The following is a 116,009-nucleotide window of genomic DNA, read 5'->3' on the forward strand; positions in this document are numbered from 1 at the left end:
CTTTCTTTACAATGTACTGTTTTTCTTGATAGGCGTTTCGCATTTTCTTGACGGACGATCCATTCTCCGCCATGTCTAGACATTATGGATTTACAGTGCCAGTTATTATTAAGTAAAGCACCTACCATATTTTCAAGATCACAGTGGCGATACTGAGATGTATGCTTTCCTGCAACGATGTGTTGTAATCTGAAGAATGTCACAAATGAATGTTCATCAATAAATTTTACAAAGCATGAATTTTTCCCCTTATGTTGTTTGTAAATTCTGTCATACATCGGACACCCCCCTCCTTTTCATGTTTTCTAATCAAAGTGTGAAGTTTCTTTCTCACCTTTTATATGTTTAAACTGATAGACACAAAAATGATCCTTGTTAATTAAATATACCGTGTATTTATAAAGGAAATAATTTTAAAAAAATGAAAAATATGACAAAGCATGAAAATGTAAAAGTATACTGAAGTACATGTAGTTTATTGTAATTTGTTCTTTAATTCAGTCGGCAGACTTTTAATTTAGAATGAAATCATTGCAAATACGTATTTCCTTAACAACCAGGCACGTAGCCAGAATAGAAATGATGTGTACGCAGAGAACGGCAGGGGGTTGGGTGGGGTGGGGGTGGTCTTGCGCCCCCCTCCCCCCCGTGTTTAAGGGCTCTGGTCAGGCACGTTATATAGTTTTTGCCAGCCAGGAAAAAAATTACAACTTTAAAAATTTTGTCAAGCAAGGACGAAAAAAGGAAGATTGTCAAAATTCGAAGTCATATTTCTTGTGTGTGTGTGTGTTTATTGAGGGGGGGGGAGGGGGTGTCCATCTTTCACAAACCAAATTTTTATTAATACATTAACAAATTTCCATGATTTAACAATGGTGCAACAAACAGTGGGGGTCCACCCTTTCAATGTACATTTTCAATAGTAAAAGGTTAGGTTTTGGGGATAAGTGGGGGGGGGGAGGGAGGGGCTCCCCTGATACTACGTGCCTGCTGAGGGCCCAGAAGCTCCGGAGTTTTACCAAATATTTCATTCATTTTCTTGAAATATAAAAATTGCCATTTAGTTTTTATTTAGGAAATATAGTAATATTTATTGTTTTAACGAAAATTAATATTCCATCGAAACTTATTGTACATGTAATTAAGGCTAAAGATTTAACCGGTATATTAATTGGTATCATATACATGTAATCATTCTTGACGTTTTAAAACACGTATACAAAATTTTAATTATGAACAAAAAAATATCGCATTGTAAATCATACTAGTAGATCATACCACTCAACGATGTGACTGAAATTTAATTTTTCAAAGATCTTTAAAAAAAATATCAATGTATAATAGAACAATGACAAAATAATGAATTATTTATTTGGATTTGGCAGTTATTAAATAAAAGATTTCAAATTTTATCATACAGCCATGATAATTTAAAATTTAAATCGACACAGTATGATACAGAATAATTTGAAAGACCAACATTTGTTGGATGGTACTGAGATTTTTTCTCCGAATAATTCTCTCTTTTTTTCTTATCTTTTTTTCTGAGAATGATGTGTACGCATTTGCGTATTTGCATATATGATATAGGCAGCCACGCGCCTGACAACTTGAAACCAGTTCCTATAACGAATTTACAATGAACAAGCAGAAACCAGTGCCTATTACGACTGCACAGGAACATGCTAAAGTTCTCTGTCTCATATTTATAGATCCCGTATCGTCAGGCTTAAATGTGGTCCTCATAAAACAAATTAAATTTCTTTTGTACTGCACCTCTCAGACAATTGTAATCAATGAAAGTCGACAACAGAAGGACATCATTTTCGAACTCGCGCCATTCGTTTCCAATATATCAATACACGTACGGGCTTCTAGTACTAGTGTCTTTTGTTTACGCGATGGTTTCTCAGCGTTCCTCACAACAAGAATTAGACTAACACAATTAACACTTAGGTGACGGGAGAGAAGCGCCACTCTTACTCAGCTCATCTGGAACGCCTTGTGTCGAAACTCTTCCAGCTCGTCCCAACTGTGATTGCTAAACAGTTTATAAATTCATTAGACGAAGAATCTTTAACCACCGAGGAACGACTAGCATAATGAAAGTATAATTAATGGTACGGCTAAGGTGCAAAAATTTAATAAACTTCCAAGACTAATTGGATTACAAACGGTTGATATTTCGGTGGGAACACCTCGGGGATCAATAATGGGGAAAAACAGTTCTCCAAATATACTTCTACAACAGATTTTTCAGCTATTCATCCATCAACACTGGGAATTAGTCTTGACATTTTAGCTACTGAAAATGTTTTCTAAGCATCTTGGAACTTTTATTTAGTTTTAGGTTTCGATCTTGAGGAAAAGCGTGATATTGTAATTCTATTTCGTGCCCAGAGTAAGCGTCAGAAGCGTATATATAATTCTCTATTATAATGAATAAATTTTTCAAGAAACACACCCAAGTCTGATTTTTTTTTTTCAAAGACTGATGGGATGATGGGGTTGCATTCACAACCCAAATTATGTGAACATTATTATCATTATCATTGAAAAATTATTTAAAGGTTCATTTCTATATAAATAGGGATCTGACCTATAGGGCCGGGCTTGGTTTTTTTCTCTACAAAAAGCTTGTCTATTTCCGTTCCGATTAATGACATTAGGCTGAATACATGTAAAAATTTGTTTTTCATAAATCTTTATTTCAGTGAGTAGAGGTAGGAGGAACACTTTTATTGATATTCTGAGTTTGTGATCTCCAAATGTAATTATAATTGATATTTTTCTTTACTTCTTATTGTACATAATGGTAATGTCTACTGTCTCTGGAATTAAATTTTTTATGTCTAGCCTATTTATTTTACAACACATTTTCGTTGGATATAATAAAAACATGCCATTAATGTGTGCAAATCATATAGGCCTAAATGAAATCCAAGGGAGTACAGTTACTGGTATTTGTAGCCCTACTGTTTCAAAACTTAAGATCTTAGAACACTGACTGCAAACAAAAGTACATGTATGTTATTCTAAATTTATTAATAAAGCTCAAATAATTCAAGCAATACGTAACATACTACATGTAACCCAGACAAGCACTAGTAGCACAGACAGAATAAAAGCAATGTGATTAAATTCTAAGAAATATATACAATTGAAATTCATCGCAGCTCAATGCTGCCGAGAATACCTGTATCGAGTAACACAGAGTGAGTTATTCTTGTCCTCGGAGAAAGTGTGCTTATACTGAGATTTGTTCCGCCTGACTGACAACTGTACACTGGATTGTTACGATTTGATCTCTCTCTAGTGTTTCTTATATCAAGAATGGGAATGCATAAAGGATAGATAATTGAAGGAAAATACACAAACCTATAAAAAATTTAAAATAGTCTTTGAAAAGGCGAAAATTTAAAACTATAAAAGTGTGGCACCAGGTGGATTCGAACCCCCGACTTTAAAAAGAAAGGACCCACGATACAAAAGTCAGCGCATATATCAAATGAGCTATTCTGACTGCTAGATTGAATGGTATAAATTTGAAGCAGATTGTCAAAATCAGGTTTACTTATTTTTTGTAGGTTTTTTGTGAATTTCGACCCTAGGGCAGGGGTGCCCCTAAAAAAATCCTATCTTAAATTACTCCTTACATCCCAACCTATCAAAATATCACAATTTTATTTAGGGGCAGGCCTGCCCTGAAGGACTTCTAGGCCAAAATTTATGCAAAAATCAACGCTTTAACGGACAAAATGGTGTTTCGGCCAACTTTGGAGGTTTATTGTAAAGTTGTAAATAATAAATTTTAGTTGTGAAATACAAATTTGAAAAATTAAGACATATATACGGCAGAAAACAACAAATAAAGATTGATTTTTAAATGTCACTTTTTCCCGGGAAATTGTTCTCTCCAATAGGTCAATTCTTTTGTAATAGTGAATACATCCTTTCAAACTTATTGAAAAAACTGTTACAACGAAATAATATTCATTTAAATAATAAATGGTTAAGTCGATAGGCAATGCCATACATGTTGCTATTATGTCTTTATTCATCTAATTCAAAGTTAGGAGTTATTCAATTCCATTAAATAAATAAATATACGTTTACGTATAAACGATCAAAATATCATAAATAAATTAAGAAATAAATAAATTTTTCAATTAATTTTAAAAAAAAATTCATTTTTAAAATATATACAAAATAACAAGTACGTTCAATCAATCCAACAAATATTGCAAATTGGGAAATTTTCACCTCGCTTATTTTACATCTATTTCGCCAGTACATCTTTGACGATTCATATCTTGCATTATTTCTTTAATTACTGATAAATGAGGCATGTTCTGTTCACATAGTCACGTTATTTCTACTAGTCTAGCCCTCTGTCAGTCATTTTAGATGCAATCCACATTCACTAATTTATGATAGAAAATAAACAATTTATTATTTTTCTGGAATACCCGATTATCACCACTTTATTTTGATAGAATTCGATTCGTTCATGAAATTAGTTTCTCTAGAAAACAAGGAAAAACGCATTGTATTGATTTTTTAAAAGATTTACCTTGCATTATAAAGGGATTCATACGTAATACGTAATAGGCACTGGTTTCTGCTTGTTCATTGTAAATCAAATGGAAGGAGTACATTACAGTGAATAAGTGTAAATACAGATGTAGTTTCGTATTTTATATCATTTATGTGTGTACTAAACCCATCAGGTATATTTAAAAGATAACATGACATGTCATATTGGAGAGATTTTATAGTCCAGATCAATGTAATTATTAGTATGGTGCAAACACCCAACATCCAGAAGTACATGTATATTGCACGTTCCTTTCTTGTCTTCTCCGTTACACTGCACTCTCTTGTCATGTAATTTTGACTGAAAATATAACCGACAGACTGCTACTTAACAAACTCCTATATGAATTAATTTACTGTATATGTAAAGAAGGTCATTTAAACGTTTTAGTTAATGTTGATCAATCATACTTACACTGTATATGTCTCTGATAGCACAATCTTTTTACAATGAAAGTTCTTTTACCATATTTACATATAACTATCATGCACGGATTGATATGTGCATATACGTTATCGATATTTAAGTAAAACAAGACTTGTTTGTAAAACATTGATGCCCCCCGTACTTACAGCGAAGGTTAAACTTTCTCAAATGCACATCAAATATGTTGGTACCCAAAGTAAGGTCTAGTCCCGAGGAATATACCTGTGAAATATGAAAGCCTTAGCAGCAACCATTGAAAAGATATGGATAAGGTTAAAGTTTTTCGAAAGTAAGTCAAACATCAAGGTCAAGTTCAAATGGTCAAAATTAATGGTGCCCAAGGAAAGGCCTTTTCACAAGAAATACACATTTGTAATATGAAAGCCTTTAAAAGATATGGCCAAGGTTAAAGTTTTTTTCAAAAGTAGGTCAAACTCCAAGGTCAAGGTCAAAGGGTCATAGTTGTTGGTATCTAAAGAAAGGTCTTGACACAAGGAATACACATGTGAAGAACGAAAGCCTCAGCATCAACCGTTCAAAAGTTATGGTCAAGGTTAAAGTTTTCCAAAAGTAGGTCAAACTTCAAGGTCAAAGGGTCAATGTTATTGGTATCCAAAGGAATGTCTTGTCACAAGGATTACACATGTGAAGTATGAAAGACCTCACACCAACCATTCAAAAGTTATGGCCAAGGTTAAAGTTTTTCAAAAGTAGGTCAAGCCCTTAGGCCAAGGTCAAAGAGTCAAAGTTGGTATTCAAAGGAAGGTCTTGTCAAAAGAATTACACATGTGAAGTAGGAAAGCCATAGCACTAACTGTTCAAAAGCTTTTGCCAAGGTTTAAATTGGTTAAAATTTTGTTAAACTGGGTCAAACTCCAAGGTCAAGGTCAAATATTATGGTACCCAAAGAGACGTCTTGTCACAAGAAATACACGTGTGAAATATGAAAGCCATAGCTCCAATTAATCGAAAGTTATGAGCAATGTTAAAGTTTTTGCGGACAGACAAACAGAGAGACAGACGGACGGACAGGACAAAAACTGTATACCCCCGAATCTTCGATACGGGGCATAAAAATGCATGTAAGTAATTCAAACAAAACAAGCATTCTGAGAGTATTGCATTAGCAATACTAGTCCCCTACCGGCAAGTGTAATCTGGTTCCCTTTAAGAATTGAAAATACCATAATTCCGTCAAAAATCAATGAAGCGGTACGAAATGCAAACTTGATCTGTAACTCATCAAGATACACTCACATACCAAAAAATCAGCTCAATATCTGAAAGCGTTTAGAAGAAAATTGCGGAAAACCCCTAAAAATTGAAAAGGCCAAAATTCCGTCAAAAATCAATGAAGCGAAACGAAATGCAAACTTGATCTGTAACTCATCAAGATACACTCAAATATCAAAAATCAGCTCAATATCTGCAAGCGTTTAGGAAAAAAGTGCGGAAAACCAAGTGGGAGAGACTGACAGACAGACAGAGGGACAGACAGAGAGACAGACAGACGGACGGACAGACTCAGAGGAAACCTATAGTCTCCTCCGGTTTCACCGGTAGGGGACTAATAAAACTTATTCAAAACTTCATACTTCATGTAATATAAGGAATAAGGTATGGCAACTTACAGTGAAAGATAAAATTTCTCAAATGCACATCAAATATGTTGGTACCGAAAATAAGGTCTTGTCTCGAGGAATATACCTGTGAAATTTGAAAGCACTAGCAACAACCATTGAATAGATATGGAAAAGGGTAGAGTAAGTCAAAGATCAAGGTCAAATGATCAAAATTAATGGTGCCCAAGGAAAGGCCTTTTCACAAGAAATACACATTTGTAATATGAAAGCCCTAGCACAAACCGTTCCAAGTTATGGCTATGGTTAACGTTTTTCAAAAGTAAGTCAAACTCCAAGGTCGAATGGTCGAAGTTGTTGGTATCCAAGGGGAGGTCTTGTCACAAGAAATACACATGTGAAGTATGAAAGCCCTAGCTTCAACCCTTCAAAAGTTATGACCAAGGTTTTAAAGTTGGTTTAAGTTTTGCAAAACTGGGTCAAACTCAAAGATCAAGGTCAAAAGGTCAAATATGATGGCACCCAAAGAAAGGTCTTGTCACAAGGAATGCACATGTGAAATGTGAAAGTTATAGCCCCAACCAATCAAAAGTTATGGGCAATGTTAAAGTTTTTGCGGACGAACAGATAAACAGACAAACAGATAGACGGACGGGCAGAGCAAAAACTACATATCCCCGAATCTTCGATTACGAGGGCATAAAAAAAAACAAGATGAGTTTGTGAAACACCGATGCCCCCGTATGGCAAATTATAGCGAAGGTTACACTTTCTCAAATGCAAATCATTATGTTTGTACCCAACGTAAGGTCTTGTACTGAGGAATATACCTGTGAAATATGAAAGCCCTAGAAGCAACCATTGACAAGATGTGTTTGTGAAACACTGATGCCCCCGTCTGGCAACGTATAGCAAAGGTTAAACTTTCTCAAATGCATATCAAACATGTTGGTAACCAAATAATGTCTTGTCTCGAGGAATATACCTGTGAAATATGAAAGCCCTAGCAGCAACCATTGAATAGATATGGAAAAGGTTAAAGTTTTTCAAAAGTAAGTCAAACATCAAGGTCAAGTTCAAATGGTCAAAATTAATGATGCCCAAGGAATTGTCTTTTCACAAGAAATACACATGTGAAATATGAAAGCCCAAGCACCAACTGTTCAAAAGTTATGGCCAAAGTTAAAGTTGGGTAACATTTTGTAAAATTGAGTCAAACTCCAAGGTCATGGCCAAAAGGTCAAATATTATGGTTTCCAAAGAAAAGGTCTTATCACAAGAAATACACATGTGAAATATGAAAGCCATAGCTTCACAAAATCAAAAGTTATGAGCAATGTTAAAGTTTTTGCGGACAAACAGGTGGGCGCGGACAAGGCAAAAACTAGATACCCCCGAATCTTCATTATTTTGTTCTGTCGAAAATGTAATCGTATCATGTTGTAAATTTTGAATTTACTAGGGGAGGTAAATGCAAAATTTATTATCATGTTGTAAATTTTGATTTACCTCCCCCTAGTAAATTCAAAATTTACAACAAGATAATCGTCTAAAATAGCTGATTCGCAACTAGAATCGATGGTATTAGGTTCCGTGGTCACTTCCGTATCTGCATTCTGTGCGTGAAATTCAAAACAAAATCGTTACGGAAGTTAATCGATTTTTAGCGACATACTTATGATTTCGCATGAAAGAAGATCCATGTATTTCTTTGCGAGAAGTGGCTTGATTTCTATTTATATAGGATAAAAAAAAAACGTTTTTTAACATTCATTGCAATCTATTCGGAACGCTTTAAGGAGGTTGGATCCTGTCATCAAAAGTAATGAGAATTTTTTATCAAGTATATTTTAAGAATTTATACACATAGCTTTATTAAAAATCAAAACAAAAAATGGGGGTCAATGCGCTTCTTTTGGCGCTACAGAGCATTTAGTTTGACCTTTTTGCACTGAAAATACATCTTACACATAAATCATTTTTTAAGTTTTTCCTTCAATATTTTTTGTTCAAATAAATTATGGGAACAAAAACAGTCTTATTTTATCTTAAATAGACACATTAAAATTTGAGACAACGAAGAAATTTTCAAATTACTCCGCATGTTCAATTATTTGACCTTTTTGCACTCAAACATTTTCATTTTTCTGGCATTAAAAATTTAACAAGCAAAAAAATCATTTGAAAGTAATGACATTTTACTGAATTTAAGAAGAATGGTAAAAAGTATCGTATATATTCAGAAAAGAAAATTAAAAGTGGGGGTCTGTGATGTTAATTTTTAGATATTACTAAAATAGTGCTAATTTTAAGCTTAAATTAGGGCTATTTTTTTTTCTTCATTTTCACAATTTATTTGCTATATTTATCAAATATGATGATAGAATTCATGACAGTTTATTTAATAGATAATTTAGGACCAGTATAAAACAGTCCACTGCAAAAAAATAACTATGTGTGCAGACTGCATGTAAAAATAGGAATCCAAACTTAACATACTTTAGATACTTCGAAAGAGAAAAAATGATCATTTTCTTCTAAAAAACCTTCCGCCACAAAATATAGTTCCTCACTTAATGCTTTTGGTATGGAATTCAATCATGGAGTTTTAAGTGAATATAGTTAAATTGGCATTGTAGAATCCAAATTTATTGTAAGAATTAAAACATTATGGAGAATTTTTTAAATATAGGTTAAGATAAAAATCTGCTCAAAAGCTCAGGAGCGAACCTCGTTAACGGCTGAAAATTCCATCTTGAAAGGACAAGTGCACTTAAGCAATGCTTAATGGGCCCTTTTCAGTACCGTTTTACTTTAGAATATATTACCAAATCGTTCTCTTTTGGTAATAGTTAAACACAAATGGATTTTTTAATTAAAATCACGTTAAAACATCACTTAAATCAGCATGGATTTGAAACAAATGAAGATTTTTAAATGCCTTTAGATACCCCAAATCCGGAAAAGTCGTATCGAACCTATTTTGAGTTTCGTTTATTTAAATAAAGGGGAGGAGACATTTAAATTGACTCTTGAACAATCTGATGGTGGATCATTGACGGGCGCATTTGCCGAATGATACTTCTTGAGCTGTTTTACCTGTAAAAAAATCGAATGAAGTTTATAGATGCCTGTAGCCATAGTGATCAAACTAAGAAATTTACACGCTTGCATTTGAAAAAAATACAATAAGTATTAACATTAGTTCCTTTAAATTTTGAAATGAAAAAAGTGTATTTAGGTGGCTTTCAATACCGGTACCATTGTCAGGCCCGTAGGAAGCAATTTCAGTTAGGGGGGGCACAGCCATACATTTTCAGTTGAGGGGGGCACTAACAACTACCAAAAATTCATTGACAAGCAAAAAAAAAAAAAGAAGAAAAAAAAAAAAAAAAAAAAGGTCAACGGGCATTTTCATTGAGGGGGCACAAGCATATAGTATCTATTTTTTCTATAGTACTCTATATGTCGGCAAAATTATTGGGGGGCACGCCCCCCCCCCCCCGGTTCCTACGGCCATGATTGTCTTGCATGAATGTTAAAAACGTTTGACACTTTTATGTATGATGACATTTTAACGACACTAAACTCTCCTAACCCTCCCTGTTCCTAAAACCAAATAGATACAACATCTCTAAGCGGTACGACTTTGATATAATGATTCAAAACGTGGCTATGTTTTACAGTGAGCACATTTGAGGAAGGTTTACCTGGGTAGAACTCACGTGACTACCGGTATTTAAATAATTTATTCCACAAGTGGGTTCAACACAGGTCATACAGGTAAATAGATCTCGCTTGCTATAGGAAACACGTTGAACTTTACATACATTTTTAATATTTTAAGTACCAGCCTAATCTTGTACAAATTTCCTACTTTCACACAAGTTTTATAAATGTATAATGCGTTTTTTGTCATTCGCACAAGTTTGTACAACGTTAGGCTGACATTAAACAAAAGCTTAGCTGCAGAACTGTAGCTCTCTGCTTGAGAAAATTCGGACAGACAAAGCAGAGAGCTACAGATCCAAGCGTTGTAAAAACCTTCGATTTACGCCGCCGCTTTTTTGTCGCTCACTTCGGGTATTATTTCTTGTATTTAATGCTTTCCCCCACTTTAAAAATAGTATCCGATAATTAACCATATATTTTACTCCTATTCTTGATACCTTATCTACCTTTCAACGGTCTCAAACAGCCCTGGTACGGTTTTGGAATGTCGGTTTTAAAAATTCCAATTCCGACGTTCATATTAGGGGTCGTGCGAAAAATAAGTCTTTCAAAAACATATACTTGCCGAGAAAATGTAAATAAAATATTCAGGAGGTTCAAATATCATGTATTTTGTCTACAAAGAATATAATATGTATGTAAAAAAGAAATGAGATAAATAAAACCAAAAATTGAAAACTCGGGCGTGTTATTTCAGGATGACACCATGTCATTTATTCTAAAGAATAGAATAGAATGCATTTATTCTAAAGTCTGGAACCGTTGAAAGGTAAATTATAAAGTTTCAGGAATAGGAGCAAAATATATGATTAATTATCGGATACTATTTTTAAAGTGGGGGAAAGCATTAAATACAAGAAATAATACCCGAAGCGAGCGACAAAAAACCGGCGGCGTAAATCGAAGGTTTTTACAACGCTTGGATCTGTAGCTCTCTGCTTTGTCTGTCCGAATTTTCTCAAGCAGAGAGCTACAGTTCTGCAGCTAACAAAAGCTTTGAAATGAATGACTGTCCTCGATTTACTATAGAAAATCACGAATGTTGGCTGACCCCTACCACATTGTATGGCTTTGCTCTATGTATATTCATGAATTTCAGCGATAAAATTTGTTGAATCTTATAGTTTAGATATCAATTAATGATTTGAGATGAAAAAGTATGCTTAATTTGATTCTTCATTTTTTTCACATTTTACCGGGGCCCATAAGTGCACTCGTTCTTTGTAAATAAATGAAGCGACATTAAGATTTGCAGTGGAATACGTTTTTCAACATTACATTATGTTCATATCAAAACTTTAACTGCATATATATCGGTAAATAATTACAAAACCATGTGTGCATGTTAAGTCTTAGAGTTGAAATCGATCTTTAAATTTATAGTGAAGATATTACAACGGTAAATTTGTAAGCAACATAAAAAATTCTTAATTGGCCATGCTTTTGTAGAATGACTGATCATCATTAAAAATACAAATAAATAATATCGCAAAAAATATCCGTCCTTAAATATATAAAAAGAAAATACAGACAAACCTTTTGGTAAAGCTTAACTATTTTTTAAGCCCCCGTATCGAAGATTCGGGGGTATATAGTTTTTGCCCTGTCCGTCCGTCTGTTTGTCCGCAAAAACTTTAACATTGCTCATAACTTTTGATTTTGTGAAGCTATGGCTTTCATATTTCACATGTGTATTTCTTGTGATAAGATCTTTCTTTGGAAACCATCATATTTGACCTTTTGGCCATGACCTTGGAGTTTGACTAAGTTTTACCCAACTTTAACTTTGGCCATTACATTTGAACAGTTGGTGCTCGAGCTTTCATACTTCACATGTGTAATCCATGTGAAAAGATATTCCTTTGGATACCAACAACCTTGACCCTTGACCTTGACCTAGGAGTTTGACCTACTTTGAAAAACTTTAATCTTGGCCATAATTTTTGTACGGTTGATGCTATGCCTTTTATACTTCACACGTGTAATCCTTGTAATCTTTGTACATTATGTTCATATCAAAACTTTAATTGCATATATATCGGTAAATAATTACAAAACCATGTGTGCATGTTAAGTCTTAGAGTTGAAATCGATCTTTAAATTTATAGTGAAGATATTACAACGGTAAATTTGTAAGCAACATAAAAAATTCTTAATTGGCCATGCTTTTGTAGAATGACTGCTATGATATAAAGTGAAAGTTGATAAAATAGAGTAACATATTTCCATTTTCATATCACACATCCCACACAACTTACGATCCCAATGACAAACGCCTGTAGACAAGAGAACAGTACTAGTGGACAATTAGTTGTGTGATACGGAAAGGAGAAGATATGAACTCATAGGTATAAGTAGATACACCAATTACATTAAATATATGTACCTCCTTAACGAATTGCTATGGGTCATCAAAAATTTCATCTCCCCCCCAAAAAAATTGCATAAAAACCGCAATATGTGTGCATTTATAAACAACTGAAAATTGAAATAAAACCTTTAAATGATTATTAATTCCACATCAGTCTTTAGTGGCTTATAAATGAACACAGTCTGAAATCATGACATTATTTTCGTTTTAGGTAGAAATTTAATGAAAAAACAGAGAAAAACTAAACCTGCTGAACTCTAGAAAATTAATGGCAGAAGATCCTCTCGAGTCAACTGTGTAATATTCGTTTCTGTGTGTTGAGAAGAAACAAATAATATGCACAAAGCTATATTCATTTGTTACTTAATCGTTTTATTAAGAAAGCTAGCCCACACATAAAGCATAGACTGAAATGTTTGGTACTAGCTGTTAGCAGACCACACAATGGCGTAAGGGGTCTGCATTTAGGGATAATGTCAAAATACGAAGTTCTATAAATGAATTAAAGAAGTAAATCTTATGAAATACTGAACAGAAAAAGCTGAAATGGAAAGTTTTATCCTAAAAGCGGGGGGGGGGGGGGTGTTAGGTAGGAAGGAGTCGATTTTTTTTTTTTTTAAAGTAGACAAAGTAGGGCGTTGGTAATATGCATCTTTAAACACTTTTTTAAAGATAGAATTTATAACTCACATAGGTTTTTCCACTTTTTATGAAAAAAAAAATAGATCTTGAAATTTATTTTTCAATATTTCCGTAATAAAAAAAAAACAAACACATGATTGTATTATTCCTTTGAGTAATTGCCTCGCGGGAAATACCATTGTAACTAAAAAAAAAAAAAAATAGAAACAAGGTAAATTCTATCAACACTTTGCCAACATTATTAATTGTTTATTACTTAAAAGCCATTTTTATGTGCTATTTCTTTCTTATGTATATTTTACGAAAACAAAATAATTATGAGTACGTGCAAGCAAAGAAATAGACATTAAATGTGTTTCCCAAGAAATGACCTTATATCGTGAGAAAAAGGGTCTACAGTTTTACATACATGGATTTTACCGCTCATACGGATACTTAGCTGCAATAATATAGCCCACTCCCATTATTACTTTTTATTTGATTTTTTCATTGATTCAAATGTTCTGAAAACAGAATTCAAGACTTTCCAAATCAAATATTTTAAAAGAACAAATCATTTGACATCCACCAAAAATTCGCCGATTCATCGACATACAATTCAGGGGACATTGAATTTGGTAAATAAAAAGGTACATGCTCATTTTACTCATTAATTAGACTTAGTGCAGCATTTATATGCGGTGTATTGTAAAATTTTGGGCATTGGAACCCATCCATCCCCGGAAACATGGACCCGTTTTAAAACGGTAAGGAGAGTCAGCTGTCTGAAGAAAATTTAGGAAAATGTCGAGAAAACCTATCCCGATTCATTTGAATTTCATTAATTTTATTTTTTCTTTAGAATTATGAGTAAAAATAAAAAAAAAATTGACGAAAAGTAATAAGGCGCTAATATATATTTAAATTTCTATCAAATATAATGACTTTTTTTAAAAAGTCTCTAATTTTCGTGGTTCAAAAGTTATTAGGAAGGTTAAGATTTTGACAGATATACTTTATGTTATGTAATGACAAATTTTTGGTCTTACTTTAACTATCTCAAAATCTCTGGATGATTGAGACTAAATGGTAGGACAAAACACACCCTCTCCTGATCATCGATTAAATCATAGATTTTCAATTATTAAAGTACAATGAGCTGTATTTTTGTTGTAAAAATGAGCTATTATAACTGATAATTCTGTAACAATAATAATAATAATAATAATAAATCTATCGATAATTTATATCGCAGAGTTCGAGAATCTTAACCTGATCGATGCTACCTGTTTTAATCACAAACCTTTTTTTGAGAGGCACCCTCGGAAAAACCCCACACGCAGTCGTCATTGTTCAGTCGACAAGAAGCTCTCAATGGGGGAGGTGGGAAAGAAATAATCTCCTTAAATAAAGAGTACGTTAGAAAATATACATGATATTTGCTTCCAATTGAATCCAAACAAACATTTCTAATGAGAACTGTCAAAATATATTTTCATGATAACAATCTTCGCCTCAAACTTCAAAACCTCTCCATAAATGGTCTAATGCATTTACACCGCTGCTACACGCCTTTTTCATTGTTGCAAATTCATATTTAAATAGGACATTTGGTCGGTGTTTTTTACGGAAAAAATTAAGCAAGTAAAAGCGCTCATTACAGAAAGTTTACTAATTGGAGTTGATGGCGTCAAGTTCCAATATGCGATTCAACTTAATAAAAATTATATGACAAGGTTCTTTCATTGTGAAAATAAATATTTGAATAAAATTTGTTTTAATTTTCATTGCCTTAGTTTAGTTTGGGGGAAAGTTTACACAAACTAATTTTTATTAGCTAGCTGTCAAGCGAAATTTAATACTGAAGCTTGATACGACGACGATGATCCATTTTCTTCAAAGAAAGTTTACTGCAATAGATTTTGAATATAAAAAACCAAATCATCCATTTTTATCTGAAAAGGGGCATAGAAAATTTCAAAGCTGCACATGCTGTTCAAAAATTTCTAAAAACGAATTAATAGGTTTGCAATGCAAAGAAAATTTATTTTCATTCTTAATTGGTAACGATGTTTCATGTTTGTCTGTTTGTTTGTTTATTTTTGTTTTTTGTTATTTTGTTTGTTTGTTTGTTTTTTGCATTACAGAACAGATGAAATTAAATAGGTGCATTTCCAGGCCTTAATGGCGATTATCATATTCTAAATTTTAAATTTAACTGCTGCAGTAAATAGGAAATGAACAATATTGTAAATTTTGTATTTACTGCCACCAGGTAAATTCAATTTATAATATGGCAGTGATTCGTGTTGTTCTGGGTTAGTACTTTTTTTTGGTGATGGTCTATCGCAGTAGCCTTTCTCTGCCGATGTTCATTGCCTGATTTTGGGAATTTAAACTTTAATTTTCTACACGAAATCTCATCGATCCCCTTAGTTTTAACGTCTCAATGCTCTGGGGATCAATAAGTTTTTCGCCATTTTCAATGTTTTATACACGTATAATAAAACACTTCGTATTCAATCATTTTTTGGGATGGCTATTCACGAAATCATAGCTAAAGTAATTGTCTTTCAATCATCTTGCTAAATTGTTTAATGGCAAAACAATAATGCACTTGTGCAAACAGAAAAAGCTGGATGATTTCACATGATACCAAATAATAGTTTTTTTGTAAATATGTTTTTGCCGCGGGTAAAACACGATGAAATCGCTACTGATCGAGTTTTCTGCACAGATAATGAGCTATCAATTGTTTCATATATAATTATTGTGCGTTATCGCAAAAGAAATTTCTTAGATTTACTCTCTCCGAATAAATAATATATGAACGAATGTGCTTTGTTGTTGGAAAAGTTGGTTTAAAATAAGGTCGAGCACTGGCAAATTCCAGGATTTGGACAGTAAATTAGGGGGGAGGGGGATGTTTTGTTTTGTTTTTTTTATTTTTGCTTGTCAGATGATTTTGGGAAGTTGGCCCACCCACCCCCTTCCAGGTTCCCCCTACTTTTTTGTTGTTGTAAGGTCGAGCACTGTCAAATTCCAGAATTTTGGACAGTAAATTAGTATTGTTTTGTTTTCAATAATTTTTTTATTTTGTTTTTGTTTTTGTTTTTTACTTTAGTTTCTCAGATAAATTTTGGGAAGTTGCCCCCCCCCCCCACACACACTTTTGGTCTGTTTTGTTTTGTTTGTTTGTTTTTTCTGCTTGTCAGATTTTTTAAGCCCCCCCCCTTTTGAAACCGTTGCTACGGGCCTGCCCCATGCTACTGAAGCATTTTCAAGAGGACGGATAAAGGAGATAAACATGAGCGAAAAAGTTTTTGGTTAATTTTAAGTTTGTTTACAATGGGTTGCCCACTTGGCACAGTGTTTGTGTCTGCTCTGGAGTCGCGGAATAAGGAGTTGATCCTTACGTCGCAGGTTCGAATCCACTGTGGGACGTGGAGACCAGTCCTTCGGATGAGACTGTATAAACCGAGGTCCCGTGTCGCAGTAGGTGTTGGTACGAAGAAGATCTCTCGCTGCTCAATGACCTGAGTACTGAGTATAAGTTAAAATCTGCAGTCTTCCACGTGCAAGTGTCGCGTCTCCATATGAGTGAAAAATTCTCGAGAGGGACGTTAAACAACATACAAACAAACAAGGGCTTTTTGGTAAGATGATATATTTTGTTAAATAAAATAGTTTCTCCGAAATGCTTAAACGCTAAAACGTACATTTAAGCACTGAATTCTTATTTTTGGATGTCGTCGGTCCTATAACACACCTGGCCGTGCCGACAAATTGAATATCGCGCGTTAGCACGGTATGATTATTTGTCGACACGGCCAGGTGTGTTATAGGACCGACGACATCCAAAAATAAGAATTTAATGCTTACATTTACATTCTCTAAATTTTCTCTCTTCATTACTGTTTATTTCGTTGATCTTTATTATGAATTTAGCGCCTTTCAGAACTGGTGTGCTAAATAGATGTAAGAGCCGTTCGTGACATAGGAAAGTTAAATAACGCGAATGAACATTGCGAGAAAAAAATGAAAAATTAATTTTAAACGCACAGTTGTTGTATTTTACGTTAATTTAACAGGATTTTGTTTTTTTTTTAATTGAGTCAAAACAATATACATTTTATTTGGTGTTCCTAGATATTGAAAATGGCAACTGTTCCCACCTCTGATGTTTAGAGGTCCGTGTTTGCTCTGCTCCTATTTTGTATTGTTTAATGGACTTTCGAGCTTTAATACTGTTCGTTATCTCTATATATTTCATGCATATAGTTCCTATTGTGTATTTTACCGTACGTGACAAGGTTTCGCGTGTGTTACAGAGATTTCTAATGGATTTCATAAAGAAAATTACACTGAATGTAAAAATTGTATTTTAATTGACTCTCTTTGAGAAGAATCTTTTGAGTGTGTTTTTCCTGTGTTAAAAAATGCAGTTTTAGTTATTGATGGATTAAATTTTAACAAAAATGTGTTAGAATTATAGTTCAAATTACTTTCTATAGTTTTGAGACATTTTGGTCAGTACTACAAACAGCTGACATCTTCAAATAGTCCACAAAAACTTAACATCTAATGATCTTATTAGCTACACACCGTTACGGTAGCGCTCGCTCCGTGATCGGAAGGTCGTGTGTTCGAATCATAGCCGCGAATCACCTAAGTCGATAAAAAAAATAGGTAGAAACTGTTCCTTCGCCAAGCGCTCGGCACTTTGAAGTGAAAGTTGCGGATCCTTCAGATGAGACCCTACAAAACCCCGTGTCACGGTAGGCGTTTGCACGATAAAAAACCCTCACTGCTCAATGGCCCCCAGTAAAGGTCTAAATTTGAAGCCATTCACCGGTATATGGTGACATCTCTATATGAGTGAAAAATTATCGAACGGGACGTAACACAACATACAATCAATCAATCAATCTTATAACCTACATAATTTACATAGATTAAGAATGATAATGGGCTTAATATAGAACATTGTAGTACCCCGACATTTACAAATAATCTTTTTTTAAAGAGTTGAATAATGTTAGCATAGTCATTTTTATACACACAGAATATCATAGGTCTTAACATTGTCATGTAATTGAAGCAAAATAATCTTTAAGTTCATTTATCCATTTAGACCAGAATTTGAGAAAAGAAAAACGAGATTCTAACAGTTTTTGACTTGTGTTGTAAAGGGAGATTTTCTCTTGGGGTTGGGTTTTTAATATTTAATATTATGTCTGATATATTTAAGATTTGATTTTACTTTTATCAGTGAGATGTAATTCAATATTGTTGTGATAATTTTGATTGCATGTTGTTGTTTTTTTCTTGCTGTTAAACGTGTTTTTATTACTCAACATTAACCCAGTTCAGGCCTAGGGGTTGTTATTTTTGAGTACGTTTTTCGTAGTTCAAAGTCAAAACAATGTTTGTCGTCTGATCATAAGCGCTACTTTTTCCAAGACAGAAAAATCTAGTATGGGATACACTTAGAATGTATGGGATGGGATACACTAAGAATGTTTGGGATACACTAAGAATATATGGGATACACTGAGAATGTATGAGATACACTAAGAATATATGGGATACACTGAGAATGTATGAGATACACTAAGAATTTATGGGATACACTGAGAATGTATGGGATACACTAAGAATTTATGGGATACACTGAGAATGTATGGGATACTCTAAGAATGTATGAGATACACTATAAGAATGTATGGGATACACTAAGAATTTATGGGATACACTGAGAATGTATGGGATACACTAAGAATGTGTGGGGTACACTGAGAATTCTTTTTTTATGAAATTTCAAACTCTAGCTTGTAATTCGCTAATTTTAAATCATGCTACTTGACTGAACATCATCTGAAATTAGCACTGCTGATATTACTCACATAATTCTTATTTGTTTTAAACATGTGATTATTACTTTTAAGTGATTTATTTTCAAGTCATATGATGTTAATTTCTGCACATGATGTTATGATAAAAAATGTGCCAGTTGTGTTTATTACATTCCATATTGTGTCATCACAATGTGGAATTTTGTTGGGAAAAGCCACAGTGTTTGACATTAACAAGAAAATTAATCTCACTTATAAATCAAGAATCCTATTTTATGCAAAATATCACGTATGCATACAAAGAACAAAGTACAAGGCAAAATCGAAGCAGACCAATAAAAATCGAAAACAAGTTCAAATTGCGTGAGTTTTGACAACGCTAAGTAACCTTCATTAATGATTGCAGCATTGAATTCGTCTTACAACATGCAGAGACCCATCTACCCATTTCAAGGGTTTCTGATTCACTCCGCTCCACATAAACCCTGACCGAATAGACTAAGTTTGACGGAGTTAGAAATGTGCTCTCTGATTGGCCTCATACAAGTTTGCATGAACCAGTCAAAACATTATTTTATTTAAACCAAAACTAGATCGTAAATAGAATTAACGAAAATGTCATTACCATTAAATAACCCAGTTAAAGGTTTGTTTCAGCTTTTTAGTTAAATGTTGAATTTAATATGTTGACGGTGCGACCGTTTGGGCGAGCGCAGATACATGTATTCAGTTTTGAATTTAGATCCGCCTCTTCAAACCGCACGAGACATTTGGAACATCTTGACTGTGACGTCACATGACGTCGTATGTTAGCTGCACTCCCATGAAAGAAGTTTGAGAAAGTGCAAAATTTTAACAAGGAACGTTTAATCTAGTATCTGTATGCAATATCCATTAAATTAAGATGAGTTTATTTTTTGTGAAATTTTAGCTATTGTTACCGCGAGAACGAAGTTAGCAGCGAGAACAACAAGCGTTGCATTTTGGGTCTCGAGGTAACTGCGGAAAAAAAATCGCTTAGATCAATGTGCAAAGTCCAACAAGCCTTGCATTTTGGGTCTCGAGGTAACTGCGGAAAAAAATTCGCTTAGATCAATGTGCAAAGTCCAAATTTTCGCTTCGCCCAGGCTTTGCTTTAATGGCTCGCAGTGACGAGCGGCGGAAGCGCCGCTCGCTATTATTATTATTATTATTATGTTGACGGTGCGACCGTTAGGGCGAGCGCAGATACTTATTCAGATTTAATTTAGATCGGACGCGATCGTCAAACTGCACGTGACATTTGGTGCGTCTAGATTCTGACGTCACATGACGTCGTATTTGTTGCATTACCAACCTAAGCCTGAACATTGTTGACTTTAATGAAGAACGATTTATTTACTATTTATCTGCAATATATCCATTTAATCAAGGCGAGTTTATTCTTTTTGTTAAACTTTTAATTGTTTTTATTCTCGCGAGAACGTAGCTTAAACAAGCGATGCATTGTGGGTCCAGAAGTTAATGCGGAAAAAAATCGTTTGGATCAATGTTTAAGTCCGAATTTTCGCTTCGCCCAGACATTGTCGTTAGAGCTCGCATTGGCTTCGCGCCGCTCGCTGCGCTCGCTATTATGTGCCATTCTAATAACTAAGATTCAGGTCTTATGGTGAAGTCGCGAACACGTCAAAATGGTGAGGGCTTATATCCAATGACCGATTCTCAACATAGAGAGATTGAATTAAGTATAACTAATATGTTTTACGGTGTGACCGCTGGGGCAAGCGCAGTTGTACCATCAAAAACCTATATATACACAGCTTACACTTGTAATGTTGATCCGCCTCTTCAAGCTTCAAACCGCACGAGGCACAGGTGGGACTTCATTTGTCAAACCGGCGTACGCCGAATGCGCCGCTTGACCTATGGTAACCCGGCTTGTTACTTCATTTGACCGGGGAAGGTTCGCCGATCTCGCCGGTCTGAAATGACCGGCGAGGAATTCGCCGGTCTTAGAAATATGGCGGGAAGAAAAAACAACTTATAAAATGCAGATAATTTTTACCAATTCGGCATATTCTTTAATTGTTTGCATTTCTTGAACAATTCTCCATTCATATATTTAAAATCCGTTCTAATTTTCTAAAAATATTTTTTTTTCATGAGGTCCATGTTTTTTTTAACATTGAATTTCTAATTATCCAACCTATTTTTCGCTAAGACATAACGTAAAAAGTGTTAGATCTTAATTAATTGATTAATATGTTGACGGTGCGACCGTTGGGGCGAGCGCATTGTTCACTTCATTTTAAGATCCGCCTCTTCAAACCGCACGAGACATTTGGAACGTCTAGACTGTGACGTCACATGACGTCGTATGGTAGCTGCATTTCCATAAACAAAGTTTAAAAAGTGCAAATATTTTAACAAAGAACGTTTAATCTACTATCTGCATGCAATAGCCATTAATTAAGGTGAGTTTATTTTTTGTGAAATTTAGTTGTTGTCACCGCGTGAACGAAGTTAGCAGCGAGAACAAGAAGCGATGCATTGTGGGTCAGAATTACTGCGGAAAAAAATTCTATTGAATGAATGTGCAGTAGTCCGAATTTTCTCATCGCCCAGGCGTTGTCGTTAGAGCTCGCAGCTGTGACGAGTGGCGCTTTGCGCTCGCTGCGCTCGCTATTATATAGTGTAATTATTTTTTGTTTTCGCCGGTTTACTTCATTTACCAGTTGGCCGTTTAACGCCGATCATATGACCGGCGCAATTTGGCGTACGCCGATCTCTGACAAATGAAGCCGGCCCATTGTCTAGATTGTGACGTCACATGACGTCGGAATTTACGGAGACAGCCGAACGTCTGATTGAACGAGACTACAATTCTTGTGCAATTAAATGAAATACGTCGCAGAGTAGATGCAATTGTGTTTTGTTTCTTTTAAGCTCTCTGCAAAGAAATAAAAGTAAACGTATCTCTTTGTGAGGAACACTTATCCTTGGTCTTTCGTATGTTTTGTAATAATTTCGCATGGAACCCCTGGTAGCGAAGGAATTCTGGGAATATTGCACAAGAAAATTTGCCTGACGTATGTACAGAGTTCATTCCGAATTTCCTCCATTCGGCCATGCAAAGATAAATAGCACAAACAACTTACCCCCCCCCCCCCCGAAATCAGCAATATATCTTACAGATTAGTGTTCATATTATAGGTAACTTGAATGATGTTTGCCAGAGAAAGTGTGGAAATTTTGTAAGATTTTTTTATAAAGTAATAAAACGTGCATTTCTTTTTTTTTCATAGATTGACAAGGAAAATGACACTAGGCCATTTTTCAGCATCAAAGAAAATCTGCAATTTCTTTATGTTTTAGGGATGTATTATAAATGTCATGTCATTTCTATCCAGAATCAGTCAAAAAATATATATTAATCCAGCACGAATAATTTGTGTTATTTATCCTTAAACACATACATGTATATTTTATTGGGTATTTTAAGGAAATCCCGGGATCTCCATATTATAATATAGATTATTTGTAGTCAGGGTGTTATTTTCGTCCTTAAGAAATGACATTCATCAAATCAGATTTAGCTGATTTTGAAGGACTAAAAATTAACAAAGCTCTGGGTCCAGTAGGGAACTGGTATTTACATGGTTTACTGGCAATATGAGCATGGCAAAGATAACTGAAATACATAAAAGAATTTGTAGAATGAGTCAAATGAATTGTGTGGAAGATGAGACACATTCATTGATTGAATAGTGACAGATTGAAGGTTTTAAGGATATTGCTAGAAATTTTTACAAGTTTATACAGTTAACAGAATAATATAGTACAAACAGATACGCCAAATTATTCCTCACATATTTTTTTTAATTTAAAATACTTAGAAACAAAGCCTCTAACAATGTATGATGTGAAAGAAATCTACCCTCACATTTTTGCCCCTATTTCAAATATAGCATCTCAGGAAGAAGAATGTGAAATCTGACATTAGTCATTAGAATGTGCTTGAAACTTGTAAATTAAAATTTTACAAATGTTTGTGGCACTATTCATTAAGTCGACCTATTTACTATTAAAACTTAATTAAATATATTGTAATTAATATATTTGTGTACACTGATGTAAAAATGGAACATACATAGTTTGTGAAGTTCATACGTAAACAGACTACACATTAAGATCTCTTAAAAGAAAAAAATCTTATTCAAATTTTAAGAATATCGAACAGAATATTTGAAATGATAGAGAAATTAAAATATTTCAAAATAAAAAATAATAATAATAATAATAAAACATAGATTTCAGATATTTTTGAGTTTGAAGAAAATTCAATGAAGAAAAAATTAACAGAAAAAGAAAATGGCGTCATCATATTTTGATCTCTAGATATGATTTTGATATTCATTTGTATCTTTAAGATACAAAGCATCTCAAACTTGTATCTAAATATTAGGTTTCTACTACCTATACTGAAAAAAACCTTACACTTGATAATTTAGACAATTTAATCGCATGTAGACGAAATAAACACAGGCTCCAAAATGCCCAATATTTAGAGTGTCTCCATTTTAAAAAAAAAATGTATAATTTAAAGATTATCATCCTTTTTCTGATATATACGTACACATTATACGGACGCTCAGATAATGTATACGCCTTTTTGCCATTAGTCTTCACATCTCCATGCAGCAGGCCTCCCCTGTGGTTGCCCGTAATTTAATCCCAGCACGGACAAAAGATGTGTAGCAATGCAGCAGGCAATATACATGTATGTAGTGTACATAGTCCATTATTGAAAACATATTAAAATAATAAGGTAGGAGATGAATTGCACTGACCCGGATTTTCTTTAGTTACTGGTATAGACTGTAATCTAACATATAGATAGGATTCTTTTATAACAAACATGTTAAATTGTTAACCGTTGATTTCTCATACAAATCTACAATTTTTACAAGAATAGATTACATGTATGTAAAAACTATATTGTAACTTTGTATTTCTGAGAGTAGAATGGCTTACCAATTAAAAAAAGTAAGGGAAGGGAAGTCCGTGTTCATGATCAGGGAGATAATTACACACCCTCCCCGCATCAGACAGACAAGTATTCATAACAAAAGAAGAAATTCTCGTCTGTTCTTACCCACACCTCCCTATTTCTTCTGTATCATGCACAATAAAAAACAAGCCAGGTCCCGTAACAGCCTATCATTTCTCCATCTGTCAATAAAAACTCTCAAACTGGACCCTCCAGAAGCCACATTATTGACAAAATAAGAGTGACCAAGGCTTGCCGCTCCGCCTCACACATTAGGGACCTGTCCACATTTCTTTGTCCCCCAATTGTCTCATTATAATCGTATATTTCTCTCACAGCAGGACCGAGTACTTTAGACTTGACTTTGTAAGTTAATAACACGATGTCAGTTTCCAGTGGAAGCTTCGGTTGACAGGGGGGCGACTTCTAACTCCGCCTACATTACATTTGAATTGTACATCGATGACAAATGCTTGATAGTTTATGATCGTGAGATTATAATCCTCGACCACAATAAAAGAATTATCAGTAAAGTTAGACAGTGGTGAGTGGTTTAAAGGACATTTTCAAGTTTCACTAAATAATGTTATGTATGCTGATGAAATATGGTAAATGATTGCACAGATGCGAAATCTATCAAATATATGACTGTTCACATATAGAGCTAGGAAAGTACTATCACTATCAACAAAAACATTTCCTAAATCAGAAATCTTTTCTTTTTCTTTTTTCTTTTTTTTTTTTTTGGTTCAAATTGCGCATAATTCAATAATGTTATATGTTTTACTGTGTTGTGAAAAAAAAAATTGTGTCGTTAATAATAGCAAAACCGATTGAATGATATATAGAAAAAATTGGATTTTTGTCATTTTTGATTATTTCCTTCTGATATCCCTGTTCCTGCCCCCCTTTTTTTTTTTAAAAAATAAAGATTCAAATATTTCTTGGACTCCTTGAAGTGAAAATACACAAAAGAATTGTTTCTTGTAACGAAAGTTTGTACCAAAACTTTTCTTTCTCTCTTTCATTTTCTGCCCCCGGCCCTTTATTCCCGCTTATCCTTAAGCGAGAATTAGGGAATTAAGGGGGGGGGGGCAGAAAATGAAAGAGAGAAAACAGTTTTGGTACAAACTTTCATTACAAGAATTATGTATGCAAAATGTTGGCGATTTAGAATGAAAAGACACATAAATAATTGGATTTTATGTTGCTGAATCCTTGTGACTTTATTTTTAGATTCGCATTGAAATTATTTATATACAACTTAAACAATACACAATCTTGTACGTTTCTTAAAAAAAAAAAATTAGGCTAAGTATTGAAGAGTGACAGATTCCAGGATTTTTATTGACAGAAAATCTGTTTCCAGTCCTTATTTTTCACAAAGACCTTGAACCAATTTGGCTCTTACCAAGATGTCTGTATGCAAAGGTTGCAGATGTTCGAGAATTTTTTTTAATATTTCTTAATTCTGTCTCAATTTTTTTCTTCCTTATTATGTTAAGAAACACTGTAAAATATATACATATATATGTACATAAAGTCTTGATTTTGCTCAAAACAGAACCTTTTTTTCAGTAGGAGCACACTCACCTACACTACGTCTTAATCACAATACCACAGGTGCTGCTATCTCATTCTGGTTACACTGTACTTGTATTGTCCTATTGATTATCATATCATAGACCATACATTTATTTCTTTATTGAAACGATCAAATCATAATCTAAATGGAAGGATTTCTGTATATAGTTGAATGTAGGGGCTCTTTACAGCAGTAGGCACTAGATAAATACCTTGAGATTTTTTTGTAATTTGAGATGATTTGAACTATCCATCTATAAACATACGATTAATTCAATAATTAACACATGTAGCATTTTGATAATGCTAGTCATGAAAAATTAATTAACTGTTAGATATTTTTAAGGCTGACAATTAGTTAACATACATGTATATTATCCGTCTACAAACCCACGATAAATTCAATAATTAACACATGAAACATTTTGATAATGTTAATAATGATAAATTAAAAAAAAGCCTTGGTATCTTTTAACCTGACAGTAAGTTCTTTTAGACATTGATTTGAAAATAATTGTCATTTTATGATTTTTTTTATTTCGTTTGATATCTATTGCTTATTATCTATTTCGGATTCAGTCAACGGTAAATTTTATTAAATCAATCCAAGTAGCCGAATCTCCGCCGTCATTAAAAAAAAGACCATGGTAAATAAAACTAGCTAAAAGTGCCTTAAAATTTCAAAATGGAGATTATTGTCCTTTTTCTTTTCTAAAAGAGAATATATATTTTTTACTTGAAATACTGGAACATTTTAAATTAACTATAGAGATAGAATATTATATATTTTAATCAAAATATACGAATCTAAGCAAAAAACAATCGTCTCATTTCAAAAGGACCAAATCTCTACCTTTCATCGCTTTAATTTAAAACTGGATGTTAATGATTCTACGGGTTTAAACACCTCATTCTATGGTTTACATGTTTATAACAAATACATTATGATAGACACTTAGTCACAAGAACCAAGAATGTAATGAAAATCAATCTAAACTCTTAATTAGAAATAAGATCAAAAATATGAATGATTATCACTTTAATGTCTAAACAATTAACAAAATAACAAGTAAATTTCATTTTTAAGACAGGTAAAATCATAAAGAAGAGTACACAAAACTTACATGTATGAGAATTTAGCTAGCAATTTCCCTTCACTTTACGTTGCAACAAGAAGGAACAGATTTGCATTACAATAATAACAGGGTGTGAAATTTGACATTAACATTTACAATACCTTATGCACACCTGTAATGTAACATTAGTGCTTTTCCCTACTAATTCACACACAATAATACAGTTCAATTTGTCATTTGTCTGTTAAGAGCCACATCAGGAAGTCGGCTGCCCTTGTCCGACGGCAGACGATATGAAAACTGTGTACTCATGTGATTTTGTTGAATTTGAGAAATCGTTTTCGACAGAAAGAAAGAGTGCTGGAGTCCATTTTTTAGTCCCATAACCGGAAAAGCGGGAAAATACGGCTGTAGGGAATTCAGTGATTCTGTAGACCCCTGGAAAACACTGCTACTCTGTGGATTAAATGAAGTAAATCCACGTAAACTCGAGTTGAAGAGAAGTCCGTTATTTTCATGTAAAGAAGCACCCTTTTCTGGATTTGTTTGTGTAGAATTTCGTTCATTCAAATCCTCTTTATGAGAGGATAAATCCAGCACATTTTCCTTTTCATTAGTCTTTTCTGCAGTATTTTGGTATTTCTGCGAGTCCTTCGATTCTGTTAGGACATCTAACGGTGTGTCGTCCTCATCTACTCTACCTTTCTGATTTAGACAGGCTACTTGTTCATCTGCCATCTTCTGTCGCTTTATTTCTTCATCTGGGGCCAATAAACTGTCCATATCAAAATTTCTCCTTTTCTTGGGAGAAAGTCTCTCAGATTCGATCACTTTTACATTCAAAGTTTCCTGCTCCGTTTTTCTGTCGACGGGGCTTCCATTTTCTTCCAGAGACGGCGTAGAATTTTCTGTGTCGTTTGTAATGTCCAAGCATTCGTCTTCTGCGTTTGGAATTTTTTCAGTAAAACACTTGTTTGTTATGTGTAGGTCGGCATCCTCATCTGGCCAGTTAGTCTCTGACGGAGAGGACACGGGGCTTTCATCATCATCAGGTACAGCTAGTCCCATGTGTCGCCGAACTCTGCGCTGCGCACGTCTGCGACGAAAATCGCCTTTTTGGAAGTCGTCCACGTTTGCGGGATGTATAGCCCAGTAATGTCCTTTTCCATTGGCACTCCGTCCAGACTTTATGAAGCAATCATTCAGAGAGAGGTTATGACGGATGCTATTTCGCCATCCGGGACCTCGGGTACGGAAATATGGATAGTTGTCCAAAATCCACTGATAAATATCAGAAAGCACCAATTTTTTGTCTCGCGAGCTTAGAATTGCCATTGCAATGAGCCCAATGTAACTATGATTGGGCTTAGGTTCTTCATGTAAGTACCTAATTCTAGGATCTTTGTATAAATAATGCTGAAGATACTGATCGACAGAAGGGTGGGCCTGATAAGAAGGTAATCCAAGGGCACTGGGATAGCCTCGAATTCCATAATGCATCCTAGTACTGTAGTCGTAGAATTGTTGAGCTCGCTGAAGCTCTAGCGCCATTTGTGAGCCGGGTAGGTAGGGATTTGATACAGGTACTTTGAGGCCATAAGGCAACATCATTGCACCTGGATTAGTGCTACACATATCGTTCTGTCTTTAGAAGTCGTACAGATTCTCGTGTGACAAATTCGCCTTTGGTTCATTAATATGTTGCTTACAAACTTTATACACACAATTTCAGAATTATTTTCTCCAGTACAAACTTTGTACCACACTATTGGTTCCCGCAGTATGAATATTTATGAGTAGTACGATTGTAGGAAAGACGACAGCGAGAAATTGACCAATTGCAGCGCCGTGTGGCGTAGCCACGGAGTAATTAGCACAATCGAAAAATCTATAACTCAATGAAAAATTCTGCCGTACACATCGAGGTCTCCCATACAGTTACTTAATCTCTCTTCCGAAAATGAAATAAATTTAGAATACTTTGGATATTGCATTTCTCTTTTAAATATTATTGTAAGTACATATTTTCTTCTTGTTTCCTTTGCTTAAGAGAACGCTTTTTTTGGGGGGGGGGGGTCTTTTTGCCTTTTAATCTTCTTATGCTAAAAATGATTAAATTTAAAAGTAATCTGGTGTAATGCTACAGTTTGTAGAGAACCAGATAAAGCGTATTCGGTTTCAGATCTATTTATAACATATATAAAAATCAAAAGTGTTTTTTTAAAATTATCAAAGTTGAAGGGAATCATCTTCACAATTTATTGAGAATTACACACCTTATCCAATTTGAAAAAAAAAATGCGCAATATGCGTGTCTTCTGTGATTTATTTATTCATTTTTTATTTTATTTTATTTTTTTATTTTTTTTGAGATCTTCTATAAGAATTCTAGATATTGAATATATCTACAGAGGAAAGATTGCAACAAGGTCACAAAAATATAAACTTCTCCATGCTCCAGTATAATCAAGATTCAGTACGTATTAGTATTTATTCTTAATCTACTAGTACTTAGATATAGACTCTGATGAACTACTCTACAAAATTAGGAATTGCACAGAATTTGAAAATATTGTTCGGTACTTTTTAAAGTATAAAAACCTGATATTGAAAGCCATTAACACTATTTATCAGTGTTTAATTTCTGAATGAAAGTCAGAGAGTAGTTATTTCACCCTGTTTAGCAATTTTATATATCAGTTTAAAAAAAATAAGTTTCGAATCAGAGAAGGACTTTTTTTTATTGTTTCAAGTTCTCCTAATTTTCTCCTAATTTTTTTCCCTAGTTGATTTACTATTTTCCACGCGTTATTATGTACACCAATTCACACATGTTTATTTATAACAAACATCAATGTATAGCTATTTGTGAAATCTATTGCATTTATAGGCTGGGCATAATTCTATCTTTGCGTCATTGATAGTCACCAGTAACATAGAGGAAAAACGTCATAGACTAAACCTCTCAATGAAAGAAAGAAGCGCCAAGATTGGGATTAAGTTTAAAATAGCCAAAGAAGATTTTTCTCATAAACCGACCTGTTCCAGAAAGATGTTTATTTTGAGAAAGCTGTTATGAGTAATATTAATTGTATTACTTGTTATTAATAACAACTATAGGTATACTGCTATTTCTGGCGAGTTACGTCTCACATCAAAGATAGAGTTATTCAACATTTATTAAATTTAAAATAGATAAAATAAAATAAATAAGTAATTAAATGATAATAATAAAAACCAAAAACAATCAAACAAACAACAAAAACATCAAGCAAACATTGAAGGTTTCTTTTGCAACATGAACAGGCTACACTGAATCATCGAATTGCCAATATAGTCGTAAGTTCTTTTCAAAATATGATAGACATTACTCAATTTGTTATTGAAACAGGAGACCACCGGCATATTTGCTCGACCCATACATAGCAAATTCAATCTCTACTCAGGCTTTGAGAACTTTACAGAGTGTTCATTCAGCGCTTAATTTGTTCTAATTGGAGGTGATAGGACACCCAATGTTTTCCTTTAAGAGAACGCCCCGGTCCTACCGGAAACAATATACCTGAGTCCTACTGCGCCATGTGGGGAGGAATAACGAACTGTCATTTGGTTGTCGCAAAACGGGCGATCTGGAAGACTTGCCAAAACCAAGAGAGTTTGGGGTAGCAAGTGGTAAAAATTTGATGATTTCTCGCAGTTTGTTGAAATACCGCTATTACATTCGTCCACTACACAACTCGAATTACCAACGGTGACATATGACATTTTCGACAAAACTGTTGAAACCGATTTGCGTACCCGTCAAATAAAGCAAACTTCAAATTGAATACTCAAAGATAAATCATATTTTATAAAATTCAGGTACGGAATTTACGACACAGCTTTCGTCTTTCAATTAAAAGACCTTAGTTTGAATATGCCTAAAGTTAAAACGATTCCTAATGCTGGACAAATCTACTTACTTATTCATTCTTTTTTAGGTAAACATCCCCACCTCGATCTTACAAGTACCCGTCATTTAAAAAGGTACATCTGAAAGAACATTTTCATAAAGACTATTTGAAATACCTTGTTACTGTTTATTGTCCAGAAATTTTTCTCAGTTGCATGAACGGATTATTATCGATAGCGTGTTATTAGGTTTTGCAAGAAGTGAGGGGGGTCAATTCGTTCCAAATGAAGCAGAATAAATCTCAATTCAGATGGTCTGTCTGGGTCTTGATTTGTCAGACAATATGTTGATGTATCAAATGACTTCCAACACAATTCAGTCTATTTAACGCTTAAGACGTGTCTTTTATTTGCCTTTGACAAAAACTTTTTTTTAAGAATACAAAAATTGAACCCAAGGCTAGGTGTAAGGCTTTTTAAAATGTTGTTTATAAATAACACTTACTAATGGGATAAAAAGGGTATCAAAAAAGCAGTTCACTAGCTTCTCAATTAGAATGACAACGCGCAAGTCGTTACCTTAATACCACCCGTGTTGAAACTTCAGAAAAAAGTGATGTATTACTCCGCGAGTGGTTCATTGACGTATGAAAGGTACTTGCCTTACGCTCAGGTAATTATACACATCTATCGACGGGTCGCCTTGCGAACTGTCCCCACATGGTCAATTAGAGCCTCTGGCACTATTGACATAGCCGCATCCCCCTGTCTGCTGTGCTCTTCGTTGCAGTGACAAGATAAAAACTTGAGCAACTTTCCTATTTTTTCCCAGCGTGTCAAAAACGTCCACACAGGACTGCTTAGCGCAGAGGCACATTTCTTGATATAACAGTCAGACTGGTGGATAAATTCAGAAACAAATTTTTTGTAATATCATTTCTCATATTAATTATACTGTACAGATTGACCCAAAACATTCACTGTAGTGTTATTCATAAACATGTTTTGATAACCTTAGACGAAATTTTCTCATTTTCATTGATAGCAAGTCAATATCACAAAATATTTTTGAATGACTTTGCTTATAAATATTAAGTGATGCAATAAGATGAATTTTCAATTTAAATAACAAAAAAGCTTCTAGTTCTGTGTTGCTGACCAAAAGAACAAAAAATAAATAATTCATTAAAATGAATATCTATTATATTGATAATGAGGCAGATGAATTTAAAATATTTAGCAGAATTTCTATAAATCTCTACCCAACCTCTTGGTATTTGCTGTATGCACTTATAAAGTGATTTGTGTACATTCTTATTTCTTAATGTACTAGTAAACAAAAGGTTGTACATTATTTATGCAATTTATTTTCCAAACCTTATAATTAAAAAAATGGCTTCAAATTTGCTGGAAAATTAAAAATAATATATATGTCTTGCTAAGATAAGATAAGTTCCCGAATGAAAACTACAATTAAGATTTTTTTCTCTCGGAACTTTTAGGTCATAGGATACCCCAAATCTGGAGAAAATGGGTTTTTTTTTTGTTTTTTGTTTTGTTTTGTTTTGTTTTTTTTTTGCATAAAATTTTGTATTTTGTTGTTTTTTGGATTCAAATTAATTTGTTTCATGACAAAATAAGAGTGAATTTATATTTATTTTGGAAGATTTCTATAAGCCAGGAAGATTTATTCCATGATTTTGCAAAGCGCTTCAATATTAGACATAATAGAATATATTAGGAGAGAATCAAACATAAGGAGTTTAATATGGAAATTTCCTGTTAACTATGTATTCTATAATTTTTTTTGAGTGCCCTGTGTCCTGAAATGCTAATTTATAGAAGAGCGTACATATGTTTTCCCCTGACATTGAAATGAAAATTGCATAAGCACTTGCTCAATTTCAACATCCTTTAGCTATCTCTTTGATATTATTTTAAAGATAAGAATTTAAATGCTAATATGACATAATCATTATCATAATTTTTCATCTCTAAAAATGCTAATGATTAGCAAATTATATTGGATAATAAGACAGAAGGGCGTTAAATTGACTTTTCTGAGATTCTACATCCTCCCGCCCAAATGACAAGGAAAAATCCCTTCAGAGAGAGAGAGAGAGAGAGTGGATTAATCTTGTCAATAACTAATTAATTTGTACCAAAAATGTAAATATTTTCCTTAAATCTTTCTCATGGGCGGTGAAGATTTGGTATTCAATGTTATGCATAGTCTTTTGGCAAATTGAAACAATCTTATGAGAAATACGGATAGAAATTGAGCGAAAACCTTATACAATATCTCTTTTATATACTTATTATAGTACGAGAAAAGCTTATGTATCATTGTTTCAATATCCTCAGTAAAAAGTCACCCCTAAGCTCTGCTAAACACAATACTATCACCCATCCTAAGCCCCCTAATCTTCAAAATAATGAAAGATTACTGTTATGAGTAACGAAGGATTTACATGAGAAATGTCATACACTATCAGCAGCTATAACGGCGAAGCAAAGACGTGTAAACCAACAATATTTTGCTTTTCATTGCTAACCTTTAACCTTTCAGTAGAAATTGTAGTGCCACATATAATATTAAACTAACAAAGTAATAATAAATGATAAAAAAAAAAAAAAAAAAAAAAAAAAAAAAAAAAAAAAAAAAAAAAAACGATAACACAAAGCAACAAGAATTTTTAAAAAATCGAGCATATTTTTTTTTTTTTTTTTTTTTAATAATTTTTGGTCATGCTTTCACCTATCGAGCCAAAAATTTTATTCGGGTTGACAGTCCATAAAAAATCTCGCTGCTAAATCAGTGTAACCCCCCAACCCCTCTCTAATTTCAGTCTACCAGTTTATTTGTATCTCTTAGGTTATTATTTACAAACTCTTATAGTTCCAAGATACAAATGTATGAGTAGAATAAAATGGATATACATGTATGTGTACAAATTGTGTGTACTATTATAAATATCCATGAGGTTTGGCCCTCTCTTTAACAATATTAATAAATCTAATATACGTATAATTTGATTAATAAATCTATAGTTTTGTTTAAAAAAACAATTCATTAAATCCTTTGGCATTTAGCCTTGGAATATAAAATATGGGAATATACAATTTTTTAGCGTCTTTTAAAAAGATTGCAGCATAAAATGCAGTGGAATCCAGGTATAATTTTTTCACACAAAAGGCATACTAGTATTCTATCATTATTTTCAATATCATCCCATCATCTAGTTATGGTTTGAAGATCAAAATCTAGCTAGAACGATTACTTTAGCAACAGTTTACAGAAAATTGACATACAAATGTAAAATTTATGAAAAGATTTTACTGTACATGCATGTCGATCACAAGTTTTGAAGAATTATTAAAGTTTTAATACCGCTTTTGTTGAATCTAATCCAGTAATTTTTGTTTTACAATGTAATTAGTCAATTACTATATTGTATAATATATCATCGTCTAAAATTGATTTCAGATTCAATAACCTTTTGGAGTCCGCTGATTTCTGGTTTTTAGTTCCTTTTTTGAAATTATTATAAGGAAAAAGTAGTTACTGTAAACAGCTCTTATATTTAGACTGGCGGCAATTTTGTAATCCTTTTGCAATAAGCGAGAATTAATATTTTTCAACTTTTTTGTTGATTTGTACACGCTTTTTCGTTGACATAGAACAAACGATCATACATGCACGTTAATTTTCATAACAGTTCGTAAACCTAGGTAAGTGATTTATTATTGCCAATGATCGTTCAATGCTTAAATAAGAAATGTGGTATGACAGTGAGAACACAATGAATGCAAAACGTTAGCTATATATGTATGTACCAACATCAAAACTTGTTCATTTTATTGAGATGTCATGTCCACGGGATTTAGACTTATGACAGGGAAAGCTTTTTAATATGATGCATGGACAGTATTTATATGCGGTTAGTGGTTATCCTCTTTTCTTTTTTCGGCTTTTGATTAGTTTTTCATTAATTAACTTATGCAACGTCCAACAAACGACTTTTTCATTATCCCACCGTCACAACCCCAGCGTCTTATTTCGGAGTAGATCTATTTATCTTATATAAAGAAAGATCAACATTTTTCATTATGATACAATTGCTTTCCTTCATAAGAATGCATAATATTTGTGGTTACTGATTCCTTAGTAAACATTTGATTACCAGATGATATATTCAATTCAAATTTGATTTGGGTAGATATGGTTTATAAATTTTAGATTTTGTTTCATTAACATTTTTTAAAGAACAAAAGTTAGGAAGAGAATGTCGGCTGAAATATTATTCTCAATTAAAAAAAAAATAATAAAAAATGGACAAGGGAAAAAATCAATGCAAATTATAACAGCAACAGAACCATTAAAAAACAAACAAACAAACAAATATATAAAACAAAACATTTTTTAACCATTTAAAAGAAATTCTCTTTCTCTGCAATTAAATTTAACATTAGTCATTTTGTTAATAAGGCCATTCCAAGTTTTTTCTCTGTTTAGCGTCCACCCATCTTTCAAAAACCTACCTATCTATTCGCAAAAAACACACAAATCAAAAAATAAAACACATACTTTATAGTCATAAAAATGACGTCATTCAAATGATTTGATTTCATTAAACTATTTTTTCGTAGAAAAAAACCTATTCTTCAGCAAAATCAAGGTATTCAATGCTTACAATATTCCTAATATGACATATTGTAGACAAATATCTGGAGAAATTGACAGAATTCAGTGATTTCGACCAGACTATTCAATTGCAGGACTCCTGATTTTGTTTTGTTTTGTTTTTTTTTTTTCTGGTATGGGGTGTCAAAAACCAAGGCGCACGCGGACGCTAAATATAGAAAAAAAACTTGGAATGGCCTAATCAGGGGTAAATATTCTTTTAATGCGAATAAATTGTTCAAAGAAATAGACACATTTAACAAATTAACTTAGAGGAAAATTGACGTAATACATTAATATTTCACAAAGAATTAGACTGTAAAGTTTGAATAACCACTCATAAAAAAACGATGACCATTCATTATAAACCTTGAAACTTAGAAATTCTATTGACAAATTACACAAATGACACTCAGCGACCGATATCTAACATGTTGTAATTTACTCAATTTCGCAGAACGCCTCAACGAGGGCTCCCGACAATGCTTCGGTTGATTTTAATGAATTCAATTGTACAGCGCAAAATCGCCACGTTTGTCTAAAAGTCATTATATCAAAATCCGAAATCGTTAGAGATCCAAGACTTCCTCAAATAGGATATAATCACAGTTTTTTACATTGCAAATATCTCCCAAATAATAAAGTTTTATTTTAACGAACACTTCCTAGCTGTCACATACCGGAAGTAGAATCCTTCTGTTTGAACATGATTACCGGAAGCGCTGTACAAATTAGCAGACGATAGAAAAGAACTTAATGAAAAAAGGTACACGTGAAATCTTGTAATTCATAGAATTTTACTCTCCGAAATGCTGGCTTCACAGCGAGCCTCAAGCTACAGATTAAGAGGTTCTTTAACTAATCATAGCGCGTTTATTCATTATTCATTGTCCAAACTTAGCGAATTATTTTACGCGGATTTATAAAGAGCTATCGGTCTTGTGGTAATGATTTTGCTTAGCAAACAGAAACTTTATTTGCGAACACGCATGTTTCATATCCGACACCACGAACCCGTGGAATCAACATTGATGAGTGTACATCACGCAAAAAAGAAAATAATCAGTTTCAATGGTGCATCCAGCATTAAAGGCAAAATCTGCGATGTATTTTATCTATGTACAGCTTAAATCTATATCACTAAAATAATTTAAAATTATGTCGTGAGTATGATTTCTTTTTGTGACTTTAGAACTTAATCAATACAAATCATAATATGGTCTTAATTTAAAAAAGAAAAAAAATAAAGGTGTTTAGCTTCCTCCAGTTCCGACCTAAAATAGAAAAAAAATCCGAGTCCGCGCGACAACAAAATATGAAAATATGCACTTTTAATCGTCCCAATTATAATAAATATTGGGGAACAATAATATGCATGAATTATTTGCGATATTGTTGAAATTTTGCCGTCATTTTATCAGTTTCATGAGTTTAAGCTGAATATATTCAATTGTGTGTATTAAATATCTGCAGATATTCCACATTGTAAAACAACAGGCCTTTGGATCGCTTAAATCCGACATAAAAAAAATTCGGGTGTATAAAAAAGATAAAGGTATGGAACTCCTTACATAGGGTGACCACTTTCGCTTATAATATACTTTTAAATCGTATGTTCTAAAGTGTTACTTTCAATTCCTATCTATTTATATATAATCAATCTACATTACTACCAAAGTTAATTCCGAAATTCCATGTTCTTCCCGAGATATGGTGAAATCAATTCCAAAACTGACATACTCTTTTTTACTCGACATTAGCTTGGGTCCTGGTTATTCACATGTATACAGACGGTGTTTGAACTGCAGCGAACAGCTGCATAGTATTTGCACAATCTTTCAACATTTTAAAGTTGATTTTTTACTCCAGATCGTAAGGTTAAATCAGTAATAATTCCTATTGCGAAAAAAAAATTTAGAAAACGTTTGCTTCAAGAACTTCACAGCCATGTTGTTTATTAATGAAAAAGAACTATGATTGAACGAAATTTTCCCGTAATGTATAATATACCTTTTGATTTTTTTTTTAAAAATTATACCGCTAAAATGTTGGTGGTAACTTAGTAAGACCATATGATCAAATCAGATAAAATTTTGTAGAGACTGAGTGCTAATAAACAAATATTCAGAGAGTAGAGAATAAATTCCGGAAAGAATTCGTCTCGTCGTTCTATTCAGAGGCCCAAGCTAATGTCGAGTTAAAAAAAATAAGGTCAATTTTGGGATATGATTTCAGCATATCTCGGGAAGTATACGCAGAACTTTGGTAGTAACGTATATTGTTTATATGTGAATAGTTATGAATAGAAAGTAAGGTTTTAGATTTAAAAGTATTTTATTGACAAATGTGGGTACCCGCAATCCAAGGGTCTGTGTGTAAAACTTAAAACTGGTCGTGGCGCCAAGCAAATAAATGTATTCAGATCGGCATCTTCGCTAGCCAAGGGTTTCTGATCCGCTACTCTGCCCACAGATCCTTGGCCTACGGTGCTGAAAAAAATCGGGATTTTTTTTCTAGAGATGTGATTGGACTTGATTGATATCGTTCGACCAATCTGCAATTGCTTTTTGTAAATGACGATAACTGCATTCTGGATATATCTTGACTCTTGAGTATCGGAAACGAAAAGAAAACTTGCCATTCTTTTAATTGCTATGGTGTCATCCAATCTTAAGTTGGTGTGCAAATAATATGATCAGGAATCTATATTGCAGATGTAGATTTAAAAATAAACATCGCTCGTTACCTTCATGTAAATTATTCTCCAAGAACTTTAATTTTTAATTCGCTTTTTATTTCTATCGATGACGCAATCTGTGCGTATGTAGATTCGAGATCACGTGACGTAAAGACCAGCACCATAGACAAAGGGTTTGTGAGAAGAGTAACGGATCCGAAGCCCTGGGCTAGCGAAGATGTCAAATCGGTTGATTGATTAATATACAGGAGTTATATTTTCTTTGCATCCCCATTTTTCTGATTATTTTTATCAGCCAGACTTTTCATGACTATATTAACCTTGTAAGTCTGGTTGCAATCCGCCATAATTTCGACAAAGCTAAGAGTACCTGGTAATGTACTTTTTTGATACAAACCAAGATTTATTGCAGGATTTGAAGGGCTTGAGTGTGTGTGTTTAAAATCAGTCAAATGGCATTTTGAGATTATACTATGTAATTATTTTTAATTTGAGAGTGTAGTACAGTATCAAGGTCCACATAGTTAAGCAAAAATATTTCAGAAGGAAAATGCAAAACCCAAGCTATTTTCATGAGATACTTCTAAAGATTCATTTCAAACATGAATGGGCGCAAAAGAGGTTTAGGAAATTCAGCTGAAAAGTCTGTAATTCTTCTATTGACAATCGGCATACCCTGTCTGATTCTCTACCTGAAGTATAGCTGTTCTCTTCTCCTGATCGACATACCCTGTCCGATTCTGTACCGGAAGTAAAGGTGTTCTCCTGATTGGCATACCCTGTCTTATTCTGTTCCTGAAGTAAAGGTGTTCTCCTGATCGACATACCCTGCCTGATTCTGTACCTGAAATAAAGGTGTTCTCCTGATTGGATTACCGTCCTATTCTGTACCGGAAGTATTGCTGTTCTCATGATCGGCATACCCTGTTTGATTCTGTACCGGAAGTAAATATGTTCTACTGTCGGCATACCCTGTCTGATTCTGAACCGGAAGTAAAGGTGTTCTCCTGATTGGCATACCCTGTCTAATTCTGTTCATGAAGTAAAGGTGTTCTCCTGATTGGCATACCCTGTCTTATTCTGTTCCTGAAGTAAAGGTGTTCTCCTGATCGACATACCCTGCCTGAATCTGTACCGGAAGCAAAGCTGTTCTTCTGATCGGCATACCCTGTCTGATTCTGTACCTGAAATAAACGTGTTCTCCTGATCGGATTACTGTCTTATTCTGTACCGGAAGTACTGCGGTTCTTATGATCAGCATACCTTGTCTGATTCTGTACCGAAAGTAAAGGTGTTTTTTCTGATTGGCTTGTACCTGAAGTAAAGGTGTTCTCCTGAGCGATATAACCTGTCTGATTCTGCACCGGAAGGAAAGTTGTTCTCTTGATCAGCATCACTGTCTGGTTCTTTACTGAAAACACCTGGAATTTACTAAATAAAAGACAGACAGACAAGCGCATTTAAGCGCTTGAGGGCAATGTAGTGTCGTATTCTAAATTTTGAATTTAACTAGGTCGGAGTTGTATAGTGCAATAAACAAAACATGAAGTTTTTATTTTGCATTTACATCCATCCAGGTAAATTAAAAAAAAAACTTTCAGTAACTTCGTGTATCTTATTTATTATTATATGGAAATACGTGTAGTTTGCTGCAGAGACAAAATTATATACAAAAAAATGACGAGAGATTATGTATTTTCAATATCGCCTAGATCTCCTGTTACAATAAGTTGACAAAATAACCATCGGTTACCGAAAATATTCCAATACGTTTTATCCAATAGCACGTGTAAAAACATTTTACGATCCTGAAATACTGAAACATCTCTGAGGATAATCCGCTGTTATGTCCCTGGGACATATTACTTTCATAATAACGATTCCGAGTGGAAAATATTATGCTCACGGAAAAAATACCTGTGAGTACTCAACAATTTCCACCTTAATTCCTTCTAAGTCCTGATCCGATTGTTCAACAAAGAGAGTCCAAATTGTCGTACACCGCCATATATCATAGGGGTTTATCTTCTACGTTTTTGTTCCTTGATCCATATTATCACGAAGAACTCAAAGAGAACCCAACGACAAATGCCGCATAATCTCATTGGACGGCAAGCATGTAAATAGAAAACTATCTTTTTTAGTTTCAGCTACAAGCACGAGATAATATCATTAGAAAAGATTTGATGGACAGAAATCTAATTAAAAAACCCACTTCTGTATAATAAATCAGTTTTGCATGTTTTAAGGCAAATGTTGAGTGAAACAAAAAGAAAGCTTAAGGCGATGACGAGTAGTGAAATTGACAACATACTGCGTCGCACGCACCAGAGGCTGTAAGCTTAGGTACAAACAGTAAAGTCACTTCGTACCAAATCCAACAGAAAGCTGCTCTTCTTGTTGCATTTTAGCAAAAACGAGATGCATTAAATTTATAAGTATATACTAGTATCTACCAAAAAAAAAAAAAAAGAATATCACAGTTACGTGCAAGCACGGTAGCATCTTTTTTTTCAAAAGGAAGTGGGGAGGGGGACAAAATTAATTGATAACTTCCCAGAAAAAAGGAAAATGTCTAGACTCCAAAAATCATATTTCGTAGGGGGCGGGAGGATGTTAGATCAAACTTTTACGACAAGAATTTTTTTTCAGACATATTAACATCGAACATTGAACGATCTCACCATACTGCAACAAAAAGTGTGTGTGCGTTCATGTGTGTGTGTGTGGGGTGGGGGGTGGGGGGTTGAACATTATGTTGGGAAAAAGTGGGGGTTGCAGCTATTAATACTACATTGTAGTAGGTATACATTAAAACGCTTTACTGAAAAAAGTAAAAAGACAGTTCCTTTTTTTCCCTAGAATGACCTATTATGAAGATCTTTTGACCAAAGAATTTATAAATTCTGTATAGATTAAATATTAGTCTTGAGATACTGAAATAGAAATGGCCTGATTTTTTATTTCATTTCTACGTACAAGTAAGTTCAATAACAATTTGGTATTTATGTCTTATGTACTGCGAAATCATTGAATGTGAAAAAGATAGTTGGCGAAAATAAGATTGCAAAACATATATCCAGATGGCACATTTCATTTCCAAGAACATGTGATTTGTCCTGGTCGCTGTCTAAAAATTGATAAGAAGTTATACCTAATGTCTCCCTATTTAACTGCAAATGAACATTTCTTGCTTTTCCTTTTCTCCCAGAATTCATGGTCACAATTTTTGAAGTTTTTACTGTCTTTAGCGTTTTGAAATTTACAGATTTTGGGGTATGTGCATATAAACATGTCTGACTGTATGATAAAATAGTTTATCTTTTAACCTACGAATGAAGCATGGGCTGAATTTAAAAAAGTAAGTAATATGCTGTGGGAAAATGCCAAGAATTACGATTTTCTCGCACTGTTTACAGAATGATAGAATGTTTCTTTAGTATTCAAACAAAAACTAAATGATAAGATAACCAATAGCTATTATGTAGGCCATCTGTGATAATCAGCACACACAGCAGGAACTATTGTTATTGGCGCGAATCTCCTAACGAGCTCTATTATCACACTCTATTATTGGACTGTGGTGTTACAAAGTTTTGCGACACTTGCCATCATTAGGTCTGACCGTTTACGACAACAGAATCTGATTACCTTTCTTGTCTCATTGTTCTGAATTATCGAATACATACTTATCCTCGTTTGTTTCCACTTTTCTCGTGATGTTTTGAGATCTGTCGAGTAGGTTTGGGTGATTAGACTGACTTGTTTAGTAAACACAAGCGGTCACAACTTTCATGTAAACGCGAAATTAAACAGAATTACAAACAACTATTCCATGTACATGTACGCAGTTATCGGATGACGACAAATCAAAACATTTATTAATTATTTTCGCTTGTTATTCATATTCGCGTACTTAAACAGCCAAACATTGTCTTTGATCAAGATATATAGAGAATATTACATACTAAAATCCATATCATATGTCATATCAGCCCAAGTGGCCCCATATCAGCCCGAGGGCCGAAGGCACAGTGCAGAATCGGTGTATTTACTATTAAGTATATGATAAATAGAGAATAAAGTTTAAAAGTTAATTTACTTGATTTTATTTAAATATACATGTAAATTAATTCTTTAATAATATTTGTGGATTTAATATTTTTTTTCAAATACCTAAAATTGGCTCTATTAGATTTTAAAGAAAAAAGTTCATAAACATGCACGAAACATTCTTCAATGACTTTATGTGAACTTGCATACTAAGTATTTTAAATATATGATAAACAGAATGCTACATACTGAATTCCATATCATATGTCAAATCAGCCCTCGGGCTGATATGACATATGATATTGATTTTAGTATGTGATATTCTCTATGTAATACTAAAAATAACTGGAAATGTTCACATTTTAAAATAAAATATCTGCCTACCTCATCGATTTATGTCTTACTTAATTGGAGGGAACATATTGGAAGCTTGGTTATCTTATGTTTCGGTTGGTTCCAATTTTAGTATGTTGTTGTCCTTGACCTAGAGGTGTGTCAAGATATTAATTCACGGTCATATCGTAAAGTTCAAGGGGAATGGAACAATGAAATTATGATAAGGCTATAACTCGGGAACCCTTGATGGGAATATATTGAACAAACTAGAGAAAGTTGTTGGTGATAACCCTCAGGTGTGTCATGACTCAAGATCAGATCTCATAGGTCATGCGTCGTCGAGGTCATATATGTAACATTTATTTATCATTGATGAGAAATTTGAAGGAATTTTAAACAAATCTTATATCAATCGTAGATAAGATTTACTACCCATATACGACACGATTTGTATCCGTTGGTGGCTGAATAATCCAGTGAACTGCATAATAATTTAAGTGAATTTTATATCAGTAGTAATTATTAAATTACTACTGATAAAAATTTAAAATTATTAAATTAGTTATATCAGTAGGTAGGGGTAACTAATTTTTTTTTATCGGTAGTGGTTACTAAATTTTATATCAGTAGTTGTTAATGAATTTTATATCAGTTGTGGTTACTAAACTTTTTACCAGTAGTGGTTATCAAATTTTATATCATTAATGAAATACGAAGATAACGAACAGTATTCAATCTCGAAAGTCCATCGAAACGATATATATTTGGAGCAGAGCAAACACGAACCTCAAAATTTAGAGGTAGGATCAGGTGCCATGGAGTAGTGAGCATCCCCTGTCGACCGGTCACACCCGCCGTGTGCTCCTTGTCATAATCGAAAAAAAACCCGGAAAATTCCGTAGACAGTTCAATGTATAAATAATGGCCTAATAAAGGTTACTAAGTTTTATATCAGTAATGTTTATTAATGTTATATCAGTAGTTGTTACTTTATTTTTATGCCCTCGTATCGAAGATTCTAGGGTTTTAGCCTACTTTTGAAAAAAATTGGCCATAACTTTTGAACAGTTGGTGCTAGGGTTTTCATATTTCACATGTGTAATCCTTGTGACAAGACCTTACTTTGGACACCAACAACTTTTACGCTTTGACTTTGACCTTGGAGTTTGACCTACTTTTGAAAAACTTAAACCTTGGCCACATCTTTTGAATGGTTGGTGCTAGGGCTTTCATATTTCACATGTGTATTTTTTGTGAGAAGGCACCATTAAATTTTGATCATTTGACCTTGGACTTGATGTTTGACTAACTTTTGAAAAACTAACCTTTTCCATATCTTTTCAATGGTTGCTGCTAGGGTTTTCATATTTCATAAGTATATTCCTTGGGTCAAGACCTTACTTTGGGTACCAACATATTCGATCTGCATTTGAGAAAGTTTAACCTTTGCTTTAAGTTGCCATACCGGGGGGGGGGGATCAGTGTTTCACAAACACATCTTGTTTTTAGTCCCCTACCGGTGAAACCGGAGGGGACTATAGGTTTCCTCTGAGTCTGTCCGTCCGTCCGTCTGTCTGTCTGTCTGTCTGTCAGTCTGTCCCACTTGGTTTTCCGCACTTTTTTCCTAAACGCTTGCAGATATTGAGCTGATTTTTGGTACGTGAGTGTATCTTGATGAATTACAGACCAAGTTTGCATTTCGTTCCGCTTCATTGATTTTTGACGGAATTACAGCCTTTTCAATTTTTAGGGGTTTTCCGCAAATTTCTTCTAAACGCTTTCAGATATTGAGCTGATTTTTGGTATGTGACTTTACCTTGATTAGTTAAAAATAAAGTTTGCATTTCGTCCCGCTTCATTGATTTTTGACGGAATTATGTCATTTTCAATTCTTAACGGGAACCAGATTACACTTGCCGGTAGGGGACTAGTATTGCTAATGCAATACTCTCATAATGCTTGTTATAAATAGTGGTGACTAAATTTAATAGCAACTGTGGTGATTGAATGTTATATCAGCATAGTGGTTACTAAACTATTTACATGTACAAATGTAGTAACATATATGTAGTAATTTCCAAAAAAATTATTAGCAGTGATTTCTAAATCTTATGTCAGCAGTGGTGACTAAATTTTGTATCAGTAACTTTGACTAAATTTTAAATCAACAATGGTTACTAAATGTTATAGCAGTAGTGGTTATTAAATTTATCTCAGTAGTGGTGACTAAATTTTATAAATCAGTAGTGTTTACTAAATGTTATAGAAGTAGATTAGTTGGATGATTGAGTGGATGTTGTTTTACGTCCTGCTCGAGATTTTTTCACTCATATAGAGACGTAACCAAATACAGGTGAAGATATTTAGACTCAAGGGCAACGCCTGTCGTGGGACCTCGGTTTTTAAAGTCCTTTCCGAAAAACCGGCAACTGTCACTTCAAAGTGCCGAGCTTTGGCGAAGGAACAGTTGCTACCTATTTTTTATCGACTTAGGTCAGTCGCGGACGGGGTTTGAACCCACGACCTTCCGACCACGGAGCGAGCGCTTTACCAACTGAGCTACCGTGATGGTTGTTAGCAGCATTGGTTACTAAATAGCACAGTAGTGGTTGTTACTAATTTTTTGTTATCATTAGTGGTGACTAAATTTTATATCCGCAGTGGGTACTACGTTTTCATTACCATGTTTTCCCCCACACATACATGTACAAGCATATATCAGGACTACATCAGCCATGAAAAACTTTATTATAATTTAGAAGTCGAACCCTGCATTTATTTTCAGTTCCGAACATTTCGGAATGTTTTTTTTTAATGTGTCGTTATATGATTTAGTCTCGTATATCGAATATCCATATCCATAGGTAGGAATGAGTGTCATTTTTGTAAAATGATATTCAAATGGGAGATAATTCTTTAGATTTATTTCTGCGGAGTCTTTAGAAGATAAATACCAAAAACTAGTTTAAATTTGGCATTTTTTACGAGGCTTCCCAAATGGAGTTAGCTGTAGATTGTTATAAACAAATTGAAATAAAATTTTAAAACTTTTAATGCGTGAACTATATGATATAATGTTTTTTTTTTTTTAAATATATCAAGTTGTATTCCGATAAATATTACAGTATCAAATATATTTCATCTAAACAGTAAGACAACACCTCCACTTTAATGAAATTTTATCTAAACAGTAAAACGGTAAGACAACACCTCCACTTTAATGAAATTTCATCTTAACAGTAAAACAGTTACACAACACCTCCAATTTAAGCTTTATGATAAACGTGATGACTTTAACTTTTCATTCGTCAACTTCCCTTACTTATGCAGCAATATACTTTCTTCACCTGCATACGGGGTTTATATCTCTCAATTGATTCGATGTGCAAGAGCATGCTCTACGTATGTACAATTTCTAAAACGAGGTAAATTATTGACAAACAAGTCGATGAAACAAGAATATCAGCAGTCTCGTTTAAAGTCGTCATTTCGTATGTTCTATGGTCGATACAATGACTGTCAGCAAATACAATTTATCATTGAATCAAATGCTGACTGACGTTTTCCATACTAATTGTTAGGCCATTATTTACACACTGAATTGTCGACAGATTTTTCCGTTATTTCCCGATCATGACAAGAAGCACAAGGCGGGTGTGACCGGTCGGCAGGAGATGCTCACTCCTCCAAGGCACCTGATCCCACCTCTGATGTTTTGGTGGACCGTGTTTGCTCTGCTCCTATTTTGTATTGTTTAATGGACTTTTGAGCTTGAATACTGTTCGTTATCTCCATATATTTCATTTAATGAAATTTCATCCAAACAGTCAGACAACACCTCCACTTTAATGAAATTTCATCTAAACAGTAAGACAACAGTTCCACTTTAATAAAGATACACGGAATATGTTCTTTGTTATAATCATTTTCGAAATACTCTAAACCAAAATCACCAAAAGTCACGTGACGGAAAGATAGGGTACAAATAAAAATAATGTCCGTTTTTTCAGATAAAAGAGAAAACATCATTTAATACTGTCTCGATGTATATTTAGACAAGGAGAATTCGACGGGAAGGCCAGGATAGATGGATAGATAGATAGATAAATAGATAGATAGTTGCAAGGAGGGATATTTCACAAATCATGACAGCAATGTCATTGACAGGGATACAAAGATAAATTATTGTTATTGTCCCTATCATTATCTCTAAGACCGCGTGTTCGTCTTATCTGTCCCCGAGGCCCGTGGTCGTGATCTGATCAATATTGGTCCTTATTTTCTGTATAAGATGCTCAAACGTGGGTCTAATTTACCAATTTTCCTTTCGACAAGAAGGCTTTTAGCTGATAATGGTACTGTCTGATTTACTCTCGGAGAAGAAAATTTGACAAATTTCCGTAATGAATGAACAAATATTGAAACACTACTTGTTTTAAATTAATGGTTAACCGGGAGAGCATTTTCCCAGATCTCCTTTGATATGGTAATTCTTTACCCTATATGGTAATTCTTTACCCTTTAGGCTAAAATCAAGGTTCAGTCTTTAATGACGTATTATTAATCGTTGGATTTTCTTTTTCTCCTCTAGAAAATTATATTTTGTTTAGGAATTCGTCCTAACATTGCATGGAAAGTTTTCAATAATAATATTTTTGGCCATTTTTTTCTTGGGGGGGGGGGGTGTACATGAAATTCTCTGAGATGTTTCACTGATTACACTGGACGGGGGAACTGACAAAAAGTAGCGAAACAACCCACAGTTTTACTTTTCTTATTGCTGTAAGTTATGTATTCTTAAATGAACTAGAAAAATATTTATATACAAATAAAAAACGTCAATCAATTGACTTATATACTACGGTTGTGAAATTTTGGCGCCGGATGCAATCACGAATAATCATTCACCACAGGCAATTCAAATATGTGTTGTGTATCACTCCAAATTTAAGCCAATTACAGACAACTGTTAGCAAAAATTTTTTTCTCCAATTCAACCCTACCCACAGGGGTGGTCCACTAATGCATTATCACATTTGGAAAATTACGCACTATCGAAATCTGTTAGCCGCACTAGAAGTATCGAATGCTGACACGCAAACAAAGCGCGCGTGCTGGGAGGAAATGTAAACACCCCTCCTGCCACTAGGTCCGAGCTATTCTCCGACCATCAACTGACCGCTGGTCATACATTGTATTCTAATTAATCGCAACGGGATTAGATGACACCTGGGCAAAATTTCTAGACAGGAAGATATTAAGAAAGTATACTTTGAGAATTAAAAAAGGCTATGTTACATGTACCTCTTAGTAATTTTATATACCAGTAATTATCATTTAAGGACACAAAATAAATGGATTGGAAAATATTTTCGGGCTTACTTTGGTTGTAAGTGATGTATATATCAAAGCTCTGTAATATTAACAAATTGTCGAGGTTCTTTGATAGTAAAATTTCTCCTTTAATATCCTCGACTTTATAAATCTATACAAATTTTTTATCACTTTAATCAAATCATTGAAAAACTTCAATGAAAAATGAAACTTTATGTGGCTAAAACTATTCATTTTAACTATATAAAATTTTAATTTTTAGTTTTCATAGGATTTTAGAAGAAAAGTTTGTTTTTTGCCATCTGTCCTTAATTGATTTGCAAAAGCGAGGAAGTCAACTCCTTTTTAAAAGCAACAAGTTTTACAGGCAGTGGCCTTTTTTTAAAAAAAAAAAAAAATTAAATTCAATCTTTAAATATTGGAAATTTAATGTCTACCGTCAATTATCGATAATTTTACTTCGTATTCTTTGTCATGTACGTGCTTGACATACGAAACAAATCTCTAAAAGCATTCGTGGACATTCCTGGCCAGTGTTGAAGATCGTGTTGATTCAAATAGCATTAAAAATGGAATTAAAAATACACGTTTCTTTTTACGTAGCACACATTTTTGGAGAGCACTTTTAATATTTGCATCCCTTATTTTCAATATGATGAACTACACTTGCATGAAATAGTCATCGAAAGTTCTTTTGTTTGTTTGGCAAATGCAAAAAGTAAAACTATCTTTAAACTAGCGTCTTTTTTTTTTTTTTATAAAAATGTGAAAAATATGCATATCTGTACAACTGAGAATAGGAAACACTAGGTGTGTTAATTGTAACAGAGATATTCTTTTAAGTGATAAAAAAAAATATTTTTTTGCCTCAGTACTTTTTTCTTTTGGCAATTTTGCAGACAGATCGTATGGCATTTTTTTTAAAATTACTGTCTTTTCTGATATATTTTGTCAAATAAAAACTGCAAAATTACTAAGTAAGCCATATTGCATACTAGTATTTTGTTTGTTGGACAAAATGAAATTACGGTAGCATAAAAAAGAATTTAATGTAGAACAGTAAAATACAGCTTTGGCAATATATCCAAAAGACAAAATTCCAAACTCTAAAACTCTGAAAACATACGTTTGGGAGATTTTTTTTTTCTTTTTACTACATAATTGCAGTATTGATAGATAATAAAACGTTTTCTGGGGGTGCGTGTACACCGAATTTATGAAACAGATCCAAAATAGATTGAAGTGGATTGCATTTTTTTTTTTTGGCAAATATCACTTTTGATGTCTGTTTTGAAATAATAAGAATAATTTGCATAGGAGGATTATTTTTTTTTTTCAAAATTAAAACTTTAATTTTCACTTTCTTGTTTAGCAAAATAAAGTTCTTTACAATTCTGTATGTTGTCAACCAAAGTTGCAAAAATACAGTGAAAATAAACGCACATTAAGTAGTAGTCAGGGTTACCTTGTACAGTGGTAGATTGTACCGATTTTCAATATTAAATGTACATGTTGTGAACTCTATGCTTATGAGTCTACATGTAGTTAATTAAATCCTTTCTAGGTATCACTGGTATAAAAGGACCGTGTTGTTCTCGCTAAAGAGATATAATTCTTTGCTGCACTTTAAGGCAATATTCAGTAATTCTCGAAATATCAATTAACAGTTGTTTGGTCAATGAGTTTGGAACCAAAGTCTGACCTGTGTATCGTCGAATAACAAGTCATTTTTCAACGATGAGTTCGGGAACCAAAGTCTGACCAGTGTATGGAAAAATTCACCAATCGTCGAAAACATGTAACAAGTAATTTTTCATTGAAAATTGAACCCGGAGCTGAACTGGGGTTGTCTAAGAAAAACAGATCACAATTTTTAATCAATCTCACGTCTGAAAATTTATTTAATTCCGCATAAAGCGTATGCGCATAGATTGCACAAACCTTTCAAAGAAGTTTCGTGAAAAAGTTTTCAAACCTTTACTTTTAGAACAGTATTGAGGTCAGCAGTTCGATGACCCTTTGATTTCTGTTTATATATATACCAAGGAGACTCAACATCGCTAGTTTAAAAAAAACAAGGAAGCAACATTTGCGAGATTGAGGACCAGAAGTTCATAGTTCTAATAGTTTAAGTCCTTGTAAATGTTTTCAGTTCCAGACTTTGATCACTTTAAATATTTTGGTAAATATTGCTGGGATATCAAGCTGATCTTGGTATGTGAATCTACCTTGCTAAGTTACAGATCAATTTCCATTGGTTTTTGCGTTGATGTTTTTTAATGGAATTATTGCCCTTGAACTAAGAAAATTTATTATATTAAAGGTTCCCCTTTTTTCTAGACACCTGCAGTTATTAAGCTCAATTTTGTTATGTGAGTCTTTCTTAATGAGTAACAGATCAAGTTTCTTGAGATTTTTTTTCTTTCACTAAAGACCCCTGCATGGGGCATTTTGGTGTAACGAAATTTTCACAATTGAACAAATCAACACGCGAATAGTGAACAAAACGGACAACAAAAAGATTTTTGATATACAGTACTGACATCTTATAAAAACATTTAATGTTTGTGTTGTAGTAAGATCAAGTATAAAATGATTTAAGAACAGCTTTACAAAGCTTTGCTAAACCTATTAGTTTATATATATCAGAAGTATTTGTCAAATCATAAAAAAATATTATGTTCGGATTCTCATAAATATTTCTAGGTATAAATCTCTGTCTTTCATTCTTAAAAATAGTGACAAATACACATGTAAATAATGAAAGTCATGACTAAGTTCATTGCTATTGCCTCTCAGATCTATCAATGATGTAAAATCTACCAGCTTCAATTAGCAAGTTATTATTGACACATCGAAATTTACACAAATATAATCTAAAATCAGATGGTAACTTGTTTAGATAATTCTCAAAACCAAAATCACATTTGTACATTCTGTAATAAAGGTATTTTTGAGAATTTACTACTGTAATATTTACTTTTCGGTCTTGGATAAAACTATTCTTAATTAGCATACTATCTTGCATGATTTATCAACATATTGAGCATTCACCATTAACCCAACATTCATATAATGTATATTCTAAAAGTCCAGAGGCCATTTTGAGTGGTAAAACCATATTGAACTAATCTGATCCAAAACTGAATACAATGTGAAGGAAATTTTCTCTTTTTTACTTCACAAAATCCTTTGTCAGAAGCCAGCTATTCTAGATTTTACTTGTATAGTAAAGGATATTCTACCCAGCTCACCATAAACTTTACAATGAAGAGCAGAATGCTTAATTTTTTTTTTTTTTTTTTTTTTTTTTTTTTTTTTTTTTTTTACAAAATTCTATATGAAAAGATTCAAAAATATTGAAATCCCATACTTCTACAAAATACAACAAAATAGAAACAAGCATGGCGTCCTTCCGTTTGGTTCCTCTTTGATGACGTTTTCAATAGAATCAGTGTCCTTGAAGTAAACAAAATTTAGTATATGATTGATTTCCCCTTTTTCTTTAGTATATGATTGATTTCCCTTTTTTCTTTAGTATATGATTGATTTCCCCTTTTTCTTTAGTATATGATTGATTTCCCCTTTTTCTTTAGTATATGATTGATTTCCCCTTTTTTCTTTAGTATATGATTGATTTCCCCTTTTTCTTTAGTATATGATTGATTTCCCCTTTTTTCTTTAGTATATGATTGATTTCCCGTTTTTTCTTTAGTATATGAATGATTTCCCCTTTTTCTTTAGTATATGATTGATTTCCCCTTTTTCTTAGACCCTTGCAGATATATAGCTGAATTTTGGTATCCGAGTCTACCTTGATAAGTTACAGATCAAGTTCGATTTTCGATCAAGTTCGATTTTCGATCAACTTCAGTGAGTTATGTAATTACATCTTTTGAAATCATCACTTGCTATTGTTTGCTAATAATATTTCTTCTGCCTCAGTTTTTTAGGGATCTATAGACTACAAATGGTACAGGGATTCAGCATTGCTTATGCAAAAGTCCAAAAATGTTTGTTTTATTTAAACTCGGCATGCATATTTGTACTTTTTTCTGCTTGAGTGCAAGAAGCAGGGCCACACTACATCATGTTGATATACACATATTCCTATGTGATTCTGGGATAAGGATGGATCTATAAATTGGGATTCAGTTTTGCATAAATAAGTTTTTTCTAGAATCTTATCCAGAATAGCATATCATTTAGTCAATGATATTGAAGCCTTCTTAAAAAAAGAATACTAATAGAAGAATTTGTTGAATTCAATCTTTTTATATACATTTCCCTAAATTCTAAGACAGTTTTAACTTTGGAAACCATAGAGCGTAGCCCAATCTATATGTTTTTTCACATACAAGGTGTACTGTATCTGACCTAAATGCAGACCGTGTTTCCTAAGGCAAAGTATATCTTAAAATTACCAGAAAAAATAGGAAATCATGAGATGTTTCTTGTTTTCCCGGAATATGTAGAATAGGATGCTTCTAAATATGAAATTGAGAAGGAAAAAAAGAGTTGTCATCAAGCTTGAATTTCATTAGTCAAATTACTTTCAGAGACGCCATATTTTTTCAAATTTGAAATTTTGGTATTCCACTCTTTAATTACCCGTATCAGTGCTTTAAGGAATATAAACCCACTCTTTAAAGATAAAAATCGAAACAATCTTTTCGGACATAGTTCTTTCTCACCCGTACTAAGAATAAAACAAATACCTGCGATTTCAATGAAGAAAAAGTATATGGAACTCTGTTTTTACCCGCATTTCATCTAATGTTTTCAGTGTTTTTAAAAATAGTTTTGCGATAGCATTTTCATTCAGCTTGTAAAATCAAATTCAACAGAATATGAATATGAAATACGCATTCCTACTTACATTATCCTTGTATTTTTTTTAAGGAGGGATTCTTGTCTGGTTTCTGACTAGATGAAATATTCAAAGTATATTTGCTTATATGTTTTATATATTTAGTTATGTTAGGGATTTAAAAGATCATATTTTTCTTTCCTCATCACAATTGTACAACTTTAAATAGAAATGGTATACTGAGTTTGAAATCTAGCAGGGACTATATTTTTGGCGGAATGGCGGCGTATAAAAATATCTTGTTTTCTGCCTCTCAACTTTATTATAGAACAATGAATTTTGTTATAATTTCTACACAATCAAAAACTTGAAGAAATTTTTAAATGTAAGTTAAATTAATAATAAGGGACTAAAGTTTTAAAATATATCAAATAAATATGATTTTCCAAACAAACTACAATTATGTTAGCTTTTAAAAGCTTCCAATCTAAGTACAGATTTGAGCCAAAAATCCGTAAAAAGTTTTTTTTTCTCTCTTAGTAAACGATCAAAACTTTTTGTTTTTATATCATTTTGTATCTTTATGTGACAACGTTACCATATGTGAAAATACGAAAAATTTAAATATATGAAGCATATAAAAATAACTAAAATATCCTAAAAATTGAAGAAAAATAGAGAAAATTCGGATTAGCCAATATCCATTTTAGTTAAATTATTTATGTCAATTTGGTAATATCATCTTATAGACCCTATATGGTAATATCTCTCTATGCAAAAAGAAAAACATTAATCTTTTGAAATAGAAGTAGGCATCGCATGATTAGCAACAGTAATTTTTTATTCTTAATGTCCAGGGAAAAGGTGATGACCTTGACCTAACCTTGTATCTAATATAAAACGGTCAAATTTAATCTAACTGATACCATCACTTAGTGATATTGTCTTCTTGAGTCTTTGAAAATTTCATTGATTTTTGAATACTAGAAATATGAGAAGAATCCCTCCTTAATCTTTTAAATATCATTTGAAATTTGTCAATCACTAATTGATTACTAATAAATAAAACAAGATAGAAATCATTACTCTTACGATTTTTCATTAATTTTTTTTTTAGATTTTGATATTTTACTATGTTAATGTCATAACTATAAAAATTCGCAACAGTTGTGAAATTATAAATCAAAAGAACTTACTTATTCGACCCCGTTTTTCACTACTGTATGTATACATTATATTTAAATCGTCCACTAACTATGTCAAATGATGAAATTGTTACATTGTATTTTTTTAATTTACCGGGTGGTAGTAAATTAAAAATAATAATTTTAATAATATGTAAATAAATAGAGGGTATTCAATGTTTTGTAGATGAATATGGAATGCTTCGCACTCATGAAAATATCAAAAAATCCCGTCCCACTCGTGAAATAAATTCCATATTCATCTACAAAACATTGAATTTTCTGTTTATTAGATTTTCTTAGATTTCCCTTTGCTTCTATCTTTTTGTAACACAGTGTCATATGCTGTGACGTCATAGTTAAGCAGTTGAGACGTCATAGCTAAGCGATTGCGAGATTGAAAAACGTTGTAAACATGGAGTTTTAACGACGTATTTGGAAAACTTTGGCAGTATAACTATTAGTCTCTGTCAGGATGGCTCATTATTTTTATCTTATAACAGGCCGGAGATTTTTTAAAAACACTCTTCGTAAAGGGAAGGAAAATCGTAAGTTTTACCGCACTTCTGATATTCTCACACTGTGCGAATACCATGTTGATATCCTTTCACACTGTGTCAGAATATCACCTTTATTCAGTAAATAAATTACAGAAATTTCACTGTTGAAAATGTAATAAAGGAGGATATGTTGGTGAGATACAAGAGTCTAAGTAAAGGAGGATACCTTGGTGCGATACAAGAGTCTAAGTAAAAGAGGGTATCTTTGAGTGCGATATAAGAGTCTAAGTAAAGGAGGATACGATACAAGTGTGTAAGTAGAGAAGAAAGGCAAGGATGAAAAGAGGAGTGTTCATAGCCACTTTGATCACAAAATTATGTCCGGTAGGTTAAAATAAGGTAGTAAAACTAATTTTGATCCATATAAAAATAATGGCAGAAAAAATAAATTTTTTTCTAATGAAATACCAGGAATCTTAAACAAGAGTCTCATGCATAAATACAAATTTTATGTTTAAATGAAAACGTTTGCATATACATGTAGTGTTGAGGATTTGCTTTAAATAATCAGTTACACAAAACCCTACTTAGAATTTTCTTCTGAAACATCATACAACAGAATGCCTCATGTGCCGTACTTTTAACCTGACATTTTTGCTTACTTGGTCTTTTAGCCAAAGAAGAAATCATCTTGCTAACTGTTGTGCCATTTATTTACTATTTAAATTCCCCCTCTTCTTGTGAAGTTTTACTGTCAATAAATGAATGAAACATTTATTGCTTTAAATGTTTACCAATTATTTCATAAATGTTTAAAATTTTCCCTTGAATGAGTTGATTGCATGTAAGAAAGAAAAATAATATATAATATTCGTGTCCGTGGGTCTTCTCGATGAAAAATTAATAGTGTTAAGGATTACATTTTCATGTTTTCATATCAATTTATTTTTTTTTCTTCATTTTTTAGTTTTTTTTGTTTTATATCTCACACTCGATGTAAAGAGATCAAAAGCTGAATATCAATTTCCCCCCAAATGTTTAACTGACGTGATCATTGTTTATGTAAATTTATTAATAACGTAATGACTAGTGTATGAATTTGTTTTTATTTATGATCTATAAATGGAATATTGTATCAGATTTAGCATTAAACTATGTACTTTTCACTTGTTAAACTACATAAAGTGATGGATTCGATTTGCGAACAATTTCTTAGGCAGCAAATAAGTTGACGATGAAAGGAGGATACAGTTCACGTTGGTCAAATTGACCTTTGCTTCGGTCAATATTGAAAATTTTCTGCCAAGTATCAGACTATAATAACAATTTTAAAAGTCCAGATTGTTTTATTATGTGGTCCAAGATTGAATACAAAGAAAACAATAAAGGATGTACACGCATAGGTGAAATTCAGATATAGGTAAAAGGTGATGAGTATAATATAAATTGGAAACAAGATGTGTTTGTGAAACACTGATGCTCCCGTATGGCAACTTATAGCAAAGGTTAAACTTTCTCAAATGCAAATCAAATATGTTGGTACCTAAAGTGAGGTCTTGTCTCGAGGAATATACCTGTGAAATATGAAAGCCCTAGCAGCAACCATTGAATAGATATGGAAAAGGTTAAAGTTTTTCAAAAGTAAGTCAAACATCAAGGTCAAATGGTCGAAATTAATGGTGCCCAAGGAAAGGCCTTCTCACAAAAAATACACGTGAAATATGAAAGCCGTAGCACCAATCATTCAAAAGTTATGGCCATGGTTAACGTTTTTCCAAAGGGTGTCAAACTCCAGGGTCAAGGTCAATGGATTACAATTGTTGGTATCCAAAGGAAGGTCTTGTCACAAAGAAAAGACATGTTAAATATGAAAGCCCTAGCACCAACTATTCAAAAGATATGGCTAAGGTTAAAGTTTTCCAAAAGTAGGTCAAGGTCAAAAAGTCAATGTTGTTGATATCCAAAGGAAGGTCTTGTCATAAGGATTTATTTAGATATGTGAAGTACAAAAGCCTTAGCACCAAACGTTCAAATGTAGTGGGAAATGAAGTTTTTTTTTAAAGTAGGTCAAACTTCCAGGTCAAGGTCAAAGGGTCTAAGTTGTTGGTATCCGAAGGAAGGTATTGTCACAAGAAGTGAAGTATGAAAGCCCTCGCTCCAATTGTTCAAAAGTTATGACCAAGGTTAAAGTTGCATAAAATTTTGCAAAACTGGGTCAAACTCCAAGGTCAAGGTCAAAAAGTCAGATGTGATGGTACCCAAAGAAAGGTCTTGTCACAAGGAATACACAAGTGAAATATGAAGGCCATAGCTCCAACCAATCAAGATGTATGGCTATGTTTAAAAAAAATTGAGGACAAACGGGCAGACAGAGAGACGGATGGGGCAAAAACTAAACCGCGAAGCGGTTTATAAAAAAGCGTAAACTGTTCCAACCCACTTTATAAATTAGGTTGCTATTAATTTTATTCCTTATAATTTAATTTTCATTCATTTAATGTAAGAAAAAAAATGGTTGCCCTTAAAAATGACTTTAAATTGTACAGAATTTAAATGTAACGTCAGGCGGAACGCAAGTCATTGTGACGTAGGCAACCCATTTTATACGATATAAAGTAATTTTTTATCCAATCAAATATTGCGTTATAAATTATAAGAAAATATTCATGACTGATGAAGGCGATATATATATATATATATATATATATATATATATATATATATATATATATATATATATATATATATATATATATATATATATTCTCGCTACAAATTATATTCATGATTCTTTAGGTATATTAATTCTCTGTAAATGAGTGGGAAATGTAAATATCTATTATATACACTTATCTTCTTCCGAGGGTAATATTCTTGGACCCCATGAATCAGTTTCCTTTTCTGCTGAACAAAACTCACCTGTGCCCAGAAAACAATTCCCTTCTTATATCAGGGAAATGAAGAATTAACCTTACAGCACCGCCTTTATGGGAATGTCTTAAAAATTAGTCTAGTGATTTTATTCCTACAGACTTGCATTTTCAAATCTTTTAGAAGTTACATATGCAAATCTTTAAGTACTTAAACTTTAAAGACGTTAAGAACTTCCCACTACTCCCTGACAGGACAGCTGTGAATTGCGAAACCTGTTCCCGGGTGTTGCTGTACCTTACGCTCTATATAAAAGTGCAGATTTTACAAAAACTCCTTCAAGAGGATTTTTGTCCAAATTAACGACATTTATATAATTGAACACTATTTCATTCCGTATCATGTCTTATTTAAACAAAGTCAACAAATGTGTTTTTGTGGTATATTTGATAAACTAATATAACAACATACATTTCATACAAAAATCCACACAATTAAGCTTTTGGTCCATTTGTGTGCTCCATCTCCCAATTCTTAGTCTCCCTGCTCCAATACCTCAAATGCCAGGATTTAAAATGTGAATCTGTAAAACTCGTGTTTGTTAGGAGGATCCTATGAAGTTCTTCCGTTTGAAGTCAAGGTATACTTTACTTACAAAAAATAAATAAATACATACATTCCTATTTCCTTTTTCATTTTGTAATTATTATTGAGCATGAGGGTTCTTTATTGTGCAATCGCAAGCCATGACACGGGGTATCGGCTTTTAAGGTCTCATCCGAAAGACCTGCAATTTTCACTTGAAATTATCGAGAGATTGGCGAAGAAAAGTTGTTATCTATTTTTATCAACGTAGATTTGTGGCAGCCGGATGCACGAATCCATGACCTTCCGAATACAGATCTAGAGCTCTACCGACTGAGCTACCGTAATCATTCCAAAGATTTCTCTGCTACATGTTTGCTTATAACCGACCCAGTGAATCTAAGAAAAATATGAAATAATCAGAAATTCCTGCACATTGGACTCATGTCACAGAGTTCAGAGTGATGTTACATTAATATAAAATGCAATATAATGTGCAATATTTACATTCCACATGTATTTTGCTTATAAAGTGTGAGGAAAGCTACGACATTCAACACACAATAACACGGTCAGGGGGTCAAAAGGTTAAAAGTATGCGTTTTATTTTTACGTCACAAACGTTGAGCGCCGTGGAAATGCAACGTCATAAGTGAAAATCAAAACTCACATTGAACAGAAGCTGTTGCAACGGCTCTTCCATTAACTGTAACTTACCCGAAGGATAATACAGGGCTTTTGTAATATAAATCACATTTGCAATCAAGGCAAGGTTCGCTACTCAATTTGTTTGTTTGCACACACCTCTGCAGTTATGAGACTATATCTTTCAAAAAATAATGATTCAATGATTGAATTTAAATTTGCTTAGAAACATGAATCTTCAGTAAGATTTAATCATTTTATTTAAAAAGTGTGTAATCTTTATCAAATATCCAATATTTCAGTGTCATAAAGGGAAATGCATCCTTACTGGGAAAACTTCGTCAACAAATTCAGACAAAGTAAAAGGAAATCGTTTCACGACTTTTAGCATGTTTCACATATTTGTGCCAACCATTACGACAGACATATAGTTATCTTTTTCTCCTTTAGATTCACATCGTCAACTCGTGTGTGAAATGAAATATTGTATTGTAAAAGGAAATATGTTTCTTTAAATTGTACGGGTTGAAACCGAAGTAGTAAGAATATCTCCCAATTTTGTTGAAATAGAAACAAGATGCCATCCTTATTAGTGGCCATGAAATATTTTGGTTACTATTTATTAATTTAATATTTTGGTTTTTTTCATTTATAACCACTATACCACTTCTCCAGATGTTTTCTATATTCCAACTTACCCTTTTACCATAGGCTATAAATATACTGAAAGTAAAACAAGCCTAAAGAGGGATCAATGTGCGTAAAGGAAGATGTCATAGTGCAGTATCTATAAGTAAAGGAGGATTTCACTACCATACATGTGTGAAAATAAAGGGGATATCACTACGATATCACTGTATAAGTAAAGGGGAATATCTCTACGATACCAGAGTATAAAGGGATAAGTTTGTATGTAGAGGGGAATATCAGTACGACACAGGTGTGCAAGTAAAGGAGGATATCACGACGATACGAGTTTGAAAATAAAGGGGGATATCACTTCGAAACTAGTGTCAATGGGATATCACTACGATACAAATGTGTAAATAAGGGAGGATGTCACTCCTATTCAAGTGTGTATGTAAAGCCAGATATAACTAATCATACAAATGTGTAAATAAGGGAGGATGTCACTCCTATACAAGTGTGTAAGTAAAGCCAGATATAACTAATCATACAAATGTATAAATAAGGGAGGATATCACTCCTATACAAGTGTGTAAGTAAAGCCAGATATAACTAATCATACAAATGTATAAATAAGGGAGGATATCACTCCTATACACGTGTGTAAGTAAAGCCAGATATAACTAATCATACAAATGTATAAATAAGGGAGTATATCACTCCTATACAAGTGTGTAAGTAAAGCCAGATATAACTTCTATACAAATGTGTAAATAAGGGAGGATATCACTCCTATACAAGTGTGTAAGTAAAGCCAGATATAACTAATCATACAAATGTGTATATAAGGGAGGATATCACTCCTATACACGTGTGTAAGTAAAGCCAGATATAACTTCTATACAAATGTATAAATAAGGGAGGATATCACTCCTATACAAGTGTGTAAGTAAAGCCAGATATAACTAATCATACAAATGTATAAATAAGGGAGGATATCACTCCTATACAAGTGTGTAAGTAAAGTCAGATATAACTAATCATACAAATGTATAAATAAGGGAGGATATCACTCCTATACACGTGTGTAAGTAAAGCCAGATATAACTTCTATACAAATGTATAAATAAGGGAGGATATCACTCCTATACAAGTGTGTAAGTAAAGTCAGATATAACTAATCATACAAATGTGTAAATAAGGGAGGATATCACTCCTATATAAGTGTGTAAGTAAAGCCAGATATAACTAATCATACAAATGTATAAATAAGGGAGGATATCACTCCTAAACAAGTGTGTAAGTAAAGTCAGATATAACTAATCATACAAATGTGTAAATAAGGGAGGATATCACTCCTATACAAGTGTGTAAGTAAAGCCAGATATAACTAATCATACAAATGTATAAATAAGGGAGGATATCACTCCTATACAAGTGTGTAAGTAAAGTCAGATATAACTAATCATACAAATGTGTAAATAAGGGAGGATATCACTCCTATACAAGTGTGTTAGTAAAGCCAGATATAACTAATCATACAAATGTATAAATAAGGGAGGATGTCACTCCTATACAAGTGTGTTAGTAAAGCCAGATATAACTAATCATACAAATGTGTAAATAAGGGAGGATGTCACTCCTATACAAGTGTGTAAGTAAAGCCAGATATAACTTATCATACAAATGTATAAATAAGGGAGGATGTCACTCCTATACAAGTGTGTTAGTAAAGCCAGATATAACTAATCATACAAATGTGTAAATAAGGGAGGATATCACTCCTATACAAGTGTGTTAGTAAAGCCAGATATAACTAATCATACAAATGTATAAATAAGGGAGGATGTCACTCCTATACAAGTGTGTAAGTAAAGCCTGATATAACTTCTATACAAATGTATAAATAAGGGAGGATATCACTCCTATACAAGTGTGTAAGTGACGCCAGATATAACTTATCATACAAATGTATAAATAAGGGAGGATGTCACTCCTATACAAGTGTGTAAGTAAAGCCAGATATAACTAATCATACAAATGTATGAATAAGGGAGGATATCACTCCTATACAAGTGTGTAAGTAAAGCCAGATATAACTTCTATACAAATGTATAAATAAGGGAGGATATCACTCCTATACAAGTGTGTAAGTAAAGCCAGATATAACTTCTATACAAATGTATAAATAAGGGAGAATATCACTCCTATACAAGTGTGTTAGTAAAGCCAGATATAACTAATCATACAAATGTATAAATAAGGGAGGATATCACCCCTATACAAGTGTGTAAGTAAAGCCAGATATAACTTCTATACAAATGTATAAATAAGGGAGGATATCACTCCTATACAAGTGTGTAAGTAAAGCCAGATATAACTAATCATACAAATGTATAAATAAGGGAGGATATCACTCCTATACAAGTGTGTAAGTAAAGTCAGATATAACTAATCATACAAATGTGTAAATAAGGGAGGATATCACTCCTATACACGTGTGTAAGTAAAGCCAGATATAACTTCTATACAAATGTATAAATAAGGGAGGATATCACTCCTATACAAGTGTGTAAGTAAAGTCAGATATAACTAATCATACAAATGTGTAAATAAGGGAGGATATCACTCCTATATAAGTGTGTAAGTAAAGCCAGATATAACTAATCATACAAATGTATAAATAAGGGAGGATATCACTCCTAAACAAGTGTGTAAGTAAAGTCAGATATAACTAATCATACAAATGTGTAAATAAGGGAGGATATCACTCCTATACAAGTGTGTAAGTAAAGCCAGATATAACTAATCATACAAATGTATAAATAAGGGAGGATATCACTCCTATACAAGTGTGTAAGTAAAGTCAGATATAACTAATCATACAAATGTGTAAATAAGGGAGGATATCACTCCTATACAAGTGTGTAAGTAAAGCCAGATATAACTAATCATACAAATGTATAAATAAGGGAGGATATCACTCCTATACAAGTGTGTAAGTAAAGCCAGATATAACTAATCATACAAATGTGTAAATAAGGGAGGATATCACTCCTATACAAGTGTGTAAGTAAAGCCAGATATAACTTATCATACAAATGTATAAATAAGGGAGGATGTCACTCCTATACACGTGTGTTAGTAAAGCCAGATATAACTAATCATACAAATGTATAAATAAGGGAGGATGTCACTCCTATACAAGTGTGTTAGTAAAGCCAGATATAACTAATCATACAAATGTGTAAATAAGGGAGGATGTCACTCCTATACAAGTGTGTAAGTAAAGCCAGATATAACTTATCATACAAATGTATAAATAAGGGAGGATGTCACTCCTATACAAGTGTGTTAGTAAAGCCAGATATAACTAATCATACAAATGTGTAAATAATGGAGGATATCACTCCTATACAAGTGTGTTAGTAAAGCCAGATATAACTAATCATACAAATGTATAAATAAGGGAGGATGTCACTCCTATACAAGTGTGTAAGTAAAGCCTGATATAACTTCTATACAAATGTATAAATAAGGGAGGATATCACTCCTATACAAGTGTGTAAGTGACGCCAGATATAACTTATCATACAAATGTATAAATAAGGGAGGATGTCACTCCTATACAAGTGTGTAAGTAAAGCCAGATATAACTAATCATACAAATGTATAAATAAGGGAGGATATCACTCCTATACAAGTGTGTAAGTAAAGCCAGATATAACTTCTATACAAATGTATAAATAAGGGAGGATATCACTCCTATACAAGTGTGTAAGTAAAGCCAGATATAACTTCTATACAAATGTATAAATAAGGGAGAATATCACTCCTATACAAGTGTGTTAGTAAAGCCAGATATAACTAATCATACAAATGTATAAATAAGGGAGGATATCACCCCTATACAAGTGTGTAAGTAAAGCCAGATATAACTTCTATACAAATGTATAAATAAGGGAGGATATCACTCCTATACAAGTGTGTAAGTAAAGCCAGATATAACTAATCATACAAATGTATAAATAAGGGAGGATGTCACTCCTATACAAGTGTGTTAGTAATCCAGATATAACTAATCATACAAATGTATAAATAAGGGAGGATGTCACTCCTATACAAGTGTGTTAGTAAAGCCAGATATAACTTATCATACAAATGTATAAATAAGGGAGGATATCACTCCTATACAAGTGTGTAAGTAAAGCCAGATATAACTACAATAGGGATATCATAAAGTGCGATACAAATGGTTAAGAAAAAGAATATATCATATAGTGCAATACAGGTGTCTAAGTAATATTAGTTACATAGTTTTTTAGTGACAGGGTACGGGATGATACCTGGTTAGTAAATTTCATACCTGGCGAGGCGAGCCAGGTATGGAATTTACTAACCAGGTATCATCCCGTACCCTGTCACTAAAAAACTATGTAACGAATTTACCCCACTGATAAAATATTTATGCATTGTCTGTGGTTTGTAAAATTGTTTTTCTCACTATATATATGTTTCATCACTCATACAATGCCTATTATGACGTCACGTTGTGTGACGTAATGTTGTTTTGCGAGTGTTTCGTGCTGTAATAACGTACTGACAGTTTTGAAGATTTTCAGTAAAGGGAGAAAAAGGTTCCATCTTCGTTACTTACATTAGTTAACTGTAACATTGTCAACAGACACTCGGTAAATCGCGTGAACTCGAGTTGTTCGAACGTTACAAAAGAACGATAACTCCGTATCGACCATGTATTGATTTTCAAGCGACTAGGTATAAGTAATACACCCCCCTCACGTGACAGACTTCAACCAATCGTAAGCCAGGATTTCATCAAAAAATCAACAGAGGTGGGGTAAAGAAGCATATCATATAGAGTGCGATACAAATGTCTAGTTAAATAGGAAATCATATTGCGATTCAAATAGTTACATTCAAGCAAAGGAAGATATCATAGTGCGATTCAGATGTCTAGATAAAGGACAATATTAAAATGCTTTATGTGTCAAAGTAGAGGAGGATATTTAAAATACAATACAAAATATCTAAGTAAAGGAGGATAGCATAGGATGTACAAGTAAAGAAGGATATCTTCAATTGCGATAGAAATGTCTAAATAAAGGAGGATATCTTTGAGTGCGATAGAAGAGTCTAAGTAAAGGAGGATATATTGGTGCAATACAAGAGTCTAAGTAAAGGAGGATATCTTGGTGCGATACAAGAGTCTAAGTAAAGGAGGATATCTTGGTGCGATACAAGAGTCTAAGTAAAGGAGGATATCTTGGTGTGATACAAGAGTCTAAGTAAAGGAGGATATCTTGGTGCGATACAAGAGTCTAAGTAAAGGAGGGTATCTTGGTGCGATTCAAGTGTCTAAGTAAAAGAGGGTATCTTGGTGCGATACAAGAGTCTAAGTAAAGAAGGATATATTGGTGCGATACAAGAGTCTAAGTAAAGGAGGATATCTTGGTGCGATACAAGAGTCTAAGTAAAGGAGGATATCTTGGTGCGATACAAGAGTCTAAGTAAAGAAGGATATATTGGTGCGATACAAGAGTCTAAGTAAAGGAGGATATATTGGTGTGATACAAGAGTCTAAGTAAAGGAGGATATCTTGGTGCGATACAAGAGTCTAAGTAAAGGAGGATATCTTGGTGCGATACAAGAGTCTAAGTAAAGAAGGATATATTGGTGCGATACAAGAGTCTAAGTAAAGAAGGATATATTGGTGTGATACAAGAGTTTAAGTAAAGGAGGATATCTTGGTGCGATACAAGAGTCTAAGTAAAGGAGGATATCTTGGTGCGATACAAGTGTCCAAGTAAAGGAGAAAGGCAAGGTTGAAAAGAGGAGTGTTCACAACCACTTTAAAATTATGCCCAATAGTTTGATTTAGTAGATGATTTGATTGATATTTATAAAATATTTAAAGTATTACATGTAAAGCCAGATAGAAACTATATACATTTGTCAGTATTAGAGGAATGTCCCTGCTGACAAGCAATTTGTAAATATTTGAAAGTCCACAGATACGAAAATACTAACAGAATGACGGAAGGAAAGGGGTAAAACTATTTGGCGGGGGCATAAAAATGACAGGAAAAAAATTATATTTATTCAAGTGAAATTTCGAATCTTGATAACAGTTACAACATGCGTAGTTTCTTTTGCTAAATTCGTTCATTTTTGTTAGTAATTCGCTATAAATAATGATATACAGTAACTCACTAAGACTGCTTTTTTTTAAAGAAAAAAACAAATCTTACCAGAGAATATCTCGTGGACTGTGCTTTAATCTTGAAAATTTTTGCTAACTTGGTATAATAGCCAAACAAGAAATCGAAATCGTCGAGTTAATTAACTATCGTACCCTTTATCTAAAGAGTCTAAATTTCAATTTTAAAAATATTTTTACGGAATTCAAAATTACCATTTTTTGTAATTTTTTTGCTTCCAGTGAATGAATGAATGAAACATTCATTGCTTTAAAAATTTAATATTTATTTCATGAATGGTAGCTTACAGTTTTTCCTTCAGATATACTTTATGAATGAGTTCATTCTATGTAGGAGAGAAAAGTAATATATAATATTGGTCTCCGTGGGTCTTCTCTACTTACAGTTAGTGTTAATTATTTCATTTTCATGTTTCCGATTAGAATATCAAATATTGTTTTACTATTTTTTTTCCATTTATGAGTTCTTTGACTGATTTATATATCACAACCATTGTAAAGAGAACAATAGATTTTTCACCAAGATTTTTTTCCCAATTGTTTGACTGACGTAATCACTGTTTTTGTCAAATAATAATTTAATACTAGTTTAGGAATTTGTTTTAATTGAAATAATGTATTGTTTTGCATTAGAGGATGTCATTGTATTTTATTTTGTTTAATAGAAGACTATATATTCTACAATTCTACATGTAATACACTCGGCAAGGAATAAGGTTGGGTTACAGGGTTGATGTTGCTTTAATAGAAGACTATATTTCTACAATTCTACATGTAATACACTTGGCAATTAATAAGGTTTGGTTACAGGATTGATGCTGCTTTAATAGAAGACTATATTTCTACAATTCTACATGTAATACACTCGGCAAGGAATAAGGTTTGGTTACAGGGTTGATGCTGCTTTAATAGAAGACTATATTTCTACAACTCTAAATGCAATACACTCGGCAAGGAATAAGGTTTGGTTACAGGGTTAATGCTGCTTTATCATTTCTTGGACTGCTAGAATGTGATATCTTATTCGTCAAAACATTTCTGATATCCTAGAGTTAAAAGCTTTACTCTATTCCCTAAATCTTCCCTAATACAAACAAAGTCTTACTTTCTTGTTCCATGATCTCTGCTATTCCAAGAGATACTGTAGGTCCAAGCAAGTTCATTTATTTTAAATTTTTGGTTATTGGTTTGTTTATAATGCCCTCATAATTGAAGATTCGGGGGCATATAGATTTTGCTCTGTCTGTATGTCCGCAAAAACCTTAACCTTGCCCATAACTTTTGATTGGTTGGAGCTATGACTTTCATATTTCACATGTGTATTTCTTGAGGCAAGACCTTTCTTTGTTTATATATTTAACATATTGACCTTGGAGTTTGACCATTTTTTTCCAAATTTTACCTAACTTTTACCTTGGTAATAACTGTTGAATGGTTTGTGCTAGGGCTTTCATACTTGTGTAATGTGTAATCCTTGTGATAAGACCTTCTCTTGGGTTTAGAGCACTTCAGTATTTTTGCATAGAAATAAGGGTAATAAGAATCTACAACATCTGAGAACAAACACGTTACTGGTAATTATTATTTAAATCACTTTTTCGTGAATTTATCATTTTTAATCTGAATGAGTGCCAAACAATGAGGACTGAGATTAAAACAAGATTTTTTTTTTGAAAAATGTAAATATTTGACAATGGGGTCAGGTCATAGTTTCTATCAGAACATAAAAACATCAACTTGCACCGCTCAGATAGAATTTTCAACGAAGATGGGTGAACAAGGCGGGCGAAGTGCCTATAGTGCGACAAACATGAAGTGAAAAAAAAATCTCAATTACGTGTATATCAAAATTTTCTTTGAAATTTCATCTAACATTAAACTATACTTCATGTAAAATCTCTACAATTTACAAAAATCTCGCAAAGACTGAAATTATTTGCCTACGAAATAGCATACACACGCTAAAAAGGACAAAAGGATCAATTTCTGGTTCTTTAACAAAATTTTTCGATATGAGTGGTTCTTCGCTCCATTGTTTTGAAAGTTAATCCTAAAAGTTTGCATGAAAAATGTACATTTTTGGTTTACAAAACATGAAGCAAAGACCCACTATACTTTTATGACAAAGCATTCACATCTTTCTGAGAAATCCATTAAGTCAAGGGTCATATCACAAATATGATTTAAATGCCACTTTTCATTAGGAGCTGTGTAGCTTAGTGGTTAGCGTGTTAGTCTCAAACAATGTGATTTTTATTGTTAGGGGGTTCGAATCCCACGAATATCATTTTATTTTTTTAATAAAAGAATAATTTTTTCCAAGATCTTTTTCCCCAGAAAATTTTGTTGATCATAATTTCATGAGAACTTTATGTTAAATACTTAATTCACAAATTAATATGATTTTTTATATCTGAAGCTATATGCATTCTGCACGCCTTGTTCACCCGTCTTCTGGGTCAGCAGCAACAGGTGTATTTAAACATCTTCCAACAGGCCTTGCTGCAACACTTTATCCTCGGAGGTCCATGAGTCGTTACCCTTATTTGATCGGGACTGTTTGTAAATAAATTTGATATGCTGTTTCATTTCGTAAATCATACCTTAATTAAACATGTTCTTTTCTTTGCAATAAACTGGTCAAATAAAAAAATCACGCCTTATTGATTGTCTTCATCTCGTTTAAGTTACCGATGTTTACCCGGCGACATTTTGAAAAGCAGGTCCTAGGGTCGTGACGTCAGCGGAAATTGAAGTAAAAAGGCCAAGAGAATGAATATATGCGTTTTTCATTTTTTAACTGAAAGTTAACTGTGTGTCAACATTTTTAAAGACAAATTATTACAATCTTTACAATGAATTAATTTTTTTCAGTTTAACAATTAAAAACTTATATAACTAAGTTGAATTTAACACTGTCAAATTCAATAAACAGCAGCAACAGTAGTAATATGTTACTCTGCATTACAATGTGGGCAAAAGAATTGATCATTCCTTCGCACAACACGTATTGGAGAACAATAAATCAAGTGAATCCAATGACTGCACTTGTCACATTGCGCCCACTTCACAAATACAAGGGAAATGCATCTCTTCAGCTCATCTGGCTGGAACTTCTTGCAAATGCAGCAAAGTTTAGAAGGATCCATCTCAACATCACTGTCAGAGTCTGAACTGTTTCGGAGATCCCTTGAGACAGTCAGATTCATTGTTGATGGGCCAGGTATGTCATCAAGATGTGCATTTTTCTTTAAACTTGTCCTCTGATGCTTCTTACTCCCTATGTCTTTCTCTTGTTTCCTTTGACTATTTGCATGATCTTTCATTCGCTGATACACGCTTTCTGAGATTTCTCTCCCTGAAACAATCTTGCTCATTGTTTTCCTCACTTTCATTTCTCCAGCACTCTTTTTTTCCTTCAGATGGTTCTCTTTCTGTTGTAACTTTACCACATAATTTTCTACATTTTCTTCCTTTTTTTGCTCAAATCCTCTTTCATTCTCTTGGCTTTCATTTCTAATTTCAGTGGCCAGGCCCTTGAAAACTTCTGCTGGTACCAAATACCTCGAAGGAACCGCATCTTTGCAAAGGGGGTAAATGCCAGTGCGACGAAACCCTGACTGGATGTTTTCAGGAGACAGTGCCTTTGTATATGCCTTGCATGCGACTTCACAAATGTTATACCTGGTAATTGTTGCTGTTGTTTCCCTTATTAACTTGTGACACTGATTATTATAAATGTTTTGAAATGGTCCGTAGCAGGCAACATCCATTGGCTGCAAGACATGGCTTGTATGGGCTGGAAGAATAAAGATGATTATCCCCTTCTGACTTGCCCACTCTACCAGTTCCACTGACACATGGGACTTGTGTCCATCCAAAAGGAGTAAGATCTGTCCTTCATCTCGTGGAACAAACTTCAGGAAGTGGTGTTCCAGATAGTGTCGGAAGATTAGACTGTTTGACCACCCAGTTTCGCTTACTGTGCTACTAGCCCCAGGGGATGCTCCACTCAACAGCTCTGGCATCATCCGTTTGCCAGGAAAGACGAAAAAAGGTGGTATAGAGACACCACTTGCACTGCCTCCACCAAGAATAGTGATGGTCTTTCCACGACCTGATGTTACTGACTGGGGACAGTAAGCAGAATCTCCGACCACGGCTGGTGGTTTGTGGTCAACAGAAATACCCTTTTCGTCAACATTGAAAATGAGATGAGGCTTTCCATACAGATCATGTTTAGAGAGAGTGTTACAAAGATTTTCAAAGTATTTGGACACAGTTTCACTTGAAGCCATCTTTGCTCTTACGTGCTCTAACCCTCGTGGCTTCAAAACTTTAAGTTCAGGCCATCGCTTTAAAAAACCTCTCATCCACTTCATAGAAAATGGCTTGTCAGGGGTCCTCTCACCCACAAAAATTGCGTAATCTGTTGCAATATTTATGCATTCCTGTCTGGTATACCCATAACCAAAGGATGCCATTGTTTTAAAATGATTGACTAGATTGGCCTCTTCAAGGTTGTCTAGAACTTGAGTTTTACCAAAAACAGCAGTTTCTGGGTCAACTTTTAGCAGAACCCTGTCCCTAAGTGTTGTATCGGGCACCCGAAAAATTTTTGAAGCTTTTCTAACTGACATTTTCTTTTCTTTAACCATTTGATATGCATTTGTCATTTGTGTTGGAGAATAAAGTCTATAATTTCTTTTGTGAGGCTTGGGACTTTTCTACAATAGCAAACAAACAAATCCATCGTCGAAAAAAAATGTCTAAGGAACAATACAACTTGAATGGAAAAATTAACTTTGTTTGGCCTATCAAATTCCAATGTAGTCATGTGACTTCAATTGATATAATGTAAACAAAGCGTACAGTAGCACTGACACAGTCAATATATGTCGTAATTTTTAAAAAAATGGACTATATTGTCATACTTATTTGGTAATAATGGATTTGACAGTAAATCAGCTAAAATTTTGTTTCATACTAATTTTTTTTTTACCTGTTTTGACCTCATTGTCGTCTGCAGTTCTAAATATGACGTAATCGATCGTAGTAAAATTTTTCTCACGGTGTGCGCAACCGCAGACAAAATCTCGCGAGATACGCGAGGAAAATAAAAGGGACACGACTCTAGGACCATAACGAATTTAGGGCCTCCGACGATATATAAAATCAACTTCTAATCTGATGTTATACTAACCGTACGCCTGAAAAAAAACATCAGAGGATTAGTAACGCATGGTGCTTCAGCTGTAGTGTCTATGGTGAAATAAAGAGCAATAAACAGGAAGTTAGATTTGAGATTCTAGATGATATCGATGAAAAGATAGAAGAAAGTGAAAAATGAACGAAAAAATATTCCGGATTTATCTTCCACGTTCAGGACTCTTTGTACTACTATTCGTAGAGACTGTTCCGGTATCGACTGCCAACGGGTTTGCTGGTTAGGTTACAACAACGCAGTTTTGTGAAAGGCTTTAGGGTCTTACCCAACCATTTTTGAACTTTAAATGTGTTTCTCTTGTCTTACTCCTTATTTCTGCTTTCCTCTTTCTTTCTTTTCTTCTTATATCACTTCGAAGTGCAATAGCTCTACGCTTTCAAAGGTAATCAGATGTTTTTTTCCGTTATTTCCTGATCATGACAAGGAGCACATGGCGGGTGTGACCGGTCGGCAGGGGATGCTCACTCCTCCATGGCACCTGATCCCACCTCTGATGTCTTAGAGGCCCTTGTTTGCTCTGCTCCTATTTTGTAATGTTTAATGGTCATTTGAACTCGAATACTGTTCGTTTTCTCTTATATTTCATTAATTTTCAAGTAAAGATCGATGAACCTAAAAATTTTATCTGTTAACTGTCAGGGTTTAGGAGATATCAACAAACGTCAAGGTGTTTTTAACTTTTTAAAAGGACTAAATAATAATATATACTGTTTACAAGACACACATTTTACACCCCACACATTTTACACCCAACTCTGAGAATAATGTTCAGAATTTATGGGGTTTTGATTGTTATTTTAGCTCATTCTCCTCAAATTCGAGGGGTGTAGTTATTCTCGTTAATAATAACTTTGATATACAAATTTTAAAACAAAAAGGGGATGCTGATGAAAATTATCTTTTTTTAGAATTCAAAACTGATGAAAAAAAAATTGCTTCTTTGTAATATTTACGGCCCCAATAATGATAACCCGGCCTTCTCTGAAAATATACAAACTTGTATAGATGATTTTAATTGTGAAAGTGTCATTAAGTGTGGTGATTTCAACCTTGTTTTGAACCAAGACAGGATTATTATAATTACAAACATATAAATAATCCAAATGCAAGGCAAAAGGTTCTTGATTTTATGGAAGAAGGTGGTTATATTGATATGCATGTATACAGACAGTTTCATTCAGACACTCAAAGGTATACATGAAGGAAAAAAATCCACTAAAACAAAACAGCTTGATTTCTTTCTGATCTCCGAAAGTCTATTGCCAAGTGCAATAGGATGTACAATTGAAACAAGTTATAGGTATGATCATTCCATGATTAGTTTATCTTTAGCTTTTAGCGATTTTAAGAAAGGTAAAGGTCTTTGGAAATTTAATAATTCCCTTCTTAGTGATGAGAAATTTCTTTATACCATAATTGAAGTCATTAAGAATGTTAAAAAAAACTGTATACTGTACCTGTATATTTAATATTTAAAACTTGCAACGAGTCAACAATGAAGAATTAACTTTTACAATAAATGACCAATTGTTTTTGGAAACCCTTCTCATGGAAATAAGAGGAAAATGTATTTCCTACTCTTCATACAAAAAGAAACTAACAAAACTAAAAGAAGAAAAACTTGTAGAAGAAATAAAACACCTTGAAGAAACAATACATACTACTGCTGACAATGTTGAAACTTTAGAAGAAAAAATAAGGAAATAGAAGATATAAGAAACAGAAAATAGTAGCATTATTTATAAGCAAGCCGATATACTGAATGAAGCAAAAAAAATATGATAAATACTTATACAGAAATATAGATAATTCTATAAATGACATCAATCTTGATGATGAATTAAACTTACCAAATATTGTTAAACTTTCAAAAGATACAGAAGGTAAATTAATATGAAAGGAAGCTTCAGAAACACTCCATAATATGAAATCGAAATAAATCGCCAAGTCGGATGGCTTTACATCAGAGTTTTTTTTAAAGTTTTTTGGAAATCATTTGGAATTTTTGTTGTAAGGTCCATTAACTATGCTTATGAAAACAATACTTTAAGTATCACACAAAGACATTGTATTATTAACTGTATACCGAAAGGTGATAAGCCCAGACAACTTTTTTAAAAAAACTGGAGACCTATCTCTTTACTAACTACTGTATATACATGTAAAATTGCTTCCGGCTCAATTGCTAATAGAATGAAAAATATCTTAATATCTTGTTCATCGAGATCAAACAAGGTTTTAAACAAGGAAGAAATATTTCTGAAAATATAAAATTGATATATGATATCATGCAATTTACAGAGGAAGAACATATACCAGGACTTTTACTCCTGGTAGATTTTGAAAAAGCTTTTGATTTCTTGTCTTGGTCTCTTATACAGAAATCCTTCCTTTTTTTTATTTTAGTAATTCCATTAGAAAATGGATATTTTATACACAAATATTACAGCTGCTGTTAATGAAGGAGGAAATCTATCACAGTCTTTTAACTTAGAGACTGCCGTCAAGAAGACCCTTCGTCTCCATATCAATTCCTCATTTGTGCAGAAATCCTTGCAATCAGCATAAGAAACAATAAAGATATAAAAGGGATTCAGTTTATGAATACTGAAAAAAAAAGTTAACTATGTTGGCAGATGATACTTCTCTAATATTATTAAAATCATTTTCAAAAACTCTTTTACTGACGACCTTAAATCATATTTTTGCATCTTTCCCAAGTCCCTCTGAAATACAAATAAAAGAATTAGAAAAGATTTTCTATACATTTGTAATGGGTAGTAATAATTCAAGACTGAAAAGGAAAATTTGTGTAATGAATTAGAAGGAAGGGGGCTCAAGATGATTAGTGTAAGAGAGTTCATTATGTCCTTAATACTAGTATGGATGAAAAAATTGTTATTACAGGACAATTGGTTGGATTCTTGTTTAGATGTTGACATTAAAGAAGTTGTATACTGTGGGCAAGAGCATGTTGTCAAAAAATTGAATGATTTAAAAAATATATTTTGGAGGGATGTGTTGCATGCATGGTTAAGCTTCTGTGACAAATCCTTACAAAATGACACACTTCTTTCTTTAGAACCATTATTTCTAAACAATAATTTAATTATTAATAAAAAGCCATTTTTTCTATAGAAGATGGTTTTCATGTAATATTTCATGTATTAATGACATACTTTATGAAGATGGGTCATTTATGAGTTTGAATGACCTGCATGCAAAATATGGGATAAAACACAGTCATTTTCTTGAATATAATGGCATTAAAGCAGCAATATCAGAACCGCTGAGAAAGATAAACAGAGATCCTAATAATTTATCAAAGTAACTTATCAATATATTCCAGAGAATGTTTATTCTCTGTTGAGTGCCAAAAAATCACATGATTATTATGAAATATTAGACAAATAATAGAACCTTTGGGTAAAACCTCTTGGAATTGAGTCTTTGACTTGAGCAATGGTGAATGGGAGAGGATATTTTTACTTCCATTCAAAATTACAAAAAAACACAAGACTTCAGTGGTTCCAATTTAGAATAAGTCATAAAATACTAGCAACGAATTCATTCCTGCATAAAATTGATAGTAATATATGTACTCTTGTAAAACAGAAACTGAAACAATTGAACACTTGTTGTGGGAATGTGAACATGTCCAGACTCTTAGAGAATTTTGCAAACCACTGTTTTGATAGAATCCACTCTACTTTAACTTTTTCAAAAAAGGAATTTTTACTGGGCTCTGTGAGGAAAACTTACAAGCTTAAAAATATCATTGCTCTACAAATAAAATATTACATTTATCTATGCAAATGTACAAACAGAAAGATTTCTTTAGGTGGGTTGATATCCCCTATTAAGACATTGTATGAATCACAAAAATATATATCTTTAAAAAATACTGAAAGAGAATCTTTTAATGAAAGCTGGAGACCTTTGAAAGACTTATTTTCACAATCCTCTCTCTCTCTCTCAATGTTTTTTGTAAAAAAAAAAAAAAAAAAAAAAAAAACTTCTAATCTAATTATTTATAAATAAAAAATAACAAAATTAAATTAAAATTTAAAATTAAAAATTATATTAATTTTTTTCTTTTTTAAAAGTAAACCTAGTCAAAATCATGCAATACTCAAATAAAAAAAATCAAACCAAAACAAAAATACAAAAAAAGAAAGATTTAAATTAATCAAGTGCATGTTAAACTTGGATTATCAGCATATTACTGGTTCATACTAAAATCAGAAGAAATGAGTTGATGGGTTGGAGCTATATTTATACAAGAAAGTGCTTCTGATAAAGTCATCTCTACTTGTCATTTTAGAAAGAGCTTCTGGTAAGGTCAGCCACATAAAGCGACATTTGTCCAAGACAGTGATTCTGGTAAAGCCAGAGCGGCATTGAGCAGCATTTGTCCAAGAAAGTGATTCTGGTAAAGCCCGTGGCATTGAGTAATATTCGTCCAAGACAGTAATTCTGGTAAAGCCAGCGGCATTGAGCAACATTTGTCTAAGACAGTGATTCTGGTAAAGCAAGTGGCATTTAGCAGCATTTGTCCAAGACAGTGTTTCTGGTAAAGCCCGTGACAATGGGCAGCATTTGTCCAAGAGAGTGATTCTGGTAAAGCCAGCGGCAATGAGCAGCATTTGTCCAAGATAGTGATTCTGGTAAAGTTAGCAGCATTAAACGGAATTTCTCCAAGACAGTGATTCTGGTAAAGCCAGTGGCATTGAGCAGCATTTGTCCAAGACAGTGTTTCTGGTACTGACGATTTTGTGAGCATTTTCTGCTACTTAGAACCTGAAAAAATGAATGACCTCAAGTCAACATCAATATTTAACAAATTGGTAAATGTCTTGCTTTCTGTTGGTATGAAATTGCAATAGAAATGGGAAAAACAATTTGACAACTAAAACAAAAACAAAGGAATCTGATTAGAAATGGGAAAGAAATCGTTATACACGTATACATATGGAACTGAGAAAATTCTTTTCGTTCCAGTTTACTTTGTATCAGTATTAAAAGTGCTTAGAAATAAATATAAATTGTATTATAAATTTTTAAAAAGTCTGTTAAAAGTAAACTTTAACACTGTTTTCAAGGTTTCCTCTTCTTTGTCGAAAAACATAGAAATTAAATGTATATTCAGAAAGCCTTGTGATAAATATTTCTTCCATGATTTCCCCTATTTTCAGTAAGTCTTCGACTGGTTTTCAACTTTGGGTTTTTTTAACCGTGGGCGAAAAAAAGTAGAGATTGACAAAAATCCGCGAGAAAAAAATCAAACGATCTGTCATTTTTTACGAAATGCCAATAAGCTTTAATCAGGCGCAGAAAAAATAAATTTTAGAACTGTGTGAAAAATAATGTAGATCTCTTGATTCCCATATATCTTACAGACAACGCTACAATTATCCCTGTGTTAGCAAAGAAAAATTGAAGTCTCATGTTTCCCAAAACATGTCTAAGTTTACAGATCAAGATGAAAAATGAGTACAGATCGGCGTGAAACTATCTTAAAATGGCTAACATGTGAAAATTAAGTAGTGCATAATTAAATAAACACCTCCTTTATGTGGATAAAGATGTTGAAATATCATGTTTCATCATTTACAATGCAGATGAAAACGTTCTAGCGGTGGACCCAGCAAGAATACTCACGAGCAAGACGCGGGTCCATCAAGGGCCAGGCATATGGCGGAGTCTGGTTAAGCGATTTTAAAATCATGAGCCATTAATTCTTGTCTTTTGTACGATCATCTCAAAAAATTCAATCACCAGTAAAATGCCACTTAAAAAGACATAACCTGCGTTTTAAGACAGAGCGACCAAATAAATCTGTATTGTTTAACTAACAATGAGAGAAAAATCCTTAATCTTAAACATGGTGTGTCATTAAAACCAGTACATGTAGAACAGTGATTAAACTATTACAGTCAATATGAATCATCTTGATTTTAAAGAAAAGAAAAAATAAAAGTATAGATTTATTTTCAACCTAAGCGTTTATTGGAAGAGTTTTAATGAAAAGGCGTTTTTGCGCTCAGTGCATTTTCATTGATAATGAATTGGGATCAGACCAGTTTGAATAATCCCGATTTCAAATGGGAAATATTTCTGCTTAAATTTTTATAGATAAGTGAAGATTTTTTTTTGTAAACCTACCCGGAACCGTTATGGTGTTTCAAATTTATTTGCCAGATCTGGAAATTTAATTATTATACATACATATAAGTATATATATGATGTTTTTCTAAGCAGTGAAACACATACTGTTTGACAAACTTAAAAAAAGAAAATTTAATGCACTTTTTGTAAATATTGAATTTATTTAATTGAAAATAGAATTAATATCATAGGTTATTACTTAAAAAATGTTACAATTGGAAAATATACATAATCCAAGAAACGTCAATACAAAAAGTAAATAAATTAATCATGGTAGATTAGGAAAGTCGCCAAGTGTGGCCCAGTGTTGATTAGAGTTGGTAAAGGGTTAAAAGTTGCTATAATTCTATCTTGGGTCTTCAGAATAAATAGCATTGACACTCCCTACTCATACATCACACTAGCGATCTGAAACCTCGGCGCTGAAGATGAAATCTCTTTCTCGCTCTCGTCAACAATAAAGAGCTATAATGCTACCATGGCATCGCTGACTTTGATCATAATAGAAAAAGATTCGTTTGTAAATCGAATTACAAACAATTTTCCTCGAGTCGAAACATCCAATGGAAATTTTGCGACAACCGTATTGCCTGGACTCCGTCGTAACATATGGTGCTGCAACTCTCGTGAAATGTTAATAGAATTTGCGCCGTTTCCAGCTGCGCGAGGTGCTCTCCCGACGGAAATAAGTCTAGATGCAGACGACAGCTTTTGAAGCTCAAAAATTCTCCAAGGTGTGATACATTAAGGGGGTCGACTATCTGAATTACGCTTTGTTGAAAGTAATCAACACTTAAGTAGTGTATTTGGTTGATATGATTTGCTTTGTATAAGTTCTAGAAAGAGAAATGAAGCTGAAATAAGTCGTAAAACCACCGATTAAGTTGTAATTAAAGTAATTTGGAATGAACAATCAAGAACTTAAATTCAATAAGCGTCAAAGCTGGGTCGTACTCCCTTATTAGAGTGAAAAGTTAATGAATTATTTTCTTGAAAATATCTTTTACAACGCACAAGAGATATCAACACTTTGAAAACACAGGAATAAAATTCAATCATATTGTCCCCAGGAAACTTTTTCTCCTAGTTGAAAAATTGAAAAATATACAGTAGAACAACTATTTATCGTGGATTTGATCATGGTAAAAAATGATTTTTCTTACCATATATGTTGTGGGGGAATTTTCCCTTTTGTCATGTTGAGTAAATTTTGAATTTACGGGTAGTAGTAAATACAAAATTTACAACATTGTAAATTTTGTATTTCGGCAACCCGGCAAATTCAAAATTTACATGACACTTTTAAAATAGTGTTCCGTAAATAATAAAGACTTACTCCTGGAAACTTGCTGATGGCTATTAAGTAGTGTCTGATAGATTTTTTTTCTCTTTTAATAGAATATTTCTAATGTCAATCATTCCATGAAAATCATTGCCTTAATGTACATTTATTGCATAACTATCTACCTGTAATTTGTGCCTTGTAGAGTTAACCTTCGAGTATTAAATTCTTTATGTAATAACCCTTTTATGGACTTTTAGAAGATATTATCTGTATGATAAATTGTAAATATGGCTAACTTTATTTGTGGGGGTGGGTACCCACGGGTGGGGGAGTTCAATGGTTTCGTGGTATATACATGTATGATGTATATATAGGAAATAGTGGGGGTTGGTGGGGAGTTCGCTGGATTAGAACAGAAAAACGAAATTGAGAACTTTAACTTCCCTTGCCTATTCTATACAGGAAATATCCATGTAACTTCAAATATCTTACCAATCTTCTTAGTCATGTATTTTATTAAAAGATTTATTTATTACAATAATGGATATTACAATTTTAATGAATTTATATTCAACCCGAATTTCCTCTTATTATTTTCATTTTTGTACGATGAAATTTCAATTATTTGTTCATTAAAAACATTTCATATTGCAAACAAAGCAGTGTCAAAAGAAACGTTTTGACATAAAATAAAGCGAGAGTTATCTGGCATTTAACAAATAATTATAATAATGATAATAAATTATGAAATTTCCCAGCATGAATAAGTGGATGGGTGGGGCAATGGCGACAGGAACAAAACATAGAATTAAGATGTACAAAATATATGTGTCCTTTTGCATTAAAACTAAATTTACATTTAACAGTCATATAAAATCCATTTACAGCTGGAAAATTTCATCACTTTTGCGAATTTTTAAGTTCCGAAAGATCGTTTACACATTATAAATTCGGGGAAAGTTTTTTTTTTTCGTGAAATCTAGTTCGTGTTTTGTTTCTTTACTGCTACAAGAAAAGGTATAAAGTCATAAAGAACTGGATATATTGAATTTAAATGCCTTTGTAAGAAATTAAAATCTCTTCTTTAAAGAATACCCAATATTTTGAAATCAAGATTACTAATTATATCAAGTTAACAGACTTATTTCCCCATCGCTTTCCATCTCGAGCATCAAATTTGATAACGTTTCAACCAAACGACGTAGATTTATTTATTTTTTTTTTTTTTTGAGAAAAGAATAATTCTTTCAGAAACCACTGTGGTTTTAATACAAAATCTAAAAGACAACGAAGTCCTAATCATCGACGCAAGGGGGAAGAAATAAATATTCTTTTCACGGGGAACTTTAAATGGAAAGTAAACGGATATTGTCCTTTTTTCTAAACTTATAGTCTCTTGATATTTTCCCATCGTTTAATTGATGATAATTTGGAATCCCCTTTATATAAGACTAAGTGTTCTTGGATTTGATAAAATTGTAAATGTTTCCTTGTTATCGTCTTTGTTTCATTTGTTCCCGACAAAGAGGAAAATACTCTAGATTCAGTAGATTGGTGTCAATTTGTAGAAAATGTCAGTATAATTACACAGGCAATAACTCATAATTTCTCGGGGGTTGTTGATTTTTTTCCTCCATGAAAATGACACACATCACATTTATTTCCAGATATATATGTACATGTACCTTTACATGTATAAATTGTTCACCGTCTTTTTTCCCCTACCTTTTCAAATTTCTGAACGAAAAGGAAAATTTGAGTTCAAGGTCAACAATACCATTTTTTCGAAGGTTATTTGAATTTTTGCACATTACAAGTAATTTTCTTTGTAACGTACACATGTACTATCCACTACATATCAAAGATATTTTTGAGGATCCGTATTTATTTTTATCGTTCTTATGTGTACCTTAAATCGAATATTTCTGCGCCAGTAAATAATATTAAAAATTATTTTTCGAGAAATTTATGGCAGCCGCTAAATATACTTTTTTCCCTTCTTCACTAATTTAATTGAAAACAGGTAGTTTTCGACAAATTTTTAGATGTTTATCGATTCCGTTTGATGACAATATCGGTTTCTACATGTAGTAATTATTTATAAAACGACATTTATTATTGATGATTTATTTTACGCTAGAAATTATATATAAAACCAGAATTAACCTGTGCAATGACAGTACACATGAGTACGTAAAAAAAGTTCCATCTTTTTAAAAGTGTACGACTACAAGCATTGAACGTTGAAGTTAGCGGAAAGAAAGACAACTCTGTCTACATGAGGAACGGTCATTTCCATTCTGAGATGAATTTGATTTTCTCTTCCATTGTGACAATTTTGTGATTTTCCTGGTTAATCTAATCTTCCATTGTGACAATTTTGCATTTATGTTTGACGACCAAAACAGTTTATAAAGATAATAAACTGTTTCCAGCTTGTACAGAAACCTTTACGCCTTTTAAAGCAGTTAAACCTAAATGTTTAGAGGAAAATATAGTCTAACCCTCCTGCTAACGGTCAGCTAATTAAAACTTAATATAATTATACTAATTTCATTCCTAGAAATATGCAAGATCCATGAATGCATGTTTAAGAAGTTTAATAGATAAGTACAGACACTTGTTGAAAAAAGTGAATTATTACGTAATTTCTAGTGGTGGCATTAAAATACTCTTTTTAATTAGTGATAATAACGCTTTTATCGAGAAATGCACATGATATTTGTAAACTTCCCTTTACGTCATTGGTGTCTAGGAATTTGTTCTCTAAGGATCACACGTACACAATACATTGCCCAATAGCTGTGAGCAATAGTAATAACTCTTTCCATATATCAAGTCACTTTACATCAAATCACTTTCGACTTAATTTTAAGCATAATTAAGATGAATGTGATGGCAAAACGAATGATTCGATGACGAAATATGCTGGGGAAATTGAAGAGAAAACTGTCTGGGTTAAAGGTAAAACGTTTTCAATTCAACATGAAAACAATGTATTCATCTTGCATACTCTTTTTCATTTTTGACCAACGATTAAGTTTAAATATTGTTCAGTATAAAACAAGATTATGTCTGATTTTGGATCAGTTGCAAGAGTTTGGCAGAAGTTCTTCATACATGTACATGTATAAATATACCGGAGAAAGCGTCAACATCAAGGGAAAAATGATAGTTTTGATGAACATGAATTTGTTTAATTTCCTGTACTCCACAACTACATTGTGTATGTGTTTTAAAATTAACACAAGATTTAAATTAGAAATATAATTTGTTAACATTCAATATGATCACATGAGAAATGCGTAAAAGAATGAAGGCAAAAATTGAATTATTAATTTGACAAGCCCCCCCCCCCCCAATATGTACCCTACTTAAATGACGAGTCCTCGCTCTAATTTAAAATGACGGTGTAGAATTTGAGAATACAGAAATTTGTAGAACAGTTTGATTTCTTTGGAGAGAGAGAGGTAGAGAGAGAAAGAGAGGGGGGTTTCAATGAAAACTAAATTTGATTGAATTTTTTTATGTTTTCAAGAAAATTGAAAACTTGTTTTATTGGTTTATATTCCTTTATGATAACACCATCCCTTCCTCGACGTAATTCCGTACAACACTAGTTCTTTCCGAATCTTGAATTGCTCTCAGCAAGTCAATACGGCTACATCATCAATCTTCTGAACATTGAAGCGATACGGGAAAAAAAAAAAACAGAAATATTTTTACAAGGAGAACAATTAAGTGATACCTATAAAGCCGGATAAAATTTTGTTAGATAGGCATCTGCTATGCTTCTTCGTTAGCTGATCTGTTTTCATATTCTTATGAATCAGGTTTTTTTAAATCCACGTGAGAAAAAGAAAACTCTTCTTGTGAATTTCAATTTCGATTTCAATTTCGAGATTAAGCTACATTGAGACGTTTTTTTAAAATTAAAAATAGTAATGTTCATTTATATGTCGACTTATATTATAGGTCTTCCAACAATCTATTGGAATTCCCATGGGTACCAATTGCGCCCCGTTATTAGCAGACCCTTTTTTGTATTCATAATTTTTCATATGAAACAGAATTTGTCCAAAATCTTATACGTGAAAAGAAAGCACTTGTTGTGGCCTTCAACTCGACATTTAGATATATCGACGACGTATTGTCAATTAACAATGGTTATTTCCATTCTTATGTCGATACGATATATCCCGGTGAGCTTGAGATAAAATATACCACATAGTCTGACACATCTGTTTCATATTTGGATATTTTACTTGAAAAAGACGTTAATGGTTATCTAACAACCAAGGTTTATGATAAACGTGATGACTTTAACTTTTCAATCGTCAACTACCCTTACTTGTGCAGCAATATACCTTCATCACCCGCATACGGGGTTTATATCTCTCAGTTGATTCGATACGCAAGAGCATGCTCTACGTATGTACAATTTCTAAAACGAGGTAAATTATTGACAAACAATTTGATGAAACAAGAATATCAGCAGTCTCGTTTAAAGTCATCATTTCGTATGTTCTATGGTCGATGCAATGACCTTGTCAGCAAATACAGTTTATGTTTAAGTCAAATGCTGACTGACGTTTTTCATACTAATTGTTAGGCCATCATTTACACACTGAATTTTCGACGGATTTTTCCGTTATTTCCTGATCATGACAAGGAGCACACAGCGGGTGTGACCGGTCGGCAGGGGATGCTCACTCCTCCAAGGCACCTGATCCCACCTCTGATGTTTTGGTGGACCATGTTTGCTCTGCTCCTATTTTGTATTGTTTAATGGACTTTTGAGCTTGAACACTGTTCGTTATCTCCATATATTTCATATATCCCAGTGAACTCGAAATAAAAGACACCACAGAGTTTGCCACATCTCATGGCCGTAGGAACCGGGGAAGGGGCACGGGGGGCTGTGGCCCCCAATAATTTTGTCGATATATAGATTACTATAGAAAACATAGATACTATATGCTTGTGCCCCCTCCAAAAAAAAACGTCTGATGACTTTTTTTTTGTTTTTTGATTGTCAAGAAGTTTTTGGTAGTTGATAGTGCCTCCTCAACTGAAAATGTATGGCTGTGCCCCCCCCCCCCCAAACTGAAATTGCTTCCTATGGGCCTGCATCTATGTCAGATTTGAATGTTATACTGACTATAGAAGTTAATGACCAGCAAGCATAAATTAAATTTATGACAAACAGGATGAATTCCGACCTCGTTTCAATTATTCGCGAGCATTATATGGATATACAATATATGGAAAATGCAATGAAGTGAAGTCGTCATTACATATTAGGAACTCAAAAAAATATTATTTGAGTTTTTTATTCAATTGAAAACAGAAAAATTACATCAAAATATAAATTAGAACACTAATATTTACAGTAATTACATTGCCCTTTTTATCTCACTTACATGTAAATACACGCCATGCATACAAATCCGAAAAAGTGTCAATGTATTAAGTTTATAACAACTTGAACTAAAATATTATAAGCATTGAAAATAAAACACACTCTCACAACACCAACGTGTGGCGTTCTATTTCGCTGTTTCGAACACTTATTCCCCAGACCTAAATTGCTGGGGAAACATTTGCCTAGATGGGACATGACCTAGGCTCAGAGAGAGCTTCATTTTTCTTGCTTACTTCCCTTTGAGTACGCCACTGCAGTAAATATGGATTTCATCATGAAGCGACAACTTGAGAGACTTGTACAATTGTATTCAATAGGATGGACGGCATCAAATGAAACCTTGAGGGGACCTTGAAGCTGTCCATTTTTTAGATCACATTGGAGGATTTAAAGCTGTTCGTTTTGCCACGAAAAACCTGGAAAAAAAATATATTTGTTCAAAATATATTCTGGTGATAAATAAATAATATTCTCATGTTAAAATAAAGAAAGTAATTTTTTTTTTTTTTGGGGGGGGGGGGGAGGGTAATCCCCAGAAGCTATGGTTGTTGAAATCAGTATTCTATTAGCTTTGTCTTGCACAAGATTGACATAACTAATACAGAACTGTTGTGGTAAACTTTGATTGACATTTCATGTTTTAAGATTTCGAATCAAAGTAAAAGATAATTAATTTTAACCTAGATTGGCTAATACATAGTATATTATTCAAATATATGAAAGGCATGAAAAGTCACTGATTGATGGATTGTTGAACATATTTTGTCTAACTTTGGTTCAAACATTACAAATGAAAAGGCTATTCACACAATCAATTCATTGTTCTATTCTGTTAAAACCATGTTTCCATGTCTTCAGGCCTGGAGTTATTATATAAACGCATTCAGTATCGATAAAATATCAGTGGACTTAATGCGCGAAAACGACTGATATCCTTATGCAAAAGACAACCAAGAATCATTTAAATAGAAGGTACAATTATGTACATTAATTAATAGCTCAAAATTAAAATGTATAGTGGATGCAATTTATTTCCTTATTATAGCAAATATTTAGTGAAATGCTAATGTTGAGGTGTCGATTGTATTTTCTGCACATACACTCTTGAAGTATTCTCAAAATTATTAATTTCCATTGATTTATGCGTTTATTCTTCTACGTTTTAAATTATTGTTTTAATTTCGAGATCCTACATTAAAAGCATCTGAATTATTCCATTCGGAAAAATAACCAAAAAAAAAGATCCCACAATTTTTCACAAACTATCTTGTTAAGTAAATAATAGATTTACGAAAAGACCCCATATACAAATGATAGATGAAGATTACCTTGATCATTTATCACTGTTTTGTTGTGCCACCCACGGCCAGCCCTCTTGGGGTCCGCTAAATTGAGGTGGGGGGCTGGTTTGACCTAGGTTTGGTCTTCGAGAAACATTGAAATTGTTTCTTTGGCCCAGAAGTGGCCCATTTATTGGGACTATAATTCTTTGTCTATTAAATTGTGTGTGAAGAACATTCTGCACTGGTTGAAATCTACGTAAACCATTTCTTAATCGTTCCATTACAGATTGTGGAATATTATTGGGATTAAAGTTCCTAAATGGTGCAATGTCTCTGTTTTGTGCACGCAAACGTTCTGTTAGTTGAAAAGCCTCCGAAATAGGAATTGCTCTTCTTTCCACAACTAGATTTTGATTAGTTCTAACATTAGAAGTAGTACCTTGATGAACACCACGTGTTCTTTGAAGATTAAAATTTCTTAATGTCTGAAGAGCTCTCTCTGAGGGTGGTTGTGATAAGTCAAGGCGTTGATCCCTGTTCATTCTATTTCCATTCGTTTCGTTTGACACCATTTGTTGGATTGACTGACCGAAACGATTGTTTAAATTTAACCCTCTGTTGTTTCGAAAAAGTCTTGAAAGATCTAAAGGCTGTGCTGTCTGCTGACGTCCAAAGGAATTTGGCGCAAACCCTACAGTTTGTAAATTCCTATTTGAAAATCTTCTGAAAATATTATTAAACTGTTGATTCGGCCATTGTTGTTGTTGTTGCTGCTGTTGTTGCGATGCTGCTAACGCGCGTTGTCTGGCTTGACGTATAATATTTATGGCATTGTTGGCATTCATTATATTCATGTTATTGGTTGATGTTGGAATCCGCCTAATAGGCTGATTTGTAGACTGTTGTGCATTATTATTTGATTGGCTTCGAAGTGCTTGTAAACGGCGAGCCAGTAGTTGGCGAAGAATCTGTGTTCGAAGAACTTGCTGAATGCGTTGGCGGATTCGTTCTCGGAGGAGGTCTGTTTCTGCCTCTGTGGCTCCGCTCTGTTGCGTTTGTGTGTTTTGTATTCCAGATGACTGCGTTTGTTGTACAGAAGGCTGGAAGACAGACTGTCTAATTTGTAAATTTGGTTGGTTAGATCGATTTGGAATACTTGGAATCTGAAGCGGTGTTCTCCTCTGCTGTTGAGAATTTCGAGACAACATATTTTGAAAGTTTGCAAGAGGTTGACTCTGGGATAAACCTCTATTTGAAAATGGTAAATTGTTGAGATTCCCTTGAAATAAAACCCCATTTGCTACTGGTCGTTGTATATTAACATTGCGCAAATTTCCATTTTGAAGTTGAGGCTGATTTTGGATCAGTTGTCCATTGTTTCTTTGATTGTTTAAATCTAATTGAGATGGCAAAGAAAATATCTGTCTTTGATTTGTGTTCTGATTTGTGAGTCTATTTATAACTGGATGTCTTTGATTTGAGTTCTGATTTGTGGGTCTATTTATAACTGGATTCTGACTATTGTTGTTTCCGTTGTTTTGCCTGTTGTTCCTCAGAGCTCTCAATTGATTAAGACGGGCTCTGATTGCAAAAAGTGTCGACATCAACCAAGCTGGAGTAGTCCCCCTTTGTGGTGTTGGTGTAACTTGCTGCAAGACTTGTGAATTCAAACGGTTAGTTTCAAGCGTCTGTCCAGTTCCTTGTGGAATTATTCCATTATTGTTTAAATTTGAAACTTGACGAATATTTGCTAAATTGTTTGCATTTTGGAAAACAGGTCTACTTTGTCTTGTAGTAGTGTCTATTTCGTCTGATGGTTTATTCACAATGTCTATTACCAAAATATTTGGTTTAGTTGGTTTTTCATTAGTAATAGGTGTTCTTAGAGTTGTAGAATGGCTTAAAGGTAAGGGATGTGGTCGAATGTTTCCACCATTATGAGGTTCAAAATCGAAATGTTTCGAAGCCTCTGAGGTAGGTCCAATGAATGGAAGTTCGTTTGTCCGTTCTCGTGATCTTGAATTTGTTCTAGAGTTTTCAGAAGCGTGGACTGTATGTAGTGGATTAGATTCAATATTACGTTGAAGTGGGTCTTCGTTCGGAGTAGCGGGTGGTAAGGTACTAAATAATCTCGTATCTCTACTATTAAATGTTTCATCCCTCGAAGTGATATCCCACGGCTCTTGTCTATCTGTATTCAATGTGTTTAGATCCCCAAAGAAAGGAAGAGAAGGAAGTGTTGGATTAGGTGGGGGAGGAGTAGTAACTGTTTCCTTAATGTCTTGAAATCCTTGCAAAATGTCAATATCAAGCGGAGGAAAATCTTTGATATTCTGATTCTTAATTATTATTTTACCTCGCTCTCCGTTAACAGTTGTCCTGGCTTCTTCTTGGTTCATACCATCTTTGGTCATACTGTCTAGCAAATCAAAGTTTAACGGTGGCAATTCCGGTATGCTAGTCGTTGTTGGCATAACTTCATTTTTTCCCAAAAGCATTTCTAGTCCCGGCAATGGTGATTCCTCTGTTGTGGTTGGTAAATACGATTCAATAACTGATTGCGAATTACTAGTAGTATCTTTTCCATCTGCAAATTTAACTTGCTGAAATTTCTCCTTTGTTTTTGAAAAGATATCGACGGTCCTTTGATTTTGTTTTTCATTTGAAGGATTTTCAAGCACTGTTTCCTGGTTGTCTGGAAATAAAGCATCCCAGCCAAACACTTGCGATTGTTTTTGCGTTGCTTGTTCACCAGTGGAACTTCCAGGGATGTTTTGTTTTACTTGCGGAAGCCAGGGTTCTTCAGAAATGGTTTCTGTGAACGGATTCCTTTCGTTGTTATTATTAAATATTCCCACATCTATGATATCAGGTTGTTTAAATTTTTCATCTGGAATAGTTGGAACAAAATTATTTATTGAAAAGGGTGTTGTAAACGTTGATGCTAATTCAGAGGGCAATTCTAAGGGAGGATTCTTCGTCGTTGATACTGTTTTAGAAAAATCGGTAAATTGAGGAAGGTCTAATGTAGGAAGTAATTCGCCAGACAGGGGAGGCGGTGCACCTTCATCTTTGATATTAGAACCAGGCGATTCAAACGTATTCTGGTCCTTCTTTTTAAAGTCAATTGTTATATGTTTCTGTGGCGTAGCTATTTTTTCTGGTGAAGCCAATGTAGGCGGGACATAGACTTTTGGCGGCATTGTTGGGTTTGTAGGTAGTGAATAAATGTCCTTTTCCGTGGTAATCGGTGGTTCTGGCGTCGATGTCGTTGGTGGTTGTGGTGGCGGAAGTGTGGTAGGTGGTGTATACACATTTAGTGGTGGAAGCGGTGGTGGAGTTGCTGATAAAGTAGTGGTAAGTGGGATATTTACCTTCAGGGGTGGGAGTGGTGTTATTGATGGAGTTATGAAAATCCTGGGGGATAGCGTGGTTGGTGGTACATAGACCGTTGGAGATGTGGTACGTAAAATGACAGGAAGAAAAGGTTTGGGGGTTGTATTTTGTGGAATCACCTTAGGTTTGGTTTTGTCCGGTTGCAATGTATTGGTTTGATTAGCATTGAATGACTCAATATCATGTACCGAAAATCCTAGAAGTTCATCAATGCTTTTAGGCCTCTCTTTTGGAGCTTCTTCTCCAGTAAGTTTTCCCAACTCAGGTATTTCAATCAATATATTTTTCCAGATTTCTTCTAAAGTGGTAGCATTTTTCTCCGAGTCTGTAGAAAATGAATCACTTGCTTGTGTTTGAGAAGGGCGCATTGAGTCTTTAGGTTTATCTTTGGTTAAAGATGAGGATTGTCGGTTACCTCCATTAAATTGATCAGGAAATTGAAAAATGTCTCCAATGATTGATGTCTGTTCTGTAACCTTATCTTGAGTCTTTTGATTATTATCAGACAACATTGTGTTCTTAGTTGGGCTACTGCTGCCAATAATTCCTAGCTGATCGATTGAAGGAATATTTTCCAACAGATTTTTGTTATTAATGTTTATTGGCCTTGATGTAGTAGTTGTAATTAATTGATTGACTCTAGGAATAGTATCCAATAAACGGTCACTTGAAATTTGTTTGGCTTTGTTCTTTGTAGATTTTCTAGTTGGTGATGGCGGCAGAAGAGGTAATAAAAACTTTTTCTTCTTTGGATTCTTCTCGCTAGTTTTGGGTTTTGGAGTTGGCTTGTTGGTAGGGAATATCTCTACTGGATCTTTTGGTAGAGGTGGTAATATTCCATCCCAGATCCTTTGATCGATCGCTTTTTGTTCTGTACTCCTTTCGGATGGCGAGGAAGCCAAATTCTGTCCCAAGTTACCTTGATTTAATGAAGTGCTTTCCGATGGAATGTCAACTAAACCCATTTGGTTGTTGTTGTTATTGTTGTTAGTTAAAAGATTGTTAATTGATCCAGATGAAGTCGCTGGTGTGTTTGATAAACTTCCAGCACTGGGAGAAAATAGACTTTCACCAAATAGTCCATTACCATCAATTCCAAGCTGGTCAATTGAGGGAATTGGCGAATTTTCCCTAGAATGAATAATAGGATTATCGGATGGAGGCGGAAGTCTAATAGAACCATCAATGGGAAGAAATTTATCAAGAACATTTTCGAGTCCAAGTTGATCGAAATTAGGCATAGGTGGAATGTTAAATAATCCATTTTCACCAGTGCTGGCCTGATCAACGGGTGGAATTGTGTCTAGCACAGGAAACCCCGGAAGTGATCCGCCTCCGTTCAGGAAGGATAATCCTGATGGTAACGATTCTTGCCTGGATCTTTCCTGGTTGTTGTTACTAGGGAGTGGTGGGGGAGTGGTGACTACGGAGTTAGAAAATTCGTTTTGTTTGATGTCTCCGAAGATTAAATTGCTGGACCATGGATCAATGTTTTTGTCAAGTCCTATGCCAAATAACTCTTCCAGTGGATCAGGGGTTGCAGACTGTAAAGACGTCCTTTCACCTTGGCCTACAATGTTCAGTATTCGATAATTTGTGTATATATGAAGATTAAAAAAAATTGTTTCTCCAAAAGCTTTATATTGAATAAAGAATATTAAGTATTTTAAATTAATGAAGTTTTTTAATTTCCTTAATCGTGGTTATTTTGATAACATACGTGATGAAGCATATATAATTATAGAAACATTGCTACATGTAGTTTAAATTGCATTGCATCATTAGAATACAAATTAGGTTGTTCAACTTACAGTCATTCGTTACAAAAATACATCAGAAAGAATATGTATATTGTTACATAAATTAAAAAAAAAAAAAAATAAATAAATAATTCAGTGAATTACAGTTCGGAACCTTTTCTTTGTGTAAATCCAGGTGATAAGCACGGGTCAAATTTCTTACAATTTGATTATTAAATTGAGAGGATCTTCTTGTCTCTTACATACAAGTAATAAAATGAAAACAAATAATTAAAGAGTGATTATAAAGCAGGTAATTCAAATATTCACCTGAAGTAAGATGAAACAGTCCTGGAATTACGAGGAGAATTTCAAGCAACATCCTGTCTGAAACAAAAAAGGACATATAAAATAAGCAAAATAATCTTATTTCAGAATCAAGTTTAACAAATTTATGTAATAACAAGTTTTACCGATTAAATAAATCGTTTTGACCTTAACTTTTAATTATACATGCCATGTTTAATTAATGAGAAAAGCAAGCACAAATTAACTTCTTGCAATGATGTTATGATAGAAGTTTGGTATAGCTATGCATAACTATAGTGTAATGAATTTTTTTTTGTCTATAGGATTCATAAAATAGATGTACAGCATTGTTATATATATATATATATATATATATATATATATATATATATATATATATATAGGAGCACAAAGAAGTTCACTTATATATGGATACCCACTTCCGCCCCAACCCGGGGTAGAACTCTCGACCTACGGAATCTGTCTCCTAGCAGTATAGGTACAGCCATCTAGGCAAGTTAAAAAAAACTTGCTTTCGATGTCGATGGAATTCTCGCGTCGCCGTCCTACACTACACGGTCATTGAGAATGGAAGAGAGATACAGTTATTTGGACATTAATCCTATCTATCTATCTATCTAATCTATCTATCTATATAATAAGCATATTAACTAGTATTTGGCAATACACACTGTCTCTATAAGCTCTTTCTATATTCTATGATAATATATAACTAGGGGGTAATGATAGAAATGAAATATTCATGAAATACAAAATCAAAAAATTGTAAAATAACAACGAACAATTTTTTTTTTTTGGAAAAGCTGGAAGTATTCTTTGGTATATTGTTTTCAGAATAATAAAAAAAAAATCACTTACCCAAAGCTAATGAGATAAAGTTTAACAAAACAGACTTATAACGTCCAAGCAGGTACACTCCTCATAACGAAATACAGATCGTTATAATCATTAACCATAGGCGTTAATTTTGATTGGAATGAACGCTTCACTTCCCCCGAGATCATGCATTGTGAATTCTAATCAGTAAATCTGAACATTTGCATTCAAATCATTGTCACATCACGTAAATTATTTTAGTTTATAATTATCAATCATTATTATTTTATTACGGAATCATATTCTTTTTTTATAAATTCAATTTTTAAAGTCTCGGAAACAATTTGCATTTTGGGCACTACCTTATTATCACTTATCCATAAAACACTTAAAAAATGTCGCACTTGTTGCACATGAATCATAATCCCGTGAAACAAGTCTTTGAAGAAGAATTTTTTTTCATCTGATGCATGTCTTTAGTTGGAAATTGCAGGGAAAATTGTAAAGACGTGTTTCAATTTATATTTCACCAATTTAATTTTTTTTCTTCAAAAAAAACAAAAAAACAAAACAAAACAACAACAACAACACAAAACAAAACAAAGCAAGCTGATGTCAGCGTATGCACTGGCGGATTTAGAGGGGGGCCAGGGGGCCCGGGCCTCTCTTATTGTTTCCAAGAATATATATAAGATTTAATAAATCAATTTTTTATGTGGCCTCTGTGCCCCCATCCCGACCAGCAACTGGTCCCCCCTCAAGAATCCTGGATCCGCTACTGGTATGCATTACTGATCCCCTCAATAAAATCGAAGAAATATTACTATTTTTTAAAATTTATTCAAAAAGTAATCTGCAGGGTATTCAACGCGATAACAGCGGCCAGATAGGGGAGAAATTTACTTATTATAATTTCTACTTATTTAAACATCTCCCTTTTTTTCTTTTTGAATTATGTAATGGTTTAAAAAAGGAAATCTATTCCCGTCATAACTCAATACCATCAGATGCTTCGAGGCCGACATAGCAATATGCTTTGTGTGTTAATTAGCTAAGTATAGTATATTTAGATTTCAAGCAATGCTTTTTTTACGACATAAGTAAGTAATGAAACAATATGATATCAATCTTTGACAAAAGAACTAAAAAAAATTATGAATTAACATTTTCGATATCATGATCCCCGAATCACTGTGAAAGCAAACGCCTCAAATTGTATCAAGGGGATTCGATGTGTTTTTGTTAAAAATGGTTGAAACTTTGACTAATTTGCACATTATCTCGTATGTCAACCAGTGCACTTCCTTTACCAGACATTGACGGTAAACCTCATTGTATTGTATCAACAGAAAGGAGACAGTCTTTTTTCATTGGATGGACATGGTCATTTTGAATACAGCGAAAGGTTATTCTACTAAACATTTTGATAGTGGTTATAGAATTGCAATGCGGAAACCCTTTGCTTTTTTGTATAAAGACTATAATTACTAATGACATTCTTAAGGAGGACCTGGTATACATATATAGAAGCAATGATTCGAAAAAAGAGTAATAGGGGATTTCCCTCATTTAACTCATGGGAAATATAATGCTAAAATACTGACGATAACCATGTTTTGGAAACATTTCTGTACTGCAGCAATTATTTGAAAAAAAAGTTAACACCAATCCATGTCTTAGATCAGCCCTAAAGCATGGTTGTCCAAAGGTCCAAAGGTTAAAGCTGTGTCATAAATGATGAAGGATTGAACGCCAATACCAGGAGGTGGTGGCAACTTCCAAAAAAAAATGACAAGCAAAAAACAAAACAAACCCTATTTACCAGTCCAAATCCTGTAATTTGCCAGAGCTCGACCTTACAACAACAAAAAGAAGGGGAGGGGGGAGGGACAACAAGCATATAAAAAAATTACCATAGCAAAATATTATGTTCAGAAAAAGTGAGGGGCGGCCCCTTGCCCCCCCCCCCTCCCCCGCGTTCTACGGCCTGGTTACTTTTCAATTGACTTTTTCAAGTAAATTGTTTTGATATTTCACTGAATAAATCAAAAGGATTTGAAACAAGTTCTCACAGCTTACTGGTTCCTCTCCTAAAATATAACAATATGCCATATAAAATAATTCACAAAACTGTGAGTTTTACGCGCAAATGGAACTTTTGTTAGATAGCATGGCAATTTAAAATCTACAAGTTTCATCAACAAATTTATGGACAGCAGTTGAAAATACTGTTATTGATATTTACAGGCAAATTTACATCAACCTATAATATCATATTTCTGTCAATTTACCAATTCATCAAGCATAAACAGGCGGTTAAATGGATTATTTTTTTAGCATAAGGATAATTTCTAGAAGCAAAAAAGAAATGGCATACATCTTTAAATTAACCACACACTATTGATAATGTACATCATATTCGGTTTTCTATTTCAGTGTACAATTTATAACAGAGAACGTATACTGTATTTTTCTCATGATCATTTGTTCTAAGTCTGGCCCATATTGTGGTTGTGGGGGTAATGACAGCTATGGTGCATATTTATGCTCGTGACAGGTTGGTCTTTATAGAATGAATATCAAACTTCGTGTATTATACATGTAGTATTAATTTATAATGTGATTAGTATTCATCATCCGATGATCCATGTAAAATCGTAATTTTAGCATTCTGATCGTCATTTTGACACAAAAAATTTCTGGTTCATTTGTCACTTGCAATCTTCGGTGTTCTTTCAAATCATCAGTATTAATTAATCGATTTGCAAAGTACAAGAACTTTTTTCTTTCAACAATAAAAGGGATGTTTCCAGAATTTTTACCACCAAGAAAAAGTTGTCATTTCTATTAAATGACTTTACAACAATTAAATCGAAAGGAGGTCCTTTTCCACTTTTCAATTTTTGACATAAAATCGAAAAAAAAATATTTTATGAAAATTTACGCTAAGAACATTACGTAATTTACTCGGATATATGTGTTGTTATTAAAACATTTCCTGAGTCAAGAAACTTGTCATTTTCATTTCTGTCTTCCTGTTCTTAATGATGACACCGCAGTTGACATTCATTAAACCAATATACTGGAAATTAACAGTTATAAGTGTTTGGCAAAATAATCAGCGGCAAAATTTATGTTGATTTCATTTCTTGACATGGTGGTACATTAAGCAAACGTAATTATTTTTTTTTTTTTAAGATACCAGGAAAAATTTATCTGGTGAACACGAAAATTTCTCGTGAAAACGAGATATTGTATCTTGAAAACGAGAAATTATCTCGTTAAAACGAAATATTATCTTGTGAAAACGACTTAATATCTCATGAAAACGAGGGGAGGGGTCCAAGCATCCTTGAATTTTCAGAGATTTATTAGATTTCTATGTAAGAAATGGAACACCCTAAGAAAACGGTAAGGAGAGTCATATGTATTTGAATAAAACTGACTTAGGAAAGTGTCTTCTACCACTTCTCACCCAAATGAATTTAAAAAAATCTGTGTCTGGCATGGACAAAAATCTTGGACCCCTCTTTCCCATCAGCTGTCTTACTCCGATTATTTCACCATGCACTATAAAGAATGAAATAATTCAGAAGTGTTTTTTTAAGTAGCAACTATTAACAAAATTATTGAATTTTCATTTGACGCATTATGCATACATGTAATTTTTTTATATGACATCATAAAGCTTGAGAATACAAAATGTGTAACATAAAAAAGTTTTAACGAGTGATAAAAATTATATCGTCCCTTATTTTTCTAACCTTTGTCCATTCCTCTTAAACTTTATAGACAGACGATATGCAGTGATTTCTTTCAATCAAATTTTGTAGATATTTGAAAGATGACTCTGGTTGGGCGTTCCTTGCTAATTGTAGTCAAATGTCACTGGAATCCAAAAGTTAAGGTCGAAGGAACCTATTTAGTACCACTGGTATGAAATCTGCTAATGACACATGGAGTGGAGCTTTAGTGGACGTATTTGCGTTCAATTACTATAGAATGTTAAAATTATTTATCAAGTACATGTTTACACTCATAAAAAGGCAATGTTTTTGCAGTATCTACTTTTGTTCTAAAATTGACCATGAAACAGTGTAGAAAGTAAGAAATAACCATTTTAAGGCCAATAAATGTTCCCTTATTCTAGGACAGATCATTATTCATACATGTAATCATCTTTATGCATATCGTAAATGGCGTCACATTAGCAAGATATTTACTTTTGTTGTTCGTTTACAATTTTATTATCAATGAATATTATCTCCTTTGATATAAAGCAAGCAAAATATTACACATACATGTGTCATTCTGCGTAAATATTTACAATGTATGAATATTTCCTGTTTTTTAACTGTTCATTTTCTTATTGAAATTATTAATTACTAAAATTTTTCACATACAAGAGATATTTTTATCAAATAATATTCAATATTTATGTGACAGAATTACACAGAAGGAGAAGTTTTGGTGAATAAACATTTTTTTCCGAAGGTTTTTAAAGTTATTTTCCTTTTGTTTGAAGTTCGGGTATTTTCCAAATATCTACAATCAAAAGTTATATTAACTTAATCTTACATACATGAATTTAAAATCTGCTTTTGTATTTGTGTTCAAAAATATCCTAACTATTAGCAAAAAATTCAGCATGTACTGATATAGTGGTACTGAAATAGTATATGAATTATTATAGTGTGTATCTTACATGTATTAGCACCAAGAGCTAACAAAGCTGAAATGCCAACTTAATTTCTAAAGTTGTATATTTCATTAGAAAATTAAAAAAATTACAAATTTGCATGTTCCATTTATATACTTAAAATTGCCGTTATGAAAGTATAACAAAAATTACTACGAGTAGTAACTGCCAGATAAAATATTTTGTCTAACTGGAATCTACCGACTTCCGTAAAGCCAAGTCTCTGATTAAATGATATGATGTTATTTGTTGTGTCAGGTGGACTTACCTGTTTTTATTGCCAATTGCTGCTTTATTAACTCAGCCACGGTTCTAACACATTAACACTTTCGTCATTACACTGTTTTCTTCACATCTGCCTACTGGTAATCAACATAAGCTGAATTAAAATTTGGACATATTAATGATTGCAGCTGTCATACTTCTGTAGATCCTCGGTAGATTAATAATTGCTGCTCTCTTAATTAGGTAAAATACCTTGTTTTATATTCATTTCAATAGCATCTGCAGGTAAGAAGTGATTGCCTGTCATAAATTTATACGGTCAAACAAATTTCGTTTAGAGTGAATTAGCCATTAACATCCTTGTTAAGAATACCTTGATTCCGTTATGTTTTTGTTTACTCGAACTAATTAATAAAAGTCATTTCTGGTTTCGTCATTCATTGAAAACTCGTTCAAGACACCGAACAGAAGTAATTTGGATTTACTTGAAACTTATGTTTCACTAACCAAACAGTACGAGTATTCAATTAGAATACCATGTGTTAAAGCATTCAGAGAGTTTTGCATAAGCAATACTAGTCCCCTAACAGCAAGTGTAATCTGGTCCCCTTTAAAAGGCCGTAATTCCGACAAAAATAATCAAAACGAAATGCAAGTTCGATATCAAATCTATCAAGGTTTACTCACATAACAAAAATCAGATCAATTTAGAAAAAAAAAATCGGAAAACCAAGTAGGTCAGGGTGACAGACAGACAGCCGAGGAGGAATCCTATAGTTTTCTCAAGTTTCACCAGTAGGGGACTGATATAAAAGATAACTCACAATTATCGACTCGGATACAAGTGATCAACACCAAAATTCTTCTTCTAGTGTAGACCCAGTCCATTTCTGAAACAATGTAAGGATACTGTCAAATAAACAGATCTGGACATGGTTTTCTTCTGTTGTCTGCGATTGACCTTTTCTTTGTTTTAACAGATAACTGTCGTTTTTCCTTATGTGGTTGCTTGTCAGAGAAAGAGGGAGCTAGAATGTTCTTTGATCAAAATTTTGTAAACGCTTTTTAGTAAACACAGAAAGTAATAGTAAAAAGCCTTGCCATTTCTTCCAGCAAAACACGCACATTTTTTAGAAAAATATCTAGAATTATTTTTTATTTGTTCACTGTATAAAAAAAAGATGCAAAATAAATGTGTTAATCTGAGACTCGAATAGAATTTAGTTACATCATTTTTTGTTAAAATAATTAGATATTGTTAATTAATCACTTAGTAGGCAGTTACGTTTGTAATCTCTTGACGGCCCTGACAGAGGGTTGACGGGTTCACTGATACTTTTCCTACTCCTTGTTTTTTGTCATAGATCACTCATATCAATAAATGATTAATAAATTTCTCTCATACTTTTGTCATTTGAATTACAGAGATTGGGAATTTATCAAGTTATCGATTTACAAAAGGTCTTTGAAAATTTATTCTCTCGGTTGTTAACGTGTTTTGCGGTTTAATGAGTGTAAGAAGGTATTTGGGCATTTTCTTTTAAAGTCTAGAATTCTTAATTGATAATCAATATCTTGTATAAATAATGATAGGTTTTGAACTTTCGATAATGATTTTAATAAACGTCTGTACAATGGTCAATAATAAATTTATTCTCTATAAGTAGTGTCACTTCATTGTGTGTAGATTCTTTACTGTTGCAGCAAAGTGAAAATAGTCTTTTTCCTTCAATAAAGGAAACTTAGGTGCAGTTTTCTTTCTTCTTAGGAGGGGAATTGCTCTACATTTTGAAAATTTGGAGGTATGTGAATTTTTCATGGAGGATACGTGTATTTATAAACTGGGATTTGTTACCCAAGAGGCCATACATGTATATCACTTAATGCTTTGACTATCTATAAAAATTATTTCGGTTTATAGAATGTTTCGAAAGCGTTCGCTTAATAATCTAAGCCCCAATGCCCTTTTCTATTGATAATTTTAGATGTATACTTCAAACTTCTAACATTCAAATCTCGTAATATTTCAAAAATTTGTTTCTAATTCACGCATTCAAAATTAACATCCAGATTTTTAAAAGTTCAATGTCCAAAATATCAAATTCCAGACAAGATTTGGCTTTCTCAGTTTAATAAAGGACAGATTTTGAGGGAAAAAGCAACCAAAAAATGTTTTTTAAAAATTTGGATGAATGAATATTTGAAACAAAAAAAATTGAAGAAAAAAATGAGATAAAAACATTGACAAGTTACTTGAAGTCGTTTTAGAAGTTTTGACTGTTACAAAGGAAATTTGTTCTTCTGGTGTACAGGTCATTAGTAGTGATTTTAAAGTAGCGGGGGACGGGGGCTTAACCTTACTTTAGACTCAGCTTTTCAGAGATGTTAATGGGTGAATTAAAAAAAAAAATGACCACCAAACTGATTTTTTTTGGCAAAATTCAACTACATATACCATATTTTTCACTTGTATCATCATATTGCACATGCTTTCTAGTTTAAAATCCTGAAGTGGCAACAGAATAGACAATTGGATTAAAAAGTTTCAGTATTTTTATTAGTAAAATTTCTTTTGAAAAAAGAAAATATCATTACACCTTAAAGACTTTCTAAAATACATAATCACAAGAAATTATAGTTTTTTATCCTTAAAAATGGTAAAAGGGGTATAAATGATTAAATCTTGACCTTGAATGAGTATCTTCTCTTGTACATGTGACAAAAAATTGGCTTTTTGATTGTTATTTTACATTATTTTTTCAATTCTGGTTCGAAAAGTTTTAATATGAAAAAAATATGAAGCAATAAAATTCCACAAAATTCACTTTTTTGTCCGTTCAAGTCAATTCTTTAAATCTAAGCCTAAAAAGAATTGTTATAAACGAGTTCTCTTACAAAAAATACAAGATTTTGAAGTGACCCTATGTTACATTATTGTGTTGCACTCCTGACATCTGATATGTATTTTATTTAAAATTGTTTTAAAAATTATAACACACAATAACCCATTCTTACTTTGTAAATCAATTTGTCGTGTTGATTTTTTTCATCGTTTACAGCAGGTTTTTCATATTTTGAAGACCTTAAAACATGATTATTTGCAAAGTGTAATATAAATAAATTTTATTCAAAATATATGTGAAATGATGAAAACTATTCCCTGAATTGACTGTAAAATTTCTGTAATTTGTTAATAGACATAGTGTTTTGAACATCAAATAGTATCAAGCATTTTTTTCAACTTATTTTTTAGTAAAGATAGTTAAAAAGCATTGGTATTTATAAAGCAGTTTTGTTGCACTCCTGACTGCAGTAAAATTGAAAATTAAAACCATAGAACAAAAAAAAATTCATAAAGTGTTGGCAACATCAAGTGATAATGAAATTGTGCAATATTTATAGTCCAATACTTCATAATTAAAACAGATAAAAGTATTTAAAATTTGCATTTTATCTGGAATTATACTCTATTTTATACCAAAAAACTAGCTTAAATGTATATTTAAAAGATAAAATATATTTTAAAGCATATTTTCCTTTAGAGAACAAACACAGTAACCCACCAGACAATTCTACTCATCACTTTTTCTTTATTTTTATTCTTATTGTATGATTTATAATTCTAACATATTTGTTGCACTCCTGACCAAAAGCATTGGGGCCTTTAAAGTAGAATTGTGAAGTGAAAATTACATAAGAACTTGTTCTGTTGTTTCAGTGAAGTTGAGGAGGAATTACTTGAATTTAATGACAATGTTTTAGTGTGTTTATTTTTAACGTTCATTAAAAAAATCATAAAAAAGATAAAAACACATCTTAATTGATAAAATTGAAAAAGGAAGGATTTTTATTAATAAAACTATCAATAATTTAGCATTAAATTATACAAAAAGATCATTATTAATTAATGAATACTTCTAAGCATGAATAGAAGTCTTTTCGACACACAACTTGAATCTTTAAAAAAAATGTGTTGCACTCCTGACCATAGAAATATGGATCTGAAGCACAGACAGATCCTGTAATTGATCAATCTATTTGGTAAAAATGTTCTTTGTGTCTTTATTTTCCAAAATAAAAATCAGAAAATCATATAATGATAATAGTTTTTTCATGCTTGGGAGCAAAACATCAAATGTTGCACTCCTGACAATTTTGGGTATGCACATATACTTGACTCTCATTAATGCTGCTTGTGATTTATATAACATTTTCAAGTTTTAAAATGTATATCAGTTAGTATTTTACACTTCCAAAATTCTATTTTGTCTTAATTTTCTATCAGAATTTTACAGCTGATGTTTTATTGGCAACACTACATTTTTTCTGTTGCACTCCTGACATGGTATAACCTTTTTTTAAACATCAGCCATGACCACAACTTGATTAAACAAAAGTTATGACAGTCCACATTTAAAGCTCAATACTTTGAATATTATCAGGAAAGTCTTTATTTTTAACATGAAGCATTGTTTTTTTATTTCACAGATCTCTAAAAAATATTGAAATTTCAAAATGTCACAAAAAGGTGTTGCACTCCTGACAATTTTAGCATCATTTTTGGGCATAACTTTTTTGTTAATCGAGATATCAACGAGATATTTGGCAGGTATTTAGACACTATCTAAAGACATATGCTGAGACATAGAAATCTATTTTCATTGCCTGTATTTTTAGTGTGGGTTGATAAATATGCGTTTGGTCATTTTTTTTTAATTCACCCTAATGTGAATTTTGTAAAAATTTCTAAAAGTTGTGGGACCAAAGCATACTATGACCATTATATGTGGCGTGCAGTTGTAGTCCTTTGATAGATGGGAGATTATGACCATGAGGTGAAGTGTACAGCTGTAATCCTTTGGTAGATGGCAGATTATGACTTTGAGGTGTAAAGTACAGCAGAAGTCCTTTGGTAGATGGCAGATTATGACCTTGAAGTGAAGTGTACAGGTGTAGCTCTTTGGTAGAAGACAGATTATGACCATGAGGTGTGGTGTCCAGCTGTAGTACTTTGGTAGATGGCAGATTATGACTCTGGGGTGTGGTGCACAGCTTTGGAAGATGGCAGATAATGACTCCGCGGTGTGTTCATCTGTAGTCCTTTGGTATATGGCAGATTATGACCCTGAGGTGTGGCTTGCAGCTGTAGTTCCTTGGTAGGTAGCAGATTATGACCCTGAGGTGTGTTCAGCTGTAGTCCTTTGGTAGATGCCAGATTATGACCCTGAGGTGAGGTGTATAGGGTGTAGTTCTTTGGTATAAGGGAGATTATGACCCTGAGGTGAGGTGTATAGGGTATAGTCTTTTGGTAGATTATGACCCTGAGGTGAGGTGTATAGGGTGTAGTCCTTTGGTAGATTATGACCCTGAGGTGTGTTCAGCTGTAGTCTTTTGGTAGATGAGAGATTATGACCTTGAGGTGTGTTCAGCTGTAGTCCTTTGATAGATGTGAGATTATGACCCTGAGGTGTGTTCAGCTGTAGTCTTTTGGTAGATGAGAGATTATGACCTTGAGGTGTGTTCAGCTGTAGTCCTTTGATAGATGTGAGATTATGACCCTGAGGTGTGTTCAGCTGTAGTCCTTTGGTAGATGGGAGATTATGACCTTGAGGTGTGTTCAGCTGTAGTCCTTTGATAGATGTGAGATTATGACCTTGAGGTGTGTTCAGCTGTAGTCCTTTGGTAGATGGGAGATTATGACCTTGAGATGTGTTCAGCTGTAGTCCTTTGGTAGATGGGAGATTATGGCCCTGAGGTGTGTTCAGCTGTAGTCCTTTGGTAGATGGGAGATTATGACCCTGAGGTCTGTTCAGCTGTAGTCCTTTGGTAGATGGGAGATTATGACCCTGAGGTGTGTTCAGCTGTAGTCCTTTGGCAGATGGGAGATTATGACCCTGAGGTGTGTTCAGCTGTAGTCCTTTGGCAGATGGGAGATTATGACCCTGAGGTGTGTTCAGCTGTAGTCCTTTGGTAGATATGAGACTATGACCTCGAGGTGTGTTCAGCTGTAGTCCTTTGGTAGATGGCAGATTATGACCCTGAGGTTTGGTGTGCATCTCTTGTCCTTCGTTACATTGCAGATTTTAACCATGAGATCTGCTGTACAGCTGTAGTCCTTTGGTAGATGTAGATGGCAGATTATGACCCTGAGGTGTGGCTTACAGCTGTAATTCTATGTGGTAGATACTTACTTATGAATTTGTAACTTCTGGTATGAATGTTAAAAACATCAGTTGAAAGATTTAGGTGGGTGTGATATTTTGACAAAGTACGGTAAATATCTGCCCTTTGATGCGTTTTATAGTACGAATTGTAGGTTGAATTAGTAATGCTTAACGTAATTTACTGTTCATGGATCTGTCACTTTTGTGAAGATTTAACAATGAAAATTATGTTAAAAATATTATCCGATATTGATCATATAACATACCAAAGTACTCTTGACCTCTATATTTTGCTTGAAAATTTGTCTTCTTTTTTTTTTTTGACTCTTTTCATTTTTTTTTTAAAAATCTGAAATAATAAACGATGATATAAAATTGTAAGAAATGTGTATTTCATTACATGTAAATAAAATGATTTGAATTATGTATAGAACTGCTCTTACATTGCGTCAGTGGGATTGATGTCCAGACTGGGGTTTCGGTAAGTGTTACACAAGGGTAGTTAATTTCAAGATAATTGGATTTTAAACATGAGAATATGAGGATATATTTTTTGAGACAGGAAAGTTTTGAGTGAGTAAGGATATTTTGAGAATGTCAGTGTTTCTGATAAGCATTGTAAGAATTATCTTTTACGCGCATGAATCTGGTTTTTTCCCTTGTTTGGTGTTTCTTTTGCAGTATTTTTACTGATTTTATAAGCTTCATCTTTGGTTAACAACAGGCATTCAGCCTTGAAGATGATCTCTACCCTATACGACGAGCTGTCTTTCGTTTGGTTGACAAAGCCATAAAAGCTGTGATAAGTGTGAGTACTTACCTTCATACATAAGTACATCAAATAGGTTATTAAACGAATCGTTCTAAGTTCACACATGTTCAATTCCAAAAGTCTCATTTGCAGAGTTTTGTTTTGATTGATTAGCTTGATGGACGAATCTCAGGTAGAAAATATGATGTATTTGTTTGTTTTGGAAATGATTTGATCAAGATTGACTCATTATTTTTTTTCCAAATGCATTTTTTCACGAGAGACACAACTGATGCAATTACAGGAATGATTTATTGTTTGCTTTTAATAATTTTTATGGAGGTGCAATTGTTTACGATTACTTTCGTGTTGCAGAAATTTATATTGTTCACACCACTCAGAAGTAAAGCACCAATGACGTCACAATTATGAAATTGTCAAGGATTGTGCAATATTTAAACAATAAAATGCTTTCTTATTTAATTCGGTTGTCTTTACGACATATTTTTAATTTATCAGTAAAAATCTGTATTATGACTACTTTCAATATTTTAAAGGCGGATCAGTGTACGTGGAAGTGTGCGACGTCATCCAGAGGCTTGTCTCCCGCGTGGGAGATGAACGTTGATAGGAATGATATGTTTATAATATATATATATATATATATATATATATATATATATATATATATATATATATATATATATATATATATATATATATATATATATATATATATATATATTTATATTGATATAAATAGAAAGTATAATCTTAAGTCATTTGATTTATTACTATTTCATAGGCGATTTTGAGAATCGGATAGGTATCACAAAAAATTAAAACTTTTATTTGATTTAATATTTATTTCTGAAAGTAAAATTTTATTTCAAACTTCACTGGTACATGGCGTTTTTATAATTAAAAAACATTTTTACTTAAATCTATTTAAAAAGTAACATCAACATTAATGCAACGTAACGCGTGAATAGCATGACTATATTAAATAAATAAGGAAACCTAATTCCAAAATGTGTGATTTACCCGTCAATCGAATTCATAAATTGGGTTGTACATGCAGTCAGTTTTTATTTTAGTAAGCATTAAAAATTTGCCAGCCGATATTTTTGTGAGCTTATTATGAAATAATTGAAAGGGGGGGGGGGGTTAATCTCACACGTCAGGTGCTTGTGAAATTGTTTACAATTAGATACTGTTTATTCAATTATTGATTGCTCTGGCTATCATAATGTCCTTAAACAGTTTAAAATATAAGCGATTTGTTTTAATAATTATCAAAGTGTCAAAACATATGCGTAATAAGGCCTTTTGAAAGCCTTTTGGAAAGGCATGATATCTCCTTTTGGAAAGGCGTAATAAGGCCTTTTAAAAAAATTTCTCCACAGATTGATCCCAAAAGGTTTTCGTAGATTTCGGAGTTTTCACGTAAGTAATACGTAAGTAATGTAAAATAATGCCAATCAATTATTAAACATGTGGTTATTGTCTAATTATGAGTGAATGACAAAATCAACAATCCGTTGATGAAGAAGCTTTAAATTATGCAGTGAATTAAAATTCCTCTGTGCAATAACTTAGATCGTGACCTTGGCTCATTAAAGATCGCTTTCATGTCACCTAAAAACTATTTGTGACCAACGGAAATATTAATTATTAAGTCCTTATAATTATGTTTATGAATATATCTTTTTAAATTTATAATTGTCAAAATATTCGTAATGATTTGGCATTAAAAGAGAGCTAAAAACGTCAGTCAAACATGTTGTGTTTACAAATGATTCTAATTAGATGGACCTATGTGGTTCCACAAGCAATATAGTTTTTATGATTAATAAAGGAAACTGTTTTATTTAGTATTCCTCTACACTGAATAGAGTTTGAGCGACTTCACTATTGTTTGGTTGTTTTTTTTTCTGGCCCTGTATCGAAGATTCGGGGGGATATAGTTTTTGTCCTGTCCGTCCGTCCGTCTGTCAGTCTGTCTGTTTGTCCGCAAAAACTTTATTCTTACCCATAACTTTTGATTGGTTGGAGCTATGACTTTCATATTTCATATGTGTATTCCTTGTGACAAGACCTTTCTTTAAATACCATCATATTTGACTCTTTGACCTTGGCCTTGGAGTTTGACCCACTTTTGCAAAATTTTATGACTTTAACCTTGGCTATAACTTTTGAACAGTTGGTGCTTGGGCTTTCAAACTTCACATGTGTATTCCTTGTGACAAGACCTTCCTTAAGAAGGAAGGCCCCCGTGCCCCCGGATTACTACGGCCATGTTCAACATGTCTATTCCTTGTGACAAGCCCGGGGGCCCTTCCTTTGGATACCAATCACTTTGATCCTTCGTCATTGACCTAGGAGTTTGACTTTCTTTTGAAAATCTTTAACCTTGGCCATTACTTTTGAACGGTTTGTGTTAAGGCTTTCTTACTTCACATACATGTAGCTGAAAATATCTTGACCTAATTTATGGTCAAGGTAACTAATATTTACCTTGCGATTTTACCTATGGAAATTGTTTTTGCATGCAAAAGATACGTAGAAATTTTAACTAATTAACAACTTCTTTCTACGTGTCTCTTTACCTTAACAAAGATAAGGAATTTATATGCTATATGCAATGAGCAAGCAATACTGGTAAATGGCAAATTCTGCGATATCGTATGGTTTCACACCTTAGTCAACTAATTAACCGAATTGACAACCAATTCATCAAAGAATAACAAGATCTATCATTTGAAGTTTTCACTCGAGAATGCTGATTAATTCGTCGTAAGGAAAGTATGTTCATTCAGCAAATGGAAACCATTTTTTGACAAGTTTTACCCGACTGAACTTATAAATGAATTATGCTATTGCTAATAGTGAGTGGCTAACGCCTGAAAAATTATGTTTCACAATCAGAAGTTTACTTAACAATGAAAAAAAATATTGGTGACTACTTGACACGCCACTCACTGGAATGTTCGTATACTAGTATGTTAACAATGTTTTGTTTGTTTGTATGTTTAGCGTCCCTCTCGAGAATTTTTCACTCATATGGAGACGCCACCACTTGCCGGTGGAGAGCTGCAAATTTTGTCCTATACTCGGCACTTACGGCCATTGAGCAGTGAGGGGTCTTTTTCGTGCCAGCACCTACTGCGACACGGGACCTCGGTTTATACGGTCTCATCCAAAGGACCGGTCTCCACGTTCCACAGTGGGATAACAATGTTTTAAGTGTCCCATATGATATTATTGAAAACGCACTCATGTACGTGTCCATGGTTCAGAAACTCCTAATTTTCATAGGCACTCCAAAGCTTAGTTGTAAAAGAAATATATATCAACTATACTATAAACATAACATAATAGATATATATACGAGGGGTTATCAAAAAGTTCGTGGACTGATGCGATAAAATTAATACTATGTAGTTGTTGATTACAAAATTTGTAGGGAACATAAAACAACAAAAGTTTAAGAAGTGTTGAAAATTTCAGCTTGATATGTTGATAATTTTCCAAATAAAAAGAGCATTATATGATCACCCGGCGCTGTCGCCGTTTATTTTTATGACGTCCGACAACGTCATTATTTCTCCATGCCCGCTCCCTCTGCCTCAATACACTTATCTTGATGAGATTCTCTTGAGAAAGTAAAGACCTAAATCCGTCTTGTTTATATGACTTTACAATGTCATGAACACCTGATTTCAATGCATTAATATTGTAATTATTAAATCTATACATAGGAAAAAATCCTCGCTTGATTTTGCCACATAATTTTCTTGCCGGTGTTCAATGTCAACCAATGATCAACGTCACTTTTCGACGTGACTGACTTTGGACACCCCGACTTCAAATCGACATTAACCCAATGTCTCTTTTTTTGCTGAATCTGTCTTGGTATTTAAACACAAGTACTCTGGATGTATTTTATTTCTCTGAAGCCTGTTTAAACATTTTCTAGGTCTATGTCAGGTTTTCCAGAGGCTGAAACTTTATAGAATGTTGTAAAATGACACCCTACCCCCTTTCGACGTCATTTTTAACCCCTATATTGTTTGGACATTCCCTATAAAATTTACGATAAAATTTCATAGAATATAGAGAATCAGGTAAAAATTGCAACTTTTACGGAAAAAGTATGCCATATCACATGAGTGAATTGATGGGAATTTTGGATGACAAATGCTCATATTAGAAGAGTTTTTCTCAGTTACACTCAGGTAGAAAATACGTCTTGTTCGAGGTTGCGCCGCCTTGACATACCATTGCTTACAAAAACTTTTACGATTCACTCAAAAATAAAACTTATGATTTATAGTTTATTTTACGGATAGAAAAGAAGATGCTTATTTATTGTTTAAAAATTCATTGATGTATCTTAAGCAGTTTTAATTTTATGACGCTAGTCCACGAACTTTTTGATAACCCCTCGTAGTACTAAATGGGAATTATGTCTAAATATACTGAGTATTCAACACCTACACATCTGATATGTATTCAATTTCATTGAATCTTTTGCTATTAGGGATGGAATATCTTAATAATAATAACTTTAAAATCTTCAGTTTCCACAGTTTTAATTATCTAAATGTGCAAAAAATCAAAATAAAATCTTCTTTCTTCTTCATAAGTTATTAGAAAGATTTTAAACGTTTTAAAACTCTTCCCATAATTATCTTTTAATTTCTATGAATGAAGTCTTAAACTTCCTCTCATAAAAATATAGGGAGGATTAAATATGTGAAATATATAAATCTCAAAAATATCGCACAGGACTGAATCAATATGCCTCTGACCTTCGACATCAGAGGCACAAAACGTGATTAGCTCAAAACTTTTACCAGTGTCTTTTGTTGTTTGCTAGTGTCAACAAAGCCTTCACAAAATGAGGATTTTTACAAAGAAAGAGGTGTTTAAGGTATTCCATCCCCAATAGCCTCAGATTCTATGAATTTGAATACATAACAGATATGTACCGGTGGAATACTCAGTTTATTTAGACATAATTCCCATTTATTACTATTAGCATGTAAGAATGGAACGTGTCCTAATTTATGACCTTGACCTTTGTTGAAGAATTATCTCCCTCTTTTTTTAAATAATGAAAATCGATTTCAAAAAATCTATACGGTAAAAAAATTGTTTTCAATTGTCATTCTATTTCTAATGATTTAATGTATCTTTCCACCACAGTATTTATTGATATTCTTATTATTTGAATTTTTATTTTTAAAAAATCGCTTGTCTCCATAGACGTCAATGCAATTTCTGTTAATTAATTACTGCTTAGTTAATTACATTTTTGAAACTCTTGGTAAATCCTTTTCTACTGTAAAATGCTTTGAATAAATATCAAAGTATTATATACGTAATGGAAATTTAAAGATGGAGAATTGGGTCCTTTTTAGGGATAGAAAATCTTAACAAGTCTATCATCATCTGTCCTTCTCCCTCCCTCTCCCCACTCCTTCTCCACACCTCTCTCTCCCCCTAATTCTCTCCTTTCCCACTTCCTCTCTCTCCCCTCCTTCTCCCCCACTCTCTCCCCTCCTTCTCCCCCACTCTCTCCCCTTCTCTCCATCCACTTTCTCTCTCCCCCTCTCCCTCCACTCTCTTTCTCTCCCCAACCTGTTCCTCCCCACTTTCTCTATCTCCCCCTCTAACCACCCTCTCTCTTCTCTCCCTTCCTCTCTTTCCCCCTCTCCACCCTCTCTCTCCCCCACTCTCTCTCACTCTCTCTCTCTCCCCACTCTCTCTCTCTCTCTTTATTTTTTTTCACCGTCTGCCTCATTTACTATTAGCCCTTGTGAAAAAAAAACTATTATATATGCATAATACATAGATGTTTCAAAGTTATTTACAATAAATTTAATGGAAAAAATACTTATTCCAGAATAAAGACAAAATTCTTACCGTTAGTAGAAAAAAAATTATAAAATATTTATTCTTGATCTTTTTACTTTAAATTGGATTTGGCAAATTTGTTTATTTTTGCAAAAAATGAATGCAATTTAAAATTATAAGGGCGATAACTTCAAACAACAGAAAATACTGCTTCCCTGTTCACAATTTGTTCATTGCGTTATATGTTGCACATTTAATTTTATATGCTTGGAAAACAATATTTATATGCTTACTAACATGCAAGGAACATATGTCGGCTTGAAATCTAAGTTGGATATTATTTGTTGTATCGTTATGAAAAATAGATGTGCGGCTAATGCCCTAAATTATCCACATGCAGAGAGGAGGTTTATAAATATCCTTTATTTGATCTATTATGTAATAAGGGTTTGACATTCACTATCCTTTTCCCTTGTAAGCTTTCAGTTTACTATATTAGTATATTTTCATAATTTTTATCTTGTTCAGACATCGTGTCGTTGCTTTCAATGTTAACCAAAATGCACTTGTATCATGACTCACTCGTTGTTCTACGGATTACCCGGCATTTCATATATTTTCTTATTGCATATAAACGTTCGTTTGGTGTTTGTTCAAATACGTACTCTTAATAAAACTATGTATAATCTTTACTTGTTGCATGGTTCTACTCTGCTAACCATAGATTTCTACATGTAGTAAACGGTTTTGAATGGACAGTGTTAAACGATTAACCGTTGGACTATCAACGTAAATTGAGTAAATGTTCACCTTATTACAGGTCCTAGATTGAGGAGGGTTCCTATACGCGACAGAGGCAACTTTGGTACAATTTTTTAGGCCCACAATTTGCTTGACTTTCCTTTTTTTTTTTTTTTTTTTTTTTTTTTTTTTTTTTTTTTTTGATTGAATGGCTCTATCACTTAAGTGAATGATTTTAATTTTCCCAGAAGCTTTGCTAGGACCTGTAATATTTACTCAAATTACGTTGATAGCCCAACGGTTAATCGTTTAACACTGTCCATTCAAAACCGTTTAGAGGGAAATTTTTTAAATATATTTTTATGAGAGGAAGTTTAAGACTTCATTCATAGAAATTAAAAGATAATTATGAGATCAAATTTTCTTAACAATCGCTATTTTTAAAACTAATTTAATTGGGAGGAGTTTTAAAACGTTAATCTTTCTAATAACTTATGAAGAAGAAAGAAGACTTTATTTTGATTTTTTGCACATTTAGATAATTAAAATAGCGGAAACTGGAAATATTTAAATTATTATTATATTAAGGTATTCCTTCCCTAATTGCAAAAGATTCAATGAAATTGAATACATATCAGATGTGTAGGTGTTGAATACACAGTATATTTAGACATAATTCCCATTTAGTACTATAAGCATGGAAGGGTGGGATATGTCCTAATTTATGATCTTGAATTTTGGTAAGAGTTATCTGTTTTTAATTAATAAAAAAAAATCAATCTTAAAAACTTATCTGGTGAAAATACCGTTTTCAGTTGTCATTCTATTTCTAATGTTTAATGCATCTTTCTACCACAATATTTATTGATATTATTATTTGAATTTTTAAAAAAAATTCTTGTCCCCATAGACTTCAAAGCAATTTTTGTTAATTAATTACTGCTTAGTAAATTACATTTTTGAAACTTTCTCTCAGTAAACCCTTTTGTACTATAAAATGCTTTAAATTAATATCAAAGTATTATGTACATGAGTGGCAACGTAATGTCAATGTTGATACGACAAAAGTCTTGGTTTTCTCCAAAGGGGCAATGTTAAAGAGGAAATTTTATTATACTACCGAAATTATTGAAAATGTAAAAGAATTTAAGTATTTAGGCATTATATTATCAAGAACAGGTTCATACTGCAAAGCGAAGAAACATTTACGTGAACAAGCACAGAAAGCAATGTATGGGGTGATAAGAAAAATTAGACAATTTAATTTACCGGTTGAATGTCAGCTTGACTTGTTTGACAAAGTAGTCACGCCCATTTTACTTTACGGGTGTGAGATATGGGGCTATGAAAATCTCGATGTTATTGAACGTGTTCATTTAAAATTTTTAAAAACTATATTTAATTTAAAAAGCTCTACACCAAATTACATGACTTATGGAGAAACAGGACGATTCCCCATGTATATTAATGTTTTTACAAGAATGATTATACATACTGGTCAAAGATGTTTACATGTACAGAACCTAAAATTGTCAATATTATATAAGTACTTAGTATATGTAAAAACAACAAGGTAACGATAGTATTAATTGTCAATGGATTGAATGTATCCAAAAGATTTTAAATATTTGTGGACTTTCATATATATGGCACGAGCAAGGTGTGGTCAATATTAAATGGATAAGTGCTATAGTAAATCAGAATTTAAAAGACCAGTTTATTCAGAACTAATCAAATGATGTAAATAGTTCTTCTAAAGGCCAGGTTTACAGAATTTTTAAAACCAATTTCGGATTTGAAAGCTATATAAAAAAAATTACACCCAAAACAAAGAAATGAACTGATGAAAATGTGTACTTCAAATCATCATCTACCTGTAGAAACAGGGAGATGGTGTGGCACCCCACTAAAGGAAAGAATATGTTTACTATGTAACAATGGAAAAATAGGTGATGAATACCACTACATTTTAGAATGTACAGCTTTTTTAGAATTAGGTAAGAATTTTTACATAGTAGTTACTGCAGTAGACCAAATGTTGTAAAGTTCTATGAACTCATGGCAAATTCAAATTCAAAATCTTGAAGAAAACCTTGTACATTTATTTAAAAAATCTTCGAGACTGTCTGTTTCCCTTCATTGTCCTCCTGGTGTTTTTCCTTGCATTGAATACATACATACTATTAATACTATATGTCTATTCTTTTACATGCAGTTGTAAAATATTTATTTATGTATATATATGTTGTATGTACCTCTGACGATTTAATAGATATGATTTAAAACTTTATGTCTCTCATGTACCATGTTGTATGGTTTGAGTGAATAAAGTGATTGATTGAGTTATGGTATAAAATTTCATTGCAAAAGCTCAATAGCTTCTTGAGATATCGCCCGGAAACAAAAGTGTTACACACAGACGGAATATATGAATTTACGACCTTGAACTTTGACCTTTTTACCTCAAAATCAATAGGGGTCTTTCTTAGGCCAAAGGAAGTTGTTAAGTAAAATGTCATTGCAAAAGCTCAAAGGAATCTTAAGATATCGCGCAGGAACGAAAGTGTTAAAACAGACAAAATTTGTGAATTTATGACCTTGACCTTTGACCTCAATATCAATAGGGTTCTTCTTTAGGCCACAGGGAGTTGCTATGCAAAATTTCATTGCAAAAGCTCAAAGGGTTCTCGAGATATCGCGCGGAAACGAAAGTGTTACAGACAGACAGAAATACAGACGGACGGACGGACAGACAGACCCAAATCAATATCCCCCACTTTCAGTGAAAGTGGGGGACAATAAATCTAAGAGTGGTCAGATTTTATTTACTATTAGCATGATAGTTCATGCATTTGCCTGCAAAGAAAAAATATCTATGGATACTACATTACCCTTATATGACTATACTGCAATAAAAAGTGGGGGGGGGGGGGGGTGTCTTTCAGTGAACATTTTCAACTGTAATATGTTATGTTTAGAAAAAAAGTTATGTATATGCTCGTGTCTGATAGACTGTGATAGAATCTGACAATCAAAGATAATATGGTTCCCTAAATTTAAGAGTGGCCAGCTTTCATTTACTATTAGCTCGATAGTTCATGCATTTGCCTGCAAAGAAAATATGGTATCTATGGATAGTATAAGACTGCAATAGAATCTGACAATCAAAAATTATGGTTACTTAAGCCTCAACTGAATGATTAAACTGAAATTATTAGAAATAACTATTTATCATTTTATTTCCTCGCCGTCACGGTAGCTCCGTGATCGGAATATCGTGTGTTCGAATAACGGTCGCGACTGACCTAAGTTGATCAAAAAGGGTAGCAACTGTTCCTTCGCCAAGCGGTCAGCACTTTGAAGTGCAAGTTGCGGATCTTTCGGATGAGACCTTTAAAAACCGAGGCCCCTGAACCCTCATGATAAAGAACCCTCACTGCTCAATGGCCCTGAGTGCCGAATAAAGGTCTAAATTTGAAGTCCTTCACCGGTATATGGTGACGCCTCTATATGAGTGAAAAATTCTCGAATGGGACGTAAAACAACATACAATCAATCAATTAATCCAACAACGACAAACAGTGCACATGCTAAATAGCATAGATTTCCCTCTTCAATATCAAAAATATGCTGTATATCGGCATTATGAACTATTTTGAAAAGTAGGTCAAAGATCAAGGGTCACGAAGTCGGTAACCATGTAATTTACAAAAGCCATAGTACCAAGCAATATATGTGCAAAATATTAAATCCATACCTCTTACAGTTCTCGAGATATATTAGGTGTGACAGACGGACAGAAAGAAACTGACAGACGGACACACAGACGCCGGGTAAAGTGATCCTTAAGTGCCGCTCTACTCTGCAGGCGACATAAAAAATTACATTAATTTTATAATACATGTATTTAGATTTAAAAGTGTTTCCAAATCTTGAAAATTAGCATAGAAACTCCCCAACTTAATTGAAAATATATATATATCTATTATGCTATGTTTATAGTATAGTAGATATATATTTCTTTTACAACTAAGCTTTGGAGTGCCTATGAAAATAAAGAAATTCTGAACCATGGACACGTACATGAGCGCGTTTTCAATAATATCATATGGGACACTCAAAACTTGCTAACATACTAGTATATGAACATTCCAGTGAGTGGCGTGTCAAGTAGTCACCAATATTTTTTTTTCATTGGTAAGTAAACTTCTGATTGTGAAACATAATTTTCAGGCGTCAGCCATTCACTATTAGCAATAGCATAATTCATTTATAAGTTCAGTCGGGTAAAACTTGTCAAAAAAATGGTTTCCATTTGCTGAATGACCATACTTTCCTTACGACGAATTAATCAGCATCCCCTGTTCACCGCCTTGAACCCTATGTATTGATCACGTATACGGAATACTTCTTAGTCAAAGAACTACCCACGGTAATTCCCGATTCCCGCCTACATTTTACAACCATTTAATTCAATATTGATGACAATTTGGCCATAAAATTTTTGTTTAATACAAAGAACAGTTCAATGGTAATTGATTAATTATTTTAATTCCAGTGCTAAATAGTAAAATATCCCTAATTCCAGCTCTTGAAATAAGGGAGGTAGACGATATTTTCCACTGAAATCGGGCTATAAAGCATTACCATATTCTGAAATAGTCTTGGATATGAATAAATGTTTCTTAAATCTTTTCTTATGTTTTATGTATATAAAATTAAGCATATATATTAGTAAAATATAATGTTTCAGTTGTAAAGCACTTGGAAATTGCTGAAACACAAAAAGCTTTGGTATGGATTTGTGAATTGACAGTCCATATTACCCGTAAAAAGGAATTTTTGTTTCACGGGGGGGGGGGGGGGGGAAGATGTTTTAAAAATATCCGTTTTCCGTTGATTTCTATAGTGAAAAACACGAGTTTTACCAAAATTTTAGAGTTATCTCTCGTTGTTTTCCCAAAGAAGTAATGTTTTATGAAAATCCATATAAATATCAATATAAATATTAAAAATCATTCGAATATCTTCACTTTTGAAAATTGACTTGGAGGTAGGCGGGAAAACAATACTATCGTTCGCAGTTCTTTAGCATAAAAGCAATGATCTAACAAATGGTATCAGTCATGTCAGACAAAATACGACCCAACGCTAGGTTGTATGTACAAACAAGGTCTTAAGTTTGGAATTTGTTAAATCTTACTTTAAAAGGGGTTGTTGAAATTCCTGTAACATCAACTTATTAGTCAGTAGCTTGCCTCGGATTAAAAAGTGATCTTACTCGGAGCATGCTCATCTTTTTTTTAATTGAATTACTTTTTATCTCACCTGAGCCGAAGGCTCAAGTGAACTTTTCTGATCACATTTTGTCCGGCGTCCGTCTATAAACTATTCACATGTTCGACTTCTTCTCAAGAACGACTTGACCAATTTCAATCAAACTTGCCACAAAGTATTCTTGACTAAAGGGGATTCAAATTTGTTCAAATGAAGAGTCACACGTTCTTCGAAGAGGAGATAATTAAAAATTAATGAAAAATAAATGGTATCTTTTAAAAATCTTCTTCTCAAGAACCACTGGGCTAGAAAATATGAAATTTATGTGGAATCATCCTCAGGTGGTGTAGATATAAATTTATTTAAATCATGACCCCTTGGGGTAGGGTGGGGTCACAATGGGCGATCTAGATTTAACATAGGAGAAATCTTGAAAAAATCTTCATCTCAAGAACAGCAAAGCTTTGATATGCCATTTTTATATGGAAGCATTCTTATGTGGTGTAGATTCAATTTTGTTCAAATCATGACCCCCGGAGATAGGGTAGGGCCACAATGGGCGATCAAATTTTTACACAGAAAAACATTGGAAAAATCTTTAAAAATCTTCTCAAGAACAACAAAACCATGATTGGTCATATATTGTGGGACCATCCTCAGGTAGTGCATATTCAGACTTAATCAAATCATGATCCCCAGGGGTAGGGTGGTGCCACAATGGGTGATCAAAGTTTTACATAGGAAAAATCTCTAAAATTCTTCTTCTCAAGAACAGCAAAGCCATAGTTTGTCTTACGAGTATTTATATGGAAGCATTTTCAGGTAGTGTAGATTTAAGTTTGTTCAAATTTTGACCCCAAGGGTAAGACGATCAAATTTTTGACATTGAAATACATTGGAGAACTCATTAAATTCTTCTCAATAATAAGAAAGGCATGATCAGTCATATTTATATGGATGCATCCTCAGAAAGTGAAGATTCAAGTTTGTTCAATCACGATTCCTGGGAATTTGAACCACAATTAGTGATCAAAGTTTTACAAGGAATATGAAGTGAAAATCTTGAACAGTCTTCTCGTGAACAGAAAAGACATGATTCATGATGTAATAATACAGAAGCATCCTCGGGTAATGTAGATTCATTTTTTTTTTTCGAATCGAAAAAATCGAATAAAACCATGAGAAATATGAAAGCATCCTCAGGTAGTGTAGATTCAAGTTTTTTCATATAATTCCAGAACAGCAGAGCCATTATAAATCATATAAATTCTTCTCTGACTACTCATGGTTTAAG

The 116,009-nt window shown here is 33.2% G+C and overlaps 5 protein-coding genes across 6 annotated transcripts in view; 1 reads left to right on the forward strand and 4 right to left on the reverse strand.

Annotated features, from left to right (window-relative positions):
• The window catches only part of LOC133178051 (uncharacterized), a 6,437-nt gene extending 6,296 nt beyond the window's left edge, over positions 1 to 141 (forward strand). Inside the window, exon 5 of the mRNA XM_061312818.1 lies at positions 33 to 141. Within this exon, the coding sequence (XP_061168802.1) occupies positions 33 to 116 (84 nt within the window). The 3' untranslated portion in view covers positions 117 to 141. The remainder of the gene's footprint in view (positions 1 to 32) is intronic.
• Positions 142 to 26,914: 26,773 nt separating this feature from the next.
• On the reverse strand, positions 26,915 to 28,521 carry LOC133200573 (forkhead box protein A4-like). The gene has a single exon (XM_061336356.1). The coding sequence runs from the start codon at positions 28,504 to 28,506 to the stop codon at positions 27,097 to 27,099; it is 1,410 nt and encodes a 469-aa protein (XP_061192340.1). The 5' UTR covers positions 28,507 to 28,521; the 3' UTR covers positions 26,915 to 27,096.
• Positions 28,522 to 68,281: 39,760 nt separating this feature from the next.
• LOC133178052 (uncharacterized) lies at positions 68,282 to 70,188 on the reverse strand. Its single transcript, XM_061312820.1, has one exon. It carries the CDS (start codon positions 70,001 to 70,003, stop codon positions 68,282 to 68,284), a length of 1,722 nt encoding a protein of 573 aa, XP_061168804.1. The 5' UTR covers positions 70,004 to 70,188.
• A 13,136-nt stretch (positions 70,189 to 83,324) lies between these two features.
• On the reverse strand, positions 83,325 to 90,234 carry LOC133173076 (mucin-2-like). 2 transcript variants are annotated; one of them, XM_061308003.1, is made up of 3 exons: positions 90,181 to 90,234; positions 85,155 to 89,681; positions 83,325 to 83,848 (listed from the first exon to the last, which is right to left on the reverse strand). In XM_061308003.1, the coding sequence occupies exons 1-3, from the start codon at positions 90,230 to 90,232 to the stop codon at positions 83,820 to 83,822; spliced, it is 4,608 nt and encodes a 1,535-aa protein (XP_061163987.1). In that variant the 5' UTR covers positions 90,233 to 90,234; the 3' UTR covers positions 83,325 to 83,819. The 2 variants fall into 2 exon arrangements, with proteins under 2 accessions (XP_061163987.1, XP_061163979.1); XM_061307995.1 differs by having other exon boundaries at positions 84,761 to 89,681.
• Positions 90,235 to 101,136: 10,902 nt separating this feature from the next.
• Positions 101,137 to 101,976, reverse strand: LOC133178053 (uncharacterized). The gene has a single exon (XM_061312821.1). The coding sequence runs from the start codon at positions 101,974 to 101,976 to the stop codon at positions 101,137 to 101,139; it is 840 nt and encodes a 279-aa protein (XP_061168805.1).
• Positions 101,977 to 116,009: the final 14,033 nt, after the last annotated feature.

Source organism: Saccostrea echinata, unplaced genomic scaffold (genome assembly GCF_033153115.1).
Source record: "Saccostrea echinata isolate AGI-Se365-2 ecotype Australia unplaced genomic scaffold, CSIRO_AGI_Sech_v1 ptg000002l, whole genome shotgun sequence".
Lineage (NCBI taxonomy): Eukaryota > Metazoa > Mollusca > Bivalvia > Ostreida > Ostreidae > Saccostrea > Saccostrea echinata.

What these genes read in the sequence shown, in the direction of transcription:
- LOC133200573 (XM_061336356.1), bottom strand. Translation starts at nt 28,506, where the DNA reads ATGTGTAGCACTAATCCAGGTGCAATGATGTTGCCTTATGGCCTCAAA.
- LOC133178052 (XM_061312820.1), bottom strand. Translation starts at nt 70,003, where the DNA reads ATGACAAATGCATATCAAATGGTTAAAGAAAAGAAAATGTCAGTTAGA.
- LOC133173076 (XM_061307995.1), bottom strand. Translation starts at nt 90,232, where the DNA reads ATGTTGCTTGAAATTCTCCTCGTAATTCCAGGACTGTTTCATCTTACT. An exon ending in ACTGTTTCATCTTACTTCAG is followed by an intron (nt 89,682 to 90,180) that starts GTGAATATTTGA and finishes TGAACATTGTAG; the next exon opens with GCCAAGGTGAAAGGACGTCT.
- LOC133178053 (XM_061312821.1), bottom strand. Translation starts at nt 101,976, where the DNA reads ATGCACACCAAACCTCAGGGTCATAATCTGCCATCTACCAAAGGACTA.